The sequence below is a fragment of the Anolis sagrei genome, chromosome 11 (genome assembly GCF_037176765.1).
Source record: "Anolis sagrei isolate rAnoSag1 chromosome 11, rAnoSag1.mat, whole genome shotgun sequence".
Classification (NCBI taxonomy): Eukaryota; Metazoa; Chordata; class Lepidosauria; order Squamata; family Dactyloidae; genus Anolis; species Anolis sagrei.
The window spans coordinates 2,407,443-2,536,974 of record NC_090031.1 but is presented as its reverse complement, the minus strand read 5'-3'; the positions used below and the strand labels follow the sequence as shown (position 1 = coordinate 2,536,974).

The window sequence follows — 129,532 nt, the reverse complement described above, 5'->3', positions numbered from 1 at the left end:
ACAGCAACCCAGTGATTCCAGCCATGAAAGCCTTCAACAATGCACTAAGCAACTGTTCAAAAAGCTGATCTGCATGTTCTCCCACAGCGAGGACATTGTTTTCCAGGTGGAAGGCAGTCCCAACAAGGGTTGGCTTGCTGCACCTCCTTCCTCTTGGCAAGTTTCTCCTTTTGCCCTCCATTTGTGCCTCTTAGAATTCCGCAGCACTGCTGGTCACAGCTGACCTCCAGTTAGAACACTTTAGGGCTTTCCAGTTCTCTCTCAGTGTCTCTGCCACAATTTTTAAGGTTGGCTTTAAGCCCATCTTTAAATCACAACATTCCGTTTCTTGTTCTTGCGCTGGAAGTGGAGTCACTACTTTGGGAGGCGGTGCTCTTTGGGAATTCGGCCAGCGTGGCTTTCGGTCCAGCGAAGTTGATGGCGGAGGAGCATCTGCTGTGGTGGCTCTTCCAAAGTAGGATCAATACAAAGGGCCTTGACTACATCCAAACTACTTATTCAACGGCTAGCAGATAAAATACATGTTCTGCCAAATGGAGAAACCTCTGGCTGCAATGCCAGTGCCCACCAATGTTCAGCGGTGCCTGTAACTAGTGTTTGTGCTGCTAGCTCAGGCATGGCAAACTTGGGCCTTCCCTCCAGGTGTTTTGGACTTCAACTCTCAGAATTCCTAACATCCTTAGGCCCTTTCCTTTTTCTAATTATTATTTTGGTTTCCTTTCCATTAATTTTTGCATTCTTTTGGAGAATATTTATTGTTTTGATTTTTTACATTATTTTTGCCATTATTTAGGATAATATTTTTATTATTATTTTGATTTTTTTACAATTTTTCCCAAGCCGGAGCTGACATAGGGAGCTCATCCCGCTCTCACTGGACTCAATCCTGTGACCTGTCAGTCTTTAGTTCTACCGGCACAGGGACTTAACCCATTGTGCCACAGGGGACTCCTATTTTTCCCATTATTTTGGTGATTAGTTTGTGAAATCTAGTATCGAGGTGCAGTTTCTACTCTGGGTTGTTGTAGGTATTTTCGGGCTATATGGCCATGGTCTAGAGGCATTCTCTCCTGACGTTTCGCCTGCATCTATGGCAAGTATTCTCAGAGACATTAAGGCTGTTGGAACTAGGAAAAAGGGTTTATATATCTGTGGAAGGACAAGGGCGGGACAAAGGACTCTTGTCTGCTGGAGCTAGGTGGGAATGTTTCAACTGACTACCTAGATTAGCATATAATGGCTTGACAGTGCCTAGAGCAAACTTTTGTTGAGAGGTGATTAGATGTCCTTGTTTGTTTCCTCTCTGTTGTTGTGCTGTTCTAATTTTTGAGTTTTTTAATACTGGTAGCCAGATTTCCAACACACCTCACAACCTCTGGACAGTTTCCACTCTGTCCACTGGATGGCAGCACATCACAGAGGTGCTGTATAACCTACCCTGTCATTCAGCCATGGCGATTAATCATAATAATACTAATAATAATATCCAGGGAGCTGAAGTTTTGCCTTTGGCCTCCTCTGACATTGGGGTCATTATGCCTTATAATGACCACAAAAATATTCACTATTTTTAATTATTATTTTGATTTCCCCCCCATTATTTTTGTGATTATTTCAGAGAATACTTATTATTATTTTGATTTTGTACATTATTTTTGTCGATTATTTCGGGGAATATTTTTATTATTATTTTGATTTTTTCCATTATTTTGGGAAATATTATTATTATTATTTTGACTTTTCTCCATTATTTCTGTTATTATTTTGGAGAATATATTTTATTATTTTGATTTCTTTCTATTATTTTTCCATTGTTTTTTGATTAGTTTGAGAAATAGAATATCGAGGTGCGGTTTGCAGTCTGTCCACTGGATGGCAGCAAAGAGGCGCCTCCGCGGCTCAAGGGCGCGTTTCCCTGTCTGGCCACTGGATGGCAGCAAAGGATTGCAAAGCAGCCTCCCCAGGCAAGTGCAAATATCCCTGTGTCCGCAAGAGGGCGGCAAAGGACGGCTATTACAATATATAACCTACCCTGTCATTCCTCAATCATTCAGCCATGGCGATCAATAATACTAATAATTATTATTATATTCTGGGAGCTGAAGTTTTGCCTTTGGCCTCCTCTGACATTGGGACCATTATGGTTTATAATGACCACAAAAATATTCACTATTTTTGAAATATTTTGATTTTTTCCATTATTTTTGTTTTTATTTCAGATAATATTTATATTATTATTTTGACTTTTTCCATTATTTTTGGATTGTTTCAAAGAATATTTTATTATTGTTATGATTATTTTAATTATTTTGGGGTTGTTTCAGAGATATTTTATTATTATTTTGATTTTTCCCCATTATTATTGCCATTATTACGGAGCAATTCCCCCCCCCCCCCCCATTATTTTTGCCATTATTCTCGGTAATATTTATATTATTATTTTGACTTTTTCCATTATTTTTAGATTGTTTCAAATAATATTTTATTATTATTTTGATTTTTTCCATTATTATTGCCATTATTACAGAGCATTCCCCCCCCCATTATTTTTGCCATTATTCTCAGAAATCTTTATATTATTATTTTGACTTTTTCCATTATTTTTGTGATTATTACAGAGAATATTATTATTATTATTTCCCATTATTAGTGCCATTATTACAGAGCAATTCCCCCCCCCCCATTATTTTTGCCATTATTCTCGGTAATATTTTTATTATTATTTTGATTTTTTCCATTATTTTTATTATTTTGGATAATATTTTTTATTATTATTTTGATTTTTTATTACTTTTGTGATTATTTCAGATATTTTTATTATTATTTTGATTTTTTATTACTTTTGTGATTATTTCAGAAAATATTTTTATTATTATTTTGATTTTTTCCATTATTTTTGTGATTATTTCAGATAATATTTTTATTATTATTTTGATTTTTTCCATTATTTTTATTATTTTGGATAATATTTTTTATTATTATTTTGATTTTTATTACTTTTGTGATTATTTCAGATATTTTTATTATTATTTTGATTTTTTATTACTTTTGTGATTATTTCAGAAAATATTTTTATTATTATTTTGATTTTTTATTACTTTTGTGATTATTTCAGATAATATTTTTATTATTATCTTGATTTTTTATTACTTTTGTGATTATTTCAGATAATATTTATATTATTATTTTGACTTTTTCCATTATTTTTGTTATTATTTTGGATAATTTTTATTATTTTGACTTTTTTCGATTATTTTTGTGATTATTTCAGAGAACATCTTTTATTATTCTTTTGAGTTTTTACATTATTTTTGGGAAGGGTCTGAGGCTGTTAGGAATTCTGGGAGTTGAAGTCCAAACACCTGTTTAGTGTGGAGAGATGTCAGTCGCCTTGCGTCCCCATGGGGAGAGTGATGGGATATAATGCCTGGTTGGCAGGGCTTGAAATCCAACACCGACAGAAGGTTGTGGAAAGCTACTAAAACTAAAGCTACCGCTCTGGATCTCTAACCAAAACTTGTTAAACCAGTGCAAACGGACCTAAACCAGTTTGAGATGCCACTCTGTTATGGGAAACTTTGGTGTTTTACCCACCATGACAAAAAAAGGAAGTTCTTCATGTTCCAGGTAGAAAACCTGGTTTTTCTACATTCCTGGAGAGAGAAGTTTGCCACCGCAGCCGCCACCGCCTCCCTTTATACACAACAGGCCGAGACCCAAGAAGAGGCGCAGCAAACGAGTGTGTTATATAATCTACTACAGCTTCATAGTAAACTATACACATATTCACACAAAAGGTCTCGCCAAGGCACACCTAATTTTCTCAGGAGTTTGGAACCCAGGGATACAAAGCATGCAAAGCTGTTGTAGGTACTGGGATTTATAGTTCACCTGCAATCAAAAACCCTACCGAGGATGGCCCTGACATGAATCAATCAGGGCCAGCAAACACCTCCAAACAAAGGAGTCCCCCAGGCAGCAATCAGCCAGGCAATGGCTGTTCATTTGTGTAGATGTTGAACATGGATGGGGCAAGCACGCTCCCCTGAGGCAGGCCATTCTTCTGTTTCCGCCCTCTGCTTCTCTGGCCCTGGAACTCAACAAAAAAGCTCCTGTTTTGTAGCAGGTTTCCTATGAGGTGGGTGAGGTGGTCGTCCTTTGTGATATTAGACATTTTTCTCAGGAGGAGGCAGCGGTGGTTCACAGTCTCATAGGCTGCTGACAGGTCTATGAAGACAGCTCCTGTGATCTGCTGCCTTTCAAAGCCATCTTCTATGTGCTGAGTCAGGTTCAGCACTTGCGATGTGCTGCTTTTGCCTTTCCTGAAGCCAGCTTGCTGTGGAATCAGACAGGGGTCTATTTTTTTCCCGTAATTCTATGCAAAATAAGTCTCTCCAGAACTTTGCAGAGGTGGCACAGCAGGGAGATTGGTCTGCAGCTTTTTGGGTCATGGCGGTCTTTGCCTGGCTTCAAGATGGCGATGACTCTTGCTTTTCTCCAGATTTTGGGGATCTGACAGGATGCAATGCAGTTGTTCATCAGCTCCAGCAGCCAGCGCCTTGCTTTTGGACCAAAGTTCTTGATTTGTTCCATGCGTAGATCATCCAGGCCAGCTGCTTTGCCATTTCATGTCAAGATGGCCCTGACATGAATCAATCAGAGCCAGCAAACACCTCCAAACAAAGGAGTCCCCCAGGCAGCAATCAGCCAGGCTTTGAAGCAGTAAGCCCATTCAATGCTAATCATTTGCAACATTCACACTGGCCTCAAGCAGTTGAGAGTTCTTTCTCCCACACTGGACATTATTTTGCAGATATATACAGCTTAAGCGGCTGAGGTGTTAGGAATTCTGGGAGTTGGAGTCCAAAAAAATGTCTTTTTGAATACTAATTCTGCACGATTGCAGATGCATGCAAAGCACGGGCATGAAGGGGTTTAGCGCTAATCCGTGCTTTCCCGGTGAGGCTATTTAATCCCTCTGTTCTATTTGCCTCCCTTTTAGTGAAGGAAAATGCCGATCCCTTGGAATTCCGCATTCTTCAATTACAGCCATTCTCCAGGCGTTTTTCCAAGGCTGTTTATTTATAACGTTCAGTCACGTTATCCAATTAATTACAAAGCAAACACTCAGGAGGAGGATGCTTGCGGCTCGACAATAAATATGCGTGATTTATCGTCGTAGCAAAGTTCATCATCTGCTGCCTGTTGCTATCAACACGTGGAACGTCCAAAGGGGAAGTTAAGGAGGAATTGTGAATCACGGGAGATAAATGCAACCCAAGTATCACATCCTACGTATTTAGGAAAACATGATTGTTTTTTTTCCAGGGAGGGAAGTGAGTTGAACCACGGGTCACTCTCAGCCTTTAGACCAGGGCCGGGCCGGTTGTGGTGACTAGGCCAAGGACAGAGAAGCTCTATGCCAACTGGCACTCCAATAAATTCTGGGCAAAGAGGGTTGCGTGCCAGTGTTACGAGGCTTACGGCTCCTCCACACAGTCACTTTCAAGGCAAGTCATCCACAATATCTGCTTTGAGCTCAATTATTTGAGTCCACACTGCCATAATAATAATAATAATAATAATAATAATAAGTATAAAAACTGATAAAATAGACGGAGCACACACGGCTAAATAATTTTTGACCAAAAACGGGAAATAGCGACAGCATAGTCTGTACCATTAAACAGTTCTTCCTCTGTGCATGAGGCAGGGCGTTGTGGACAAGCATACAGGTGCAGGAGTGGTGGTCCTCATGAAGCTTTCCCTTGATTTGAGTCTACTGGGAGGAGGCTGGTGGCCATACTTATTTAGGCGATCCCTCGTTGGCGTTGGCCGAGTAGGATAGTCTTCCAGGATCAGAATTCTTGTGAGTCTGTAGGTGGCTGTGGCTGTGATCCGCATCGTCTCCCGCAGTGAGGACATTGGTTTCCAGGTGGAAGGCGGTCTCGGGCGGGGTTGGCTTGATGCGCCTTCCTCCTGGCATGTTTCTCCCTTTTGTCATCCATTCATGCCTCTTCAAATTCTTCAGCACTGCTGGTCACAGCTGACCTCCAGCTGGAGCGCTCAAGGGCCAGGGCTTCCCAGTTCTCAGTGTCTATGCCAGAGTTTTTAAGGTTGGGTTTGCGCTCATCTTTCAATCTCTTTTCCTGTCCTCCAACATTCCGTTTTCCATTCTTGAGTTCGGAGTAGAGCAACTGCTTTGGGAGATGGTGGTCGAGCATCTGGACAACGTGGCCGGTCCAGCGGAGTTGATGGCGGAGGACCATCGCTTCAGTGCTGGTGGTCTTCGCTTCTTCCAGCATGCTGACGTTTGTCTGCCTGTCTTCCCAAGAGATTCGCAGGATTTTTCGGAGGCAACGCTGATGGAATTGTTCCAGGAGTTGCACGTGACGTCTGTAGACAGTCCACGTTTCGCAGGCGTATAGCAGGGTTGGGAGGGGAATAGCTTTATAGACAAGCCCCTTGATATTCCTACGGATGTCCCGGTCCTCAAACACTCTCTGCTTCATTCAGAAAAATGCTGCACTTGCAGAGCTCAGGCGGTGTTGTATTTCGGTGTGGATGTTGACTTTGGTGGAGAGGTGGCTGCCAAGGGAGCGGAAATGGTCCACATTTTCTAATGTGACACCATTAAGCTGTATCGCTGGCCTTGGAGAGGGATTGGCTGGTGACTGCTGGAACAGCACTTTGGTTTTCTCGATGTTCAGTTACAGGCCAAGCTTCGCGTATGCTTCTGCGAAGGTGTTTAGAGTGGCTTGTAGGTCTTCCTCTGAATGCGCACAGACGACATTGTCATCAGCATACCGGAGTTCTATAACAGATGGTGTTATGACCTTGGTTTGGGCTTTCAGTCTGCTGAGGTTAAACAGCTTGCCATCTGCCTGATAGATGATTTCCACTTCAGTATTATATATGACTACACTGTACTATGCCATTATTTTGTGATATTATTAGTAATATTACATGTAATAGAAATATATAATTATAATATCATATTAGCATAATTCTAGAATTCTCTCTCTCTATATATATATATCAGTATTATATATTACTATACTGTACTATGCCATTATTTTGTGATATTATTAGTAATATTACATGTAATAGAAATATATAATTATAATATCATATTAGCATAATTCTAGGAGTCTATATATATATATATATATATATCAGTATTATATATTACTATACTGTACTATGCCATTATTTTGTGATATTATTAGTAATATTACATGTAATAGAAATATATAATTATAATATCATATTAGCATAATTCTAGAATTCTCTCTCTATATATATATATCAGTATTATATATTACTATACTGTACTATGCCATTATATTGTCATATTATTAGTAATATTACATGCAATAGAAATATATAATTATAATATCATATTAGCATAATTCTAGGAGTATATATATATATATATATCAGTATTATATATGACTACACTGTACTATGCCATTATATTGTAATATTATTAGTAATATTACATGCAATAGAAATATATAATTATAATATATTAGCATAATTCTAGGATTCTATATATATATATATATATATATCAGTATTAGATATTACTATACTGTACTATGCCATTATAATGTCATATTATTAGTAATATTACATGCAATAGAAATATATAATTATAATATCATATTAGCATAATTCTAGGATTCTCTCCCTATATATATATATCAGTATTAGATATTACTATACTGTACTATGCCATTATATTGTCATATTATTAGTAATATTACAGGCAATAGAAATATATAATAATATATTAGCATTATTAGTAGTAGTTTATTATTATTATTAATATTATTAGCATTATTATTATTATTAATAGTATTATAATGCTATTCAAGACAGCAAATTGCAGCATCCACATTTGCTTTTTGCAGGCAAGTGTGCTTCCTCCCTCCCTCCCTCCCTAGGCATCATTCCACAGGTATATCTTACCTACATACCTGTCTCTACCTGCAGGCATACACAATCCTTTCCAAAACTCCTTTTCCAGGCGAAGGCGCTCTCCTCCAATCAGCGGCCGCCGCGACCCAAAGACGGCCAATAGGGTCGCGAAGCCTTGCCCCGCCCAGCCTTGCTGCCGTCCAATCGCGGGAGAGGAAGTTTCTCCACTCGCGCATGCGCAGACGCCGTCTTCGCCCCCTCGCTGTCTTTCGCTCTCTCTTACGCTGTTGGCGTAGCGGGCGCAGTTGGCGTAGCGAGGACGAAGGAGTCGGAGGTAAGAAGAGAGAGAGAGAGAGGGAATGTTTTGCGCGGGAAAAGGAAGGTGGGGGAGGGCGAGGAAGGGGAACCGGAAGTGTGGGGAGCGGGGAAGAGAGGGGGAGGGGGGAGCTCCTGTTTGGGGGAGGGAAGGAGGGAGGAGGGGGCTGGGATTGTTGTTGTTTGGGGAAAAGGAGAGGAGGGGCCTCTGGGGAGGAAGAGGAAGAAGGAAGGAAGAGGATGGGGACGAGGAGGAAGGAGGGGAAGGAGAGGAGGAAGCCCAACAGGAAGAAGGAAGGAAGAAAAGGGAAGCAGGAGAGGGAGACCGGAAGAAGAGCAGGAAGAGGAAGAAGGAAGCAAGGAGGAAGAAGAAGAGGAAGAAAGGGGTGATGAGGAGGAGGAAAAGCAAAGGAGGAGGAAGCAAAGAAAGATGGGAGAAAGGAAGAGGAGGAAGAGGAAGAAAAGACAGGAGAGGAGGAAGAGGATGGTGAAGAAGAGGAAGAAGTAAGCAAGGAGGAAGAAGAGGAGGAGGAAAGGGGTGATGATGAGGAGGAAAACAAAAGGAGGAAGAAGAAGCAAAGAAGGGAGAAGAAAGGAAGAAGGAGGAAGAGGAAGAAAATAAAGACAGGAGAGGAGGAAGAGAATGGTGAAGAAGAGGAAGAAGAAAAGGAAGAAGCATAAGAGGAAGACGAGGATGGTGATGAAGAGCAAGAAGGAAGCAAGAGGAGGAAAGGGGTGACGATGAAGAGGAAAGGGAAAGGAGGAGGAAGCAAAGAAAGGAAGAGGAGGAGGAAAAGAAAGGAGGAAGAAGGAGGAAGAAAATAAAGACAGCAGAGGAGGAAGAGGATAGTGACAAAGAGGAAGAAGAAAAGCATAAGAGGATGGTGATGAAGAGCAGGAAGGAAGGAAGAGGAGGAGGAAATGGGTGATGATGAAGAGGAAAAGGAAAGGAGGAAGAAGCAAAGAAAGAAGGGAGAAGAAAGGAAGAGGAGGAGGAAAAGAAAGGAGGAAGAAGGAGGAAGAGGAAGAAAATAAAGACAGGAGAGGAGGAAGAGGATGGTGAAGAAGAGGAAGAAGAAAAGGAAGAAGCATAAGAGGAAGAAGGATGGTGATGAAGAGCAAGAAGGAAGCAAGAGGAAGAAAAGGAGGAAAGGGGTGATGATGAAGAGGAAAAGGAAAGGAGGAAGCAAAGAAAGACGGGAGAAAGGAAGAGGAGGAGAAAAAGAAAGGAGGAAGAAGGAGGAAGAGGAAGAAAAGACAGGAGAGGAGGAAGAGGATGGTGAAGAAAAGGAAGAAGAAAAGGAAGAAGCATAAGAGGAAGAAGAGGATGGTCATGAAGAGCAAGAAGGAAGCAAGAGGAAGAAGAGGAGGAAAGGGGTGATGATGAAGAGGAAAAGCAGAGGAGGAAGCAAAGAAAGACGGGAGAAAGGAAGAGGAGGAGAAAAAGAAAGGAGGAAGAAGGAGGAAGAGGAAGAAAAGACAGGAGAGGAGGAAGAGGATGGTGAAGAAAAGGAAGAAGAAGAGGAAGAAGCATAAGAGGAAGAAGAGGATGGTCATGAAGAGCAAGAAGGAAGCAAGAGGAAGAAGAGGAGGAAAGGGTGATGATGAAGAGGAAAAGCAGAGGAGGAAGCAAAGAAAGACGGGAGAAAGGAAGAGGAGGAGAAAAAGGAAGGAGGAAGAGGAAGAAAAGACAGGAGAGGAGGAAGAGGATGGTGAAGAAAAGGAAGAAGCATAAGAGGAAGAAGAGGATGGTCATGAAGAGCAAGAAGGAAGCAAGAGGAAGAAGAGGAGGAAAGGGTGATGATGAAGAGGAAAAGCAGAGGAGGAAGCAAAGAAAGACGGGAGAAAGGAAGAGGAGGAGAAAAAGGAAGGAGGAAGAGGAAGAAAAGACAGGAGAGGAGGAAGAGGATGGTGAAGAAAAGGAAGAAGCATAAGAGGAAGAAGAGGATGGTCATGAAGAGCAAGAAGGAAGCAAGAGGAAGAAGAGGAGGAAAGGGTGATGATGAAGAGGAAAAGCAGAGGAGGAAGCAAAGAAAGACGGGAGAAAGAAAGAGGAGGAGAAAAAGAAAGGAGGAAGAAGGAGGAAGAGGAAGAAAAGACAGGAGAGGAGGAAGAGGATGGTGAAGAAAAGGAAGAAGCGTAAGAGGAAGAAGAGGATGGTCATGAAGAGCAAGAAGGAAGCAAGAGGAAGAAGAGGAGGAAAGGGTGATGATGAAGAGGGAAAGCAGAGGAGGAAGCAAAGAAAGATGGGAGAAAGGAAGAGGATGAGGAAAAGAACTATTATATTATTATTATTATTATTATTAAGCAGAGGCTGGATGGACATCTATCAGGGATGCTTTGATGGTGTTTTTCCTGCTTGGCAGAATAAAGGGGTTTGGACTGGATGGCCCTTGGGATGCTCCTATTGTTGTTGTTGTTGTTATTATTATTATTATTACAAAGGCTGGGTGACCATCTGTTGGGGGTGCTTGATAGTTCTTTTCCTGAATGAAGGCAGAAGGGGATTGGACTGGATTTATTGATTTCGTATCAAAAGCATTGCATAAATTAGTATAAAACTGATAAAAATAGAAGGAGAACAAGCCGCTAAATATCTTTTGACCAAACAATTGGTCACCTCCAACAATTCTTCCTCTATACATGATGCAGGGCGTAGTGGACAAGCACAGAGATGTGGAATTGTCTGTTCTGCTCCACAGTCACACAAGGTGGAGGATTCTTCCCTTGGGCTCAGTGAGATGCTTTGACTTTGGGTGCATCTACAGTGGGACACCGTTCCCGTCACTCTGTACATGAGGCAGGACATAGTGGACAAGCATAGAGATTCAAAGTATTCTGTTCTGCTCCACAGTCACACAAAGTTGAGGATTTGTGTCTTGGGCTCAGTGAGGTGCTTTGCCTTTGGGCACATCTACAGTGAGACACTGTTCCCGTCACTCTGTACATGAGGCAGGGCGTAGTGGACAAGCATACAGATGCGGAGATGTCTGTTCTGCTCCACAGTCACACAAGGTGGAGGATTCTTCCCTTGGGCACAGTGAGGTGCTTTGCCTTTGGGTGCATCTACAGTGGGACACCGTTCTCATCACTCTGTACATGAGGCAGGACATAGTGGACAAGCATAGAGATGCAAAGTATTCTGTTCAGCTCCACAGTCACACAAAGTTGAGGATTGTTCTCTTGGGCTCAATGAGGTGCTTTGCCTTTGGGCGCATCTACAGTGGGACACCGTTCCCGTCACTCTGTATATGAGGCAGGACATAGTGGACAAGCATACAGATGCGGTGTTGTCTGTTCTGCTCCACAGTCACACAAGGTGGAGGATTCTTCTCTTCAGCTGAATGAGGTGCTTTGCCTTTTGGTCACATCTACAGTGGGACACCGTTCTCGTCACTCTGTACATGAGGCAGGACATAGTGGACAAGCAAAGAGATGCAAAGTTGTCTGTTCTGCTCCACAGTTAAACAAGGTGGAGGATTCTTCCCTTGGGCTCAGTGAGGTGCTTTGCCTTTGGGTGAATCTACAGTGGGACACCATTCTCATCGCTCTGCACATGAGGCAGGGCGTAATGGACAAGCATACAGATGCGGAGATGTCTGATCTGGTCCACAGTCACACAAGGTGGAGGATTCTTCTCTTGGGCTGAATGAGGTGTTTTGCATTTGGGCACATCTACAGTGGGACACTGTTCTCGTCGCTCTGTACATGAGGCAGGACATAGTGGACAAGCATAGAGATGCGGTGTTGTCTATTCTGCTCCATAGTCACACAAGGTGGAGGATTCTTCTCTTGGGCTGAATGAGGTGTTTTGCATTTGGGCACATCTATAGTGGGACACTGTTCTCATCAGTCTGTACATGAGGCAGGACATAGTGGACAAGCATAGAGATGCAAAGGGTCTGTTCTGCTCCACAGTTGCACCATTTATTTATTTATCGTGTCAACAGCAACCAGAACATTGTATTACATTTCTAACAGAACAAAACAAACAAACAGATTTTTTCAAAAATACAATTTTTGCAAACTTGGTAGTTGATTAAGTGTCCTTGGACCATCGCTGGCCCCTTGGAGTGCCTCTGGTGTTGCTGCAAGAAGGTCCTCCCTTGTGCATGTGGCAGGGCTCAGGGTGCATTGCAGCAGGGGGTCAGTGGTTTGCTCTTCTCCACACTCGCATGTTGTGGATTCCACTTTGTGGCCCCATTTCTTGAGGTTGGCTCTGCATCTCGTGGTGCCAGAGCGCAGTCTGTTCAGCGCCTTCCAAGTCTTCTGTGTGCCCAGGGGGGAGTCTCTCATCTGGTATCACCCACGGATTGAGGTGCTGGGTTTGAGCCTGCCACTTTTGGACTCTCGCTTGCTGAGGTGTTCCAGCTAGTGTCTCTGTAGATCTAAGAAAACTATTCCTTGATTTCAGTCATTGACGTGCTGGCTGATACCTAAAAAGCAGATGAGCTGGAGATGTCTCTGCCTTGGTCCTTTCACTATTGGCTGCTACTTCCTGGCGGATGTCAGGTGGTGCAATACCGGCTAGGCAGTGTAATTTCTCCAGTGGTTGTGCTGACTGGCACAACCTGGGGATCACAACCAGACAAAGTTGCACCATGTGGAGGATTCTTCTACGCTGTGCCATTTTGCCTGGTTGCCTCTTGATCCGCCCTGTCCACTTCTGAGTCTTTTCAGGGGCTTCCAAGCTGTCCGTTCTCAATTTGTCCCAGGAGGAAGACCCTCCAGGACTGGGTGACCCAAATTGGGTCTCTTCCAATTCTGTGATAGACCCTGTGAGATGTGGGAAAGGATGGCATTGTGGGGGGGTTGTGGCCAACAGCCTGAGTTTCCATTTGCCTGGGATGTTCACCCGCCTCTAATTGGGCTGTAATGCAAGGGAGGAGCCGGCAACAGGCGTGGACTCACCAACCGCTCTTCTCTGCTTTTCCTAGGCTGGAGAGAGACCTGTGGGAGCCTCCTCGCACGCACACACACACACACACGCAGCAGCCCCCTTCGTTTACACAATCGCAGCGACGACGATGCCCTTGTGAAGCTGTGCCAGGGGCTCCTGCTGGCCCGGAGCTGGGCTTCGGCCATTCCTTCCCTCCCTCCCTCCTTCGGAGATGACCCAGAGGCCCGTCCTGCCCGCCTCCTTACCCGGAACCCTGGCCAGCCATGCCACGCTAGCCAGATCCGACCACCAAAGAGGCAGGAGGGCTTTCCCATGTGAGGCCAAGCGCCCGCTCCGCCCGGACTCCGTTTTGTTTTTTTATTGATATTTCCAAGTTGTTTGGATTCTTCTCGGCGTGCCTCGATTGTTGTCGTTTTGTTTTGCTCCCCCCCTTTCCTTTTTTTTGAGTTTTGCCCATGGCTTTTTTGATGAAGAAGAAGAAGTTCAAGTTCCAGACCAGCTTCACTTTGGAGGAACTGACGGCCGTGCCTTTCGTCAACGGGGTCCTCTTCTGCAAAGTCCGGCTGCTGGATGGAGGGGATTTCGCCACCTTGTCCTCCAGGTAAGAAGCTGACCGCTCGTGCCGTCCGGCGCCCAGAAGTCCTGCAAAGAATTCACGAACCAAGCCATCAAGACCCCCATTTCTTGACCTCCCCTGGCCCCAGGGGCCAGGGGAGGTCAAGAAATGGGGGTCTTGATGGCTTGGTTCGTGGAGGCTGAAACATCCGAAATGACATACAAGGGTGTGGTTGTGTCTTGTTGTTGTTGTTTTTCTCTGAAAGTTGACTCTGCAATCTCGTTTTCTCCTCTTGAGAAAGAGGGCCGCTCCATTTCGCGGTAACTGCTAATCAAACATAGCTTTTGTTGTCAGCATTGATTATTGCTTAGCACCCGGCCAACACAAATTCCAAAACAATCCTGGCCTTGCTCGCGAAGGAGCCTGATACCCGCTCTTGACAGGTGTCTGTCATGCGCACGGAAGATTCCTAGGTCTGGGTGTTGCGGACTTTTCAGGCGATGTTGTTTCCTAGTAAAGCAGCAACAAGTCCGGCTTCGGTCCGTTTATTATGTCAACACACAAGGAATAAAGGCAAACAGAACTGCAAGGATGTTTCCTTTTGTATGTATGTATACTAGCTTGGATGCCCAGCGATGCCCAAGTTATATGAAAAGGGCATTGTTTGGTTTTGGGTGCCATGAATGGACCCATTGGAAATTGGTGCAGATCTGTGGTTGATGCAGTTCACAGTAGTCTCTGGATGTGGGTGAAGGGACTGCAGATCCCATTGTCCGTGGTCCATCCTCCCCCAAACCTCACCAGGCTGTAAAGTGGGTCATGGGGAGGGGATGTCCCAAGTTTGGTCCATATCCATGGCCAGTAGGATTTGCAGTAGTCTCTGTATATGGGTGAAGGGACTCCAAATCCCATCATCTACTGTCCATCCCCCCAAAAAACATCACTGGGTTGGAAAGTGGGTCATGCGGGGGTCTGCGTCCCACGTTTGACCATATCCATGGTTGATGGGGTTTGTGGTAGTCTCTGGATGTTGGTGAAGAGACAGCAAATCCCATCATCCATGGTCCATTCTCTCCCAAACTTCACCAGAATGTAAAGTGAGTCCTGCAGGGGTCTGTGTGGCAAGTTTGGTCCCTATCCATAGTCATTAGGGTTTGCAGTAGTCTCTGGATGTGGGTGAAGGGACTGCAGATCCCATCATCCATGATCCAGATCCATGGTTGATGGGGTTTGCAGTAGTCTCTGGGTGTTGGTGAAGATACTGCAAATCCCATCATCCATGGTCCATTCTCTCCCAAACTTCACCAGAATGTAAAGTGAGTCCTGCAGGGGTCTGTGTGGCAAGTTTGGTCCCTATCCATAGTCATTAGGGTTTGCAGTAGTCTCTGGATGTGGGTGGGGGCACTTCAGATCCCATCATCTGTGGTCCATCCTCCCCCAAATCTCACCAGGATATAAAGTGGTTCATTCAGGGGTTTGTGTCCCAAGTTTGGTCCATATTCATGGCCAGTAGGATTTGCAGTAGTCTCTGGATGTGGGTGAAGTGACTGCAAATCCCATCATCCATGGCCCATCCTCCCCCAATCCTCACCAAGATGTAAGATGGGTCATGCAGGGGTCTGTGTGGCAAGTTTGGTCCATATCCATGGCCAGTAAGATTTGCAGTAGTCTCTGGGTGTGGGTGAAGGGACTGCAGATCCCATCATCCATGGTGCATCCTCCCCCAAACTTCACCAGGACATAAACTGCATAATGTGGGTGTCTATGTCCCAAGTTTGGTCGAGGTCCATCATTCGTGGGGGTCGCAGTGGTCTGTGGAAGTGGGAGAAAAATATATTGCGGCCCACATACAAACATAGACTTTTATTACATATGTACATATGTGTGTGTGTTTTCTCTAGCGACTCCTTAATTTTGAAGATTAGGCCTGACCAGTCCTTAATTTCCGAGGGTTTCTTATTTCCTTTTGCTTTGAGTTAAAGCCGCTTATCTCAGGAATTGCTGAAGAGGAAGGGATTACCTAGGCAGGCTGTGTGTTTGCTTGCAAAGCTGTGCTTCGTTGTCGTTGTCGTTCTCCTCCCGGCTGAGCTTGTGTGCTTTCCCTCGCCGATGCCGCCGGCTTCTCCTTTCCCTCTTGGCTGGCTGGCACTCAGCCGCGGGCTCTGCATGTGACGCCTGCACATCGCAGGCGTGTTCCAGCAGAGAAGCTGCCTCTCATGTCAGCCAAACGCATGCATTTTTTCCTCTCTCTCCACGGTTACTCATAAGCCAACAAAATGGGAAACTGTCAGGCCTGGGCCAACTTGGGCCCTCCCTCTGGGTGTTTTGGACTCCAACTCCCACCATTCCTGGCTTGAGTGTCAGGGCAACACTATATATCAGGCATGGCCCAACTTGGGCCCTCCCTCTGGGTGTTTTGGACTCCAACTCCCACCATTCCTGGCCTGAGTGTCAGGGCAACACTATATATCAGGCATGGGCCAACTTGGGCCTTCCCTCCGGGTGTTTTGGACTCCAACTCCCACCATTCCTGGCTTGAGTGTCAGGGCAACACTATATATCAGGCATGGACCAACTTGGGCCTTCCCTCTGGGTGTTTTGGACTCCAACTCCCACCATTCCTGGCCTGAGTGTCAGGGCAACACTATATATCAGGCATGGGCCAACTTGGGCCTTCCCTCCGGGTGTTTTAGACTCCAACTCCCACCATTCCTGGCCTGAGTGTCAAGGCAACACTATATGTCAGGCATGGCCCAACTTGGGCCTTCCCTCTGGGTGTTTTGGACTCCAACTCCCACCATTCCTGGCTTGAGTGTCAGGGCAACACTATATATCAGGCATGGCCCAACTTGGGCCCTCCCTCTGGGTGTTTTGGACTCCAACTCCCACCATTCCTGGCTTAGTGTCAAGGCAACACTATATGTCAGGCATGGGCCAACTTGGGCCCTCCCTCCAGGTGTTTTGGACTCCAACTCCCACCATTCCTGGCCTGAGTGTCAGGGCAACACTATATATCAGGCATCGGCCAACTTGGGCCTTCCCTCCGGGTGTTTTGGACTCCAACTCCCACCATTCCTGGCCTGAGTGTCAGGGCAACACTATATATCAGGCATGGCCCAACTTGGGCCCTCCCTCTGGGTGTTTTGGACTCCAACTCCCACCATTCCTGGCCTGAGTGTCAAGGCAACACTATATGTCAGGCATGGCCCAACTTGGGCCTTCCCTCTGGGTGTTTTGGACTCCAACTCCCACCATTCCTGGCTTGAGTGTCAGGGCAACACTATATATCAGGCATGGCCCAACTTGGGCCCTCCCTCTGGGTGTTTTGGACTCCAACTCCCACCATTCCTGGCTTAGTGTCAAGGCAACACTATATGTCAGGCATGGGCCAACTTGGGCCCTCCCTCCAGGTGTTTTGGACTCCAACTCCCACCATTCCTGGCCTGAGTGTCAGGGCAACACTATATATCAGGCATCGGCCAACTTGGGCCTTCCCTCTGGGTGTTTTGGACTCCAACTCCCACCATTCCTGGCTTAGTGTCAAGGCAACACTATATGTCAGGCATGGGCCAACTTGGGCCTTCCCTCCGGGTGTTTTGGACTCCAACTCCCACCATTCCTGGCCTGAGTGTCAGGGCAACACTATATATCAGGCATGGGCCAACTTGGGCCCTCCCTCTGGGTGTTTTGGACTCCAACTCCCACCATTCCTGGCCTGAGTGTCAAGGCAACACTATATATCAGGCATGGCCCAACTTGGGCCCTCCCTCTGGGTGTTTTGGACTCCAACTCCCACCATTCCTGGCCTGAGTGTCAAGGCAACACTATATGTCAGGCATGGCCCAACTTGGGCCTTCCCTCTGGGTGTTTTGGACTCCAACTCCCACCATTCCTGGCTTGAGTGTCAGGGCAACACTATATATCAGGCATGGCCCAACTTGGGCCCTCCCTCTGGGTGTTTTGGACTCCAACTCCCACCATTCCTGGCTTAGTGTCAACGCAACACTATATGTCAGGCATGGGCCAACTTGGGCCCTCCCTACAGGTGTTTTGGACTCCAACTCCCACCATTCCTGGCCTGAGTGTCAGGGCAACACTATATATCAGGCATCGGCCAACTTGGGCCTTCCCTCTGGGTGTTTTGGACTCCAACTCCCACCATTCCTGGCTTAGTGTCAAGGCAACACTATATGTCAGGCATGGGCCAACTTGGGCCCTCCCTCTGGGTGTTTTGGACTCCAACTCCCACCATTCCTGGCCTGAGTGTCAGGGCAACACTATATATCAGGCATGGCCCAACTTGGGCCTTCCCTCCGGGTGTTTTGGACTCCAACTCCCACCATTCCTGGCCTGAGTGTCAGGGCAACACTATATATCAGGCATGGCCCAACTTGGGCCCTCCCTCCGGGTGTTTTGGACTCCAACTCCCACCATTCCTGGCCTGAGTGTCAAGGCAACACTATATATCTACGAGCCCATGAGGACCTTGAGATCGTCTGGGGAGGCCCTTCTCTCGATCCCGCCTGCGTCACAGGCACGGCTGGCGGGGACGAGGGAGAGGGCCTTCTCGGTGGTGGCCCCCCGGCTGTGGAACACTCTCCCGGCACACACCAGACAGGCGCCCTCCCTCATGTCCTTTCGAAAAAGCCTTAAGACCTGGCTGTTCGAGAGGGCATTTAATTAAGTGCTAAGCAACAACATTACGGTAATGAGAACTGGAATGGTACAAGGAAGATGAGACAGGCTATGATTCTACTAAGAGACGAAGCGGATTTTTATGTAGTTTGTATTTGTTGTATAGTCATATGTTGTTGATACTGGCCTTTGTAACTGTCTTTTTATGTGTACTGTACACCGCCATGAGTAGCCCGTAAGGGCTGAGAATGGCGGTTAATAAGTGCATCAAATAATAATAATAATAATAATATATCAGGCATGGCCCAACTTGGGCCTTCCCTCCGGGTGTTTTGGACTCCGACTCCCACCTCAGGCCAGGAATGGTGGGAGTTAGAGTCCAAAACACCCGGAGGGAGGGCCCAAGTTGGCCCACGCCTGATATATAGTGTGGCCATGACACTTTCATAAATTTACATGACATTTAAATACATAAAAATCTGTTTATGTCATAACTTGTTTTTATTTATTTTCTTTGTTTTAATTATGTCGTAACTTGCTTTAAATCTAACGACATAGAGAAGAAGGATGAGAATGATCTGTATTTTTGAGAGCAAGCTTTCATTCCTCTCTCTGCTTTTCACTGGGCGGAACTGGTCACCTTTCCCCCTGTTTAATGGCCGGCGTGTGTGACACAGACCTTGGCCGCAATCCTGGTTTGAAACTGGGTTCAGGTTCAACCTGTTGTCAGCAGAGGCGGCCTGAATACTTTCCATTTTGTGGCCTTAATCAGCAGCCGTCGCTCCTCCCTTTTCCCAACCGTGTATTATCCTTGTACAGTTTCCTGAGCCAACTCACACCTCCTTGGCCCTCTCAGTAAGCTTACCTGGTTTCGGAGGCAGTGTATGGCATGCCTGGAAGCTTATCGAAGGCGATTGGCATTGAATGTTTGCCATATATTTTGGAAACCACCCTGAGTCCTTTCAAGGAGAAAGGACGGCCTACAAATAGAGTTTGATTAGAATTTATTTTGTTTCGTATCAAAAGCGTTGCATAAATTAGTATAAAACCAATAAAAATAGAAGGCGTGCAGGCAGCTAAATATCTTTTCACCAAAAATGGGCAACAGCAGTGGCATTGTTTGTAGCCTCCAACAATTTCTCCTCTGTACATGAGGCAGGACACAGTGGACAAGCATACAGATGCGGAGTTTTCTGTTCTGCTCCACAGTCACACAAAGTGGAGGATTCTTCCCTTGGGCTCAGTGAGGTGCTTTGCCTTTGGGCACATCTACAGTGGGACACTGTTCTCGTCACTCTGTACATGAGGCAGGACACAGTGGACAAGCATAGAGATGCAGAGTTGTCTGTTCTGCTCCACAGTCACACAAAGTGGAGGATTCGTCTCTTGGGCTCAGTGAGGTGCTTTGCCTTTGGGCACATCTACAGTGGGAGACCGTTCTCGTCACTCTGTACATGAGGCAAGACATAGTGGACAAGCATACAGATGCAGAGTTCTCTGTTCTGCTCCACAGTCACACAAAGTGGAGGATTCTTCCCTTAAGCTCAGTGAGGTGCTTTGCCTTTGGGTGCATCCACAGCGAGACACCGTTCTCGTCACTCTGTACATGAGGCAGGGCGTAGTGGACAAGCATACAGATGCGGAGTTGTCTGTCCTGCTCCATAGTCACACAAAGTGGAGCATTCTTCCCTTGGGCTCAGTGAGATGCTTTGCCTTTGGTCGCATCTACAGTGGGACATGGTTCTCATCACTCTGTACATGAGGCAGGGCGTAGTGGACAAGCATAGAGATGCAAAGTTGTCTGTTCTGCTCCACAGTCACACCAGGTGGAGGATTCTTCTAGGTCATGCCATTTTGCCCGTTTGCCTGCGTTGCCTGTAGCCTCCAACAATTCCTCCTCTGTACATGAGGCAGGGTGAAGTGGACAAGCATATAGATGCGGAGTTGTCCGTTCTGCTCCACAGTTACACAAGGTGGAAGATTCTTCCCTTGGGCTCAATGAGGTGCTTTGTCTTGGGCGCATCTACATTGGGACACCGTTCTCGTCACTCTGTACATGAGGCAGGGCATAGAGGACAAGCATAGAGATGCAGAGTTGTCTGTTCTGCTCCACAGTGGTACCAGGTAGAGGATTCTTCTAGGTCATGCCTTTTGCCCGGTTGCCTGCATTGTCTCTTACAATTCCGCCTCTGTACATGAGGCAGGGCACAGTGGACAGGCATACAGATACGGAGTTGTCTGTTCTGCTCCACAGTCACACAAGGTTTTAATAGAATCATAGAATTCTAGAGTTGGAAGAGACCTCATGGGCCATCCAGTCCAACCCCATTCTGCTAAGAAGCAGGACAATCACGTTCAAAGCACCCCCGACAGATGGCCATCCAGCTTTTGCTTCAAAGCCTGCAAAGAAAGAGCCTCCTCCACACTCCAGGGCAGAGAGTTCCACTGCTGAACAGCTCTCAGAGTCAGGAAGTTCTTCCTCATGTTCAGGTGGAATTTCCTTTCCTGTAGTTTGAATCCGTTGTTCCATTGTGACCTAGTCTCCAGGGCAGAAGAAAACAAACTTGCTTGCTCCCTCCTCCCTATGAGTTCCCCTCACATATTTATCCATGGCCGTCCTCATATCTCCTCTCAGCCTTCTCTTCTTCAGGCTAAACATGCCCATGGGGCTTGTTCTCCAGATCTTGGATCATTTTAGTCACCATCCTCTGGAGACATCCCAGCTTAGAATCAACATCTCCCTTCAATTGTGGTGCCCAGAATTGGCCACAGTATTCCAGATGTGGTCTGACTTTGGCTGAATAGAGAGAGCATGGGGAGCATGACTTCCCTGGATCGAGGGACTAGACTCCTATTTATTATTATTTTCTGATTGCTCTTCCTTTAGTTACGATACGCAAGGTAGCCTTCGGGTAGCCTGAAGGACATGCCTCCTTTCTCCTTTAGAGCAGGTGTCCTTCTCTATCTATCCCTTTTTCAAGGCCCACTGTTTGGGTTGCTCCTCTGGCTCCATCTGCCCAAAACGTGGTCATGAACTTCTGGGGCTTAGGGTTCTTCTCATTTTGGGGGGCGCTGCTTCTTAAACCGGGGCTCCCAACCTCACACAGGGTCCCCTGAGCTCAGTGTCTGGTCCCGAACAATTTGGCAAGAGTGAAACCAACAATCCAGCATCCCAACAAAACCAACAATTTCCGAATGCCACTTAGTGGCTGTTGCAGATGTTTACACATCTGTTGTGCAGCATTGACACCTGTGGAAGAGGCTTCACCTGGACTCCGCAAGAGGAAAATCGTCCTGTTGAGCAAGCCTTGCAAATGCTGATTTGTTGTCCATCAATGTTTGTTTTTATACCTATTTTATTAGTCCATATGGCATAGGGAAGGGCAAACAGATGCGATTGGCGGGAACGAAAGACAGGACCTTCTTAGCGTTGGCCCCTCGGTTATAGAACACCCTCCCTAGGGATATTGGATTGGCACCCTCCCTCCTAACGTGTCGAAAAAGAGCTAATACCTTTGAGCAAGCATTTGCAAATGCAGTGTAACAGATTAATCTAGATCTACGGAACAATTGACGATGCAACAGGAAAATGATTGTAGTCATGAGACGCTGACAACTTGTGTTTTATGTTTGTTTCTACTGCTTTTATATATTCTATATTATATGTTAATGTCTTTAACTATATTTTATATTGTTGGTGGCATTGATTGCCAATTGTAAACTGCCTCAAGTCACCTTCGGGCTGAGAGAGGCGGTATATAAATATGGTAAATAAATCAATAAACACCGCCATGGGGTTTCCTTTGCTTGCCCGTTCCCCCGTTCAGAAGATTTCACCTCGCTTTCTGTCCCTGTAAGAGTTGGATTTTGAATAATTTGATTTTCTTTCCTTCCGAGGGGCAGATTCCTCTCACTTCCAGTGTCTCAGCCCCATTGTTCTTAACTAGGAGTCATTTGTAAGTCATATGTTTGTAACTCTGGGACAGCCTGTATAGCCAGCCATCACCAACCAATTAAAAGGTGGGTTTAGAAATGTTTACCTTGGTATCCAAAACGGAATCCTGTTTGCAAGTCTCGGATTGCCTTATATTGCACATCCTGGTAGCATTGCTGGAAGCGCTGAGCTGCTGAACTTGATAACCGATAGGTCGCAGGTTCAAATCTGGGGAGTGGGGTGAGCTCCCGCTGTTAGCCCCAGCTTCTGCCAACCTAGCAGTTCAGAAACATGCAAATGTTTTGAGTAAATGGCTCCTGTGGCCTTTCTGAAATATGGACCCACTCCAAAGTGGTCCAATACTTTAATCAAGGAGTCCCATTGCACGTTGTCAAATGCTTTCTCCGCGTCTAAGAATAATAATGCAATTTCTCTGCTTGGGTCATGTTCAGCATACTCTAATATATCTCTCACCGTTCTCACATTTTCACTTGGATGTCTGCCTGGAAGAAAGCCTGCTTGATCCCCATGTATTATTTTAACTAGAATTTGTTTCAACCTGTTTGCTAAGATTTCCGCAAATAATTTATAATTGTTGTTAACCAATGAAATTGGTGTATAGTTCTTTATTTGCTCCAAGTCTCTGCCCTGTTTAGGTAAGATAACTATTGTAGCTTCCTCCTGGAGGCGTCTACGGACAACGCCGGCTCTTTGGCTTAGAAATGGAGATGAGCACCAAAGTCCCAGAGTCGGACACGACTGGACTTCATGTCAGGGGAACACCTTGCCCTTGACCTTTAGTAGCGTTGCTACTAAAGTGTTTTTTCCCCCAGTGCATGCGCCTCACTGGAGCACGACCTATAGCTCCCTGCTCCTCCATCTCCTTTTGAGCATATGGTTCCCATAACCCAGGCAGAGACTTGGAGCGCATCTTGGACAAAGTCACGAAGATGTAACAGAATCGGGAATTTGGGAAAGGCTCCCGGTCACGTGGGGCTTCCTTCCGGGCTGTTTAAGAAATCTGGATTCTCAGAAATGTGCCCTTTTGCACACTCCCCGGAGCCGAGACGTGTCTTTTTGGTATTGGAATGGGAAAGTCAGCCCAACGTTGAGCCCTTTCCTCTTCTACATGCAAATGCAAAGTACAGAGAGCTGAGGCTTGCGATAAGTTTATCAGAACAGCTTCCCTGTTCCAAGTCCTGCTTGTTATTATTACGCTGCTGCTTCTGTTGTCGTTGTTTTGGAGGACGTTGTGTTCAGTAGAGCAGATCCATGGCCAGTTTCTCACATGCAGCTTTGATTAGTTTGAGAACCTAGACCCGTGGTTCTTTGCACTCTTTCCCCAAGATCTGCAAGGCCTCTGTTTGCCAAGTATTCCCTTTGCATGGCAACGCTGCTCTGATAAAGCCTATCACTGGCGTCATTCTCATAGATCAATGCTCATTATTGAGCTGGACACAGGACTGACTTTAAAATAGTGAGAAGGCAGCCCTTCTGTTAAAATAGGCACAGCCAAGGGGAAGAAGGTGCAGGGGTTGCATGGGCCAATTTGGGCCTTCCCTCCAGGTGTTTTGGACTTCAACTCCCACAATTCCTGGCTTCAGGCTCTTTCCTTTTCCCTCTCTGGCTGTTTTGGACTGCAACTCCCACAGTTCCTAAGAACCTCAGTCCCTTTCCTTTCCGCCCTCGGCAGCCTCAGTCCCTTTCCTTTCCCCCCTCAGCTGCTTAAGCAAGGCAAGATGGATGGATGGCATCCTTGAAGTGATTGGTTTGACTCTGAAGGAGCTGGGAGAGGTGACAGCCGACAGGGAGCTCTGGCGTGGGCTGGTCCATGAGGTCACAAAGAGTCAGAAACGACTGAATGAATGAACAACAACAACAACAACTAATAATAATAATAATAATAATAATGTAATACAATATACTAATAATGATAATGTAATACAATATAATTCTCCCCTATGAACCATCAAGATTATTAAGATTGTCTGGAGAGGCCCTGCTCTCGGTCCCACCAGCCTCGCAAGCGCGTCTGGTGGGGACAAGGGACAGGGCCTTCTCGGTGGTGGCCCTTCGACTCTGGAACTCTCTCCCACTGGAGATCAGAAGCGCCCCGTCTATCCTGACATTTAGGAAACAGGTGAAGACGTGGTTATGGAGACAGACATTCGACGAGTGAGCCAACACCCTGAGATATGGATGGAGGAGGATGAGCAACGATTTTAGTGTGACGACTGACCATTATAGTTATTGATTGTAATTGCTGTTTCAATGTTTTACTGTAACATGTATTATGATGTTTTATTGATTGTATGTGATATTATGGTTGGAGGGAGCAAGCTTGTTTTCTGCTTCCCTGGAAACTAGGATGCAATGGAACAATGGCTTCACACTACAAGAGAGGAAATTCCACCTGAACATGAGGATGAACTTCCTGACTGTGAGAGCCGTTCAGCAGTGGAACTCTCTGCCCCAGAGGGAGTGTGGTGGAGGCTCCTTCTTTGGAGGCTTTTAAACAGAGGCTGGATGGCCATCTGTCAGGGGTGATTTGAATGCAATTTTCCTGCTTCTTGGCAGAATGGGGTTGGACTGGATGATGGCCCAGGAGGTCTCTTCCAACTCTAGGATTCTAGGATTCTATGAGTAACAGAACAGCCTGTGTAAGGGTGATCCCAGGTGTATAACCTGGGACGTTTTTAATGATCGTTTTGTGATATTATTGTTGGAAACCGGCCCGAGTCCCCCGATGGAGGGGAGAAGACTGGTATATAAAATTGCTAAATAAATAAATAAATAACTATGACTCCATTCCCAGATATGGCATTGCCACGCTTGAACCGTGGCCACGGATTCATCAGGCTTTGCATCTCATCAGGGTTGTGGTTTGCAAACGGATAGCAGCACCAACTGCTGCTGGCTTGAGTTTTCTGCGCAGTTGCAGGCTGCCATCGGAAGAGATGCGGTTCCTTTTGCGAAAGAGGTGATAGGAGCTTCCGCCCCGCAAGAGGTCTGCATCCTGTTATGTCAGGATGTCGCCCCTTTTTCCTGCTTGGCTTGCGAACGTGGACAAAGGTGGTGAGGGGGCCGTTCACAGCCATACGGATAAACAGAATGGAATAGGATAGGATAGCTTGATTGTCATGGTGCTATTGCACAATGAAATAAAATACCTTCCCCAGCACAAAAACAACACACCCATCCTTCCACATTCTAATCACTGATGCACATCAATGCGAAGCCATGGAGTACCAATATAGTTGCAGTCTCTCTGTTTGTCTTTGCCTTTGGCTTCTCCCTTTCCCTCTTGTGCAAACCTGTTCTTTGCCATAGTGTGTATAGTGCGTATATATCCCTGGCTGGTCAACTTTGGGCCACTCGCTTGCTCGCCCGCTCTCGATGTGGCACTATTGAGCATGACCCTGAATCACACGCAAGGCCCGGGTTGTGAGAAGTTGTTTCCACCGGCTAGAAACAGTTGTGTTTATGTTCGCCCCATGAATGGCCTCCGTGTGCCTGTGGAGGAGTCACAGGGGACAAGGTTGTTCCTCGGGTGGCTATTTCTCTTTCCATTGACCGCGCATGGGCCCTGCTGCCTCGTGCGCCAGATCAGCCAGGCCGTGGCTAAGAAGAAATGGGATGAACACTCCCATTTCCAGAGGGTTACTCCAGTTCATGACACTCTTGGGAGAGGAGAATTGCAGGGCGCTCCCAGGAACGAAGCCAGGCAGAGGCACCGATTGCGCTGAGTAGGGAGCAACACCCCTCCGCTTCTTGTGTTTTTCTGGATTTAACTTATTTATCATGTCAGAAGCAAATCAAGGGTACAGTTGTAATGTATTTTACATGAGAAAGCCGGTATACAAGTATAGTAAGTAAATTTATATAAATAAAAATGTCATGTTCGTTTGTGGGATTGACAGAACTCAAAAACCACTGGACGAATGGACACCAGATTTGGACACAAGACACCTGTCAGGCCAACGAGTGACCATCACTCATCAAAACACTGAAAAACAGAGAGGAAGGAACTTAAAAAGCCAAAAAAATAATAAATACATTATGGGCGCAAAACCACATATATATACACAAACACATATATACACATATACACAAATATATACACACATATACGCATATATACACACAAAACACATATACACAGAATAGACACAAACACACATATATACACGTTACGCAAATATATATACACACAAAACATGTACACAGAATATACACTAACACACATATATTCTCTATACACAAATATATGCACACATATACACATATATACACACACAATACACATATACACAGAAAGGGAGAAGGAAGGAGAGAAGGAGTGAGAAAAAGAAGGAGGGAAGGAGAGAAGGAAAGAAAGGTAGAGAAGGAAGGAGAGAAGGAAATAAAAAAAAGTGAAATAAGGAAGGAATGAGAGAGGGAAGGATGGAACCAAAGAGCAAAGGAAGAGAGGAAAGACACAGGTAGAGAAGGAAGAAAGAAAAAAGAAAAGAAAAAGAGGGAGGGAAGATTGGCCACAGCAACACATGGCAGGTACAGCTAGTAAATAAATAAAAACACAAAGTTTAAAAACTACATTTCCTTTGACCAGAAGCTGGCCAGTTGGAGTGCCTCTGGTGTTGCTCTGAGAAGGTCCTCCATTGTGCATGTGGCAGGGCTCAGGCTGCATTGTAAAAGGCGGGCCGTGGTTTGCTCTTCTCCACACTCGTCCTTTGTGGCCCCATTTCTGAAGGTTGCCTCTGCACCTCGTGGTGTCAGAGCGCAGCCTGTCCAGCACCTTCCAAGTTGTCCCTTCTTATGTGTGCCCAGGAGGGAGTCTCTCATCAGGTCTCAGCCAGTGATTGAGGTTCCAGGATTTAGCCTGCCACTTTTGGACTCTCGCTTGCTGGGTGTTCCTGCAATTATCTCTGTGGATCTTAGAACAGCTATTTCTTGATTTGAGACGTTGGCATGCTGGCCGATATCCGAACAGGGGATAGGCCAGAGATGTCACTGCCTTGGTCCTTTCATTACTGGCTACTATTTATTTATTTACTATTTATTTATTTATTTATTTATTTATTTATTTAAAACGTTTATATCCCATTCTTCTCTACCTCCGTAGAGGGACTCAGAACAGCTAACAGCAAAAATTCAGTGCTAACAATAAAACATTTTAAAACATACATAATACAATAGATTAAAATACATATGTTAAAATACATATAAAACCATTCGCCAAATTAAAAACATCGTCCAGCTCAATCCACACACTGTTGTCCAATAATTCTAGTCTTTACCGGTCTCAGTCGTCACTCTGCAAATACCTGATTCCACAGCTAGGATTTCAATTGCTTCCTCAAGGTCAGGAGGAAGGGGGCAGACCTAACCTCATTCGGAAGAAAGTTCCATAGCTGGAGGCGGGGGCCACCACAGAGAAGGCCCTGTCTCTCATTCCCACCAGATGCAACTGCGAAGCTGGTGGGACTGAGAGCAGGGCCTCTCCGGAAGATCTAAACACCCTTGATGGTTTATACTACTTCCTTCTGGATATCTGGCTTTGATGGCCTTGGTTCTATTGACTTGTTCTTGGGTTGCCAGAATCAGGCCCTCCTTTGTCTCCTTTTTTCCAAGTCCTATTTGTGAGCCACAGCCATGTTTTTTCCTTGTTCATTTTGGTCTCATTTTCCCCCAGGAACTTTCTATGGAGAGAGAGCCTTCTTTGGCCAGATTCCTCTTCTGCTCTCCATTGTATTTTTATACAATTCCCTCTTTGTCTTTTGCACTTTGAGCAGCTTTCTACCCTTGTTGGTTCTTGACTGCCTTTCCCATCATCTACCTACCAGTGTGTGTTCCTCTTCTTCTTCTACCAACGTTGGTTTCCCTTGCAGAAGCCCTGTCTCTCTTCCTCCTGCTTTTCTGGGCAGGTCAAGCTTCTCGACATCACTACATAGGTGTCAGAGGAGCGGGCTGTCACTCATTGTCTTGTTTTTGTGTCCACATCATCCAGCTTTGCTTGGGTCCAGTTCACAATTCCAGCAGAGCCCAGGGGTGGACACTCTTGATCGTATTTCCACCATTTAATTGGCTCTTCAGGATTTTCCTGTCCATTTGGACATATGCTTTGCTGGCCACATATTATTATTATTGTTATTATTATTATTATTATTAAACTTTATTTGTACTCCGCTAGCATCTCCCGCAGGACTCGATGCGGCATACAAAGGCCAAGGCCTCAACACAACAACAGCAAAACAATAACAGTACAATTTAAAGCAAATTAAAACATAAGCAATAAGAAAACAAACAATACATCAATTACGCAATAAAAACTAGGGCCGGGCCAGTGATGGGTACAGGTTAAAAAAGTGCTGGGTGTGGCAGGTGGTATTTTGGATTTCTGGGCAAGTGCAATGTGCAGAGTTTTAAATTCTAATAAAGTGCTTCTGGGACGTAGTGTTGGAGATTATCCTATTCCGGAAAGGCACATCAGAATAGCCAGGTCTTCAGGTTCTTCCTGAAGACTGCCAACATGGGTGCTAGTCTAATATCTTTGAGGAGGGTGTTCCAGAGTCGGGGGGCAACCACAGAGAAGGCCCTGTCCCTCGTCCCCACCAAACGTGCCTGTGACGTAGGTGGGATCGTAAGCAGGGCCTCTCCTGATGAACGAAGTGAGCGCGTGGGTTCGTAGATGGAGATGCGGTCATGCAGGTAGGGTGGTCCCAAACCGTTTAGGGCTTTGTAGGTAAGCACCTGCACCTTGAATTGGGCTCGGAATATAAACGGCAGCCAGTGGAGCTCCTTGAACAGGAGGGTTGACCTCTCTCTGTAAGGAGCCCCAGTTAACATCCTGGCTGCTGCCCGTTGAACCAGTTGGAATTTCTGAGCCATTTTCAAGGGCAGCCCCACGTAGAGCGCATTACAGTAACCCAATCTAGAGGTGACCAAGGCATGGACCACCCCGGCCAAATCAACCTTTGCGAGGTACGGTCGCAGCTGGCGCACGAGTCTTAGTTGTGCAAAAGCCTCCTGGACACTGCCGACGCCTGAGCCTCAAGCGTAAGCGTTGAATCCAGGAGAACTCCCAAACTGCGGACCTGTGACTTTAGTGGAAGTGTAACCCTGTCCAACACAGGTTGCCAACCTATACCCCGATCCGGTTTACGATTGACCAGGAGGACCTCTGTCTTGTTGGGATTGATCTTCAGCTTGTTCTTTCTCATCCAGATAGCCACAGTGGCCAGGCACTTGTCCAGCACTCGAGGGGCTTCCTTGGAGTTGGGTGAAAATGAGTAATAGAGTTGTGTGTCATCTGCGTAGAGATGGCACCCAACTCCAAAACTCCGGATGACCTCCCCCAGCGGTTTCATGTAGATGTTAAAGAGCATGGGAGACAGAATGGAGCCTTGCGGGACCCCACAGGTCAAAGGCCAGGGGTCCGAGCAGGCGTCTCCCAGCTTCACCATCTGGGTTCGTCCCTCCAGGAAGGACTGGAGCCACGACAGAACCGTGCCCCCGAGACCCATCCCAGAGAGACGACCCAGAAGGATACCATGATCGATGGTATCGAAAGCCGCTGAGATGTCCAGGAGAACCAGCAAGGTCACACTCCCCCTGTCCAGCTCTCTACAGAGGTCATCCGTAGACATTTTTCCCGTGCCCATGCTTGATATTGTCCAGCTGGTGATTGGAAAGAAGACATTCCCAGTTACAAAGATTGGGGTTGGTTTGTTTTTAACGACCTGGGCAAAGTGGTCATTGGGAGAATGTGGTTTCTTTCTAGGAGCATAATAATAATAATAATAATCCTTTATTTGTACCCCGCCACCATCTCCCGAAGGACTCGGTGCAGCTTACAAGAGGCCGAGCCCAAATACAACAGTAAAACAACAACAGCACAATAACACAAAAAGCAAAGCAATAGCAAAGAATAGCAATACATTAACAACATCCAGTGACGCAATTAAAATAATGGTCGGGCCAGATGTAATAATTAAAATTAAAAATGCTGGGCATGACAAGGTGGAGGTGTTTGGAGGGGGGTGGGCATGCAGATATCTTGAATCTCTAATAAAGTGCGTTGGGACATAATGCTAGGAGTTTCCTTATTCTGGAAAGGCACACTGGAACAACCACGTTTTCAAGCTCCTCCTAAAGATAGCTAGCGATGGGGCCTACCTGATGTCCTTAGGGGGAGAGTTCCAGAGACGAGGGGCCACCACTGAGAAGGCCCTATCCCTCATCCCCACCAGTCGCGCTTGCGATGCCGGTGGGATCGTCAGCAGGGCCACTCCAGATGAACAAAGAGATCATGTGGGTTCGTACACAGAGATGCGGTCACACAGGTAGGTGGGTCCCAAACCATTTAGGGCTTTGTAGGTAAGCACCTGCACCTTGAATTGGGACCGGAAAATGAAAGGCAGCCAGTAGAGCTCCTTAAACAAGAGGGTTGATCATCACTTCTTTGCGATTACAAGTTGAGAGCATGACCTTAAATTAAGCCCCATTTATCTCAGCAGGAGACTGAAATCCCCAGTTAATTCTTTCTCTTCAAAACTTCCTAAGTCCATTACACCTTGATCAGCTGGGCGACCAAATTCACTGTTTGGAACGGGTCGGAATTCCTCTTTGCGCTTCTGAAGGCTGCCGTGGAGAGTACCTTTATTTAAGTAGAGTTTATCAGAAAGATACATGTATGATCCGTAACTGGCTCCTAACAAGTCATGGCACATGTGTATAATTCCAATGGTTTGCATTCATAGTTGACAGTCATGTCCTCCCTTCTTAACAACAACAACAACAACAGCTTCTCAAGCAGGCGCCTCTGTCAGGAAATGTTCCTGGGATTGGAAGCACACACAGAACTTCAGACACACTTTCACCGACAAAATTGTATGCATCCTGCTATTTTCTGTATGTGAAGAATTCTGAGATTCTTCCAATCTCTTGCACTGCCTCCAATATGTACGGTAGCACTCGTTCTTGCATGTATCGGGACATCAGATTCAGAGTTCGGTGGCTGTTTAAGAAGGTTGGAGGTGTCCTCGTCTCGATGGCACTGTCCTCCTGACGTCTTTCTTTACAGCAGTGGTTCTTAACCTGTGGGCCACGAGGACAAAAATCTGGTCCACAAGCATTCTTCCTCTTTTGTTTTATTTTTTTTGTACCATCTTCCACTCCTTCCCTGTCGCTGACCAGCCCCGACCCCTTGGATAGACCACATCTCTTGGTAAATTGAGATCAATGACCCCCCTTATCACAATCTCCTTCGACCTTTCAAGCTTCTGTTAGTGCAATTTAAAGCCTGCTTCGTCCCTCGGATCCCCTGTCCAAATATATTACATTGCTCTCTCACCCAGTGTTTTTAAACTTGAAACTTTTAATTTCTGTAACCGGCCTTGCCCATTGTGACCTATTTTCCGCGATCAAATATTCTGATTTTATATTGTCTGGGATATATATATATATATATATATATATATATATATACACACATACACACACACACACACACACACACACACACATACATACATACATATACATACACACTTTTTTGTATTTTTATTTATTTTATTTCCTTATCCTGTGTTGTTGTATTCTTATGTGTATACTTGCATTGTTGTAATTGCTGGACTTGGCCTCATGTAACCCACCCTGAGTCCCCTTGGGGAGATAGTGGCGGGGGGTATAAAAAAAGATTATTATTAATAATAATTATTCTGCTTGAAGGCACAAAGTGGTAAAAATACCAGACTCCTTCAATTCAGCTCTCATCTGAAAGCGGCACTTATTCTGTGGGCGAGTAGATAGCAAATACTGAATAGCATAGGTTCTTTATCAGAAATGAGAGCTGATGTTATCTATCCAAGGCAGCTTTCTGAATCAGTACCCAAAATAACTAAACCCAATCTAAAGTTGACCAAAAACTGATTCGTAACCCTTTTGGTACTCATGTTGGAGAGTGGTCCCTGGTCAAGCAGTTCCTGGTCAAAGTAGTGCTTGGTCAAAGTGGACCCCTGGTCAAGTAGTTCCTGGTCAAAGTAGTTCCTGGTCAAAGTGGTCCCTGGTCAAAGTGGACTTGGTCAAGCAGTTCTTAGTCAAAGTAGTGCTTGGTCAAAGTGGACTCCTGGTCAAGTAGTTGCTGGTCAAAGTGGTCTCTAGTCAAGCAGTTCCTGGTAAAATTGGTCCCTGGTCAAGTTGTTCCTGGTCAAAGTGGACCCCTGGTCAAGCGGTTCCTGGTAAAATTGGTCCCTAGCCAAGCAGTTCCTGGTCAAAGTGGTCCATGGTCAAAGTGAACCCTGGTCAAGCAGTTCCTGGTCCAAGTAGTGCTTGGTCAAAGTGGTGCTTGGTCTGAGTGGACCCCTGGTCAAGCAGTTCCTGGTCAAAGTGGACCCTGGTCAAGCATTTCCTGGTCAAAGTGGTCCCTAGTCAAGCAGTTCCTGGTCAAAGTGGTCCATGGTCAAAGTGAACCCTGGTCAAGCAGTTCCTGGCCAAAGTGGACCCTGGTCAAGCATTTCCTGGTCAAAGTAGTCCCTGGTCAAGCAGTTCCTGGTCAAAGTGGTCCCTGGTGAAGCGGTTCCTGGTCAAAGTGGTCCCTGGTCAAGCAGTTCCTGGTCAAAGCGGACCCAAAGTGGACCCTGGTCAAGCAGTTCCTGGTCAAAGTGGTCCTTGGTCAAAGTGGTCCCTGGTTAAGCAGTTCCTGGTCAAAGTGGACCCTGGTCAAAGTGGTCCCTAGTCAAGTGGTCCCTGGTTAAAAAAGGTTGGAAGCCACTGCTTTAGAGGAAACATCAAAAAATGCCGCCCGTAGAACACAACTCAAGCCATGTCAGAAAGAGCAATTTGTGAAGCTGGAAAGAGGAGAATTTGGAGAAACGCCTTTTGTCTTTAGCTGGTGGATGCTTCCAGGACTTGTGTTGCCAAATAATTCTTGAATGTGAACCATGAAGAAGGGCAGGTGTTTTGTTCTCTTTCCTCACCATTGGCAATGTTTTGGAGATAGGTTGCATACTGGGAAGCACCTGGCCGTGACACAGGACAGGACTTGCCCGAACCTGTTGCGGGATGAACCTCTTGCTCAGTTAAGATCTTTTCATTTTCTTTTTTTAAAAATAAATAACTGTTCTTATGTAATAGGAGTTTTGTTTGCACTTCCTGCCTTAGGCTTTGTTTACAATGCTGCACCCTCAGAGATAAAAGCAAGGGGAAGGTTCACAGCAGGCATTCCTCTAGGGCAGGCATGGGCCAACTTCGGCCCTCCCTCATGTGTTTTGGACTTCAACTCCCATAATTCCTGGCCTCACGTCCCTTTTTATTTTATTTATTTACATCATTTTTACCCCGCTCCTCTCAGAGCGGCTCACAATGGCAACGATTCGATGCCGCAATATTTACAATGATAAAAGCAGAATAAAATCATGCCATACGACACATTAAAACAACCTTAATTATCAATCATAAAGGCATTTCCATTATAACAATTGTCGTCTGGTCTAATTCATTGTTCAGGTGTCACTATATCCATTAGCCAAAAGCCTGGTTCCACAACCATGTCTTCAGTTTTCTTCTGAAAGAAAGGAGGGAGGACGCCGATCTAATTTCGCTGTGGAGCGAATTCCACTGGTGGGGGGTCACCACCGAGAAGGCCCTGTCCCTCGTCCCCTTCCACGTTTGCGAAGTTGGTGGGACCAAGAGCAGGGCCTCCCCAGCAGATCTTAAACTACGAGGCGGAACGTAGAGGAAGATACGTTCAGACAAGTAAGCTGGGCCGGAGTCGTATAGGGCTTTATAGGCCAAGACCAGCACTTTGAATTGTGCTTGGAAATGGACTGGCAGTCAGTGGAGTTGACGTAACAGGGGGGTGGTATGGAGTTGATGTAACAGTGGAGTGATATGCTCCCCGTATGGCGCTCCGGTGAGTAATCTGGGTGCTGCCCGTTGGACTAGTTGCAGTTTGTGAACGGTCTTCAAGGGCAATCCCATGTAGAGTGCGTTGCAGTAATCTATTCGGGATGTAACCAGAGTGTGGACCACCGTGGACCTTCCTTTTCCTCCTCAGTCACTTAAGTGTAGGTGTAGAGGGGGCCATGACGCACCATTCACAAATAATTATTTGCAAGTGGATTGCAATGGGAGTGGTGTTCCACGCCTGACCCCAGCTCTCGCTAATCATCTCTAGATTGTGGCTTTCTGTGTTAAGCCCCCAACTGTCCCATTCACTTCCCTTCTCAGGGACACTGGCTTAAGGTGATGATAAGCCAAATCCCAGTGTTTAGAAAGGCCTCGTTGGGGAGGATGGGCTTCCCTGGCTTTCACCTAATCACCCTACAATGCCTTGGCTCTTTCCGATCCCTCTACTTTTCATCCCTTGATCCAGATTGACAAATGAATGAGGCCACGTGGTGTCGGTTTGTGTTTCCGTTCTAGTCCTGGTTCACCACTTCTCCCGTGTGCAAAGATGTTCCATTATAGAATCGTGCCCACTTTATCATTCATTTTTGCAGAGAGGTAGAGCTCGGAAAGGCTTCCTATTTCCATATTAGTTCTATAGGAGAGCATTTTATCTTGTGTTTATGACTATAACGGGTGAAAGCAGTTCCGCATCCAGAGTAACAGGAGGTGATCTTTTGTGCGTGTGTGTGTGTGTATCTTAATATATAAAAAGCTTCTGTGCGTCCTTAGTAGGCTAAAAACAAACAAACGATGGGGCCAGCTGACATCAAATTTGGCCTCCAAATGTCTCATATCCCAAGGTATGACCAACAATTAAAAAACAAACAAACCAAAACCGTGAAAAAATCTTTAAAATCCTTAAAAAATAAGAAATACCTTACAATGCATGTGCTGTTCTGGCTGTTAGGAATTGTGGGAACTGAAGTGCAAAATGTCTGGAGGGCCCAAGTAGGCCCAGGCCTGCACACATATACAAACAACACACACATGCTCATATATATATACACACACATATATACACTCATATATACATTACATACACATATATAAACACATAAATATATATATCACACATATACAAACAACACACACGCACATATATATACACACACATATATACACTCATATATACATACACATATAAACACATAAATATATATATACACACATACATATACATAACACACATATATACACATGCACACACATATACACATGCACACACATATACACATACACACACACAAACATGCATATACACATGCAAACAACACATATATACATATACACATAGATACATATACACAAGCACACACATATATACACTCATATATATACACATATATAAACACATAAATATATATATACACACATACATATACATAACACACATATATACACATGCACACACATGTACACATACACACACACAAACATATGCATATACACATGCAAACCACACATATATACATATACACATACACACATAGATACATATACACAAGCACACACATATATACACTCATATATACATACACATAGATAAACACATAAATATATATATACACACATACATATACGTAACACACATATATACACATGCACAAACATATACACATACACACACACAAACATATGCATATACACATGCAAACCACACATATATACATATACACATACACACATAGATACATATACACAAGCACACACATATATACACTCATATATACATACACATATATAAACACATAAATATATATATACACACATACATATACGTAACACATATATACACATGCACACACATATACACATACACACACAAACATATGCATATACAAATGCAAACCACACATATATACATATACACATACACACATAGATACATATACACAAGCACACACATATATACACTCATATATACATACACATAGATAAACACATAAATACATATATACACACATACATATCATAACACACATATATACACATGCACACACATATACACATACACACACAAACATGCATATACACATGCAAACCACACATATACATATACACATACACACATAGATACATATACACAAGCACACACAAATATACACAAAGACACACACACACACACACATATATATATATATATATATATACACATACACATGCATATACATATATACATACATTGCCCACCTTCATAACTTCTGAAAAGCCTTGCAGCTTAAAAGCCTGGCTTCTTCCTGCCTAAGGGAAACCTTTGTGGGGAGGTGTTCCCTAGCCCAGATTGTTTCATGTCTGGGATTCCTGTTTTCTGAGGCCGCAACAATGCATGGCCAGGGTACAGCTTATACCCTGTATGTATGTATATACTCATACATACATACACACACACACACACATTCATACACACATACATACACGTTTGTGTGTGTGTGTATACAGACACCCATTTTCCCCCTGCATTGTTCATAATGTGTCAGCACACCCTGCAAAGAATGGTACTTATTATCTGCTTTTCTGCCTAATTGTTTGCTTTCGTTTGTCACCTTTTAAGTATGTGCGGTCCCTGTTTCAGATGTTTTAAACCAAAAGGCAGGCCAGCAACTCACTCAAACCAAAGGAGATGCTGCACAAACGAGTAAAACACAACCCATCCCCTTTCCTGGCTTAACTAAGCCGGAATGATATCCCAAACAATAGGAGTCAACTCAACCTGGGCTCATTGGAAACACGTCTGTTGTGTGCCTTGCTAGTGTTTCCTTTTTATCTGTTTACGAGTTACTGATAAAAAAAGTATTATTATTATTATTATTATTATTATTATTATTATTGTCATGTCAGGAGCGACCTGAGAAACTGCAAGTCGCTTCTGGTGTGAGACAATTGGCCGTCTGCAAGGACGTTGCCCAGAGGACACCCAGATGTTTTGATGTTTTTATCATCCTTGTGGGAGGCTTCTCTCATGTCCCCACATGAGGAGCTGGAGCTGATAGAGGGAGCTCATCTGCCTCTCCCTGGATTCGAACCTGCGACCTCTCGACCTTCAGTCCCACTGTGCCACCAGGGGCTCCACACACAACACAACAAGATGTGTCCACAGCAGACACTCTGTTGGCTGTTGTACTTCGGACCCTTCCCAAGTGTCTAGGACTGTGTGATGTATCTGCGAATAATGTGTGTAGATCCCAGTAAGGTGACCTTCTGCAGCTGACAGGTGGTCATTTTGTCAGTGCCGGTTGTGCTTAAGTGCAGGCCAAGTTCTTGAGGCACTGCACTCAGTGTGCCCATCACTACTGGGACCACCTTGACTGACTTGTGGCAGAATCTTTGCAGCTCAATCTTTATTTTGCAGATGATAGGTGGTGATTTTGTCAGCACCGATTGTGCTTAAGTGCAGGCCAAGGTCTTGAGGCACTGCACCCGGTGTGGCCATCACCACTGGGACCACCTTAGTGCCAGAGTCTTTGCAGCTCAATCTTTATTTTGCAGATGATACGTGGTGATTTTGTCAGAGCCGATGGTGCTTAAGTGCAGACCAAGTTATTGAGGCACTGCACCCAGTGTGCCCATCACCACTGGGACCACCTTGACTGGCTTGTACCAGAGTCTTTGCAGCTCAGTCTTTAATTTATTTTGCAGCTGATAGGTGGTGATTTTGTCAGCGCCGATTGTGTTCAAGTGCAGGCCAAGGTCTTGAGGCACTGCACCCAGTGTGCCCATCACCACTGGGACCATCTTGACTGGCTTGTACCAGAGTCTTTGCAGCTCAGTCTTTAATTTATTTTGCAGCTGATAGGTGGTGATTTTGTCAGCGCCGATTGTGTTCAAGTGCAGGCCAAGGTCTTGAGGCACTGCACCCAGTGTGCCCATCACCACTGGGACCATCTTGACTGGCTTGTACCAGAGTCTTTGCAGCTCAGTCTTTAATTTATTTTGCAGCTGATAGGTGGTGATTTTGTCAGCGCCGATTGTGTTCAAGTGCAGGCCAAGGTCTTGAGGCACTGCACCCAGTGTGCCCATCACCACTGGGACCATCTTGACTGGCTTGTACCAGAGTCTTTGCAGCTCAGTCTTTAATTTATTTTGCAGCTGATAGGTGGTGATTTTGTCAGCGCCGATTGTGTTCAAGTGCAGGCCAAGGTCTTGAGGCACTGCACCCAGTGTGCCCATCACCACTGGGACCATCTTGACTGGCTTGTACCAGAGTCTTTGCAGCTCAGTCTTTAATTTATTTTGCAGCTGATAGGTGGTGATTTTGTCAGCGCCGATTGTGTTCAAGTGCAGGCCAAGGTCTTGAGGCACTGCACCCAGTGTGCCCATCACCACTGGGACCATCTTGACTGGCTTGTACCAGAGTCTTTGCAGCTCAGTCTTTAATTTATTTTGCAGCTGATAGGTGGTGATTTTGTCAGCGCCGATTGTGTTCAAGTGCAGGCCAAGGTCTTGAGGCACTGCACCCAGTGTGCCCATCACCACTGGGACCATCTTGACTGGCTTGTACCAGAGTCTTTGCAGCTCAGTCTTTAATTTATTTTGCAGCTGATAGGTGGTGATTTTGTCAGCGCCGATTGTGTTCAAGTGCAGGCCAAGGTCTTGAGGCACTGCACCCAGTGTGCCCATCACCACTGGGACCATCTTGACTGGCTTGTACCAGAGTCTTTGCAGCTCAGTCTTTAATTTATTTTGCAGCTGATAGGTGGTGATTTTGTCAGCGCCGATTGTGTTCAAGTGCAGGCCAAGGTCTTGAGGCACTGCACCCAGTGTGCCCATCACCACTGGGACACCTTGACTGGCTTGTGCCAGAGTCTTTGCAGCTCAATCTTTATTTTGCAGCTGTTAGATTGTGCTTAAGTGCAGGCCAAGGTCTTGAGGCACTGCACCTAGTGTGCCCATCACCACTGGGACCACCTTGACTGGCTTGTGCCAGAGTCTTTGCAGGTCAATCTTTATTTTGCAGCTGTTAGATTGTGCTTAAGTGCAGACCAAGGTCTTGAGGCACTGCACCCGGTGTGCCCATCACCACTGGGACCACCTTGACTGGCTTGTGCCAGAGTCTGTAGCTCCATCTTTAATTTATTTTGCAGCTGATAGGTGGTGATTTTATCAGCACAGATTGTGCTTAAGTGCAGGCCAAGGTCTTGAGGTGCTGCACCCAGTGTGCCCATCACCACTGGGACCACCTTGACTGGCTTGTACCAGAGTCTTTGCAGCTCAGTCTTTAATTTATTTTGCAGCTGATAGGTGGTGATTTTGTCAGCGCCGATTGTGTTTAAGTCCAGGCCAAGGTCTTGAGGCACTGCACCCAGTGTGCCCAGTCGGGCACACACTGACCTTCCCTCGCATAATGTGTTCCTGTACAGACATGCTTGGAAACATTCATTCCACATTTGGGATCCCACGTAGCCTTGTAGTTCTATCCCGGAGGCGTTTGGACCCTATTTAGCCCGGGATGGGATGCTTGGAAGCGTGGTGTGGAGGCGGCTCCGTGGCGGTGTGGGATGGGAAAGCATGAGTGCTTTGCCTGCTTCGTGGGCAGGAGGAGGCAGCAACGAAGTGACCTTCAGCAAATGCTCGCTGGAACATCTGAGCGTTGGCGCAGATCAACAATGTAATTCAAACCTGACTCGATAACGTTGCATCATCTGCGCCTGAGCCATCCTTCCCTTTTCATTAAAAGTGCCTGCCGTGTTCGGGGAAAGAGAACCAGGCAGCTGAATGTTCATCTGTTGAGTTGGGCCGTTTTGTCTCGAATGACGAGAGCACGTTTACGAAAGAGAGAGACTTTCTTTGGATGTCTTGTCTGTGTTGCAATCCAGAGCCTGTTGTGCCTTGGGCTTTTGTGGTTGTGTGGGTTTTAAGCTTCGGCGTCCCATGTTTATAGTATTTTGGGATCCTTCCACTGAAAGCTCCTATTTATTTATTTCTCGTGTCAGGGCAGCCAGTCAAATATATTACATTTCTAACAGAACAAAGCAAACAAACAGAGAAAATACAAAATGTGTGAGTTTGGTAGTTGATTAAATGTCCTTGGACCAGTATCTGTCCCCTTGGAGTGCTTCTGGTGTTGCTGCAAGGAAGTCCTCCCTTGTGCACCATGTGGCAGGGCTCAGGTTGCATTGCAGCAGGTGGTCAGTGCTTTGCTCCTCTCCGCACTCGCATGTCGAGGATTCCACTTTGTAGCCCCATTTCTGAAGGTTGGCTTTGCATCTTGTGGTGACAGAGCGCAGTCTGTTCAGCGCCTTCCAAGTCACCCCGTCTTCTGTGTGCCCAGGAGGAAGCCTCTCATTTGGTATCAGCCATTGGTTGAGGTTCTGCCACTTTTGGACTCTTGCTTGCTGAGTTGTTCCAGCGAGTGTCTCTGTAGATCTTAGAAAACTATGTCTGGATTTAAGTCATTGACGTGCTGGCTGATACCCAAACAGGGGATGAGCTGGAGATGTCTCTGCCTTGGTCCTTTCACTATTGGCTGCCACTTCCAGGTGGATGTCAGGTGGTGCAATACCGTCTAGACAGTGTAGTTTCTCCAGTGGTGTAGGGCGCAGACATCCCGTGATAATGCGGCATGTCTCATTAAGAGCCACATCCACTGTTTTAGTGTGGTGAGATGTGTTCCACACTGGGCATGCATACTCAGCAGCGGAGTAGCACAGAGCAAGGGCAGATGCCTTCACTGTATCTGGTTGTGATCCCCAGGTTGTGCCAGTCAGCTTTCGTATGATATTGTATGATATTGTATGATATTGGAGAGGTCCTGAATGTATCTTGCCTGGTGTGACGTGCCAGGGGTCTCCAAGTATGTGGGATTCAGCCTCGGAAATAAATAATAATAATAATAATAATAATAATAATAATAATAAACTTTATTTGTACCCCGCTACCACCTCCCCAAGGGACTCAGTGCGGCTTACATGAGGCCAAGCCCACAGCACATCAATATTTATTTTATTTATCGTGTCAGGGCAACCAGTCAGTTAACAAAAGCAATAACAGATAATCAATACAAAAAGTTAAAATAAAATAAATAAAACTCAAAAAGAAAAAATACACAATAAGCAAGAAACAAGAAACAATAATAACATAAAGCATTTAAAAACCTATGGCTGGGCCAAATGTAATAATTAAAATTTAATTAAAATGCTGGACATGAACAATGTAAGGTAAACTAGGATAGGGTTTTCAGAGAAAGATGAGGGCGCTCAGACAATCCTAAATCAATATTAAAGTGCATTTGAGGACATATTGCTAAGAGTTTTCCTTATTCTGGGAAGGTGCTCTGGAACAACCACATTTTCAGGCTCCTCCTAAAGACTGCCAGCGTTGGGGCATGCCTGATGTCCTTGGGGAGTGAATTCCAGAGTCAAGGGGCCACCACCGAGAAGGCCCTCTCCCTCATCCCTACCAATCGCGCCTGCTTTCTGTGTGTGGCATGCACACATTCAGCCAGACTTCTCTTCATCTGCTGCATCTCATAATACTTCATTTATATTACACTTTATCTCCTTGGAGGGACTCAGAGCGGATTACAGTATACACATGTGAGGCAAACACTCAGTGAACAACAACATACAATACACAGGCAAAGGTAAAGGCCTCCCCTTTCATCTCCAATGATGCTCAACTCCAGTCATGGGGAGATACTTGCGTTCCATTTTCCCATGCCGAGGAGCCTGTTGTCCATAGAGACCTCTGATCATGTTGCCGACATGTCTGCATGGGGTGCCCTTTTACCGTCCCCCTGAGGTACCTATTGATCTACTCATATTACAACCTTTTGAATTGCTAGGTAGGCAGAAGCTAGGGCTGACTGTCAGGAGTTCACCCCAACTCGCGGCTTTAAATTGACAACCCTCTGGTCAGCAGATTTCCTGCAGCTAGCGATTTAACCCGCTGCGCTACCACGGCGTCTTATCTACTTGCCGCTTATCTGTCTCTCTGCAGTTTCAGTAAAACACTCTCGAACTGTTTCTTCCGTCAAGCGACCTTGATCACAATATTTATTTCTTGTTCCATTTACTTAGTTCCTTAACTATTTATATTCAAGTACGCACAGCACAGACATGGGTCTTGCTTAAATAGCAAGACCCATTTCTGTATTTGCCCAGGAAATGACATCTAGGCTTGTCGCTGTGACGCAGCTGGACAGATCGCTCTTGGTCCACGCTCCATACAAGTGGCCATCCAGCCTCAACAACAACAACAACAACAACAGAGTTAGAAGAGACCACATGGGCCATCTAGCCCAGGCATGGGCCAATTTGGGCCCTCCCTTCAGGTGTTTTGGACCTCAACTCCCACCATTCCTAACAGCCTCAGGCCCCTACCTTTCCCCCCTCAGCCACTTAAGCTTAAGTTGGCTCATACCTTTGCTCTCTTGGAACTGGACACTTTGGTCAATCAGGGGGTCATCTGCATACCCACGTTATGGGAGTTCAAGTTCAAACTTGGAGGAAGTGGCAGAGTTTGTCCTCTTGAGACTGCACACTTCAGACAATGAGGGATCATCTGCATACTCACATTATGGGAGTTGAAATCTAAAACACCTGGAGGGAGGGCCCAAGTTGGCCCATGCCTTCGCAGTCTTGGAACTGGACACTTTGATAAATCAGGGGATCATCTGCATATCCAGGTCATGGGAGTTGAAGTTCAAAACACCTGCATACCCACGTCATGGGAGTTGAAGTCCAAAACACCTGGAGGGAGGGCCCAAGTTGGCCAATGCCTTGGTCCTCTTGGAACTGGACACTCCAGTCAATCAAAGGGTCATCTGCATACCCACGTTGTGGGAGTTGAAGTTCGAAACAACTGAATGGAGGGCCCAAGTTGGCCCATGCCTTTGTCCTCTTGGAACTGGACATTTCAGTCAGACAAGAGATCATCTGCATACCCACGTTGTGGGAGCTGGAGTCCAAAACACCTGGAGGGAGGGCTCAAGTTGGCCCATGTCCTCTTGGGACTGGACACCAGGCAATCAAGGGGTCATCTGCATACCCACATTGTGGGATTGGAAGTACTGGAGGGAGGACCCAAGTTGGCCCATGCCTTTGCTGTCTTGGAACTGGACACTTTGATCAATCAGGGGATCATCTGCATACCCAGGTTATGGGAGTTGAAGTCCAAAACACCAGGAGAATGGGTCCAAGCTGGCCCATGCCTTGGTCCTCTTGGAACTGGACACGTCAGTCTTTGCAGGGGTCATCTGCATACCCATGTTATGGGAGTTGGAGTCCAAAACACCAGGAGAGTGGGCCCAAGTTGGCCCATGACTTTGTCCTCTTGGTACTGGATACTTCAGTCAATCAAAGGATCATCTGCATACCCATGTTATGGGAGCTGGAGTCCAAAACACCTGGAGAGAGGGCCCAAGTTGGCCCATGCTTTTGCTGTCTTGGAACTGGGCACTACAGTCAATCAAGGGGTCATTTGCATACCCACGTTATGGGAGTTCAAGTCCCAGAATAGGAAACTCCGAGCACTGTGTCCCAATGCACTATACCAGAGATTTAAGATTGTCTTCATACCGCACCTATTGCCAAATGCTCCCATTTCACCTGTCCAGCAGTTTTTAAAATTTTTAATTATTACATTTGGCTTGGCCATAGTTTTTAATTGCGTCATGGTGTTATTGTTTAATGTCTATTGTTATCAGTTAATGTTTATTGCTTTGTTTTAGGAGTTTATTTATTGTTGTATTTGTTATGCTGTTGTTTTGCTGTTGTATTTGGCCTCGGCCTCTGTAAGCCACACCGAGTCCTTTGGGAGATGTTAGTGGGATATAAATACAGGTTAATAATAATAATAATAATAATAATAATAATAATAAACACCTGGAAGGAGGGCCCAAGTTGGCCCTCTTGGAAGTGGACACTTCAGTCAATCAAGGGGTCATCTGCATACCCACATTGTGGGAGTTCAAGTCCAAAACATCTGGAAGGAGGGCCCAAGTTGGCCCATTCCTTGGTCCTCTTGGAAGTGGACACTTCAGTCAATCAAGTGGTCATCTGCATATCCATGTTACGGGAGTTGGAGTCCAAAACACCTGGAGGGAGGGCCCAAGTTGGCCCATGCCTTGGTCCTCTTGGGACTGGATACTTCAGTCCATCAAGGGGTCATCTGCATACCCACGTTGTGGGAGTTCAAGTCCAAAACACCTGGAGGGAGGGCCCGAGTTGTAGCCCAACTCCCTTCTGCCATGCAGTTAACCCTTCAATGACTGTGCTAGCTGACACATGTCTGGAGGAATGATTTTTTTTCTTGCCTGTAGCGGTGGCGCAGTGGGTTAAAGCACTGAGCTGCTGAGCTTGTTGATCGAAAGGTCGCAGGTTCGATTCCGGGGAGCGGCGTGAGCTTCCGCTGTCAGCCCTAGCTTCTGCCAACCTAGCAGTTTGGAAACATGCAAATGTGAGTAGATCAATAGGTACCACTCCGGCGGGAAGGTAACAATGCTCCATGCAGTCATGCCGGCCACATGACCTTGGGGGTGACTACGGACAACGCTGGCTCTTCGGCTTAGAAATGGAGATGAGCACCACACCCCAGAGTCAGACATGACTGGACTTAATGTCAGGGGACTACCTTTTACTAGCTTAACTACCATATGTCAGCGTGATGGTCCAGCTGGAAACTGTGGTGCCTTCCAGCGCTGCTCTATCCTCCAGGATGATGGCGAAATTGAGTTTTGCCTTGGTTGTTAGTAAATGGAGTCATGGGTTGCCTTCTGCTTCCCATCCTTCCTTGCAACTGCTCCTGACCTTCCTTCCCTTTTGCAGGAAGAGGTGGAAAGACCTCTGTTGCAAAGCTGCAACAGATATGGAAGGCCTTCGAATCGCAGTGCGGAATTGCTCCAAATTCTAAACGGTCCGGCCTTCGGGCTTCCTAGCAACCGTTAAAAACAATATAAAAATACAGCATGTCAGAAAGCAGTCCAATTAACACCTACCCGCACAACACGTAAAAATAGAAGCCTCCAGCTGGAGATCGTAGCAGCAGAGATAAGAGCATAAACACATGGGATTTTATTATTCCAAGCCTTTGAGATAACTGTGTTTTGCTGTTTGCCGGAGGGCGAGATGCAACAGAACCAACTTTGGCCCTCCAGGTGTTTTGGACTCCAACTCCCACCATTCCTGACAGCCTCAGGCCTCTTCTTTTTCTCCCTCAGCCGCTTAAGCGGCTGAGGGAGAAAAAGAAGAGGCCTGAGGCTGTCAGGAATGGTGGGAGTTGGAGTCCAAAACACCTGGAGGGAAGGCCCATGTTGGCCCGTGCCTACATTAAAGTGTTGTCTGTGTAACAGAGCTAGGACGACAATGGCTTTATAAGCAAGCCTCACAGGTGGGTCGGGTGGCCCTGCCCTTATTGCGCATGGGTGTCCCCGCCAACCATCTGCCGCCAGCCGTCCCACAAGAGGATTAGTACTGCTTTCAGGGCTTGACCCAGATATATCTAAGTCGTAGTGAGAAGTGTGTGTTTTCATCAGGCGGATCTCACAGAAGCCCAGTGATCCCCCCCCACAAACCGGAAAATAAATAGTAAACAAAGCCATTAGGTGTTTGGAGTAATTGCCAGCATACACAGGGGAGGATGTGGCTAGTATTTTCCCCACCTAACGTTGCTTTTGCACCTAAAACTGGGGAAAGGAAGGGGCCTGAGACTGTTTGGAATGATGGGTGTTGGAGTCCAAAACACCTGGAGGGAGGGTCCAAGCTGGCCCAGCCCTTGGTCCTCTTGGAACTAGACACGTCAGTCAATCAAGGGGTCATCTGCATACCCATATTATGGGAGTTGGAGTCCAAAACACCTGGAGGGAGAGCCCAAGCTGTCCCATGCCTTGGTCCTCTTGGAACTGGACTCGTCAGTCCATCAAGAGATCGTCTGCATACCCACATTTCGGGAGTTGGAATCCAAAACACCTGGAGGGGGGCCCAGGTTGGCCCATGCGTTTGTCCTCTTGGAACTGGACACTTCAGTCAATCAAGGGATCATCTGCATACCTACGTTATGGGAGTTGGAGTCCAAAACACCTGGAGGGAGGGTCCAAGTTGTCCCAGGCCTTGGTCCTCTTGGAACTGGACATGTCAGTCCATCAAGAGATCATCTGCATACCCATGTTATGGGAGTTGGAGTCCAAAAACACCTAGAGGGAGGATCCAAGCTGGCCCAGGTCTTGGTCCTCTTGGAACTGGACACTTCAGTCAATCAAGGGGTCATCTGCATACCCATGTTGCGAGAGTTGGAGTCCAAAACCCCTGGAGGGAGGGCCCAAGTTGGCCCAGGCCTTTGTCCTCTTGGAACTGGAGACTTCAGTCAATCAAGGGGTCATCTCCATACCCACATTGTGGGAGATGGAGTCCAAAACACATGGAGAGAGGGCCCAATTTGGCTCATGCCTTGGTCCTCTTGGAACTGGACACTTGAGTCCATCAAGGGATCATCTGCATACCCACATTGTGGGAGTTGGAGTCCAAAACACCTGGAAGGAAGGACCAAGTTGGCCCATGCCTTTGTCCTCTTGGAAATGGACTCATCAGTCCATCAAGGGATCATCTGCATACCCATGTTGTGGGAGTTGAAATCCAAAACACCTGGAAGGAGGGCCCAAGTTGGCCCATGCCTTTGTCCTCTTGGAACTGGACTCGTTAGTCCATCAAGAGATCGTCTGCATACCCACATTGTGGGAGTTGGAATCCAAAACACCTGGAAGGAGGGCCCAAGTTGGCCCATGCCTTTGTCCTCTTGGAAATGGACACTTTGGTCAAACAAGGGATCATCTGCATACCCACATTGTGGGAGTTGGAGTCCAAAACACCTGGAGGGAGGGCCCAAGTTGGCCCAGTCCTGCACTAACCTGACCAAAATATCAGCCTGTTGTGGAATGGTTTTGTTTTCTTTTTGCAAGGCCAGTGATGAGCTGGCATTTCAGACCAGACCTTGGTTTCTCTGATTTGCATTTCCTTCCGTCGCAGGATAACATTTTGGAAGAGAACACATCTATTTCAAGCTTCTTGCTTGGTGGGCGATCTCGGTTGCGGAATGTGAGTCTCTTCCGCGTCTTCCGCTTCTGTGCCTCGTCAGACACACCCGCCGCACCTTGTCTTCTCCTTTGCTCTGCGTTTCCCTTTAATTGTCTATGTGGCGGATACCCTCCATTTTTGAACCTGACTCAGGCCAGCTTTTGAATGCACTTCCCCTGTAATTTTCTTTCTTTCTCTAAAGGCAGGAGTTGGGCAGGAAAAAAGAAATACCACACGCAGGCACAACCTCAAATTTACGGTCCCATCAGGAGCTCATTCCTAGGCTTCTGCTTCAAAAGAGTGGCATGACTCCACTTGCTCACCAGCAAAAACAGCAGCAAAGTCCTCCTGGGAAAGCTTGCCGCTTTGGAGTAAGTCGGTCATGTAAGTTAGACTCCAGATCCTAGATCTGGACGAGACCTCCAAAGGCCACCCAGTCTGGCCTCCTTGTGCCAGGCAGGAAAAGGACAATCCAAGCACTCCTGGCAGAGGGCCAGCCCTAATAATGATGATGATGATGATGATGATGATGATGATGATGATGATGATGATGGAAGAGATCTCCAAGGGCCACCCAGTCCAGCCTCCTTGTGCCAGGCAGGAAAAGCACAATCCAAGTACTCCCGGCAGAGGGCCAGCCCTAATAATAACAATAATAATAATAATGCTGGAAGAGACCTCCAAAGGCCACCCAGTCCAGTCTCCTTGTGCCAGGCAGGGAAAGCACAATCGAAGCACTCCCGGCAGAGGGCCAGCCCTAATAATAATAATAATAATAATAATAATAATAATAATAATAATGATGGAAGAGACCTCCAAGGGCCACCCAGTCCAGCCTCCTTGTGCCAGGCAGGAAAAGCACAATCGAAGCACTCCCGGCAGAGGGCCAGCCCTAATAATAATAATAATAATAATAATAATAATAATAATAATGCTGGAAGAGACCTCCAAAGGCCACCCAGTCCAGTCTCCTTGTGCCAGGCAGGGAAAGCACAATCGAAGCACTCCCGGCAGAGGGCCAGCCCTAATAATAATAATAATAATAATAATAATAATAATAATGATGGAAGAGACCTCCAAGGGCCACCCAGTCCAGCCTCCTTGTGCCAGGCAGGAAAAGCACAATCCAAGCACTCCCAGCAGAGGGCCAGCCCTAATAATAACAATAGTAATAATAATGCTGGAAGAGACCTCCAAAGGCCACCCAGTCGAGCCTCCTTGTGCCACGCAGGAAAAGCACAATCTAAGCACTCCCAACAGAGGGCCAGCCCTAATAATAATAATAATAATAATAATGCTGAAAGAGACCTCCAAAGGCCACCCAGTCCAGCCTCCTTGTGCCAGGCAGGAAAAGCACAATCCAAGCACTCCCGGCAGAGGGCCAGCCCTAATAATAATAATAATAATAATAATAAAGCTGGAAGAGACCTCCAAGGGCCACCCAGTCCAGCCTCCTCGTGCCAGGCAGGAAAAGCACAATCAAAGCACTCCTGGCAAAGGGCCAGCCCTAATAATAATAATAATAATAATAATAATAATAATATTGCTGGAAGAGACCACCCAGTCCAGCCTCCTTGTGCCAGGCAGGAAAAGCACAATCGAAACACTCCCGGCAAAGAGCAGCCCTAATAATAATAATAATAATAATAATAATAATAATAATAATAATAATATTGCTGGAAGAGACCTCCAAAGACCACCCAGTCCAGCCTCCTTGTGCCAGGCAGGAAAAACACAATCGAAGCACTCCCAACAGAGGGCCAGCCCTAATAATAATAATAAAGATGGAAGAGACCTCCAAGGGCCACCCAGTCCAGCCTCCTTGTGCCAGGCAAGAAAAGCACAATCGAAGCACTCCCAGCAGAGGGCCAGCCCTAATAATAATAATAATAATAATAATAATAATAATAATAATGCTGGAGGAGACCTCCGAAGGCCACCCAGTCCAGCCTCCTTGTGCCAGGCAGGAAAAGCACAATCCAAGCACTCCCGGCAGAGGGCCACCCAGAGAAAGAGGCTCCACTTTACTCCTAGGCAGTACATGCCACTCCTGAACAGCCCTGCCATCTGGAAGTTCTTCCTCATTCTTTTTCCCGGCAATTCGAACCCATGGCTCCGCTGTGTCCCGTCCTCCAGGGCAGCAGAAGACATGCCTTCACCTGTTGGCTCATATTCAGCATGTGGCCTCCCAAGGCTCCCCATTCCCTGTCACTTGGGCTGTTTTCAAGCCAGGCGTCACACGTCCTATACCTGTGCATTTCACTTCCAAGGCCTAAGTGTCGTGCCATAAATTCCTTTACCTCTGTTGACGAACCCAGAGGGTGCTCACCAAATGCTTCCTCTTCATCCTGGAAAGAAGTGACAAGTGGAGTGCCACAAGCAGGGTTCCCCCCTGGGCCCGGTCCTGTTCAACATCTTTATTAATGACTTAGATGAAGGGCTAGAAGGCAGGATCATCAAGTTTGCAGGCGACACCAAATTGGGAGGGAGAGCCAATAGTCCAGAGGACAGGAGCAGAATTCAAAGGGATCTTGACAGATTAGAGAGAGGATGCGCCAAAACTAACAAAATGAAGTTCAACAGTGACAAATGCAAGAGACTCCACTTTGGCAGGAAAAACGAAATGCAAAGATACAGAATGGGGAACAATGCCTGGCTCGAGAGCAGTACGTGTGAAAAAGATCTTGGAGTCCTCGTGGACAAGAAGTTAAACATGAGCCAGGAATGTGATGTGGCGGCAAAAAAAGCCAATGAGATTTTGTCCTGCATCAATAGGAGTCTAGTGTCTAGATCTAGGGAAGTCATGCTCTCCATGCTCTATTCTGTCTTGGTTAGACCACACCTGGAATATTGTGTCCAATTCTGGGCCCCACAATTCAAGAGAGATATTGACTCTAAGCTGGAATGTGTCCAGAGGAGGACGACTAAAATGATCAAGGGTCTGGAGAATAAGCCCTATGAGGAGCGGCTTAAGGAGCTGGGCATGTTTAGCCTGAAGAAGAGAAGGCTGAGAGAGACATGATAGCCATGTATAAATATGTGAGAGGAAGCCACAGGGAGGAGGAGGGAGCAATCTTCCTTTCTGCTTCCCTGGAGACTAGGACGCAATGGAACAATGGCTTCAAACTACAAGAGAGGAGATTCCATCTGAACATGAGGAAGAACTTCCTGACTGTGAGAGCCGTTCAGCAGTGGAACTCTCTGCCCCGGAGTGTGGTGGAGGCTCCTTCTTTGGAAGCTTTGAAGCAGAGGCTGGATGGCCATCTGTCAGGGGTGCTTTGAATGCAATATTCCTGCTTCTTGGCAGAATGGGGTTGGACTGGATGATGGCCCAACTCTTCCAACTCTTTGATTCTAGGATTCTTTTGTTAGCTTTGGCCCATCAGCTCTTATCTGCAAAGATCCTGACGTTTGCCTGGAGTGTGAGCAATCCCAATTTGGTCCCACTTGCGGAGTTGGTTGGCATGCCTTCTGTTCCGTCACATGAGCAATTGATCAAGATGCCGGCCCATCAGAAATTAAACCTTGAAGTCTGTTGGCGGTTAATGCACTTTGTAAAAGTCTCAGACTGAGCAGTGAAAGCTTGCCTCACGTCCCAGTGGTGTGCAGTGCAGAACGGGGTGAGCATGAAAGCCAGGCATGAGCAAACTTTGGCCCTCTGTTTTATGTGGGTACAAGGAAGCGTGCCCAGAACCCCGGTGGGTCTGTATTCCTCTCCTCCTGCCTGCAAACATGTGCCTGCTCTTTCCCTCCTGCCTCCGTGCTTGCTTAGAATGAAAAGCACGCTTGACCACTGCCTTTCTGCTCAGATAAGCACATAGCTTAGCAGCTCACTGTTTATTATAGTTACAATTTACAACTACTTAGGGTTAGTAAGGTAAAGGTGTTCCCCTGACATGAAGTCCAGTCGTGTCCGACTCTGGGACTTTGGTGCTCATGTCTATTTCTAAGCCAAAGAGCTGGCGTTGTCCACAGACACCTCCAAGGTCATGTGGCCATAGGCATAACTGGAGCACCATTACCTTCCCACTGGAGCAGTATCTATTGATCTGTATTTGCATGTATTCGAAATGCTAGGTTGGTAGAAGCTGGGGCTAACAGTGGGAGCTCACCCCGCTCCCAGGATTTGAACCTGCGACCTTTTGGTTAACAAGGTCAGCAGCTCAGTGGTTTAACCCACTGCACCACCGGGGGCTCCTTACAACTACTTGCAAGCTCACAAAATGACCGTCATCATGGCAGGGGGTCAGTGGTCAAAGAGAAAAAACACCTTGTAGTATGCTGGTTGGAGCACCCGGTAGCGCAGTGGGTTAAACCCCTGAAGACCAACAGGTCGCAGGTTCGAATCCGGGGAGAGGTGGATGAGCTCCCTCTATCAGCTCCAGCTCCTCATGCGAGGACATGAGAGAAGCCTCCCACAAGGATGATAAAAAAAAATCAAATCATTCAGGTGTCCCCTGAGCAATGTCCTTGCAGACGGCCAGTTCTCTCACACCAGAAGCAACTTACAGTTTCTCAAGTCGCTCCTGACATGACAGAAAAAAAGTATGCTGGTTTATAGCCCAACGCTTATCAGTGGTCGACACCTCAGGTATTACTGCTAGCCTGCAGCGGTTTGACTCTGCCTTCTGGACCAGGCATGGGCAAAGTGAATAGGCAAGGGCTGGAAGCAAAGGGCATTCAGGCTTGCCATAACAAAGCCCTTTTTCTTCCTCGCGACACTGGTTCTGTGCGCTTGCATAATGCCAGCGGGGAGAGAGAGAGAGAGAGTCAGAGAGAGAGCGGCTTTGAATTATTGAAGCCCTGCCTTATCTCGTGCCTTCCCTTCTTGCGCTCTTCCCTCCTGCGAGGCTTTTAAGGAACCCTCGCTCGCGGCGGCAGAACTCTGGATTCCAGGTCACCCCAACCCCGTCTGCGTCCCATCCTCTCCAAATCATGCGCTGGGCTTAACTGTCTGAAGGACAGCCTGTCAGATAGTGGCCGCCCAGGCGGTGTGGTTTGCCATAGCCTTGTCTTGCTCTCATCCCATTGCCCTCCTCTGCCCTCGACCCATTTGGTTAGACGTCCTGCGACCGGCCGGAGCCACTCATCCCATTGTCTCTCCCCTTCTGTTCCTTTCCACCCAACTTATTAAAACATTATTATTATTATTATTATTATTATTATTATTATTATTATTTGCAGTATTCATATTCCACCCTTCTCACCCCGCAGGGGACTCAGGACGGATCACAATGCACATATACATGGCAAACATTCAATGTCATAGACCGCATTGAGTGGTCATAGACCGTAAACCGCATTGAGTCGCCTGTTTGGGCTGAAAAATGCAGTATAGAAATAAAGCAAATAATAAATAAATAAATAAATAAATAAATAAATAGACACGCAACATATAGAGACAGATACACAGAGGCTACTTAACATTCCAGCTTTTTCACGAGGGTATTGTGGCCACCAGGGGAGCTGTCGCTTCGCCATCCATCTGTGGCACTGATGAAGTACTTCCTCATTCTTTGCATACTTGCTGGAGATTTTTATGGCGTCGTAAATTAGCAAGATGGGTGGATGGAATCCTTGAAGTGACTGGACTGACCTTGAAGGAGCTGGGGGTGGTGACGGCTGACAGGGAGCTCTGGCGTGGACTGGTCCATGAGGTCATGAAGAGTCGGAAACAACCGAACGAATGAACATACACAAATTAGCCTCCCGCATAGGTAGCTAGGTAGTCCTCTGACATTAAGTCCAGTCATGTCTGACTCTGGGGTGTGGTGCTCATCTCCATTTCTAAGCCAAAGAGCCAGCGTTGTCCGTAGACACCTCCAAGGTCATGTGGCATGGAGTGCCATTACCTTCCCGCCGGAGCGGTACCTATTGATCTGCTCACATTTGCATGTTTTCGAACTGCTAGGTTGGCAGAAGCTAGGGCTGACAGCGGAAGCTCACGCCGCTCTCCGGAATCGAACCTGTGACCTTTCGATCAACAAGCTCAGCAGCTCAGTGCTTTAACCCACTGCGCCACTGGGGGCTCCTCCTCCCCGCATAAGTGGTACCTAAATTTCCTACTTGACAGATGCAGCTGACTTTCCGGCTGCAAAGGTCGACAGCAAGCTACACAAATTGGTCGGAAGCTCACTCTGACCCAGGCTGGCTTCGAACTCATGACCTTTTGGTCAGTGGTGATCTTAATGCAGCTGACTCCCAGCCAGCTGCAGCACAGTCCCGTTGCGCCACGTTTATGGACGGCCACTCCACCTTCAGTCCTCCGTGTCTGCTTCCTCCTTTTGGCATATTTGAGCAACCTGCTATCAGGGCTTTCCACATTGCGATTCTTTATTCAGAAGGATGTGCATCATTTAGTACCCTTTCATTAGAATTGGGATGTGTCGTCGAAGGCTTTCATGGCCAGAATCGCTAGGTTGCTGTGAGTTTTCAGGGTTGTGTGGCCATGTCCCAGCAGCATGCTCTCCTGATATTTCGCCTGCATTTCTGGCTAATAGCATCTTCAGGGATTCAGTGGAGTGTCCAGGGAGGGAAGAAGAACCTTTGTCTGTTTGAAGCAAATGTGAATGTTGCCATAAGCAAGCTTGAATAGTATTGAGTAGCCTTGCCGCAGCAAAGACAATCAGGGAGGGTCTCTGCATAGAGGTAGCCTGGCTGTTGTTGCCAGAGGGCGCCCCTAGTTTGGCTCTTGATTGTTTGCTGTCTAGAGTTGTCCTGTTTCTGAGTGGTGATCCTTATTTACTTTCTGGGTTCTGGTGTTTTTTTTTAATACTGGGAGCCAGATTGTGTTCATTTTCATAGTTTCTTCCTTTCTGTTGAAGTTGTCCACCTGCTTCTTGTGGATTTCCGTGGCTTTTCTGTGTCATCTGATATAATGGTTGTCCAATGTTCCAGTATTTCTATCTTCTCAAACAATAATATTCTATGTATTGTCGAAGGCTTTCATGGCTGGAATCACTGGGTTGTTGTAGGTTTTTTCAGCCTGTATGGCCATGTTCTAGAGGCATTCTCTCCTGACGTTTCGCCTGCATCTATGGCAAGCATCCTCAGACATAGTGAGGTCTGTTGGAACTAGGGAAAAGGGTTTATATATCTGTGGAATGACCAGGGTGGGAGAAAGAACTTTTGTCTGTTGGAGCTAGGTGTGAAAATGTTTCAACCGACCACCTTGATGAGCATTGGATGGCCTGGCAGTGCCTGGGGCAATCTTTTGTTGAGAGGTGATTAGATGTCCCAGATTGTTTCCTCTCTGCTGTTTTGTTGTAATTTTAGAGGTTTTTTTTAAAAAATACTGGTAGCCAGATTGTGTTCATTTTCATGGTTTCCTCCTTTCTGTTGAAATTGTCCACATGCTTGGTAGACTTTGCAGTTGCAAGGCTACTCAACGATAATCAAGCTGGCTAATTGCAACATTCACACTTGCTTTAACAGGCAAGGGTTCTTTCTCCCACCCATGCCTGATAGATAGATAGATAGATAGATAGATAGATAGATAGATAGATAGATGATAGAAGTATCAAGTATTTGTTGTGTTTGTTATAAAAAAGCAAAAAAGCAAAAAAGGTGCGCCAGCTGCGCCCATACCTTGGGAAGTCTGACTTGGCCACAGTAGTCCATGCTCTGGTTACATCCCATTTAGACTACTGCAACGCTCTCTACGTGGGGTTGCCATGATTCTAACAGGAGCGGATCGCAGGGAGCATACAACCCCCCTGTTGCGCCAACTCCACTGGCTACCGATCTGCTACCGGGCTGAATTCAAAGTGCTGGCGTTGGCCTTTAAAGCTCTAAACGGTTCCGGCCCAAGCTACCTATCTGACCGCATCTCTGCCTATGAACCCACCAGGAGTTTGAGATCTTCCGGGGAGACCCTGCTCTCGATCCCGCCTGCTTCTCAAGCTCGGCTGGCGGGGACGAGAGATAGGGCCTTCTCGGTGGTGGCTCCTCGGCTGTGGAACGCCCTTCCTACGGACATTAGACTAGCACCATCTCTAATGGTATTCCGCAAAAAGGTGAAGACCTGGATGTTTGTGCAGGCGTTTGAGTAATTTAGTGCAATCTGGTAATGGAACATAGGAATGGAACAATGGACGACGAACCTGGACTACGCTTGGATGATGAGAAGATTGGGTACGGTTGTTTTTGGTAATAATTGTGCATTGTAATGGCTTATTGGTAATTTATGGATAATGTGTTAAGTCAATTGTTCTATGTTGTATGGAACCACTGCTGTTTCTACTGTTTTTACTGTTTGTGAACCGCCGTGAGTCGCCTTCGGGCTTGAGATACAGCGGTATAGAAGCAAAGTAAATACATAAATAAATAAATAAAAGACAACAATGTAACCTAGTGAATTCTTATCTGGCAAATCCTGAATCCTGGTGAGATATGGCATCTCCCTCGGCTTCTCCCCTTTGCGTCAGTGGCGCCTGTAAACAAAGCAACACGGTTGTATTATTCCTTTATTATTGTTGTCATTATTAATATTGTTGTTGTTGTTATTTCCGCAGGGAAGAGGTCCAGGAGAACTGTGTTCGCTGGAAGAAGAAATTCACCTTTGTCTGCAAGATGAGTGCCAACCCGGCCACGGGCCTCCTGGACCCCTGCGTCTGCCGCGTCTCGGTCCGCAAGGTGAGCCAGCGCTCCTCTTGGCAGAAACCCACCCAGGAAAGGTTCTCTTCCTGGATCAAAGGTCTTAATTCTGCAGTCCTGACTTTGAAAATCGTTGCTCTGCTCCAGAAACTGCGTATTTGTAACACAAACTAGGTTGTATTGTTGAGACTCGGTGATGAGATAGTCGTTGAAAAGCTATAGCAAAATGTGCCATTGCAGGATGATGTCCCTCCTGCGAAAACAAAGTATTTGCAGTTTGATCAACTTTCCCCAAGTGTTTTTATAACAGAACCAATTAAGAAATACTGATACTGATTACCCAGGAACAAAAACCATAATGTGACATAGGTAAAGGTAAAGGTAGTCCCCTGACATTAAGTCCAGTCATAGAATCATAGAATCCTAGAGTTGGAAGAGACCTCCTGGGCCATCATCCAGTCCAACCCCATTCTGCCAAGAAGCAGGAATATTGCATTCAAATCACCCCTGACAGATGGCCATCCAGCCTCTGTTTCAAAGCTTCCAAAGAAGGAGCCTCCACCACACTCCAGGGCAGAGAGTTCCACTGCTGAACGGCTCTCACAGTCAGGAAGTTCTTCCTAATGTTCAGATGGAATCTCCTCTCTTGCAGTTTGAAGCCATTGTTCCATTGCGTCCTAGTCTCCAGGGAAGCAGAAAACAAGCTTGCTCCCTCCTCCTCCCTGTGGCTTCCTCTCACATATTTATACATGGCTCTCATCATCTCTCCTCTCAGCCTTCTCTTCTTCAGGCTAAACATGCCCAGTTCCCTAAGCCGCTCCTCATAGGGCTTGTTCTCCAGACCCTTGATCATTTTAGTCGCCCTCCTCTGGACACATTCCAGCTTGTCAAGATCTCCCTTCAATTGTGGTGCCCAGAATTGGACACAATATTCCAGATGTGGTCTAACGAAAGCAGAATAGAGGGGTAGCATGACTTCCCTAGATCTAGACACTAGGCTCCTCTTGATGCAGGCCAAAATCCCATTGGCTTTTTTTGCCGCCACATCACATTGTTGGCTCATGTTTAACTTGTTGTCCACGAGGACTCCAAGATCTTTTTCACACACTGTCTGGAGTCATGTCATGTCTGGAGTGTGGTGCTCATCTCCATTTCTAAGCCGAAGAGCCAGCGTTGTCCATAGACACCTCCAAGGTCATGTGGCCAGCATGACCGCATGGAGCGCCGTTACCTTCCCGCCGGAGCGGTACCTATTGATCTACTCACATTTGCATGTTTTCGAACTGCTAGGTTGGCAGAAGATAGAGCTGACAGCGGAAGCTCACGCCGCTCCCCAGAATCGAACCTGTGACCTTTCGATCAACAAGCTCAGCAGCTCAGTGCTTTAACCCACTGCGCCACCGCAGTAATATAATACAATACAATATAATATGCTTTAGCAGAATGTCCCTCCTGTGAAGACAAAGTATTTGCAGTTTGATCAACTCTCCCCATGTTTTTATAACAGAACCAATTAAGAAATACTGATACTGATTACCCAGGAACAAAAACCATAATGTGATATAATTTTATGTATTATAATTATATAATAATACTGTGTAATATAATTAAAATAATACAAATAATATAATATAATACAATATAATATGCTTTAGCAGATTGTCCCTCCTGTGAAGACAAAGTGTTTGCAGTTTGATCAACTCTCCCCAAGGGTTTTTATAATAGAACCAGTTAGGAAATATTGACATTGATCACCCAGGAACAAAAAGCATAATGTGACATAATGTAATGCATTATAATTAAATATTAATACTGTGTAACGTAATTTAAATAATGTAAATAATACTAATATAATATAATATGCTATCGCAGGATGTCCCTCCTGTGAAGACAACGTGTTTGCAGTTTAATCAACTCTCCCCATGTTTTTATAACAGAACCAATTAAGAAATACTGATACTGATTACCCAGGAACAAAAACCATAATGTGACATAATGTTATGTATTATAGTTATATAATAACACTGTGTAATATAATTCAAATAATATAATTAATATAATATAATATAATATGCTATAGCTGAAATATAATAATAATAATAATAATAATAATAATAATATGCTATAGCAGAAGGGACATCCTGCTATAGCATATTATAATTGTACTATTTTAATTATATTATACAGTATTATTATATAACTATAATACATTACATCATGTCACATTATGATTTTTGTTCCTGGGTGATCAATATTCGTTCTATTATAAAAACAAGGAAATACTTTGTCTTCCCTCCTGCGAAGACAAAGTATTTGCAGTTTGATCAACTTTCCCCAAGTGTTTTTATAATAGAACCAGTTAGGAAATATTGATATTGATTACCCAGGAACAAAAACCATAATGTGACATAATGTTATGTATTATAATTAAATATTAATACTGTGTAACATAATTTAAATAATGTAAATAATACTAATATAATATAATATAATATGCTATAGCAGGATGTCCCTTCTGTAAAGACAAAGCATTTGCAGTTTGATCAACTCTCCCCATGTTTTTATAACAGAACCAATTAAGAAATAATGATATTGATCACCCAGGAACAAAAATCATAATGTGATGTAATGTATTTTGATTATATAATAATATTGTGTAATATAATTCAAATAATACATATAATATAATATAATATAATATGCTATAGCTGAAATATAATAATAATAATAATAATAATAATAATAATAATAATAATATGCTATAGCAGGATGTCCCTCCTGTGAAGACAACGTGTTTGCAGTTTAATCAACTTTCCCCTTGTTTTTATAATAGAACAAATTAGGAAATACTGATATTGATCACCCAGGAACAAAAACCATAATGTGACATAATGTAATATATTGTGATTATTTAATAATACTGTGTAAAATATTTAAAATAATACAAATAATATAGGTTCTTGTGGGTTTTTTCGGGCTACAGAGCCATGTTCTAGAGGCATTTCTCCTGAAGTTTCGCCTGCATCTATGGCAAGCATCCTCAGAGGTAGGGAGGATGCTTGCCATAGATGCAGGCGAAACGTCAGGAGAAATGCCTCTAGAACATGGCTCTGTAGCCTGAAAAAACCCACAAGAACCTAGTGATTCCAGCCATGAAAGCCTTCGACAATACAAATAATATAATATAATACAGCAGGATGTCCCTCCTGTAAAGACAACGTGTTTGCAGTTTGATCAACTTTCCCCATGTTTTTATAATAGAACCAATATTGATCACCCATGAACAAAAATCATAATGTGACCTGATGTAATGTATTATAGTTATATAATAATACTATATAATATAATTAAAATAGTACAATTATAATAATGTGACATGATGTAATGTATTATAGTTATATAATAATAGTGTATAATGTAATTAAAATATACAATTATAATACTGTAATATGCTATAGCAGGATGTCCCTGCTGTAAATTATAATATTATAATATGCTATAGCAGGATGTCCCTCCTGTGAAGACAAAGCGTTTGCAGTTTGATCAACTTTCCCTATGTTTTTATAATAGAACCAATTTATTTATTTATCGTGTCATCAGCAACCATTGTATTACAATTCTATCAGAGCAAAAACAAACACAGAGATTAGAAAGAAAAAGAAAAAAAGGAAAAAAAAAACCACACAGATTTTGCAAATTTGGTATTTGGTTAAATGTCCTTTGACCAGTATCTGGCCACTTGGGGTGTCTCTGGTGTGCCTGTGAGAAGGTCCTCCATCGTGCATGTGGCAGGGCTCAGGGTGCATCGCAGCAGGTGGTCAGTGGTTTGCTCTTCTCCGCACTCGCATGCCGAGGATTCCACCCTGTAGCCCCATTTCTTGAGGTTGGCTCTGCATCTTGTGGTGCCCGAGCGCAGTCTGTTCAGCGCCTTCCAAGTTGCCCAATCTTCTGAGTGCCCAGGGGGGAGTCTCTTATCTGGTATCACCCATGAATTGAGGTGCTGGGTTTGGGCCTGCCACTTTTGGACTCTCGCTTGCTGGGGTGTTCCAGCGAGTGTCTCTGTAGATCTAAGAAAACTATGTCTGGATTTAAGTCGACGTGCTGGCTGATACCCAAACAGGGGATGAGCTGGAGATGTCTCTGCCTTGGTCCTTTCACTATTGGCTGCTACTTCCCGGCGGATGTCAGGTGGTGCAATACCGGCTAAGCAGTGTAATTTCTCCAGTGGTGTGGGGCGCAGGCACCCTGTGATAATGCGGCAATAGAACCAATTAGAAAACACAGATATGGACAAACCATAGTGTGCCAGAGTGTAATAGGGATTCAGACCTAGCAAATGCAAATACAACAGATGTGTGTAATGTGCTTGAAAACACCTAATCGACACCGGAGCTCAGTGGACATGGTCTTGCCTCGCCCTGGGCAAAGTCTCTTTTCCAGAGATGCTAAGCAAGCCTATCTTGGAAACAATGAGCCGATGCCCAGCCTTGCCCATTCCTGGACTGAATAGGCCAGTGTGTCCACGGAGCCCTCCTTGAACGCCCACCATTGTTTTCTGAGCAGAGCGGCCTTTCTCTGAACTGACGCCTTCTTTCTCTTCTTCTTGTGGCAGGAACTGAAAGGAGGGAAAACCTATTCCAAGGTAAGGAACACGAAAAGCCAGGCCTGTCCTTTGCGCCCATTGCCATAACGTCACATTAAGCTTGGCATATGTTCTCGGCAGTGCATTCTGGGGGCGGCGCAGTACAAAGCGGGCCTTAAGATGTTTGTGTGGCATGCATCGGAGTGTGTTTTTCCACACGGTTGACCGAGTGTTTTCTGTGACCTTGGTTATGCAATGACTCCGGGAGGGTTAACCCTCTCCTTGCCAGGAAGACAGTCCTTGTTTCCTTCCCTGCGAGGAGTGGGCGTCTCCCTTCCTGAAGTTTAGCCGCTGCCAATTTCGACCGCCCGGTGCACTTATTAATTAATTATTTATTTACAGCTTTTCTATTCCGCCCTTCTCCTCACCCCACAGGGGACTCAGGGCGGATTACAGTGTACACATATATGGCAAACATTCAAGGCCAATTTTGGACATACAAACATATACAGACATAGACAGAGGCTATTTAACTTGGGAGCTGTCGCTTTCATCGTCCATCTGCGATGCTGATGAAGCACTTCCGCATTCCCCGCATGCTTCCCCGCTGGAATGCTTTGCTGGTCTTCTTTATAGGCTCATAAGTCAGTTAATTTAGCCTCCCCACACTTTAAGGTGGGACCTAATTTTCCTACTTGACAGATGCAACTGTCTTTCGGGCTGCAAAGGTCGACAACAGGCTACACAATTGGTTGAAAACCCACTCCAACCCGGGCTGGCTTCGAACTCATGACCTTTTGGTCAGAGTGATCTTAATGCAGCTGACACTCAGCCAGATGCGCCACAATCCCAGTGTCTCTCCTTTGTCATGTCTTGCTACGAGACACTGAGCTTTCTTCCCAAATGTCTTGGCTTCACAGCTGGGTTTTGCGGATCTGAATCTGGCAGAGTTTGCCGGCTCCGGTTTCACCGTCCGATGCTGCTTGCTGGAGGGCTACGACACCAAGAACACGCGGCAGGACAACTCCATCCTGAAGGTAATGGCGCAAGGCTATTATTATTATTATTATTATTATTATTATTATTATTATTATTAAATCACTCTTCTGGTTGTTGTTGTATTATTATTATTATTATTATTATTATTATTATTATTATTATTATTTGGAACACAACAAGATGAGTCCACAGCACACAAGATCATTCTTCTGGTTGTATTATTATTATTATTATTATTATTATTATTATTATTATTAATTTTACTGACATAAAAACACATTATGTCAGAGCAAAAGAGATATATATGCTGGATTTTGTATGGATTTCATAATAATAATAATAATAATTATTATTATTATTATTATTATTGTCATGTCAGGAGCGACCTGAGAAACTGCAAGTCGCTTCTGGTGTGAGAGAATTGGCCATCTACAAGGACATTGCCGAGGGGACACCCGGATGATTTGATGTTTTTATCATCCTTGTGGGAGGCTTCGTGTCCCTGCATGAGGAGCTGGAGCTGATAGAGGGAACTCATCCGCCTCTCCCCAGATTCGAACTTGTGACCTGTCGGGATATCAGCAATATTTTTCTATATTATTATTATTATTATTATTATTACTATTACTATACCTTATTATATATTATTATAGGAGACCCTGGTGGCGCAATGGGTTAAATCCTTGTGCTGTAAGGACTGAAGACCGACAGGTCGAAGGTTCAAATCCGGGTAGAGTGCAGATGAGCTCCCTCTGTCAGCTCCAGCTCCCCATGCAGGGACATGAGAGAAGCCTCCCTCCCACAAGAATGGTCAAACATCAAAACATCCAGGCAACATCCCTAGGGCAACGTCCTTGCAGGTGGCCAATTCTCTCACACTAGAAGTAACTTGTAGTTTCTCAAGTCCCTCCTGACATGAATATGAATATCTATCTATTTATCTGTAATGTTTGTTTCTAGGATTAACATAACTCAAAAACCACTGGGCGAATTGACACGAAATTTGGACACAAGACACTTATCAGGCAGCAAGTGACTTTCACTCATAAAAATACTGAAAAACACAGCAGAAGAGACTTAAAAAGCCAAAAAAAAAATTAAAACTACATTACATCACATGTGCAAAACCACATAAATGCACATATACACAAATACATACACACATATTTATTTATTTATTTATTTATTTATATACGGCATTTATATGCCACCCTTCTCACCCTGAAGGGGACTCAGAGCAGCTTACAATTTATATTTTCATACAATTATTATATTATTAGCATTTATTTATTTATTATTTTGTTTATTTAGAAGTTTTATATACCGGTCTTCTCACCTCGAACGAGGGACTCAGGCCAAGTTCACAACATGTGTTCAAATACAATAATATAAAAAAAACAACACAGTGCATCATCATTACAGGTTAAAATCTAAGTACAGTAAAAATATCATAGCATAGTACAATATCAGTATTATATATTACTATATTGCACTATACTATTATATTGTAATATTATTAGCAATATTACATGTAATGCAAATTTATAATTATAATATTGTACTATTATATTGTATTACATTATAATATTATAAATATTGTATGTATATACAATATACTATATTATATTATATTATTAGCAAAGACAAGATGGAAATGTCTTCTGCTTATTTATTTATCGTGTCATCAGCAACCATTGTATTACAATTCTAACAGAGCAAAACAAACACAGAGATTAAAAAGAAAAAAAGAAAAGAAAGAAAGAAAGAAAAAAAACCACACAGATTTTGCAAATTTGGTATTTGGTTAAATGTCCTTTGAGCAGTATCTGGCCCCTTGGAGTGCTTCTGGTGTTGCCGCAAGAAGGTCCTCCCTTGTGCATGTGGCAGGGCTCAGATTGCATTGCAGCAGGTGGTCAGTGGTTTGTTCTTCTCCGCACTCGCATGCTGAGGATTCCACCCTGTAGCCCCATTTCTTAAGATTGGCTCTGCATCTCATGGTGCCCGAGCGCAGTCTGTTCAGCGCCTTCCAAGTCGCCCAGTCTTCTGTGTGCCCAGGGGGGAGTCTCTCATCTGGTATCACCCATGAATTGAGGTGCTCGGTTTGGGCCTGCCACTTTTGGACTCTCGCTTGCTGGGGTGTTCCAGCGAGTGTCTCTGTAGATCTAAGAAAACTATGTCTTGATTTAAGTCGTTGACGTGCTGGCTGATACCCAAACAGGGGATGAGCTGGAGATGTCTCTGCCTTGGTCCTTTCACTATTGGCTGCTACTTCCCGGCGGATGTCAGGTGGTGCAATATTGGCTAAGCAGTGTAATTTCTCCAGCAGTGTAATTTCTCGCCACAGAAGCGACCAGCATGTCTTCTCTCATACACATATATACACCCACAAAACACATATACACAGACTGGGCCACAGCACCACGTGGCAGGGGACGGCTAATATATATATATATATAGAAATGTAATGTTTGTGGGATTCACATAACTCAAAAACCACTGGATGAATTGACACCAAATTTGGATGCAAGACACCTCTCAGGCCAACGAGTGACCATCACTCAGAAAAACACTGAAAAACACAGTGGAAGGGACTTTAAAAGCCAAAAAAGAAAAAAATACATTACAATGCATACACAAAACCACACACCCACACACACACACACACACACACATATATATATATATGCATGCAAACACACATATATACACCCACAAAACACATATACACAGACTGGGCCACAGCAATGCGTGGCAGTGGACGGCTAGTATATATATAACTATATTATATGTATTTTCAAAAAGTCCAAAAAAAGCGAGCCATTTTCTATCCTGGAATAGGAAATCCATGCGCAACCTAGAGCCAGACCCCAAGCAAATGCTGCACATGGTTATTTGAAACTATGGTCATGAAGTTCAATCTATATTTATATATTTAAAGTGTCAATATAATATGTCTCTGCCTTGACTAGGTGTATTAGATTGGTTTTCTTGTGTTCTCTCCTGACCTGTATTCTATATTTCGACACCTAAAGCTGCCTTTCCGCCTTCCCCAGGTGACCATCGGCATGTCCCTGCTGTCGGGAGACCCTTGCTTCAAAACGTGAGTTGGTCACTTGGAAATAAAGGCGCGGAATCAAGGAAGGGGGATGTTGTGACGGCATTGTAGAGAGAGAGGTTGCAATCCTGTAAGAACAATAGTGAGGGGACCTGCAGTTTGATCATATCTGAATTGGTTTAAGTCACGAATGGGCCAACTTGAGCTTTCCCTCCAGGTGTTTTGGACTCCAACTCCCACAATTCCTGGTCTCAGGCCCTTTCCTTTTCCCCCTCAGCCGCTTAAGCGGCTGAGGGGGAAAAGGAAGGGGCCTGAGACCAGGAATTGTGGGAGTTGGAGTCCAAAACACCTGGAGGGAAAGCTCAAGTTGGCCCAGGGCTGGTTTAATGTTGGACTGGGCCGAGAGAGTGTGATGAGAAGGCAAGTGGAAATGTTCAGTTCGTGTCTTAACGCACCTGTTTGACAAACAAAAGCAACGGGGTGTGTGTGTTCCTTCTCAGGCCTCCATCCACGGCTAAGTCCATCGCCGTCCCTGGGCAGGACTCCACGCTCCAGCTGACCTGCAAAGGCGAAGGGACCTCTACCAGCGGCACCCCTATCCCTGCCAGCGTCCCATCCGCCATGGGCTCCGTGCGCCAGAGCAAGGCCCGGCCCTCCATCCTCAGCTCAGGTACGGAGAGTGGGTGGGGGTCCTTGCCGTTTGACGTTGCAGGACTTTTCCTACTTCTGCTTCTCTGCCCAGGCCCGGTCCAACTTCGGCCCTCCCTCCAGGTGTTTTGGACTCTAGGATCACATCACTACTGTCTTAACCCTTTTCAGTAGACTGCGCTGTGAACACATATCCATTAGAAGTGTATTTTCTACACTGGAGGTACATGGAATGCATTCCTATCTAATACAGCGTTTTGCTAGTTGACAATTCGGCCCTCCTTCCAGGTGTTTTGGTCTCCAGGATCACAGATCTACTCCCTTAACCCTTTTCAATAGACTGTGCTGTGAACACATGTCTATTAGAAGTGTATTTTTCTACACTGGAGGTACATGGAATGCTTTCCTATCTAATGTTGCGTTTTTCTAGTTGACACTTTGGCCCTCCCGCCTGGTGTTTTGGACTCTAGGATCACAGATCTACTCCCTTAACCCTTTTCAGTAGACTGTGCTGTGAACACATATCCATTAGAAGTGTATTTTCTACACTGGAGGTACATGGAATGCTTTCCTATCTAATGTTGCGTTTTTCTAGTTGACACTTTGGCCCTCCCGCCTGGTGTTTTGGACTCTAGGATCACAGATCTACTCCCTTAACCCTTTTCAGTAGACTGTGCTGTGAACACATATCCATTAGAAGTGTATTTTCTACACTGGAGGTACATGGAATGCATTCCTATCTAATACAGCGTTTTGCTAGTTGACAATTCGGCCCTCCTTCCAGGTGTTTTGGTCTCCAGGATCACATCTCTATTCTCTTAACCCTTTTCAATAGACTGCGCTATTTTTCTACACTGGAGGTACATGGAATGCTTTCCTATCTAATGTCGCAACGGGAATCTCAATCCCAGTCAAAGCTGGACATTGCTGGCTGCTTCTGCTGGGATAAAGATCAACATGTGGCGATGCAGCTTCCTCGCTTTGAGCCTGTTGAAGCCGATCTTCTGCAGAGCTTCCTGATGGGCAAAAGCAACCACTGCCTGCCTTGGGCTCTCTCTCTGTCTGTCTGTCTGTCTCTGTCTCTCTTACGGGACCTCCCTTCTCTCCGCAGGGCTGCCAGAGGAGCCAGACCAGAACCTGTCCAGTCCGGAGGAAGTCTTCCACTCGGGACACTCGCGGAACTCCAGCTACGCCAGCCAGCAGTCCAAGATCTCTGGTAACGGCTCGTCGCATGCGCTTGCCAAAAGAACCCAAAGTACGCCATGCGTTTGCGCCTCTGGGGGCTTCTCTCTGGGCCGTCCCGTTCCCTTTCTGTCATGCGCTCTCTGGAACCAGAATGGAAGAACCCAAGCTTTGTGTTTCTCATCCTTAGCATAGCAGTGTGGCCCTCGAAATGACTACAAGCAGAGGCTGGATGGCCATCGGTCAGGAGGGCTTGGATTGTGCCTTGCTGCCTGGCGGAAAGAAGGCCTTTAGAGGTCTCTTCCGACTCTAGACTACTACTATTATTATTATTATTATTATTATTAAGCAGAGGCTTGGATGAGACCATGAAGGACAGTTGTTATGCTATCAGAACATACTTTTCTTAGAGGGGGAAAGCACTGACATTAGCAACTTGCACAAAGCTTTGGTCGCAGAAGTAGGGTTATGGGCCCAGCGCATCTTTCAGTGGGTCTGCCTTGTCGCTCTCCGCCCAGAGAGATGGGCCAAAGTTGGCCCGTGCCTGATACGGAGGGCTGTATGTGGTCTGTGGGCTTGAGCTTGACCCATGTGCAGGGGGAAGGGGGGGCACCCTCCTGTGGGTCGAAGGGGACCGCCGGTCCCACTTGCTGCGCTGCTCCTCTTCCCGCAGGCTACAGCACCGAGCACTCGCGCTCCTCCAGCACCTCGGACCTGACGCACCGGCGCAACACGTCGACCAGCAGCAGCGCGTCGGGCGGCCTCAGCACAGCGGTGGAGGGTCCCGAGGGCGAGCGTGAGCCCCGGCCTGAGAAGCCCCCACGCCCACCCCGGCCTACCCTCCTCACAGAGAGGCCCTCCAGGTCGGCAAAATAATTCATTCTCTTCTTTTGTGGGTGGTGGGGGGATCTGTTGCAAATGAGTTTTTATTTGAGGAAAAATCCACGTATTATTATTATTGTTGTTGTTGTATTGTTGAAGACTTTCATGGCCGGAATCACTGAGTTGTTGTGTGTTTTCTGGGCTGTCTGGCCATGTTCCAGAAGCATTCCCTCCTGACATTTCACCCACATCTATGGCAGACACCCTCAGAGGTTGTGAGGTCTGTTGGAAACTAGCCAAGTGAGGTTTATATTTCTGTGGAATGATTTCCAGGGTGGGAGAAAGAACTCTTGTCTGTTGGAGGCAAGTGGGAATGTAGCAGTTGGCCACCTTGATTAGGATTTAATGGCCTAGCAGTTTTCAATTTTGGCTTCTTACTGCCTGGGGGAATCCTTTGTTGGTAGGTGATTAGCTGTCCCTGATTGTTTATTGTCTAGAGTTCCTTATGTTTGAGTGTTGTTCTTTATTTATTTTATAATTTTAGAGTTTTTTAATACTGGTAGCCAGATTTTGTTCCTTTTCATGGTTTCCTCCTTTCTGTTCAAATTGTCCACATGCTTCTTGTGGATTTCAGTGGCTTCTCTGTGTCGTCTGACATGGTGGATGTCAGAGTGGTCCAGCATTTCTGTGTTATTAAAAATATGCTGTATCCAGTATCTTAAAAATCTATAAAATTGTAACAGTAAATAAAGAACAACACCCCAAAACAGGGGAATTCCAGACAAACAATCCAGGCCAGCTAATCACCTCTCAACAAAGGATTTGCCCAGGCAGCAACCAGCCAGGCCTTGAAACTGCAAGCCACCAAATGCTAATCAAGATGGCCAATGGCAACATTCACACTTATGTCAAACAGACAAGAGTTCTTTCTTTCTCCCACCCTGGACATTATTCCACAGATATATAAACCCCATTTTCCTAGTTTCCAACAGACCTCACAACCTCTGAGAATGCCTGCCATAGACAGACGCAGGCAAAACGTCAGGAGAGAATGCTTCTGGAACATGGCCAGACAGCCCAGAAAACTCACAACACCCAGTGATTCCGTCCATGAAAGCCTTCAACAATGCAATAATAACTTTATTTGTAACCCGGCCTATCTCCTCGAGGGGACTCAGGGCGGTTTCCAACGAAGGTGGCAAACATTCAATGCCAGAAACGGACAGACAACAAACCCAATCCAAAAACAATAATATAGCATCAGATTGCTTTCCCTGCAAAGGGGAGAGAAATCTCCTGAGCAGAAGTCCAGGCAGCCCTCTCTCTCCCTTTTCCCTGTATCCAGCCCTGGTTTGGACCGAGCGTGCATTAATTTTTCAGAGCAACATCATGCGCCGCCCTCCCTCGGGCAAGGCCTGAATAAGTGAGGAACCAGAACAGAAGATGCGAGCAGCACAGAATAAAATAGACAAGCAAGTGGGCATTGTCTCTCCTGAGTGGGACACGAGGCTTTCCAGGCTCAATACAAGGCTTCCTGTTAAAAATGAATAAGGGGAAAAGGAAAAGCCGGGCCCGGAAATGGCCGAGGACTAATTCGTGTTGTCATTTGCTTCTGGGAGCAGTGACTTGAGAAGCGCAGAAAGCAGAGACGGAGGGGAACACGGGCCTCGAGCACAGCCCTCCCGCAGGTTGTGCAAGCCGTCTTTTCATGTTAGCAGCTGTGCTCGAAAGAGTGTCCTCACCTCCTGCCTCTGCGCATGGTTTGGTAACTGTATAGTCACTGCAGGTAGGAAGGGGCTCCAAAGAGTCACCACTTTGGCACAGAGAAGCATCGCTTGCCTCCTTTCTCCCCTTTTTGGAAGGACTTTGTCATTCCCGTTGCCTTAAGAAAGCTCAGAGCATTCCGGCAGGCGGCACAGGGTGACAAAGGCAAGGACGGACAGACCGAGAGACCGCTTTTATCCTAGAGCTGTGCCAATAATAATAATAATAATAATAATAATAATAATAATAATCCTTTATTTATACCCTGCTACCATCTCCCGCAGGACTAGGTGCGGGTTACAAGAGGCAGAGCCCAAATACATCAATAAAACACAACAACAACAATACAGCAATAAATAACTATGTTGAACTCCATGGCTTTGCATTGATGTGGCATTGGTGGGAGTGTGGAGGGATGGTTGTGTTGTTTTGTGGTGTGTGCTGGGGAAAGCATTTAATTTTGAAGTGCAATAGCACAATGACAATAAAACTATCCTATCCTATCCTATTCTATGTATTCGTATACCCAGTGTTGCCCGAGTGTCATTGTGACCACTGCCTGCTTACTTTCTTCCTTCTCCAGCTCTGAGAAGAAAGTCCTTCCTTACAGTGTCTTATTATGGCCATCTGGCAGGCGGTACAGGGTGACAAAGACAAGGACAGACAGACTGAGAGATGGTTTTAATCTAGAACTGTGGCTATCTTGAACTCCAAGGCTTCACATTGATGTGGCACTGGGAGCTGTGCAGTAGTGGTTGAGGTGTGGAGGAATGGTTGTGTTGTTTTGTGGTTTGTGCTGAGGAAAGCATTTAATTTCAAAGTGCAATAGCACGACAATAAAGCTATCCTATCCTATCCTATTCTATGTATTCGCATACCCAGTGTTGCCCGAGTGTCATTGGGGCCACTGCCTGCCTACTTTCCCCTTCTCCAGCTCTGAGAAGAAAGTCCTTCCTTACAGTGTCTTATTATTACCACCTGGCAGGCGGTACAGGGTGACAAAGACAAGGACAGACAGACTGAGAGATGGTTTTAATCTAGAACTGTGGCTATCTTGAATTCCATGGATTTGCATTGAAGTAGCATGGGGGGCTGTGCGGTGGTGGCTGAGGTGTGAAGGAATGGTTGTGTTGTTTTGTAGTGTGTGCTAGGGAAGGCATTTAATTTCGAAGTGCAATAGCACCATGACAATAGTATTCCATTCTGTTCTATTCTCTGTTATAAAGTCTTATTATTACCATCGGGCAGGCGGTACAGGGTGACAAAAACAAGGACGGACAGAGTGAGAGATAGTTTTATCCTAGAGCTGTGCCTATGTTGAACTCCATGGCTTTGCACTGATGTGGCATGGGGCACTGTGTGGTAGTGGTGGGAGTGCGGAAGGATGGTTGTGTTGTTTTGTGGTGTGTGCTGGGGGAAGTGCAATAGCACTTAATTTCGAAGTGTAATAGCACAATGACAATCATATTCTATTCTGTTCTATTCTATGTATTGGTGTGCATACCCAGTGTTGCTTGAGTGTCATTGGAACAGCTGCCTGCCTACTTTCTCCCTTCTCCAGCTCTGAGAAGAAAGGCCTTCCTTACAGTGTCTTATTATTACCATCTGGCAGGCGGTACAGGGTGACAAAGACAAGGACAGACAGACTGAGAGATGGTTTTAATCTAGAACTGTGGCTATCTTGAACTCCATGGCTTATTTATTGTTTATTTATTTACTTCACTTGTATACCGCTCTTCTCAGCCAACGGCAACTCAGAGCGGTTAACAACCAGTATCAACAATACAGTACAAAATCATTAGTCATTTAAAACCGTAATATCAATTAATTAACATCAGGACATCAATACAACAATACAGGAAAACAACAATCCATCACGTCTCATCAATAGAATCAGCATCCGATCTCATTGTCCATTAATCCATATTCCAGTAATCAATCAGTTGTACTGCTTAGTACTGTTTTGTGGTGTGTGCTGGGGAAAGCATTTAATTTCAAAGTGCAATAGCACAATAACAATAAAGCTATTCTATCCTATTCTATCCTATTTTATGTATTCAGTATTGTTTGAGTGTCATTGGGACCACTGCCTGCTTACTTTCTCCCTTCTCCGGCTCTGAGAAGGAAGGCCTTCTTTACAATGGCTTATTATTACCATCTGGCAGGCGGTACAGGGTGACAAAGACAAGGACAAACAGACCAAGAGGCAGCTTTTATTCTAGAGTTGTGCCGATGTTGAACTCCATGGTTTTGCATTGATGTGGCATTGGTGGGAGTGTGGTGAGATGGTTGTGTTGTTTTGTGGTGTGTGCTGGGGAAAGCATTTAATTTTGAAGTGCAATAGCACAGTGACAAATAAAGCTATTCTATTCTTAAGTCTCCTGATGGAGAGAAAAAGCAGGATATAAATAAACGTCATAATGATAATCTTCCCGCTTGTGAGCGGAAACGAGGCCTGTGTTTTGCCGGGATGTGCCTTCACTCTCGCGCCCTCCTCCTCTCTTTCCCAATCAGGCGGAAGAAGGACTCGGTGGAGAGCCACCCCACCTGGGTGGATGATACCCGGATCGACGCAGACGACATCGTGGAGAAAATCATGCAGAGCCAGGACTTCACGGACGTCAGCAACACCGAAGGTCAGGCCGCTCGCACTCCCACAGCAAGGCTTAGCTCTGCCTCAGTTTCCTTAACGTAGGTCCCCGCCTGAGCTCTGACTCCTTGGCCTTCTCACTACAAAGCCTGCTTTGTGCTGTTTGGCTTCTACTTTTGGGCCAAAGCTCTCGCATAAAATACCCGCAGGCGGGCGATTTACAGTGCGCTATTGTTATTTACTTATTTATTTACTTTACTTTACTTCTATACCGCTGTTCTCAGCCCGGAGGCGACTCAAGGCGGTTCACAGGACACAGGACATAGCAAAATTCAACATCAATATAAAGCAGTTAATAACCTAATCTAATACACAATTAATACACAATGACTATACTAACCATTCACTAAGGTCTCATCACTAAAAACATGATCCAGATTCGTCATCCATTGTTCCATTCCTATGTCATTACCAGTCATTGCACAATTATTCGAACGCCTGCTGAAATAACCAGGTCTTTACTTTCTTGCGGAATGCCATTAAAGATGGTGCTAACCTAATATCTGTGGGAAGGGCGTTCCACAGCCGGGGAGCCACCACCGAGAAGGCCCTGTCTCTCGTCCCCGCCAGCCGAGCTTGAGAAGCAGGTGGGATCGAGAGCAGGGTCTCCCCGGAAGATCTCAAAGTCCTGGTGGGTTCATAGGCCGAGATGCGGTCGGATAGGGAGCTTGGGCCGGAACCGTTTAGGGCTTTAAAGGTCAACACCAGCACTTTAAATTGAGCCCGATAGCAAGTCGGTAGCCAATGAAGTTGGCACAACAGGAGGGTTGTATGCTCCCTGCGACCCGCTCCTGTTAGAATTATGGCTGCTGGACGCTGGACTAGTTGAAGCTTCCGAGCTGTCTTCAAAGGCAACCCCACGTAGAGAGCGTTGCAGTAATCTAGGCGGGATGTAACCAGAGCGTGGACTACCGTGGCCAAGTCAGACTTCCCAAGGTACGGGCGCAGCTGGCGCACGAGTTTTAACTGTGCAAATGCTCTCCTGGTCACCGCCGAAACCTGGGGTTGTTGTGTGCCCTGTTTTGCTCACCCTTCCCCTTGCTTTTGTTTTCCGCCACAGATAGTAACCTGAGGCTGTTTGTGAGCAGAGACGGCCGGACGACCCTCAGCGGGATTCAGCTTGCAAACAGGTACGGTCCCCAAGCACAGGCCTCGTTGGGTTTGCATGGAAATATTGCGCTGGGCTTCGGAAGTGCTGGAGAAACACACACTTGTGGGATCAAGGCCTGGGGTTGTGTTCGGGACATCACATGTGTGAACTGGAGGGTATCTCTATGCTCAACGTCTTCATTAATGGCATGGTTGAAGATTTGGAGCTATATTAAAGCACTGTCTTATCTGTCTCTCATCTCTCCATCCCACCCAAAAAAGCTTTCTGACATTTGAAGTCTAATGGCTTCTGTCTTTCTAAAATGGAGTCTGAGTCCTGAACAGTCCCAGATCAGGTCACATGATCTGCAGCTCCTCTCACAACATAGAGTTAAGGAAAACTACAATACACACAGATACAATACAGTAAGCAATCCGAATGATATATATAACAAATAACTAGTGTAGGAGGCTTGTAGAAGGTTTCTAATTCCAACATAAGTTACAGACTGCGTAGCCATTGGCCAGGAATGGTGGAGGTTGTAGCTCAGAGTAGCTGGAGGACCCCAGTTCAGCCAGTTGTGCCTTTTGGGTGTATCCCAGGCTGCCAGGCCACTCTCCCCAGTGAGTTTGAGGCTTGCCCGGGTGGAACCCTTGACTCCTCTCTCTCCAAAAGCCCTGCGAATCCCACCGTGAGGTTTTCTGTATTAAAGCACTGTCTTATCTGTCTCTCTTCTCTCCATCCCACCCAAAACAGCTTTCTGACATTTGAAGTCTAATGGCTTTTGCCTTTAAAAATGGAGTCTGAGTCCTGAACAGTCCCAGATCAGGTCACATGATCTGCAGCTCCTCTCACAACATAGAGTTAAGGAAAACTGCAATGCACACAGATACAATACAGTAAGCAATCCGAATTATATACATAACAAATAACTAGTGTAGGAGGCTTGTAGAAGGTTTCTAATCCCAACATAAGCTACAGACTGCGTAGCTGTTGGTCAGGAATGGTCAGGAATGGTGGACGTTGGACCCCAGTTCAGCCAGTTGTGCCTTTCAGGTGTATCCCAGGCTGCCAGGCCACTCTTCCCAGTGAGTTTGAGGCTTGCCCGGGTGGGACTCTTGACTCCTCTCTCGCCGAAAGCCCTGCGAATCCCACCATGAGGATTTCTGTATTATAGCACTGTCTTATCTGTCTCTCTTCTCTCCATCCCACCCAAAAAAGCTTTCTGACGTTTGATTTCAGGCCAGGTCAGTCCTCTTCGTTCTCTTCTTTCAATTTCTTGGCTTCGTTTCGGTCTCCGTCGCATGCAACCCGGCCTAGGCCGTCCCTGCGCAGGCACAGTCACATTTTCTCCTCTTCTCTCTCCTTTCTTCGCACAGAGTCTCATCTGGAGTTTACGAGCCAGTGGTCATCGAAACCCACTAAAATGTGAACGCGGCGACGGGTGGACACAGAGGCGACGGATGGATGCCGTTCGTTCCGTGGGCTTTTCCTGTCCTCACTTCTTTATTCCTTCCTTCCTCCCTTCGTCTTGATCCACGTGCCCTTTGAGCCCTTTCTTCACACAACATTCCAGGCAGGACTTCCTTCCTTCTCTCACTCCGACGCTGCCGGGAGCGACACTCCGGGACTTTGGCACTTTCGGAGAGGCTTGGAGGCAGTGCTGAGACCGGGGCGGGCGCCTTCTCGTCGAAACAGAAAACGTGGGCGGACTGTCGTCAGTGGGATTCCCCACGCCCACCCACCCACCCCGGTCCTGTCTCGCCCTCTCTTTGCTGTTGGGTTAAACCACTGTGAACACTCCCCTTCCTCCACTACGTTGAAGAACTGCTGCCGACTGCGGGCAAACAGAGCCGTCAGGTGTGATGGTAACACACCTGGCTCTGGGCTGTCACCTATTTGGGTTGCAAAAGAACCACACTTTGGATCGCACTTGCAGGCAAAACACCCTGTCACCCAGACAGGGAGAAACTTTGGCCCTCCAGGTGTTTTGGACTCCAACTCCCACCATTCCTAACAACCTCAGGTCCCTTCCTTTTCCCCCTCAGCCGCTTAAGCGGCTGAGGGGGAAAAGGAAAGGACCTGAGGCTGTTAGGAATGGTGGGAGTTGGAGTCCAAAACACCCGGAAGGAAGGCCAAAGTTGGCCCAGACCTGATCTAGAGAGACTTGTTCCCTACTAAAGAATCCGCTGGCTCCCCTTTTGCTGATTTTGTGCAACGAGCAGCCTCTAAATTGGCTTGAAGCCAGTGTAGAGAGAGAGAGGGGGGTGTTTAAATGTTTCCAGTTGTGGTTTTCAAAGTCAAGGGAATAGAAAACGCTTATCTTTGGGGGTAGTATCGTGTTGGCTCTGGGTCCAGCTGAACTGTTCTTTGGGAACAGGCTGCTTTGTTGCCTTCGCTCCTTCTGCCGTCTCTGTCATGTGAAGCGTTACCCGAAACAGGAGTCTCCAGGTGTTCTTAGCCCACAAAATATAGTCTGGAAACACCGGGTTGCAACATGGTCCCCACTCCAGTCTGCCCAATATGGTCCGGAAACACCCGGGTCACCACATGGTCGCCACCCCAGTCTGCCCAATATAGTCCGGAAACACCCGGGTTGCTACATAGTCTCCACCCCAGTCTACCCAATATGGTCCGGAAACACCCAGGTCGCCACACGGTCCCCACTCCAGTCTGCCCAATATAGTCCGGAAAAACCCGGGTCGCCACACGGTCCCCACCCCAGTCTGCCCAATATAGTCCAGAAACACCCGGGTCGCTACCTGGTCTCCACCCCAGTCTACCCAATACAGTCCGGAAACACCCGGGTTGCTACATAGTCTCCACCCCAATCTACCCAATATGGTCCGGAAACACCCGGGTGCCACCCCAGTCTGCCCAATATAGTCCAGAAACACCCGGGTCGCCACATGGTCTCCACCCCAGTCTGCCCAATATGGTCCAGAAACACCCGGGTCGCCACATGGTCCCCACCCCAGTCTGCCCAATATAATCCAGAAACACCCGGGTCGCCACATAGCCTCTACCCCAGTCTGCCCAATATAGTCCGGAAATACCTGGGTCGCCACACGGTCCCCACCCCAGTCTGCCCAGTATAGTCTGGAAACACCCGGGTCACCACATGGTCCCCACCCCAGTCTGCCCAATATAGTCCGGAAACACCCGGGTTGCCACACGGTCTCCACTCCAGTGCTTGAACCTGTCCGCATTCTGGCCTCTGGTCAGTTTGGATTTCGGTCCTCCCATCTCTTCCAGCTAGCAGGCTGACTGGCAGGTGATGGGAACTATAGACTGAAATCACTCGGCAGGTCAGAGTTTGGGGAAGGTGGGGTTCTCATCCCTTCATACATCCCATAAACAGAGTGAGGTGATGTACTCCTATTCTTGGTAGATAGAGGGAACTTAGTTGGGACAATAGGGCAGAGGTGCACAACCTCCAGTTGTTTTGTACTTCAAGTCCTAGGATTCCTGGCCATTGGACAAGCTGGCAATCAATAGGGATGTCTGGGAGTTGGAGCCCCAAATGTCGTGAGGGCCCCAGGTTGGGCGCCACTGCAGTAGAGGCAAATGGTACCGTGTGATGCTTCCCTCATACAGCAGGAGAGATTGTCCGGCCCAGATTTCTCCATGCGCTGTTGGCTGTCTCTGCGGGGAGGGTATCTTTACAGAGAGTGGGTAGCATTACCTACCATTTCTGGGCTCGGCTACCTCTCCCTCCTGCCTCCACGACGTGCCATTTCTTAGTTGTGCTGGGGCTTCCTATAAAGAACGGAAAGGCTTAGCGGTCACATCTTCTTAGTTTTGCCCGCCTTGTGAAGGGATGCGCTCCAGACGGTGCGCGATCCCCTTTGTAGTGTCTCCATCGTCCCCTTCACTTTTGCAGTTTTGTGGATCGCACACATAGCCGTTTAAACTCACCCTGGCTGCAGTCACGAGCTTGTTGTGTTGCACTCCTCCTTGTACACATGAAGGCGCTTAGCTTTTCGCGCACAGCAAGGTCGCAAAGGCGTCCTTCCTCATCCCTTTGCGTTCCCCTTTTCAGGCCAGGGTTGTGCTGGGCATTAGGCACTCAAGGGGACGACTAGGAGGGGAAAGCCCCAAGTGTTGCTGCCTCCTGGAACTCTATTCCACTGAACGAAGAGATGTTGAGGACCAAGGCAGCCTTGCTGTGACTCCTGGAGGCAGGTTGTTCTTTGGGGAAAGGAGGAAAGAGCGCCAGGGACGTGCCTTTCTGCTGGTGGGATACCCCCAAAGTGCATTCCCAAAGGGTCAATGGACTCGCAGGGACGAGCATAGAGCATCCCCGTGGTTGTGCTCAGGCCGATCTCCCATCCCTTGGCTGTCTTGGTAGATTGAACTGCGTCAGGGAAATAGGGTGGAGGTGCACGACCTGCAGCCCTTCAAGTGTTTAGGATTTCAAGTCCCAGGATTCCTGGCCATTGGACAAGCTGGGAGTTGGAGTCCCAAACGCCGGGAGGGCCACAAGTTGGGCGCCACTGCGATAGAGACGAAAGGTGGTGTGTGATGCTTCCCTCGTACAGCAGGACAGATTTCTCCATGCGCTGTTGGATGCCTCTGCATGAAAGGTATCTTCACAGCAGGACAGGTTTCTCCATGCGCTGTTGAATGGTATCTTCACAGAGGGACTTTCCATGGGAAGCCGAGATGCAACACAGGCCTCTATCTAGTATTCTTCAGCCGGACAAAAGGCTGATGCTCTCCATTGCGCATCCAGACCAAACGAAAGGGGAGAAGTCAATTTGGAGATCCTGTGTAGGGAACGCTCTTTTTTTCCCTCTCAACCACTGTGTTTCCACTTGGAGACTTTCGCTTTTGTGCTTGAAATGTCTTGAATTCTGTTTCACGACCCAGCAGGCTGGGCTTTTGTGTTGTTTTTAACGTCCTTGTTCCACTTTTATCTTGGTTTGTTTGGGTGGGGATTCATCCCTCCCGGCGTCGGCCCGAAGAGGCCTCTCTTATTTCTCAATAGCCTTGTGAGCCTGGTCGCGTTCCAGGATTTATTTTGTCGGAAACGCGTTGTTCTTGGTCACGGACAAAGCTTTTGCCGGGGCAAAAAGCTTGAGCCTGAGTCGAGAGGAAAAGGGCAGAGCTGGACTCTCCCTCACTCTCCATCCCGTGCCAAATGAGAGCCTGGGAACGGATCACGTTCAACCAAATTGTTGTTGTTGATTTCTCAAAAGGTTTGGGGATGTATCGCAAACCTTCTCTGGAGCGTTTCAGTTTGGAATTGGTGGCGTTGAAACTCCCGCCACACAGGCGAAAAAGTTCCTGACTGGCGAGAAGCAATTCCTTTCCCACGTCACCATAATAGTGCTACGATTCCACGTTTAAGCGCTATCGGTGACATCCCGCGGTTTGGTCATTTGATGCCCAAAAATTCGAAATACTCCTCGATTCCAAATGTCGATATTCCGTAGGATGTTGCCGTGAAACCCATAGCCCTACGTGCAAAGTTTGCCCAAGCTGCTGCTTCGGAGAATATATATATATGTTTCCTTTCTGGGTTATTTGCATTGTTTTGCGGACGGTTAAGGCTCCCAAATTATTTGAGTTACGTGTTGTCGAAGGCCTTCTTTCACGGCCGTAATCAATGGGTTGCTGTGAGTTTTCCGGGCTGTGTGGCCAATGTGTTCTAGCAGGGAATGGGCAAACTTTGGCACTCTCTCTAGTTGTTTTGGACTCCAACTCCCACCATTCCTGGCCTCGGACCCTTTCCTTTTCCCCCTCAGCCGCTTAAGCGGCTGAGGGGGAAAAGGAAAGGGTCCGAGGCCAGGAATGGTGGGAGTTGGAGTCCAAAACAACCAGAGGGAGGGCCCAATTTAGCCCATACTTGATATATAGGGTTGCCCTGACACTCTTGCATAAATTTAAATAAATTTACATGCCATTTAAATACAGGCATGAGTGCCAGCCGGTCTGTGCACAAGCGTCGAGCCGCTGGGAGGTTTTGCGCTGCTCACCTATCCCGCAGCCTGTTTCCCATGCCAGGCGCACTGCAGCGCTTGAGCATCTCTCCATCCATCCGCCCGCATTGTATGTGCCTCCCTTCCAGGCGAAGGGAGGCCGAGGGAGAGCGGATCTCTCCCTCGCTTGATCTCAGGAGCTGCGGAAGGACGAGCGTCCTCAACGCTGAGCCCGGTTGCAAGCGTTGGTGAGCCGGTCGGTGCCCTCTCCTTCCAAAGGGACTTCTTCTCGCAGGCAGCCGTAACAGGGTTATTGCAAAAGAAGGCTCCCGTTGCAAAAATTCACAGGAAATGTTTTGGTGAATGCACACATATGAAACCTACATCCATGTGAAAGAGAAGGAGCCCCCCCCCCCCCCCGGGTCAATAGCACGAGACATATATAAAAGGTAGTGTGTTCGGGGAGCCAGATGACCGTCTTCTTGCACGAATGGCCTGTTTTCGGCTAAACCAGGCATGGGCAAATTTCAGCCCTCCAGGTGTGTTGGACTTCAACTCGGAAGTTTGCCCATGCCTGGGCTAAACTGTGTGGACCGGCACTTAATCGCCTTTCCACCTGCCAACATGTTCTGGTACAGTAATTGTGTACTTTGAAACTTCTTCTTCATCTTCTCCTTCTCCCTCCTCTTTTTCCTCTCCCTCTTCTTTGTCTTCCCCTTCTCCTCCTCCCTCTTCTTCCTCTTCCCTTTCTCCTTCTCCCTTTTCTTTTTCCTCTCTCTCTCTTCCCCTTCTCCCTCTTCTTTTTCTTCTTCCTCTTCCCCTTCTCCTCTTTCCCCCCTTTTTCTTCTCCTTCTTCTATTTCGTCTTCTCTTTTTTCTTCCCCTTCTCCTCCTCCTCCTTCTTCCCCTTTCTTGTTCTTTTTCTTCTTCTTCTTCCCCTTCTTCCTTTTCTTCTCCCTCTTCCCCTTCTCCTTCTTCCTCTTCTCCCTCTTCTTTTCCTCTCCCTCTTCTTTGTCTTCCCCTTCTCCTCCTCCCTCTTCCCTTTCTCCTTCTCCCTTTTCTTTTTCCTCTCTCTTCCCCTTCTCCTCCCTCTTCTTTTTCCCCTTCCCCTTCTCCTCTTTCCCCTCTTCTTCTCCTTCTTCTATTTCGTCTCCTCTTCTTTTTCTTCCCCTTCTCCTCCTCCCTCTTCTTCTTCCCCTTCTCTTCTGCTTTCTTGTTCTTTTTCTTCTTCCTCCTCTTCTCTTTCTTCCCCTTCTTCCTCTTCCCCTTCTCCCTCTTCTTTTTCCTCTCCCTCTTCTTCCTCTTCACCTTCTCCTCCCTCTTCCCCTTCCCCTTCTATTTCCTCTCCTTTTTCTTCCCCTTCTCCTCCTCCCTCTTCTTCCTCTTCCCATTCTTCTTTCCCTTCTCCCCTTACCCTCCTTCTCCCTCTTCTTCTTCTTCCCATTCTTTTCCCTTTTCTTTTTCCTCTCCCTCATCATCCCCTTCTTCCCCTTCTCATCCTCCTTCTCCCTCTTCCACCTCTTCCCTTTCTTTTTCTTCTCCTCCTTCCCCTTCCTCTTCTTCCTCTTCCCCTTCCCCATTCTGTAGGACGCAGAGCGCCTTCTGCTGAGTTGCACCCTGCGCAATTGCGCTCTCCGGGCGGCACATCAGTGTGTGGAAACCAACTTGGAAGACTTCCCCTTCACATTGATGTCGTTTTTCGTATGTGCGCATTGACCAAACCGCTGACCGCGAAGCAGGCCATTCTTTGGCCGTCACGCCACATTTCCCTTTGTGAGCCTTGCTTCTTCCAGATATTTCTCATCCCGATGATGACGGGGCGAGAAGTCTCCGCACCCGAACCCTGACCGACCCTTCGAGGAGCTGATGACCAGTCTCTTCATATTATTCTTTTACCGTCGCTTCGATAAATGACGTTTGCTTAGTGTTTTGCTCTTGAAACCCATATTTTTGACCGGGTTGGAGAAAGAAAGAAAGAAAAAAAATAAGGAAAGAAAGAAAGAGATCACGTTTATTTTCTTGGAGGGGAAAAAAAATTTAAAAAGTGATCAAGGTTCAGGTTTTTATTATATTCAGATACTTCTATAAGCGAGAGATTCGAGCGCGGAGGTGATGACGATTATTTTTGGAAAAGGGAGAAATAAATAAATACGGGACTATGCAAACAAGAGATAGTTTTAACACTTTCTAATATTTTTGGGGGAGGGGAGGGGCCTTGATAAAAAAGCAGATTAATTACAAATCTTTACAAAATGAATAAAAATAAAAAGCCCTTTGCGGTTAAAAGGAAGTCTAGAGGTCGCATTTAGTTCGGCTGCTCAGTTTTTGATTATTGTTATTTTTCCTTCGAATGGTTTGTGAGGTTCCTCTGGTGTTTCTGTTTTTCTAATGCAGACGCGGGCCAATTCTGGCCCTCCCGGTGTTTGGGACTACAACTCCCATAATTCCTAGCAGCCGGTTACAGCCTCAGGCCTCTTCTTTTTCCCCCTCAGCCGCTTAAGCGGCTGAGGGGGAAAAAGAAGAGGCCTGAGGCTGTGACCGGCTGCTGGGAATTATGGGAGTTGTAGTCCAAAACACCAGGAGGCCGGAATAGGCCCGTTCCTGTTTTAACGGAATGCTGTGCCGTCTTTGACTCGACCGATGATCCGTGTTTGTACTCTGTTCTCCGGTTCCTTCCTTATTGTAGAGAAGCCACACATATAAAGAGGAAATTCACTATATAATGTCAAATGTCATTACCGTTTTTTGCGGGGGAGAAAAACAAATAAAGGTGGTTTTTCTTTTTCTTTTTGGTACATCACACCTGGCCTGGTTTGTTTCCTTACCGTTTCGTTTCATGTGTACGCAATGGGACCAATGCCTGCCTATTTTCTCCCTTTTCCATCTCTCTTACTTTCCTTCTTCCCTCTGTTTCTCTCTTTGTCTTCCTTTCCTTCCTTCCTTCCTTCCTTTCTTCCTTCCTTCTCTTGCTTTCCCTCATGCACCTTTCCTCCTTTTCTTTCCTTCATTTTCTTTCCTCCCCCTCTTTTTTTAGCCCTTCTTTCCTTCCATCCCCATATGCTTTCCTTTCGTTCTTTTTTCTTCCTCGCTTTTTCCTTTTTCTATCTTTCTTTTTCCTTCTTTCCCCATTTCACTCTTTTTTCTTCCTCCTCATGTTTTCCTTTTTCCACCTTTCTTTCCTTCCTTCATTTCACACTTCCTTTTTTTTCTTTCTTCCTTCCTCTCTTTCTTTCCTTGCCTTTCATTCCTTCATTACTTTCCCTCCCTCCCATCCTTACTCCGTTTCTCCCTTTGTCTTCCTTTCCTTCCTTCCTTCCTTCCCTTGCTTTCCCTCATGCACCTTTCCTCCTATTCTTCCCTTCTTTTTCTTTCCTCCCTCTCTTTTTTTAGCCCTTCTTTCCTTCCGTCTTCATATGCTTTCCTTTCCTTCTTTTTTCTTCCTCCTCACTTTTTCCTTTTTCCATCTTTCTCTCTCCTTCTTTACCCCATTTCACTCTTTCTTTTTCTTTCTTCCTCCCTCTCCTCCTTTCCTTGCCTTCCCTCCCTTTCTTCTTTCCTTTCCCTCCCTTCTTTCCTTCCTTCCGCCTCTTGCTTCCGTCATGCACCTTTCCTTCTTTTCTTTCCTTGTTCTTTCTCTCCTCCCTCTCTTCCTTTATCCCTTCTTTCCTCTCTTTTTCTTTCTTTCCATCTTCATATGCTTTCCTTTCCTTCTTTTTTCTTCCTCCTCACTTTTTCCATTTTTCTCTTTCCTTCTTTCCTCCATTTCACTCTTTCTTTTTTTCTTTCTTCCTCCCTCTCTTGCTTTTCTTGCCTTCCCTTCCTTCCTTCTTTCCTTTCCCTCCCTAACATCTGCAATTCAGAGAGGACACATACAAAGTAGAAGAATAAGACATTTCACGCTTCCTTCAGGCCACTTCACCCAGTGACAGCCAACCCAGCAATATCGCAGAGGGCCACCTCACATGTGACAGCCAACCCACAAACATCACTGAGGGCAACCTCACCCAGCATCGCTACTGAGGGCCAGTTCACCCAGCGACAGCTAACTAGCTGTCGTCATGGGAGGCCACTTCATCCAGCGACAGCCAATCCAGTGACACTGTGGAGGGCCACCCAACCCAGTGACATCGTGAAGGGCCACTTCACCCAGTGACAGCCAACCCAGTAACGTCATGGGGGACCACTTCATCCAGTGACAGCCAATCCAGTGACACGGTGGAGGGCCACTTCACCCAGTGACACTGTGGAGGGCCACCCAACCCAGTGACATCGTGAAGGGCCACTTCACCCAGTGACAGCTGTTGTGGAACAGACAGAGAAACTCTTGGACTTTACTAGGGAAAGTTAGGGATGAAAAACAAGGTTAAAATAAAATAAATAAACAAGATGGGAAGTTCTCTAGGAATTGCAAACGAGGAGTTGTTAACGGGCCTGCCATCAAATAACCTTCTGCCTTTTTTTTCTTGCATTTTCTGGGTGCTAAATGCAAAAGGAAAAAAGAACCATGTGCTCCCAAGTTATTTCACCCATGACATTTCAATTCAATTCAAGAGAGATATTGACAAGCTGGAATGTGTCCAGAGGAGGGCGACTCAAATGATCAAGGGTCTGGAGAACAAGCCCTATGAGGAGCAGCTTAAGGAGCTGGGCATGTTTAGCCTGAAGAAGAGAAGGCTGAGAGGAGATATGATGAAGGCCATGTATAAATAGGTGAGAGGAAGCCACAGGGAGGAGGGAGCAAATCAAGGGTCTGGAGAACAAGTCCTATGAGGAGCGGCTTAAGGAGCTGGGCATGTTTAGCCTGAAGAAGAGAAGGCTGAGGGGATATGATGAGGGCCATGTATAAATAGGTGAGAGGAAGCCACAGGGAGGAGGGAGCAAATCAAGGGTCTGGAGAACAAGCCCTATGAGGAGCGGCTTAAGGAGCTGGGCATGTTTAGCCTGAAGAAGAGAAGGCTGAGAGGAGATATGATGAGGGCCATGTATAAATAGGTGAGAGGAAGCCACAGGGAGGAGGGAGCAAATCAAGGGTCTGGAGAACAAGTCCTATGAGGAGCGGCTTAAGGAGCTGGGCATGTTTAGCCTGAAGAAGAGAAGGCTGAGGGGATATGATGAGGGCCATGTATAAATAGGTGAGAGGAAGCCACAGGGAGGAGGGAGCAAATCAAGGGTCTGGAGAACAAGCCCTATGAGGAGCGGCTTAAGGAGCTGGGCATGTTTAGCCTGAAGAAGAGAAGGATGAGAGGAGATATGATGAGGGCCATGTATAAATAGGTGAGAGGAAGCCACAGGGAGGAGGGAGCAAATCAAGGGTCTGGAGAACAAGCCCTATGAGGAGCGGCTTAAGGAGCTGGGCATGTTTAGCCTGAAGAAGAGAAGGATGAGAGGAGATATGATGAGGGCCATGTATAAATAGGTGAGAGGAAGCCACAGGGAGGAGGGAGCAAATCAAGGGTCTGGAGAACAAGCCCTATGAGGAGCGGCTTAAGGAGCTGGGCATGTTTAGCCTGAAGAAGAGAAGGATGAGAGGAGATATGATGAGGGCCATGTATAAATAGGTGAGAGGAAGCCACAGGGAGGAGGGAGCAAATCAAGGGTCTGGAGAACAAGCCCTATGAGGAGCGGCTTAAGGAGCTGGGCATGTTTAGCCTGAAGAAGAGAAGGATGAGAGGAGATATGATGAGGGCCATGTATAATAAATATGTGAGAGGAAGCCACAGGGAGGAGGAGGGAGCAAGCTTCCTTTCTGCTTCCTTGGAGACTAGGACGCAATGGAACAATGGCTTCAAACTACAAGAGAGGAGATTCCATCTGAACATGAGGAAGAACTTCCTGACTGTGAGAGCCGTTCAGCAGTGGAACTCTCTGCCCCGGAGGGAGTGTGGTGGAGGCTCCTTCTTTGGAAGCTTTGAAACAGAGGCTGGATGGCCATCTGTCAGGGGTGATTTGAATGCAATTCCTGCTTCTTGGCAGAATGGGGTTGGACTGGAGGATGGCCCAGGAGGTCTCTTCCAACTCAAGGATTCGATGAGGCTGGATGGCCATCTGTCAGGGGTGCTTTGAATGCGATATTCCTGCTTCTTGGCAGAATGGGGGTGGACTGGATGATTGCCCAGGAGGGCTCTTCCAACTCTAGGATTCTATGACATGAGTCAGTCCAACCTTGCATGGCTTCCAGCCACAGTCTGCAACATGAAAGGTACATAATGGAGCAAACCGAGTCTCCTTCCAGGATTTGGAAGGACAGTTCCCTCTCAAGCCCATCCATACACGGTTTCCAAATGAGCCTCAGCTTTGCAGGCCTGCGAATGACTCTTCTCTTTCATGAGTCTAGGGTCACAAGGCGCGCATCTCCTCTTTTAAGGAGTCTATGACCCGAGCCTGGACTCTGTGCGCGTGCGCGGAAGCCTCCGAAGGAGACGGAAGTCTGCTGTGCGCATGCGCGGGAGGCCTGCCACGGAGAGGCTAGAAACCCATTCTTAGCCGCTGCTGTGCGCATGCGCGGCGGTTAAAGCACCCACCTCTATGGCTCTGCGACCGCTCTTTCTCCTTCCGCCTCTATGGCACCGGAAGGAAGTCTTCCCAAGCAGGAAATAGAACTTCACAATGGTGAGTCTGGGAATAAAAGCCAATGGGAGAGGTTGCTTTGGTTAGGATTATACATTTAGATTTCCAAAAGATAACCAATATGTATATATTATTATATGTGTGTATAGAATAAAATAATATATATATATGCATATAATTTTAGTGCATATATAATCTATATTCTTTAAATACGTATATATTATTTTATATAATATATATATATGTACATAATTTTAGTCTATACATATTATTGATATATATGTCTGTATAGAATAAAAGATATACATATAAGGGATATCTATATATAGATAGATAGATAGATATACATTACAATTATATGCATATATATTATTATATGTGTGTATAGAATAAAATATATATGCATATAATTTTAGTGTATATATAATCTAAATTCTTTATATACGTATATATTATTTTATTCTACAGACATATATCAATGATATATATATGTATATAATTTTAGTCTGTATATATTATTGATATATATATATATGTATGTATGGAATAAAATATATATGTATATAAAGAATATATATATACATTAAAATTATACACATATATATTATATGTGTATAGAATAAAATAATATATATATGCATGTCATTTTAGGGTATATATAATCTATATTCTTTATATACGTATATGTTATTTTATTCTACAGACACATATATCAATAATATATATATATATATATGTATGTATATAATTTTAGTCTATATATATTATTGATATATATGTATGTATAGAATAAAATATATACGTAGATATAGATATAGATATACATTAAATGATATGCATATATATTATATGTGTGTATAGAATAAAATAATATATATGCATGTAATGTCAGGGTATATATAATCTATATTCTTTATATACATATATGTTATTTTATTCTACAGACACATATATCAATAATATATATATATGTATATAATTTTAGTCGAGATATATTATTGATATATATATATGTATGTATAGAATAATATATATATAAAGAATATAGATTATATATACACTAAAATGATATGCATATATATTATATATGTGTTTGTAGAATATAATGTATATGTATGTATAGAATATAGATTATATAGATATAGACTAAAATGATATGCATATATATTATGATGTATGTATGTGTGTAGAATAAAGTAATAAATATGTATATATAGAATTTTGATTATATATAGAGAGACTAATATTAAATACATAAATGTTATGATATATATGTGTTCATAGAATAAAATAATAGATTATATATAGAGACTAAAATTATACACACACACAATAACATGTTTCAAAACATTAATTCAAAAATATCTTTTTTTTAATTACATTCCCTGTGATTCAAAATGAAGAAATACAGGCACTAAAATAAAATTGAAACAGAAATAGGATGTTTTGGAAGAGAGAACATATTCCATGCATATTAAGAGGCTTCCCCATTCGCTGCCATTTTATATATATATATATATATATATATATATATATATAAGTATGTGTGTAATAAAGACAGTCACTTTATTTCTGTACCCAGCCTCCATCTCCCCGAAGGGACTTGGGGCGTCTTTCATATGATGCAAAGTGCCTAAAACCACGCATAAAATAGACACAGAGGACAAGACACGAGAGCAAAACTATAGCATATATAAAACAACATTTTAAAACTCAGAACACAACGCCCGATGATCTGTGGTGACAACTGCTGTAAGACATGGCCACACTAAACAAGATGATTTGTATTGACAGCTTGACTAAAATGAGCACATTATAAAATGTATTTATTTACTTAAAACATTGATATTCCACCCTTCTCACCCCGAAGCGGACTTAGGGTGGAGCACAACATATACACGGCAAACACAGATTCACATACAAAACATAAATATAAAAAAAAAATGATCAAAATATTAAAATACACCATTTAAAACTGTCCTAGTCATCAGCGTCAAATCTAATTGGCCCGGTCATCTTTCCTATTGCCACTTTATTGCCCTGTCCCGAAAGCTTGGTCCCACAGCCAAGTTTTGACCATCCTTCTAAAGGACAGGAGGGAGGGGGCTGACCTGGTCTCACCAGGAAGGGAGTTCCATAGCCGGGGAGCCATCACCAAGAAGGCCTTGTCTCTCGTCCCCACCAATCGCGCCTGTGACAATGGCGGGATGGAAAGCAGGGCCTCCCCGGAGGATCTTAATCTCCGCAATGGTTCACAGGGCTCCTTCCTTCCTTCTCATCTCCTTTCTTTCCCTTCATTCTTCCCTTCATATACATGTCTCCTTGTAGCAGGCAGGACACTTCACCTAGCAACAGCCGGTCCTTCACTGAGGCACAGCAAATCCGCTTTGGCCCTTTTCTTCCTTTATAGCTGGACCATGAAGGGACAAAGTGCCAAAATTGGTCCAAATCCACCAAACCACGGAGAAGCCTTGGTGGTAGAAACCGGCATACATACATACATTGTATACACACACATGGATAGATAGATATACAGATAGACAGACAGATAGATAGATAGATAGATAGATAGATAGACACACATGGATGGATGGATGGATAGATAGATAGATAGATAGATAGACAGATAGACAGATAGACAGACAGATAGACAAGGGGTCAGCATTGATTCTCCTTTTTCCCTTTCAGGCCACTGCAACTGACCAGTTGGTTGGCTATGGCTTGGTTGCCTTCAGCCTTCTCCTCTTCGCTTATTATACCGTCTGGATCATCGTACTGGTATGGACTGGCTTGCTTTTTTTATTTTGATCCCATATTAAAGGAATAAATAAAGGCAGAATACATTGATCCCTCCCATGTGAATATTCAGAACCCCTCCAATTCTCATAATAATAATAATAATAATAATAATAATAGTAATATTAATATTAATATAATATATAATTATATATATTAATATATTTTATATATATTATGTCATATATATTCAGGACGTCTTCAATTCTCATATTATATATAGGAGCCCCCGGTGGCACAGTGGGTTAAACCCCTGTGCCGGCAGGACTGAAGATCGACAGGTCACAGGTTCAAATCCGGGGAGAGGCAGATGAGCTCCCTCTATCAGCTCCAGCTCCTTATGCGGGGACATGAGAGAAGCCTCCCACAAGGATGATAAAACATCAAATCATCCAGGTGTCCCCTGGGCAACGTCCTTGCAGACGGCCAATTCTCTCACACCAGAAGCAACTTGCAGTTTCTCAGGTCGCACCTGACACGACCAATATATATATATATATATATATATATATATATATATATAGTCATGGTTGGTCCTGAAAAGGGCCGTTGGTTGTTTTGCTTTTTTGTTTGCATGCTGCAAGTCGTCTCTGGTTGCTTCTGGATCGAGAGAATCGGCCGTCTACGAAGACGTGGCCCAGGGGACGCCCGGATGTCTTGCAATCCTGCAAGGAGGCTTCTCTCATGTCATGTTTTTCTTTCTTTTTCTTTTTAATCTGTGTGTTTGTTTTGTTCTGTAAGAATTGTAACACTATGGTATGGTTGCTGATGACACGATAAATAAATATATATATATATACACACACATACACACATGTATGTATATGGAACCTCCGGTGGCACAATGGGTTAAACTGCTGAGCTGCTGAACTTGTTGACCAGAAGGTCAACGGTTCAAATCCACGGGACAGGGAGAGTTCCCGCTGTTAGGCCCAGCTTCTGCCATCCTGGCAGTTTGAAAACATGCAAATGTGAGTAGATCAATAGGCACAGCTTCTGCGGGAAGGTAACGGTCCTCCATGCAGTCATGCCTATGGCCACATGACCTTGGAGGTGTCTATGGACAATGCCGGCTCTTTGACTTAGAAATGGAGATGAGCACCAGAGTCGGATATGGCTGGACTTCATGCCAGGGGGAAACCATATATATATATATATATATATATATATATATATATATATTTAAGGTAAAGGTAAAGGTAGTCCCCTGACATTAAGTCCAGTCATGTCTGACTCTGGGGTGTGGTGCTCATCTCCATTTCTAAGCCGAAGAGCCAGCGTTGTCCGTAGACACCTCCAAGGTCATGTGGCCAGCATGACTGCATGGAGCGCCGTTACTTTCCCGCCGGAGCGGTACCTATTGATCTACTCACATTTGCATGTTTTCGAACTGCTAGGTTGGCAGAAGCTAGGGCTGACAGCGGAAGCTCACGCCGCTCCCCGGAATCGAACCTGCGACCTTTCGATCAACAAGCTCAGCAACTCAGTAGCTTTAACCCACTGCGCCACCGGGGGCTCTCTCTCTCTATATATATATATATACACACACACACATATACATATACATACACACACACACACCGGACTGCTTTTGGGGCTTCCTTGCAATACCTGGAAACCCAGGTAGAGTGCTTTCCTTTTGTGAGCCATCTTCCCCTGTCTGTCTCTTCAGCCCTTCATTGAGAGCGACCACCTGATCCAGGCGTACTTCCTGCCGAGAGAGTATTCTGTCCTCATCCCCGTTGCTGCAGGGCTGCTCTTGCTCCTCTTCGTCGGTGAGTCAACGCCGAGCATTTTCCGCCTTGAGTAGTCTCTCCTGTGGGAGTATCTCTCTAGACCAGCCATGATCCTTCCCTGTTTTCCATCCCCTTTGTATTCTCACAGAGTCACAGCTTAATGGTGTCTCTTTTCTACAGGGACTTTTATTGCCGTCATCACGTGGAAGAGCAGGAAGGCGGCAAAGAAATCGGCGTGAAGGAAGGCAGGCGGCCAGGAAGAGCACAGGCAGGGACTCCGTCCTGTTTGTGTTTTGCTGGTTACGGACCAAAGGGAACAGAGCTCACTCTGCATTCTCCCATTCCTTGTGTGTGTGTGTGAATCCACACTGGGTTATCACTTGATCCTCGCCCCTCCTGGCCTTTTAAAAACGATTCCTTTGCAATGTTGGAAGTCTCCAAGCTTATTCCAAAAGTGTTTTGACTGCAAGAGAAGCTGTAGGAATTGGATTCTGCCGCGTTTCTGGAGCAAGGCGCTGCAGAGATTTCCTTTCCCCTTTTCCCCAATGGTCGCCGGGCCCCCTATGTGCATCCAGCATGGTTTTTCCCTTGTATAAATCAAGATTTACACTGAGCAGAATGGATTCTAATTGACATCTTTCCTTGCGACATCTGGCTGGCCTGAAGTTTTCCAAAAGGGCTCTCAAAGCAACCACTGAGCACCCTCCATGCTGAGTATTGCCGCGGTTTGTGACAACCAGGACTTGAACTGGAGCAGGCCTGGGCCAACTTCGGCCTTCCCGACAGGTGTTTTGGACTTCGACTTCCACAGTTCCTAACAGCCTCAGGCCCCTCTCCCCCCAGCCACGTAAGCGAAACTTCTTGCATTCACAATAAATATATATATTTTTAGGTTTCTTCTTTCTCCGGTTTCTGTTTTGTCGAGATTCCACATTCTGACCCTCAGTCTTTCACCATCTTGGAATTCCTAGTCATAAGACATGCATCACATTCTCCATTGATAGATAAGGACAACAAGTTAAACATGAGCCAACAATGTGATGTGGTGGCAAAAAAAGCCAATGGGATTTTGGCCTGCATCAAGAGGAGCCTAGTGTCTAGATCTAAGGAAGTAATGCTACCCCTCTATTCTGCTTTGGTAGACCACATCTGGAATATTGTGTCCAATTCTGGGCACCACAACTCAAGAGAGATATTGACTCTAAGCTGGAATGTGTCCAGAGGAGGGTGACTAAAATGGTCAACGGTCTGGAGAACAAGCCCTATGAGGAGCGGCTTAAGGAGCTGGGCATGTTTAGCCTGAAGAAGAGAAGGCTGAGAGGAGATATGATAGCCATGTATAAATATGTGAGAGGAAGCCACAGGGAGGAGGAGGGAGCAAGCTTCCTTTCTGCTTCCCTGGAGACTAGGACGCAAGGGAACAATGGCTTCAAACTACAAGAGAGGAGATTCCATCTGAACATGAGGAAGAACTTCCTGACTGAGAGCCGTTCAGCAGTGGAACTCTCTGCCCTGGAGTGTGGTAGAGGCTCCTTCCTTGGAAGCTTTTAAGCAGAGGCTGGATGGCCATTTGTCAGGGGTGATTTGAATGCAATATTCCTGCTTCTTGGCAGAATGGGGTTGGACTGGATGGCCCACCAGGTCTCTTCCAACTCTAGGATTCTAGGATTCTAAGGTTTTATCGGACTTCAGTGTTCTCGTTGCTGTGGTCGCCACGGAGGACAGAGCCCAATAACAAATACAATTGTTATTATTACTATTATTGTTTAATTTGGATTATAGCCCAATAAGATTAATAATAATAATAATGTAATTGGGGTCATAGCCCAATAACAAAGATAATAATAATTATTACTATTATTATTTAATTGGGGTCATCGCCAAATCTATATAAATAAAAATGTAATGTTTGTTTGTGGGATTTATAGAACTCAAAAACCACTGGACGAATTGACACCAAATTTGGACACAGTAACACCTCTCAGACCAACGAGTGACCGTCACTCATAAAAACACTGAAAAACACAGCAGAAGAGATTGTGGCGCAGCTGGCTAAGCTGCATTAAGATCACTCTGACCAAAAGGTCATGAGTTCGAAGCCAGGGTTGGAGTGGGTTTCCAACCAATTGTGTAGCCTGTTGTCGACCTTTGCAACCCGAAAGACAGTTGCATCTGTCAAGTAGGAAAATTAGGTACCACCTTAAAGTGTGGGGAGGCTCAATTAACTAATTGATGAGGCCATAAAAAGACTCCAGCATGCGGGGAATGCGGAAGTGCTTTATCAGTGTTGCAGATGGACGATGAAAGCGACAGCTCCCCTGGCGGCCAGAAAAAGTGAAATAGCCTCTGTGTATGTCTGTATACGTTGTATGTCAAAAATTGGCATTGAATGTTTGCCATATATGTGTACACTGTAATCCACCCTGAGTCCCCTGCGGGGTGAGGAGAAGGGCGGAATATAAATACTGCAAATAAAATAATAATAATAATAATAATAATAATAAATTTAAAATGCCAAAAAAATACATTACAATGCATGTGCAAAACCACATATATATGCAAACACACATATATACACAAATATATACATCTGTATACACACACAAAAACACTGGGCCGCAGCAACGCATGGCAGGGAACAGCTAATAATAAATAAAATTATTATTATTCAATTGAGGTCATAGCCCAATAATAAATATATTAATATTTAGGGCCATAGCCCAAAAACAAATATGTTGTTGTTGTTTAATTAATAACAAATGTAACTATCCCATCACCAGTGTTGACACCACGCTAGGCCACTTCTCCAACAGGCTTCATCTTATGGCAATTCCATTAGATTAATAACAATAATGATAATACTGTATGCTCAACATTAATCCATGGGGATTGGTAGGTGCCAGATAAATATAATTCCTGGTTGGTCGAGAATGACTATTGGAAATAGGCTGTGCAAATGCTGCATCCCATACAATACCATGCCACACACACTGTCTTCACTTGGCATTAATATTGGAATACAGTATCCTCCAATGGGCTTTTGCTTAGGGCCACCCCGTTGTGCCACTTCTCCGATGGGTTATGACTTATGACCACCTTGCTGATCCTCTTCTCTGATGGGCTTTGGATTATGGCCACCCCGTTGTGCCACTTCTCCGATGGGTTATGACTTATGACCACCTTGCTGATCCGCTTCTCCAATGGGCTTTGGATTATGGCCACCCTTGTGCCACTTCTCCGATGGGTTATGACTTATGACCACCTTGCTGATCCTCTTCTCCAGTGATCTTTGGATTATGGCCACCCCGTTGTGCCACTTCTCCGATGGGTTATGACTTATGACCACCTTGCTGATCCTCGTCTCCAATGGGCTTTGGATTATGGCCACCCCGTTGTGCCACTTCTCCGATGGGTTATGACTTAGGGCCACCTTGCTGATCCTCTTCTCCAATGAGCTTTAGATTAGGGCCACCCCGTTGTGCCACTTCTCCGATGGGTTATGACTTAGGGCCACCTTGCTGATCCTCTTCTCCAATGGGCTTTGACTTATGGCCATCCCGTTGTGCCACTTCTCCGATGGGTTATGAGTTAGGGTCACCTTGCTGATCCTCTTCTCCAATGGGCTTTGGCTTATGGCCACCCCGTTGTGCCACTTCTCCGATGGGTTATGACTTAGGGCCACCTTGCTGATCCTCTTCTCCAATGGGCTTTGACTTATGGCCATCCCGTTGTGCCACTTCTCCGATGGGTTATGACTTATGACCACCTTGCTGATCCTCTTCTCCAATGGGCTTTGGCTTATGGCCACCCCGTTGTGCCACTTCTCCGATGGGTTATGACTTATGACCACCTTGCTGATCCTCTTCTCCAATGGGCTTTGGCTTATGGCCACCCCGTTGTGCCACTTCTCCGATGGGTTATGACTTATGACCACCTTGCTGATCCTCTTCTCCAATGGGCTTTGGCTTATGGCCACCCCGTTGTGCCACTTCTCCGATGGGTTATGACTTATGACCACCTTGCTGATCCTCTTCTCTGATGGGCTTTGGATTATGGCCGCTCCGCTGATGCTCTTCTCCGATGGGCTATGACTTAGGGCCAGCTTGCTGATGCTCCCATGCGAGGGATCTCTGAGAGCATTCCATGGTTTCCTGGGAGACTGTCAAAGGTTCCGTTGGCCATCTTCTTGCTTCTCCGAGAGCGGTGGTGGGCAGGCCCAGCCATGTCTACTCCACAGGTAGGTCCCCAAAACGGCATGGTGCCTCCTGCTTCTGTAAGAAGGTCCGCCATCTTGGGTTTGAACACCTTTAGTTTGCTTAAAGTAGGGCTTCTGAAACCTTTTCAGCCAAGGAGCCCCTTTTTGGAGCAAAAGCTTCTCATGGAGCCCCAAGATATGTGTGTATGTGTATGTGTATATATACATACATATACGTACACACACACACACACACACACACACACACACACACACATATATATATATATATATATATATATATATATATATGAATGAATGACATAGGCAAACTTTTTGAAAGTTGACAGGCAGGCCAGGCCAGTGGCAGGTGGATGGAGAGTGTTTGTGCAAATGAATTGGGAAGGGGAACATGGACAAATATGAGGGTTGAATGAAAAGTAATGCCTCCCCTTTCATAGCTCCTCAACAAATGGCAGGTACTGGCTTGTTCAGTAGACTCTCCTCTACAGTTCCATTTTGGCGGGAGGCCTTGGCATTGAACTCTTGTGTTGTTAAAGTGCGAAGTATGGAACCCTTCACAGACTGTCAGTCAATGCGAAATAAGCAATGGGCAGTCACTGAATTCTTGACAGCAAAAAGTGTCAACTCAACATCTTTAAACTTACTCGCCCAACGATACACAGTACTCACATCAACACAATCACCATAAACAGCTTGCATTCTCTGATGAATCTCCTTTGGGGTGACACCTTCTGCTGTCAAGAGTTCCATACTTCACACTTTAACAACACAACCGTTCAACGGTAAGGCTTCCCGCCAAAATGGAACTGTAGAGGAGAGTCTACTGAACAAGCCAGTACTTGTCGTATACCAGTACTGCCATCTGTTGAGGAGTTACGAAGGTGGAGGCATTACTTTTCATTCAACCCTCACAATAGCAAAAACCCCAGAGGCCATCCAGTCCAACCCTCTTTATTCTTCCATACAGGAAAAGCACAGTCAAAGCACCTCCAATAGACGGTCATCCAGCCTTTGCAATAATAATAGTTTGGCGATCCCTTGTAGCCTGAGGATGATGGCCTTCCAAGTGCAATGTCTTGGCAGTGGATCTGTAGGTGGCTGTGGAGCCCTATTCTTGACCCACATGTTCTTCCGCAGTGAGGACATCGGTTTCCAGACGGAAGGCGGAAGGCGGTCCCGGTCAGGACTGGCTTGACATGTCTTCTTCCTCTTGGCATATTTTTTTTCCCCTTGCGCCCTCTAGTCATGCCTCTTTGAATTCTGCAGCACTGCTGGTCACAGCTGACCTCCAGTTGGAGTACCCAAGGGTCAGGGCTTCCCAGTTCTCTCTCAGTGTCTATGCCACTGTTTTTAAGGTTGGCTTTAAGCCCATCTTTCAATCTCTTTTGCTGTCCATCGACATTATGCTTCCTGTACTTGAGTTGGGAGTATAGTAACTGCTTTGGGAGATGGTGATCTTTGGGCCTTCAGTCCAGTGGAGTTGATGGCAGAGGAACATGGCTTCAATGCTGGTGGTCTTTGCTTCTTCTTCCAGCACGCTGACCTTTGTCCGCCTGTCTTCTTCCCAAGAGATTTGCAGGATTTTTTGGAGGCAACACTGATGGAATCGTTCCAGGAGTTGAGTGTGACATCTATAGACAGTCCACGTTTTGCAGGCATATAGCAGGATTGGGAGGACAATAGCAACAGAAACTCCAACAAAGACTCCCCCCGTGGCTCGGTGGATCAGGGCCCAACGTGGCACACAGACCTGTCACTCTCCAACCTTGGTTCTCTGCTTGTTTTCCTCTTTCAGAGCGAGAGCCGAGAGCCCCTGCGACGGAGCCACCGGAGGATCCCGCTCATGCACCGGATCCTTTGGCGCATCCACGAGCAATGGCAACTCCTGGGCTTCTTTGAGATCAACCGGGACCACGAGTTCTACCCGCTGACCTGCCAGCTGAAGCAAGGGCTCAAGGCATCGATCCAGCACGCGATGGATAACTGGTCATGCTTGGTGAGGGTTGTACTTGGCGGGGTTGGTGGTCCACATGGACCCCTATGGCAATGTCCAGCCTGGAAGCGTAATGGCTTTTTTAGCTGCCGTGTCACACATGTTCAGAAAGGATTAGTTACTGGTATGTATGTATGTATGTATGTATACTCAGATGCAACCACAAGGAAGATAGAGAGATAGAAAGGATCGGCTTCTGACCTCAAGGTATGTTTGTGTGCCGCGCTCAGATGCCACCACAGGCAGGCAGCATAGAGATAGAAAGGATTAGTTCTTGGCCTCTAGGAAGGAAGGTAGGTATGTAGGTGTGTATGCAGGGCTCAGATGCCACCACAAGAGGGCAGCATACAGATAGAAAGGATTAGCTTTTGGCCTCTAGAAAGGTAAGTATGTATGTATGTATGTGTGTGTGTTTGTATGAAGGGCTCAGATGCCACCACAAGAGGGCAGCATGCAGATAGAAAGGATTAGCTTTTGGCCTCTAGGAAGGTAAGTATGTATGTAATGTGTGTGTGTTTGTATGAAGGGCTCAGATGCCACCACAAGAGGGCAGCATGCAGATAGAAAGGATTCGCTTTCGACCTCTAGGAAGGTTAGTATGTATATGTGTGTGTGATCCTCCGGTGACTCCTTCGCAGGGGCTCTCGGCTCTCGCTCTGAAAGGATTAGTTTTGGGCCTCTAGGAAGGTAGGTAGGTATGTATGTGTGTATGTATGCAGGGCTCAGATGCCATCACAAGAGGGCAGCATACAGATAGAAAGGATTAGTTTTTGGCCTCTAGGAAGGAAGGTATGTATGTATGTGTGTGTGTTTGTATGAAGGGCTCAGATGCCACCACAAGATGGCAGCATACAGATAGAAAGGATTAGCTTTTGGACTCTAGGAAGCTTAGTATGTATGTGTGTGTGTGTGTGTGTGCAGAGCACAGATGCCACCACAAGCAGGCAGCATAGAGATAGAAAGGATTAGCTTTTGGCCTCTAGGTAGGTGTGTATGTATGTGTGTGTGTATGTATGCAGGGCACAGATGCCACCACAGGCAGGCAACATAGAGATAGAAAGGATTAGTTTTTGGCCTCTAGGAAGGTAGGTAGGTATGTATGTGTGTATGCAGAGCTCAGATGCCACCACAAGATGGCAGCATAGAGATAGAAAGGATTAGCATTTGACCTCTAGGTAGGTGTGTATGTATGTGTGTGTGTATGTATGCGGGGCACAGATGCCACCACAGGCAGGCAACATAGAGATAGAAAGGATTAGTTTTTGGCCTCTAGGAAGGTAGGTAGGTATGTATGTGTGTATGCAGGGCTCAGATGCCACCACAAGATGGCAGCATAGAGATAGAAAGGATTAGTTTTTGGCCTCTAGGAAGTTAAGTATGTATGTATGTGTGTGTGTGTGTATGCAGAGCACAGATGCCACCACAGGCAGGCAGCATAGAGACAGAAAGGATTAGTTTTTGGCCTCTAGGAAGGTATGTTTGTATGTGTGTATGCAGAGCTCAGATGCCACCACAAGAGGGCAGCATAGAGATAGAAAGGATTAGCTTTTGGCCTCTAGGAAGGTAAGTATGTGTGTATGTGTGTATGTTTGTATGAAGGTAGGTATGTATGTGTGTATGCAGAGCTCAGATGCCACCACAAGAGGGCAGTGTATAGCTAGAAAGGATTAGCTGCAGGCCTTTACGTATCTATGTCTGCAACACTCAAATACAACCACAAGATGGCAGCACACAGAAAGGAATAGCTTATAGCAGTGGTTCTCAACCTGGGGTCCCCAGATATTTTTGGCCTGCAACTCCCAGAAATCCCAGCCAGTTTACCAGCTGTTAGGATTTCTTGGAGTTGAAGGCTGGGGACCCCAGGTTGAGAACCACTGGCTCATAGGTACACAGCCACACGGATCCAGTGCTTGTGGTCTACTAAGACTTCCAATCCCTTTCCTATGGACTGTTTTCAAGCCAGGCGATGCTTTTGCCCTTTTTAGGAAGGAACTCTAAGTCGTGTTTTTAGCCCTCTCTGTGATGTTTTGTGCTCAGAAGGAACCTAGAAGAGTGCGGATTTCCCCCAAAGTCCCAACCATGTGGCCCTTAGCTGGTACTCTTGCCACGCATGTCCCATTCACAAGTGTCCTCCTAAGCTTTCTTTCTCTTTCTCTTTCTCTTTCCCAGGAAGTCCATAAGACGTCAGATTTTAGGAAAGTGCTGAAGCAGCCCCACGAGGTAGGAGCCAGTCATAATGGGCCAGGCAAAAACTGGGAACATGGGGCACACCTTGATGGATTAATTGCAAAAGTGGGGTGAAACCCGGGGAGTGTGTGACATCTTCAGGATGCAGATCATGAATTGTTGGATTGGGTCACTTTTTCCTTCTGCTCCTAATTCCCTGGCCTCTGAGCAGAAGTGATTCAACCCCAAGTTGCTCTTCCCTCACAGGGCTATGAGATGCGGACGTACGCCGGGCCCGTTTTCGCCTATTTCCGGCATTTCCTTGGCATGATGGATCTGGATTACCAAACATCCTTGTGTTGCGAGAACTCCTACCTACAGTTTATCAGCAACTCCAAGAGCTCTGCTAATTTCTTCCTCAGGTAAGAGATGTTCTGACAGTAAAAGGGGGAAGTGTGTAGATAGAAAGGATTAGCCACTGGCCTTTAGGTATGCATGTGTGCAGAGCTTGGATGGAACCACAAGGGGGCAGCATATAACTAGAAAGGACTAACTTCTGGGCTTTACATATCCAAGTCTGCAGGACTCAGATGCCACCACAAGGGAGCAGCATATAGATAGAAAGGATTAGCTACTGGATATGAATGTGTATAGGGCTCAGATGCAACCACAAAAGGGCAGCATATAGATAGAAAAGATTAGCTACATAAATATATATGTATGTATGTATGCACAGCTCGGATGCAACCGCAAGAGAGCAGTATATTGATAGAAAGGATTAGCTACTGATCTTTAGGTATGTATGTCTGCAGGGCTCAGGTGCAACCACAAAAGGGCAGCATATAGATAGAAAGGATTAGCTACTGGCCTCTAGATATGTATGTATATATGCACAGCTCAGATGCAACCACAAGAGGGCAGCATATAGATAGAAAGGATTAGCTACTGGCCTCTAGATATGTATGTATATTTGCACAGCTCAGATGCAACCACAAGAGGGCAGCATATAGATAGAAAGGATTAGCTACGAGCCTCTAGATATGTATGTATGAATGTATGTATGTATGTATGTACGCACCCACAAGAAAGCACAAGAAAGCAGCATATAGATAGAAAGGATTAGCTACTGGCCTCTAGGTATGTATGTATGTATGTATGCACAGCTCGGATGCTACCACAAGAAAGCAGCATATAGATAGAAAGGATTAGCTACTGGCCTCTAGATATGTATGTATGTATGTACGAACCCACAAGAAAGCAGCATATAGATAGAAAGGATTAGCTACTGGCCTCTAGATATGTATGTATGTATGTATGTACGCACCCACAAGAAAGCAGCATATAGATAGAAAGGATTAGCTACTGGCCTCTATCTATCTATCTATCTATCTATCTATCTATCTAGCTGCAGGACTCAGATACAACCACAAAAGGGCAGCATATAGATAGAAAGGATTAGCTACTGGCCTCTAAGTATGTACTATTTATGTATGTATACAGGGCTAGGATGCAACCACAAGAGGGCAGCACATAAATAGAAAGGCTTAGCTCCTGGATGATAGGTACATATGTGTACAAGCTTAGATGCAACCCCAACTTTCCTGGGGCCACAATCTCCTTCTCCTGTTGTTCCCGTCAGCCACGACAAGCACTTCTTCCTGAAGACCCAGAAGCGGCGAGAGATCCGTTTCATCCTGACCAACCTGCCCAAATACATTGAGCACATGGAGAGCTACCCGCACTCCCTCCTGGTCAAATTCTTGGGTAAGAGTTGCATGAATGGGATCCAAGTCTCTTGGCAGCACCCTCTCCGCTCTCGCCCACGTTCTCTTCTCTTCCTCCTAATAGGGATCCACAGTATAGTCATCCCTCGTCAGAAGAAGGTGAGTCCCCGCAAGTGTTGCAGCCGCCAGTGAGTATCAGCAGAGCCTCCCAAAGCCCATGCTTTGGCCACAACGTCCACAATCCTCCATCATGTATGACTTATGGGTGGTGGCCATAGTGCCATTTCATGGCAACAACCCATGGGTACCCATGGGATAAATGACATTTCTGGTTGCTCGAGAGTTACTACAGGCCCGACTAATACCACACCCCATATTCCAGATATGGGCAATGGGGTCTTTAAAACGGTTCCTATCTACCTACCTATACATACAGTATGCATGTTGTTTTCCTCTCCAGAAGTACTTCATCATCATGCAAAGCATCTTCTACCCCCACGAGAGGATCTTGGAGAGGTGAGTCCCGTGCACAGCGTCCTTTTTGGAGCCAATAGCACAGTTTTTCTCAACCTTCCTAATGCTGTGACCCCTTAATGCAGTTCCTCATGTTGTGTTGACCCCAAACCACAACATTATTTTGTTGCAGCTTCATAACTGTAATTTTGCTAATATTATGAATTATAATGTAAATATCTGATATGTAGGATGTATTCACTGGATCAAATTTGGCACAAATACCCCATATGCCTAAATTTGAATACTGGTGGGGTTGGGGTGTGTGTGTGTGTGGTTTTTGTCATTTGGGAGTTGTAGTTGCTGTAGTTTGTCATTTGGGAGCTGTATGGTTCATTTAAATTAAAAGAGCATTCTGAACTCCACCAAAGATGCAATTGAACCAGATTTGGCACACATAACTCTCATGACCGACAGAAAATACTGGAAGGGTTTGGTGGGCATTGACCTTGAGTTTGGGAGCTGTAGTTCACCTACATCCAGAGAGCACTGTGGACTCAAACAATGATGGATCTGGACCAAACTTGGCATGAATACTCCATATTCCCAAATACTGGTGGAGTTTGGGGAAAATAGACCTTGACATTTGGAAGTTGTAGTTGCTGGGATGTATAGTTCACCTACAAATAAAACGCTTTCTGAACCCCACCAATGATAGAATTGGGCCAAACTTCCCACATTGAACCTCCATAACTAACAGAAAATACTGTGTTTTCTGGTGGTCTTTGGTGACCCCTCTGACACCCCTTCACGACCCTTCCAGGGGTCCCAACCCCCAGGTTGAGAAACACTGGTCTAGCCATTCCATGTTCATCAGTTCATAGTTCCATGTTATCTATTCCGCTGCATTCTCAAAAGCTTGCTCAAAGAGCCACGTTTTTACCTTTTTTTTGGAAAGTCAGGAGGGAAAGGGGCGATCTAATATCTCTGGGGAGGAAATACTGAGAAGAAACTACTGTGTAACCACTAAGCTTTGTGTGCCTGAGAATCCTTAAATAAATATTTCTTTGTTCAATTTCTTATAACAAAGTCTTGCGTCAAGTTGCCAGATCACAGATAGCACTATCCAGACTCCCAGAATCCCCCAACCAACACACACCAGTATGTCCCGGGAATCACAATCGGCATTTATTTATTTAAAGTATTAATATTCCGCCCTTCTCACCCCGCAGGGGACTCAGGGAAGATTACAATGTACACACACATGGCAAACATTCAATGCCATAGGCACACAACATATAGACACTCAAAGGCTATTTAACATTCCAGCTTTTAATGAAGGTATTCTGGCCACCGGGGGAGCTGTTGCTTCACCGTCCGTTTGTGACACAGATGAAGTACTTCCTCATTCTTTGCAGGCTTGCTGGAGATTTTTCATGGCCTCGTAAATCAGTTAAATTAGCCTCCCCACATAAGTGGTACCTAAATTTCCTACTTGACAGATGCAACTGTCTTTCAGGCTGCAAAGGTCGACAACAATTTTGGTCGGAAGCTCACTCCGACCTGGGCTGGCATCGAACTCATGACCTTTTGGTCAGTAGTGATCTTAACGCAGCTGACTCCCAGCTAGCTGTGCCACAGTCCCGGCATCACCACACTAACACGGGATCATATAATCATAGAGTTGGAAGAGACCTTGTGGGCCATCCAGTCCAAATCCCTGCCAAGAAGCAGGAAAATCACATTCAAAGCTCGCCCGACAGATGACCATGCAGCCTCTGGTTCACAGCCTCCAAAGAAGGAGCCTCCACCACAGGAGCCATCAATGGCAATCTGAGATAGTCACTTTCCCATGCATTGCTTCTATCCTTCTGGGCCTGGATGGACTGGGATCTGGACAATTCGGTTGTGCAGGTCACAGTTTGGGATTCCAGATGTGCCATCAAAACATTGCTGAGAACCAATGCTGCCTAAAGCAAGTAACAATAACACGCCTGCTTTATTAACAACATACCCCGAAGAGGCGCTCCTGGCAACATGCCTGTCCTTGCCTCCCTCCCAGGTACGACATCAAAGGCTGCGAGGTCAACCGCTGGACGGAGGCGGCCCCTGAAGGCAGCGAGGTCATCATGGTCTTCAAGGACCTCAACTTCGGAGACAATACCATCTGCCTTGGTAAGGCTGCATTTCCCTGCATGCAGAAAGCTAGCCGCTTTGGTCCAGCTTGACTAAATGCAGCATGCAGGGATGGCATGTGTTTGGAAAGGAGGAGTGGGTGCCTTGAAGGCACATGGATGCTCAGCCTCGCAGGGCGAAAGAAAGGAGCACTCAGCGGCTTCCCTCTTCTCCTCCATTGCAGACGAGCAGCGGTCCTGGTTTGTGCGCCAGGTGGAGCTGGACACCCAGTTCCTGAAGCACCTGCACGTGATCGACTACAGTCTCCTGGTGGGCATCCAGCCGCTCCGCGAGGACGAGCGCATCCTGAATAAGGCGCTGGTCAACATCATCGCCAGGACAACGATGTGAGTGCTGCGGAAAACACTGGAGCCCGGAGTTGTGAATGTGTCCAGGTGGACAGGGTCCGCTTCTAGCAGATGGGTGAAGATGCTAGAAGCCACACATGGGCCAACTTGGGCCCTTCCTCCAGGTGTTTTGGGCTTCTCCCTCAGCCATTTACATGGAAAAGGAAAGGGAAAAGGAAAAGGAAGGAGCCTGAGGCTGTTAGGAATGGTGGAACATGAAGTCCAAAACACCTGCAGGGAGGGCCCATGCCTGCCCCAGACCTTTGATCACCTTGGTGGCCTTCTCTGAATACCTTCCAACACCTTTTTGCATGGCTTTGCCCATAATGGGACACCTTATTCCAAAGCTGATTATCATCCAGCCTTTGAAATAATAATAATAATAATATAATTAAAAATACTTAAAAATAATTTTTAAAAGCTGACACGATATGAGGATTTAAAAATCGAACCGCAAATGCGACACCTTATTCCAAAGCAGATTATCATCCAGCCTTTGACATAATAATAATAATAATAATAATAATAATAATACTTTAAAATAATTTTAAAAAGCTGACACGATATGAGGATTTAAAAATCGAACCACAAAGACTCTGGCACAAACCAATCAAGGTGGTCCCAGTGGTGATCGGCACACTGGGTGCAGTGCCTAAGACCTTGGCCTGCACTTAAACACAATCGGTGCTGACAAAATTACCATCTCCCAGCTGCAGAAGGCCACTTTACTGGGATCTGCATGAATTATTCGCCGATACATCACACAGTCCTAGACACTTGGGAAGTGTCCGACGTGCGATCCAATTCAACAGCCAACAGAGTGTCGGCTGTGGCCTCATCATGTTGTGTTTCTACTACTACTACTACTACTAATAATAATAATAATAATAATAATGATACATCACACAGTCTTGTGAAGTGTTCGACTTGTGATTTTGTGATACAAAATCCAGCATATAGATCTCGTTTGGTGTGACATACTGTGCTTTTGTGTCAGTAAAATAATAATAATATAATAATAATAATAATAATAATAATAATAAGAAACCTACTCAGTAAACTTTGGAGTTACTGCCTCTCACAGGCTTGATTCAACTCCCAGCAATCCCCTTCTGTTGTCTCAAAATCGCTTTAGATTTCAGGGAGGAGGAGGAGGTAGCACAAGGCAGAAAGCAGAATGCTGGGAACTGTAGTTTGGGAAAGCGAGGAGCCCTATGGCACAGAATTCAAAGGACCCTGCCCTAAACTCTTTTTCCCAGAATTTTGCTCGCTTCCCGTGTTAAAGCCTCAATGTTAAACACAGCCCTTTTGGGGGAGACGGAGACTTGGCACCACCCATCTGAAAAGTCATAGGTCACTTTGGAATCTTACATGTTTTACCCACTGTATGTAGGAATCTGACGTAGGAATCTCTGGAATGTGTCCAGAGGAGGGTGACTAAAATGATCAAGGGTCTGGAGAACAAGCCCTATGAGGAGCGGCTTAGGGAACTGGGCATGTTTAGCCTGAAGAAGAGAAGGCTGAGAGGAGACATGATAGCCATGTATAAATATGTGAGAGGAAGCCACAGGGAGGAGGGAGCAAACTTGTTTTCTGCTTCCTTGGGGACTAGGACGCAATGGAACAATGGCTTCAAACTACAAGAGAGGAGATTCCATCTGAACATTAGGAAGAACTTCCTGACTGTGAGAGCCGTTCAGCAGTGGAACTCTCTGCCCCGGAGTGTGGTGGAGGCTCCTTCTTTGGAGGCTTTTAAGCAGAGGCTGGATGGCCATCTGTCAGGGGTGATTTGAATGCAATATTCCTGCTTCTTGGCAGAATGGGGTTGGACTGGATGGCCCATGAGGTCTCTTCCAACTCTTTGAATCTATGATTCTATGAAACAGATCCGACGTACGAGGTGCAAACCAAGCTTTGCACAGCCTTATCCTCTACGCTCTTCCCACAGGTCGGTCAACCAGAGCCTGCGCAACCCCTCTGTGGTGACGCTGGATGGCGATGAGGAGGGCTCCCTGTCGTCCTTCATCCACCAGACCGTGTCCAGCCTCGACCAGTTCTACAAGCTGTCCCCGGAGAGCAAGACCACCCTGCACACCTTGCTGGGGCTGTACCTGAAGCACCGGCCCAGCGTGGAGGTCGACCTGGAGCCATCGCTGAAGAGCGAGACGCTGACGCGCGACATCCTGGCACCCTACGTCCTGCACGGCAGTGGCAGCTCCGAGGGGGAGGCTGGGGGCTCCTCCCAACCCATGGGCATCGGAGCGCCCAGCCGCATCACCTGGGGCGCCACCAGCCTCACCGACGACTCGATCCACATGGACCAGAACCTGCGCATGCTGCCCAACTCCCGCAACCCGCTCCACGTGGTCGACGGGCCTGAGTACCGCTACTTCCTGGGCATCATCGACTTCTTCACGGAGTACGGCTGCCGCAAGAAGCTGGAGACCCTCTGGAAGAAGATCCGCTACTGGAACCAAAGCTTCTCCACGGTGCCGCCACGTACCTATGCCCGGAGGCTGCGCAAGTGGGTGGAAGAGCACACCGAGTGAAGGCTGGCCAGCCGGAGGGGAAGAGGCTCTGGGCGAGCAGGCGAGCGGTGGAGGGAGCCAGCCTCCATTGACACTGCCCCGTGCAACTTAATGGCCGGTGATGCCAACAACAAACGGAAAGACGGAACGAGGGGTGGACAGTTACAGTGTCGGTCACATGTCCAGCCTCTCAATGAAAGTCCGCACTCGTCCCCGACTCCGGCAGAAGGTGGTAGACCATAGGGCCATCTATGGGGCACAGGCCCGGCACAGAGGCGGCGAATGAACAGCAACAGCTCGACACGAACAATGAATCCTGGGTTTTGGACCCGGCGGCACTGTATTTGGAAACTCGCAAATTGTGGCTTTTGATCGTAAATACAAAAATGTTGGGTGGAGTTAAAGCTCATGAATCAGGGAACACCCAAGAGTCCTCAAGCCACGCAGTTCCAATGCACGGGGTATTGGGGGTAGGGGAGGGATGCCTGTCCTTAACTGAAGGAATTAAAATGGTTTGCTATTCATTTTTAAAAAATATATGCAGTTTGAATACTCTATTTCTTTGATTCAAAGACACCATCCATTCTAAGATGCACACTATTTTCAGTACAGGAAAAAGGCTTTATTTCTCTCTATAGGAACAAGAACTCTCCATTCTAAGATGCACCCCATGTTTAGAAATGTTCATATGGGGGGAAAGTGCACCTTAGCATTAAAGAAATGAATATATCTCCTTATAGAAAGCATAGGGAATTATTTACCAAGGACATCACTTTCCCCAAAGCAAGACTGTGGATTTCCCTTCTAAGCCCATGATTCTATTTATTTATTTTTCACTAGCTGTGCCCTGCCTTGTATTGCTGTGGCCCAGTCTGTGTATATGTGTTTTGTGTGTGTATATGTGTATATATGTGGTTTTGCACATATGTTGTAATGTATTTTTTGGTTTTTTGGCTTTTTAAGTCTCTTCTGTCGTGTTTTTCAGTGTTTTTATGAGTGATGGTTACTCGTTGGCCTGAGAGGTGTATTGGGACCAAATTTGGTGTCAATTCATCCAGTGGTTTTTGAGTTGTGTTAATCCCACAAACAAATATTACATTTTAATGTATAGACTAGCTGTACCCGCCACGTGTTGCTGTGGCCAGCCTTCCCTCCCTCTTTCTCTCCTTCTTTCCCTCCTTCTTTCCTTTTCTTCTTTAATTCTCTCCTTCCTTCCTTCTCTACCTCTTTCCTTCCTTCCTCCCTTTTTCTTTTCCTTACCTTTCTCTCCTTTCTTCCTTCTCAGCCTCTTTCCTTCCTTCCTTCCTTCACTTTTTGCTTCCACTCTTCCTTCTGTCTTTCCTTCCCTCCCTCTTTCCCTCCTTTCTTCCTTCAGTCCCTCTTTCCTTCCTTACTTGTTTCTTTCCTTCTCTCCTTCCTTCCTTCTCTATCTCTTTCCTTCCCTTTTTCTTTTCCTCCTCTTTCTTCCTTCTCTGCCTCTTTCCTTCCTTCCTTCACTTTTTGCTTCCACCCTTCCTTCTGTCTGTTCTTCCCTCCCTCTTTCCCTCCTTTCTTCCTTCGTTCTATCTTTCCTTTCAAACTTTTTTATTTCCTTCTCTCCTCCCTTCCTTCTCTATCTCTTTCCTTTCCCCTTTTCCTTTTCCTTCCCTTTCTCTCCTTCCTTCCTTCATTTTTTGCTTCCGCCCTTCCTTCTGTCTGTCCTTCCCTCCCTCTTTCTCTACTTTCTTCCTTTGTTCCCTCTTTCCTTCCTTACTTTTTTCTTTCCTTCTCTATCTCTTTTTCTTTTCCTCTTTCTCTTTCCTTTTCTACCTTTCCTTCCTTCTTTGCTTTTTTGCTTCTACCCTTCCTTCTGTCTTTCCTTCCCTCCCTTTTTCTCTCTTTCTTTCTCTTCTTCCTTCGCTCCCTCTTTCCTTCCTTACTTTTTTCTTTACTTCTCTCCTTCCTTCTTTCTCTACCCCTTTCTTTCCATCCCCCCTTTCTTTTCCTCTTTCTCCTTCCTTCCTTCCTTTTATCCTTCCTTCTCTCTTTCCTTCCTTCTTTCTTTCTCCCCTTCCTTCCTTCCTTCCTTCCTTCCTTCCTTCTTTCCTTCCCTCCTCCTTCTCTTTTTTATGTATTGTCATTTAGCTTTTGGGGGTTTTAAGTCTTTTCCACTGTTTTTTTTTGGAGGGGGGGGGGGTTATGAGTGACGGTCACTCATTAGTCTGTTTGGGGTGTAGTGTCCAAATTTCGTGTCATTTTGCCCAGTGGTTTTTTAGTTATGTTAATCCCACAAATGAACATTACATTTTTATTTCTATAGACTAGCCATCCCCTGCCATGGCCCAGTCTGTGTATATGTATTTTGTGTGTGTATATATATGTGTATATATGTTTGTGTGTGTGTATTTGTGCATATGTGTATATATGTGTGGTTTTGCGCATGCGGTGTAATGCATTCTATGTTTTTTGGCTTTTTTCGTCCCTTCTGTTGTGTTTTTCAGTGTTTTTGTGAGTGATGGTCACTTGTTGGCCTGAGAGGTGTATTGGGACCAAATTTGGTCTCGATTCATCCAGTGGTTTTTGAGTTATGTTAATCTCACAAACGAACATTACATTGTTATTTATATAGAAGATAGATAGATGAGGAACTGCAAGTTGCTTCTGGTGTGAAAGAATTGGCCGTCTACAAGGACATTGGCCAGGGACACCCAGATATTTTGATGTTTTAACCATCCTTGTGGGAGGCTTCTCTCATGTCCCTGCATGGGGAACTGGAGCTGACAGAGGGAGCTCATCCGCACTCTCCTGGATTCAAACCTGCAACCTGCAATCCCTTCTCACTCCGATTCTAGGATTTCATGATGTGCAAATTTCATGATGCGATTTCATGATATTGTAAAGCAAATCCGGGACCGTCTGGATTGGGCCTATTAATACAATTGAATTGGGAAGAGGACCCCTCTAAAGGTAATCTAGACAGATCCCCATTTTATATATTGGAACACACACAGAGAGAAATGGATATCTAGCCTGAATTGAAGACTCTCCAAAGGAGGAGAGCCCATCACTTTCAGTGGAATCCCCGTATTATAATAAAGGGTACCCCAAAGGTCATCTAGACAGGCTTTGTTCTTCTAGAAAGGAATAAAATAAAGAAGGGGTGGGCCATTACTTTTTTGGGGAGTCTGGTAACAAGAGCAATGGATTGCATTATAATAAAGGGGGCCCCAGAGGTCATCTAGACCTGTCCTGGACCAACTTGAGCTCTCCCTCCAAGTGTTTTGGACTGCAATTCCCACAATTCCTAAACAGTATCCTTTGTTTGGGAGGTATTAACTGGCACTGGATGGATGGCAGTCTGGAATAGCAAAGCAGCTGGCCTGGATGATCTACGGACAGAACAAATGGAACAAATCAAGAACTTTGGTCCAAAAGCAAGGCGCTGGCTGCTGGAGCTGATGAACAACTGCACTGCATCCTGTCAGATCCCCAAAATCTGGAGGAAAGCAAGAGTCATCGCCATCTTGAAGCCAGGCAAAGACCGCAGTGACCCAAAAAGCTCCAGACCAATCTCCCTGTTGTTGTGCCACCTCTACAAAGTTCTGGAGAGACTTATTTTGCATAGAATTACAGAAAAAATAGACCCATGTCTGATCCCACAGCAAGCTGGCTTCAGGAAAGGCAAAAGCTGCACATCGCAAGTGCTGAACCTGACTCAGCACATAGAAGATGGCTTTGAAAGGCAGCAGATCACAGGAACAGTCTTCATAGACCTGTCAGCAGCCTATGAGACTGTGAACCACCACTGCCTCCTCCTGAGAAAAATGTATAATATCACACAGGACGACCACCTCACCCGCCTCATAGGGAACCTGCTACCAAACAGGAGCTTTTTTGTTGAGTTCCAGGGCCAGAGAAGCAGATGGCGGAAACAGAAGAACGGCCTGCCTCAGGGGAGCGTGCTTGCTCCATCCATGTTCAACATCTACACAAATGACCAGCCACTGCCAGAAAGGACAGAGAGCTTCATCTATGCTGATGATCGTGCCATCACCGCTCAAGCAGGGAGCTTTGAGATGGTAGAACAGAAGCTCTCTGAAGCTCTAGGTGCTCTTACTGCCTATTACAGGGAAAACCAGCTGATCCCTAATCCATCTAAAACACAGACATGTGCCTTTCACCTCAAGAACAGACAAGCATCCCGAGTTCTGAGGATTATTACCTGGAAAGGAATCCCACTGGAGCATTGCAGCGCACCCAAATACCCAGGAGTCACTCTGGACCGTGCTCTTACCTACAAGAAGCACTGCGTGAACATCAAGCAAAAAGTGGGTGCTAGAAACAATATCATATGAAAGCTGACTGGCACAACCTGGGGATCACAACCAGACACAGTGAAGACATCTGCCCTTGCGCTATGCTATTCTGCTGCTGAGTACGCATGCCCAGTGTGGAACACATCTCACCACGCTAAAACAGTGGATGTGGCTCTTAATGAGACATGCCGCATTATCGCGGGGTGCCTGCGCCCTCCACCACTGGAGAAATTACACTGCTTAGCTGGTCTTGCACCACCTGACATTCACCGGGAAGTAGCAGCCAATAGTGAAAGGACCAAGCCAGAGACATCTCCAGCTCATCCCTTGTTTGGGTATCAGCCAGCACGTCCACAACTTAAATCTAGAAATAAGATCTACAGAGATACTCACTGGAACACCTCAGCAAGCGAGAGTCCAAAAGTGGCAGGCTCAAACCCAGAACCTCAACCAGTGGCTGATACCAAATGAGAGACTCCTCCCTGGGCACACAGAGGACTGGGCGACTTGGAAGGCGCTGAACAGACTGCGCTCTGGCACCACGAGATGCAGAGCCAACCTTCGGAAATGGGGCTGCAAAGTGGAATCTTCGGCATGAGAGTGGGGAGAAGAGCAAACCACTGACCACCTGCTGCAATGCACCCTGAGCCCTGCCACATGATGCACAAGGGAGGACCTTCCTGTGGCAACCCCAGAGGCACTCCAAGTGGCCAGAGACTGGTCAAAGGACATTTAACCAGCTACCAAACTCACAAGTTGTGTATCTTTCTGTTTGTTTGCTCTGTTCTGTTAGAAATGTAATATAATCGACTGGTTGCCCTGACACGACAAAGAAATAGTCTGGAATTCTCCTGTTTTGGAGTGGAGGTCTTTATTTGCTGCCTTGGTTCTCGTGTTGTTCTCGTTTTTAAATGCTTGTCACCAGATTCTGTTCCTTTTCCTGGTTTCCTCCATGACTTCCCTCCCTCCCAAGGCCAAAAGAAAGGGGCTGGGCTTGGCTACTGGCTTTTGGGCGGGTTTGGGGCCCACTCCGCCCCCTTGCCCGCCCTGCCTGCCTTCCTTCCCACGTAGGCTGGGAAGAGGAAGGAGGAGAAGGAGGAGCCCCGGCCGGAACAGAGGAGCGCCCTGGAGAGACAAGAGCAGGAGGAGGAGGAGGAGCAGGCCGGCAGGTAGGTAGGTGAGCAGGGATGGAAGGGAAGCAGGCAAGCAAGCAGGAGAGAGAGGAAGGAAAGCAAGCCAGACAGACAGACAGAAAGCAGGCAAGCAAGCAGGAGAAAGAGGAAGGGAAGGAGGGAAAGGCAAGCAAGACAGAAAGCAGGCAAGCAGGAGAAAGAGGAAGGGAAGGAAGGAAAGCAAACAAGGAAGATAGGCAGGCAAGCAGGAGAGAGAGGAAGGAAGGAAGGAAGCAAGGCAAGCAAGGAAGATAAAAAGCAGGTAAGCAAGCAGGAGAGAGGAAGGAAGATAGAAAGGAAGCAAGCAAGCAAGCAGGAGAGAGAGGAAGGAAGGAAGCAAGGCAAGCAAGGAAGATAGAAAGCAAGCAGGAGAGGAAGCAAGCAAGCAAGCCAGGGAGAGAAGGAAGGAAGGGAAGGGAAGGAAAAGAAAGGGAGAAGGAAGCATGTAGGCAGGAAAGCAAGCAAGTCAGGAAGCAGGCAAGGAAGCCAAAGAGAGAGGAAGGGAGAGAAGAAAGGAAGGAAAGGAAAGGAAAGGGAGAAGGAAGCAGGAAAGTCAGAAAGCAGGCAAGCAAACAGGAGAGAGGAAGGGAGAGAAGGAAGGAAGGAAGGAAAGGAAAGGGAGAAGGAAGCAGGTAGGCAGGAAAGCAAGCAAGTCAGAAAGCAGGCAAGGAAGCCAAAGAGAGAGGAAGGGAGAGAAGGAAGGAAAGGAAAGGGAGAAGGAAGCAGGTAGGCAGGAAAGTCGGAAAGCAGGCAAGCAAACAGGAGAGAGGAAGGGAGAGAAGGAAGGAAAGGAAAGGGAGAAGGAAGCGGGTAGGCAGGAAAGCAGGCAAGGAAGCAAGAGAGAAAGGAAGGAAGACAAGACAAAAAGCAGGCAAGCAAACAAGAGAGAGCAGGAGGAGCAGGCCGGCAGGTAGATAGGAAGGAGAGCAAGGAGGGAAGGAAGGAAGGGAGGGAAGCAGGCAGGCATGCAAGCAGGCAAGTAGGAGAGAGGAAGGAAGGTAGAAAGGAAGCAGGCAAGCAAGACAGCAGGCAAGCAAGTAGGAGAGAGAGGAAGGAAGGTAGGAAGGAAGCAGGCAAGCAAGCAGGAGAGAGGAAGGGAGGAAGGAGGAAAGGAAGGAAAGAAAGAAAGGGAAAGGGAAGCAGATAGGCAGGAAAGCAAACAAGGTAGAAAGAAAGCAAGCAAGCAGGAGAGAGGAAGGAAGGAACAGAAATTGGGAGGGAGAGCCAAGACTCCAGAGGACAGGAGCAGGATTCAAAACCATCTTGACCGATTAGAGAGATGATGGGACAAAACTCACAAAATGAAGTTCAGCGGGGACAAATGCAAGAGACTCCACTTAGGCAGGAAAAACGAAATGCAGATACAGAATGGGGGACGATGAGGCCTGGCTCGAGAGCAGGATGTGGGAAAGAGATCTTGGAGTCCTCGTGGCAACAGGTTAAACATGAGCCAGGAATGTGATGCGGCGGCAAAAAAAGCCAATGGGATTTTGACCTGCATCAAGAGGAGCCTAGTGTCTAGATCAGGGGTCCCGGGGGCCAGATACGGCCCTCCAAGCTCATTTACCCGGCCCTCGCTCAGGGTCAACCTAAGTCTGAAACGACTTGAAAGCACACAACAACAGCAATCCTATCTCATCAGCCAAAAGCAGGCCCACACTTCCCATTGAAATACTAATAAGTTTATATTTGTTAATATTGTTCTTAATTTTAATTATTGTATTGTTTTAAAGTGTTGTTTTTTTGCACTAAAAATAAGATATGCGCATTGTGAATAGGAATTAATTCCTATTCACAATGCGCATATCTTATTTTTAGTGCAAAAAAACAACACTTTAAAACAACACTTTAAAACTAGTCCCTCAAACTGTTGGAGGGCCGGATTATAATTTGAAAATATATATGAATTAATTCATATATATTTTCAAATTATAATCCGGCCCTCCAACAGTTTGAGGGACTATGACCTAGCCCTCTGTTTAAAAGGTTTGTGGACCCCTGGTCTAGATCTAGGGAAATCATGGGCACCACAATTCAAGAGAGATGTTGACAAGCTGGAATGTGTCCAGAGGAGGGCAACTAAAATGATCAAGGGTCTGGAGAACAAGCCCTATGAGGAGCGGCTTAAGGAGCCGGGCATGTTCAGCCTGAAGAAGAGAAGGCTGAGAGGAGATATTATAGCCATGTATAATAAATATGTGAGAGGAAGTCATAGGGAGGAGGACGGAGCAAGCTTGTTTTCTGCTTCCCTGGAAACTAGGATGCAATGGACCAATGGCTTCAAACTGCAAGAAAGGAGATTCCACCTGAACATGAGGAAGAACTTCCTGACTGTGAGAGCCGTTCAACAGTGGAACTCTCTGCCCCGGAGGGAGTGTGGTGGAGGCTCCTTCTTTGGAAGCTTTGAAACAGAGGCTGGATGGCCATCTGTCAGGGGTGATTTGAATGCAATATTCCTGCATCTGGCAGTGGGTTGGACTGGATGGCCCATGAGGTCTCTTCCAACTCTTTGATTCTATGAAAGGGAGAAGGAAGCAGGTAGACAGGAAAGCAAGCAAGACAGAAAGCAGGCAAGCAGGCAAACAAGGAAGGAAGGCAGGCCAACAAATAATAATAACATTATTATTATTATTATTATTATTATTATTATTATTATTATTACAACAAACCAGTCAAGGTGGTCCCAGTGGGGATCCACACACTAGGTGCAGTACCTAAAGACCTTGACCTGCACTAAAAAACAATCAGCACTGACCAAATCACCACCTCTCAGCTGCAAAAGTCCACCCTATTCAGATCTGCCAATACATCACACAGTCCTAGACACTTGGGAAACATCTGGCATGTGATCCAATACCACAGCCCGCAGAGAGATCTTGTTTGTTGTGATCTTGTTGTGTATCTAATAATAATATTTATTTATTTATTTATTTAAAACATTTATATTCCGCCCTTCTCACCCCAACTTAGGGCGGAGCACAACATACAAACAGCAAATATTCAGTACCGAAACATACTAGACTATACACATACAAAACATGAAACTTGCTTATGGTGGGTTTTGAAGGATATTGAGTCCTCAGTGTTTTGTGGGAATGTTTTGGGGTCATTGAGTCATTTATATCTCCTTTTAAGGTGGGTCTTGGGGGGCATTGAGCCCTCAGGTCATTTGTGGGTATGTTTGATGTCCTTTAGTCATTTCTCTTTTCAAGGTGGGTTTGGGGTGGCATCGAGTCCTCGGGTCATTTGTGGGTGAATTTTGGTGGTCATTGAGCCATTTGTATCTCTCTTCAAGGTGGGTTTTGGGGGGCATCAGGTCCTCAAGTCATTTGTAGAATATGTTGATGACCTTGAGTCATTTATATCTCCTTTCAAGGTTAAAATCCTCTGTTTAAAACTGTCTTAAACAACCGTATCGAATCTGGTGGGCATACTAAGTTCCTAATTTGTTTAGCACAGCACGGCTGTTAGGAATTGTGGGAGTTGCAATCCGAAACGCCTGCAGGAAGGGCCCAAACTTTGCCCAGGCCTGATCTACACTGTAGAATTAATGCAGCTTGGCATCACTATGCTAGAAGTTGAGCAACGAGATAGAGCTCCCAACGTTTGTCCATTCAGGGCCGTGCAGCAAAAGGCAACCAAATACCTTATTAGGTACCCCAAACATAAAATGCACCATTATGCAAGTTTACGAAGCATCACCGACTTCTTCGTGAGGCAAAGATAGTACAAGAGGGAAGATGGCGAGCCTGTGTTTTGCATTCTGACAACACAGTTTGCATGGGGAGCGAGGGCAAAGGGCAGGCTGCAAAGCTCACTGGGTGCAAAGGGCATTGCCAGCTCTCACTGCTTCTGGATTTTAGACTCCATGCATCCGATGCAAGTGCTGGAGCCGCCTTGCTTCTCTCCGGTTTCTGGGATGTCGCTGAGGACTAGCTGCTTGAATCTGCCTCCCCTTTGCCTCTTGCTCTTCTCCTTTGCAGGGCGTTGCTCTCCAAGGCAGATACATGGCTGAGAAGACCCTAAAAGGATGCAGGTGCTTGTAAGTATGCCAGACCTCAGCCAGCTTTGTTTTGAGCCCATGGGTTTCCTTTTCTTCAAAGATCATTCGGGGTTGCTGTGAGAAGATCATGCCTTCCAAGAGAATTTCCTGCTGGGGACAATGTGGTTTGGTGCTGTTCCATAGGATAATGTTGGAAGAGACCCCCAAGGGCCACCCAGTCCAACCTCGTTCTGCCGTGCAGGAGGACACCTTCCAAGTCCTCCTGACTTAATATCCGAAGAAGGCAACTCCACCAAGGAAGCCTATTCCCATATTGAACATCTCTGACCATCCGGAGGTTCTTCCTAATGTTTAGGTGGAATATCATTTCTTCCAACTTGATTCCATGGCTCTGTTGTGTCCTGGTCTTCAGAGCAGAAGGAAACAAGCTCGGGCTTGCTTAGCCCAAGGAGTCAAATTCCACCTGGGAAAGGTTCTTGAGAACCTGGGCCACTGGTGGGTCAGATTTTACCAAGCATTGGGTGGTTGGGTTGCTGTGAGTTTTCCAGGCTGCATAGCCTTGTTCTATGTTATTTCTCTCCTGACGTTTTGCCTGCATCTGTGGCTAATGGCATCTTCAGAAGTCTGTTGGAAATGAGGCAAGTGGGGTGTCTATATATCTGAAATGTCCAAGATGGGAGACAGAACCCTTGCCTGTTTGAGGCAAGCGTGAATGTTGCAATTAGCCAGCTTGATTAACATTGAATAGACTTGCAGCTTCAAAGTCAATCAGTGAGCGTCCCTTCATAGAGGTAGCCTGGCTGTTGTTGCCTGGAGGCACCCTCTGTTTGAGAGTTGTTCTCTCGCACCCTTGATTGTTTCCTGTCTGGAATTCCCATCTCGGAGTGGTGTTCCTGTTTGCACGGTCAGCCAAGGCTTTGATTGAGCTTTTTTGACCAGGGTAATACTTGGGGAGGCTCCGGTGGCACAGTGGGTTAAGTCACTGATCTGCTGAGCTTGTTAACTGAAAGGTCACAGATTTGAATCCGGGGAGCAGCATGAGCTTCCTCTGTCAGCTCCAGCCAACCTAGCAGTTCAAAACATGCAAACGTGAATAGATCAATAGGTACCGCTCCATTGGGAAGGCAATGGCGCTCCATGCCAGCACTCCGAGATAGAAGAATATGAAATACATAAATAAATAAATACATGCAGTCATGCTGGCCACATGACCTTGGAGGTGTCTATGGACAACGCCGGCTCTTCGGCTTAGAAATGGAGATGAGCACTAGAGTCTCAGAGTCGGACACGCCTGAACTTTATGTCAGGGGAAAAATTTTACCTTTTAATAGTTGAGGTTTTTATGTCGGTATCTATCCATGTGTGTAGGCTTTCTGTAAACTGTGTGACCTAATTGTTGGTTGGCTTTGCAAATGACTAGAACACCTAGAAAGGGCAGTTTTCCTTCATTTTCTTTTTCCATGGTAAACTGGACATTTGGGCGGATGTTGTTGATGTGGTCCAGGAACTTGATGAGTTCTTCTTCTCCATGGTTCAGATATCCACATATCTGAACCATGGGATGGGCTTTCTGGTGTGGTTTCCAAGGCTTTTTTCTCAAAGTGTTCCATGTAGGAATTTGCTAGGACCAAAAAGCTCACAGCAACCCAGCGAATCCGGCCATGAAAGCCTTCGACAACGCATTGGGGGGTTATTTCAACCTTTCAAAATAGTGGGGCAAACCTGTTATAATGGGTCGAAAGGGCCCTGGTTCTCCGCGGAACCGCCATGAGCCGGATTGGGGCTGTACGAGGGCTGGTTTCACCCCTTGAGGACTGATCTTTTCCACCTCTGCTTTAGGCCTTGCATGACATCAAGGGCAAAGAGAGACACTCGTGAAGTCCATTTGTAATCCTTTCATGAAGTTTGTGAAGTCCATTTGTAATCCTTCCGTGACTGGGATGCCGCCTTCCTCACCTGAAGGCCAGTTCCAGCTACATTCTCGCAGGGCTGTTGTTGCAACCTGTAAACATTCCCTCTCTCTCTCTCTCCCTGTGATTCTTGAAATCTTCTTTTCTCGCTTTGAGTGGCGGCAGGACCTAAACCAATTACGCTGCCTGTGGGAAGCCTCTTAAAAGCACACCGCCACTAACTCCATATCCACTTAGGCTGCGCAGCGGTGTTTTGCAAACAATCGGGCAGGAAAAGGATGGGTGTTGGCTACTGGTGGGTCTGCCAAGCATTGTTTTGGGAGAGAGATGGATCTTCAGCACTTGGGAAGTGGATAGAGGGTTATCTGCAGGGATCTGGGGTGGCTTCGGGGGCCAAATGCAGGCCTCCGACCCACTTTTGCCCAGTCCTGGTTCCCTTTAGGTGTTTTGGATCATAAGTACCACCTGGGACTAAGGGGAAGCGACGATTAATAATAATAATAATAATAATAATAATAATAATAATACTATTTATACCCCACTACCATCTCCCCAAAGGACTCGGTGTGGCTTACATGAGGCCAAGCCCACAATTATTTATTTATTTATTTATTTACTTTGCTTTGCTTTGCTTTGCTTGTATACCGCAATTTCTCAGCCCATAGGCAACTCAACGCGGTTCACAACAAGAGCAAAAGTCAATCATAACAACATACAATTTAAAACCATTAAGAGCATAGTATACAAAGTAATGGCACATCAATAACAACACATTAACGTCTCATAACTAGAGTCGTGATCCAATTCGTCATCCATAATTCCGTTCCTATATTCATCGTATTCATTGCACTGCTTATCCGAATGCCTGTTCAAACAGCCAGGTTTTTAGTTTTCTTCGAAACACCATTAGCGAAGGAGCTGATCTAATGTCCCTGGGAAGGGCGTTCCACAGCCAAGGGGCCACCACAGAGAAGGCCCTGTCCCTCGTCCCCGCCAGACGTGCCTGTGATGCAGGCGGGATCGAGAGCAGGGCCTCCCCAGAAGATCTTAGAGTCCTGGTGGGTTCATAGGCAGAGATACGTTTGGATAGGTAGCTTGGGCCAGAACCGTTTAGGGCTTTATAGGCCAACGCCAGCACTTTGAATTGAGCCCGGTAGCAGATCGGCAACCAGTGGAGCTGGTGCAGCAAGGGAGTTGTATGCTCCCTGCGCTCCGCTCCTGTTAGTATCATGGCTGCCGAGCGTTGGACTAGTTGGAGCTTCCGAGCCGTCTTCAAAGGCAACCCCATGTAGAGAGCGTTGCAGTCGTCTAAACGGGATGTAACCAGAGCGTGGACTACCGTGGCCAAGTCAGACTTCCCAAGGTACGGTCGCAGTTGGCGCACAAGCTTTAACTGTGTGAAAGCTCCCCTGGTCACCGCCGAAACCTGGGTTTCCAGGCTCAGCGATGAGTCCAGGATCACACCCAAGCTGCGAACCTGCGTCTTCAGGGGGAGTGCAACCCCGTCCAACACAGGCTGTCACCCTATACCCTGTTCGTATACATCAATAATAAAAGCAATAAATGATGGGAGCTGTGCTCCGCACAAAGGAGACATTCAGTTCGAAAGCATTGAGCATTTCTTTCTCCTGGGACTTGGGTTGCACCGCTCTTGACCATCAAGGCCATCCTTCCAAATGCCCAGTTGAAGTTTCCGTTCCTGTCATTCAGGTTTGCACATATACCCCAGAACCCATCAGCAGCCATACACGTTCCTCCCTTATTATGCACAGAAACAAACTTAGGTCTGGTTAAACAAGGTGGGCACAGAGCATAAGCCTTGTTTTGAAGGGAAACACACCCTGCCGCTAACACATTTCTTTAGCTGGGATGAGAGAATAGGCTGCAAGAAGTCCCATCTTGTCTTCCTGGCTTGGGCAAGCTGAAGATCAATCCCGACAAGACAGAGGTCCTTCTGGTCGATCGCAAACCTGACCGGGGTATAGGGTGGCAACCTGTGTTGGACGGGGTTACATTCCCCCTGAAGCCACAGGTCCGCAGTATGGGAGTCCTCTTGGATTCAACGCTTATGCTTGAGGCTCAGGCGTCGGCGGTGTCCGGGAGGGCTTTCGCACAATTGAGACTCGTGCGCCAACTGCGACCATACCTCGCGAAGGCGGATCTGGCCAGAGTGGTCCATGCCTTGGTCACCTCCAGATTAGACTACTGCAATGCGCTCTACATGGGGCTGCCCTTGAAGACGGCTCGGAAGCTCCAACTGGTTCAACAATCAGCAGCCAGGATGCTAACTGGGGCTCCTTACAGAGAGAGGTCAACCCTCCTGTTCAAGGAGCTCCACTGGCTGCTGTTCATTTTCCGGTCCCAATTCAAGGTGCAGGTGCTTACCTACAAAGCCCTGAATGGTTTGGGACCAGCCTACCTGCGTGACCGCATTTCCATCTACGAACCCACACGTTCACTTCGGTCATCTGGAGAGGCCCTGCTCGTGATCCCACCGGCGTTGCAAGTGCGCTTGGTGGGGACGCGGGACAGGGCCTTTTCCGTGGTGGCCCCCAGACTCTGGAACACCCTCCCCAAAGACCTTAGACAGGCCCCTACATTGGCTGTCTTCAGAAAGAACTTGAAGACCTGGCTTTTCTGATGTGCCTTCCCAGGTTAGGAAATCTCCACTACCAAGTCCCATAAGCACTTGTATCAGACCCAATTATTGCTGCACATCACACATCGCACTTGCCCTGGAAGCCCTATATACACCTCTTGTCTCATCAGCACTTTTAATCTTGTACCCATTACTCTGGCCCGGCCCAGTTTTATTGTGTTTAGTGTATTGTGCCTGTTGTTTATTTTGCTTTATTCTGTTTTAATTGTTTGATTTGCTTAGATTGTATTGTTGTGTTGTGTGTTGAGGCCTCGGCCTGTGTAAGCCGCATCGAATCCTTTGGGAGATGCTAGCGGGGCACAAATAAAGTTTAATAATAATAATAATAATAATAATAATCTCCCTTCCTTCTCTCTTTCCCAGCCTCGCGTCTTCTTCACCCTGGTTGTGTTGTCGGCCGGCTCCCTCCTGTACATCCTGCTCTGCCCGCGCTTCTGTGTGCCGTTGTGTTGGCTCAGCTGCCGGCACCTGGAAGAAGAGCAGGAGAGCCGCTTGCTGCCAGAACCGCTTGCGGACGCCCAGTTCAAAGGTTACATCAGCGTTCCGGAGGGGAAGGTGAGTCACCTGCAGTGGCAGGAATGTCGGCCGGCCACCTGAGAAGGTCTTAGGCAGGTCCACGGGCACGGCAGCACAATGGGGCCCAATCCTGGGGTGGTCTTCATGGCTTAGTTGACCTAGCAACACTGCAGTGTGTCCATGGAGACCTTGTGAGGGAGGCCCACTCAGAGCTGGATAATAATAATAATAATAATAATAATAATAATAATAATCTTTATTTATACCCTGCCTCCATCTCCCCGATGGGGACTCAGGGTGGCTTACACAAGGCTAGGCCCAAAAACATATACATAAAGAAAAATAAAACTAAAACACCAACAACAACACAGTAAAATACATACCAAAAAAACCCCAATATAAAATCATTTATTTATTTATTTATTTACAGTATTTTTATACCGCTTTTCTCACCCCTGGGGGGACTCAAAGCAGTTTACACATAACTGACAAAACTTCAATGCCATACATTGGACACTGATGTGATGCCAAACCATAACAACTACAATAATAAAACCACAATTAAACATAAATCACAATTAGACAGTACATAAGCAATCATTAAAACAGTAAATAATAAAAACAGTCTCGCCAGTCGTATTGTCATTCAAGTCCATGTCCTTTAAATTCTAGAAACGTCTACTGTCCGAAGGCCTGATCCCAAAGCCATGATTTTAATTTCTTTCTAAAAGCCAGGAGGGAGGGAGCAGATTTTACCTCATTTGGGAGTGTGTTCCATAGGCGAGGGGCCACCGCCGAGAAGGCCCTGTCTCTTGTCCCCGCTAGATGCATTTGTGCAGTTGACGGGAGCGAGAGCAGGGCTTCCCCGGATGATCTTGTCCGAACACATCCACCCCTCTGTCCCATCTCGTAATCTGAGATGGGACAGAGGGGTGGATGTGTTCGGACAAGTAGGCTGGGCCAGAACCGTATAGAGCCGTATTTTCAACCACAATAACACTGAGCGGGCCGCATGAATAACACTGAGCGGAACCGTATTTACAACCACAATAACACTGAGCGGGCCGCATGAACAAGATAAAACATTAAACCTCAGGGTGAGATAGAAGTGGAGTGGAGCAAAAATTGTTTGTGAGGGAGAAGTTCATACGGAACCAGGGTCATCCAAAACAGGCGATCATACAGGAGCGGGGGGGGGGGGGAGTGTACTTTAGGGACAAAAACGTTGAGGGGAGCAATAATGTGCAGTTTTATGGCTATTCTCCAAAAGCACAATGGAAAAAACAGGTTTTGAGATCCTTTTTGAAGGTTTCTAAGGTGGGGGCATGCCTAATTTCACAAGGTAATGAGTTCCAGAGTTGGGGGGGGGGGGGGGGCACAGAAGAGAAGGCTCTCTCTCTTGTACCCACAAGACGGGGCTGTGATAATACCAGGGGCGAAAGAAGAGCTTTCCGCAAAGATTGAAAGGCTCAGGCTGGTTCATGGAGGGAGATACGGTCACAAAGGTAGGCAGGTCCCAAACCGTTTAGGGCTTTATAGGTGATAACCTGTACCTTGAATTGGGACCAGAAAATAAACAGCAGCCAGCGGAGCTCCTTAAACAGGGAAGTTGACCACTCCCTGTAATTCACCCCAGTTATTAACCTGGCTGCTGAGCGTCGGACGAGTTGTAATTTCCGGGCCGTCTTCAAGGATAGTCCCACGTAGAGTGCATTACAGTAGTCCAGTCTAGAGGTAACTAAGGCATGGACCACCATGGTCAAGTCAGTCTTCACAAGGTATGGTCGTGAAGGGGGGAAGTAGGCAGATAGCAGTTCCCAATGACACCCAGGCTCTGCCAGGTATATACACTGGAGAATGAATTGAAAACCAAAGCATAAAAATATTGAAATCTGAGGGTGGGTCAAATTTTTTTCCCTCCTGCGTCATAAAAACATTATGAATGAACCGATGAGAGCAGAAGTTGCTCCAGATCCAAGCCTGAACTGTCCTCTATGGAAAACCAGAGGACACTATGCAAAACATAGTCACCATCCATTTGGACACATCCGTGCCATCGTTTAACCCAGGCATCAAACCATTTTGGAAAAATTCAAAGTTTTGCTTCGTGACCCAGAATTTGAAAGCTGTCTGAATGTGGTTCAAGTCATTGCACCTTTGACCTGTTTGGACCTCTGAAAGACAACTGGCGTGGCTTCAGATTCAATGATTTGAATGATGTTCAAACAGCTTTACAGTCATGCGTCACGAAGCAAAAACCTGAGTTTTTCCAAAATGGTTTTGACGCCTGGTTTAAACGATGGCGCAAATGTGTACACATTGATGGCGATCATGTCGAATGGTAGTTTTGTGTCGAGGACCGTTCAGGCTAGGATCTGGAGTTCTAGGTTCCTTCATAACGTTTTTATGACACAGGAGGCAAAACGTTTTGACCCACTTTCGTAGAATTGAATTTATTTATTATTATTTTATTTGGTAGTTTTGTATCCCGGTCTTCTCACCTCCATTCGAGGGACTCGGGCCGGTTTCCAACATCAATATTACAGACCGTCATTAAAACACCATATTTCTAAATCACACTAAAACATTAAAACATTGAAACCATTAAAACGGCAAAAATACAATCATATGATTACAGTGGTTAGTCGTCATCAAAGTCATTATTCGTCAAAGTCATCCATCCATATAACAGGATCATGGCTCATTCGTTGAATGCCAATCCCCAAAGCCAAGTTTTCACCTATTTCCTGAACGTTAAAATAGAAGGGGCAGTTCTGATCTCCGGTGGAAGGGAGTTCCAGAGTCGAGGGGCCACCACCGAAAAGGCCCTGTCTCTCGTCCCCACCAGCTGTGCCTGTGAGGCCGGTGGGATCGAGAGCAGGGCCCCTCCAGATGATATAAGCAATCTTGATGGCTCATAGGGGAGGATACGTTCGGACAGGTAAACTGAGCCGGAGTCGTTTAGGGCTTTATAGGTTAAGACCAGCACTTACTCAAAATGAACACAGGACTTACTCAAAATGCAGAAATACAATTAGTAAAATCACTTAAGAGTTGCATAAAATGCAGCAATGTCTGTCTCGGTCTTTAAAACGGGCCTGCAAGTTGCTCCCATTTTTCGTTCTCTCCGTCCAGCCCTTGGCCCGAGCGCCATGCCGCCACTGCGCAGTGGTATCCAGTTCAGGGCAGATGCTGGGCTCCCGTTCGGGGAAGGAGATTGACGCAAAGGAGTGCGTCCTGCGCATGAACCAAGCCCCGACGCAGGGCTTCGAGGAGGACGTGGGTGGCCGCAGCACCGTCCGGGTGGTCTCCCACACCAGCATCCCCCTCCTCCTGAGGAACCAGTCCTACTTCTTCACGCGGTCGCGGGACACCCTCTACGTCGTCTGGGGGCCCCCCAGGCTGATGAGCCGGGAGAAGACCGGCCTGGTCTACAGGGCCCTCCTGAAGGTGAAGGAGATGTACCCCAGCCTCCGCCTCTACACGCTGACTGAGGAGATGATGGCGCACTGCGACGCACTCTTCCAGCTGGAAACGGGGAAGGACAGGTGAGGGAGTGGCTAGAGCGGGCATGGGCATGGACTTCAAGTCCCACCATTCCTGGCCTCAAGCCCTTTCCTTTTCCCACTCTTCTGCTTAAGCTGAAGTATTTGATCTGTTCAATTTTGTGGCCCCTGATCGGCCAAGACACGGCCTTCCACAGGGGATCATAGACTCCTAGAGTTGGAAGAAACCTGGTGGGTCATCCAGTCCAACCCCATTCTGCCAAAAAGCATGGAAATCGCATTCAAAGCATCCCCGACAGATGGTAATCCAGCCTCTGTTTCAAAGCTTCCAAAGAAGGAGCCTCCCCCACACACCGGGGCAGAGAGTTCCACTGCTGAATGGCTCTCACCGCCAGGAAGTTCTTCCTAATGTTCAGATGGAATCTCCTTTCTTTCCTGTCATTGCTCCATTGTGTCCTAATCTCGAGGGCAGCAGTAAACAAGCTTGCTCCCTCCTCCCTAGGACTTCCTCCCACATATTTATCCATGGCTATCATGTCTCCTCTCAGCTTTCTCTTCTTCAGGCTAAACAGCTCTTTAAGCCGCTCCTCATAGGGCTTGTTCTCCAGACTCTTTATCATTTTAATTCCCCCTTCTGGACACATTCCATCATCATCATCATTTATTATTATTATTATTATTATTATTATTATTATTAATGTCCAGTATGTCTCCAGGGCTGCAGAAAACAAGCTTGCTCCCTCCTCCCTATGACTTCCTCTCCTATATTTATCCATGGATATCATGTCTCCTCTCAGCCTTCTCTTCTTCATGCTAAACAACTCTTTAAGCCGCTCCTCATAGGGCTTGTTCTCCAGACCCTTGATCATTTTAATTACCCACTTCTGGACACATTCCATTATTATTATTATTATTATTATTATTATTAATGTCCAGTATGTCTCCAGGGCAGCAGTAAACACGCTTACTCCCTCCTCCCTATGACTTCCTCTCCTATATTTATCCGTGGCTATCATGTCTCCTCTCAGCCTTCTCTTCTTCATGCTAAACAGCTCTTTAAGCCCCTCCTCATTGGGCTTGTTCTCCAGACCCTTGATCATTTTAATTACCCACTTCTGGACACATTCCATTATTATTATTATTATTATTATTGTCCATTATTATTATTATTATTATTATTATTATTATTATTATTAGAGTGTCCAGTATGTCTCCAGGGCAGCAGAAAACACGCTTGCTCCCTCTTCCCAATGACTTCGTCTCCTATATTTAGACATGGCTATCATGTCTCCTCTCAGCCTTCTCTTCTTCATGCTAAACAGCTCTTTAAGCTGCTCCTCATAGGGCTTGTTCTCCAGACCCTTGATCATTTTAATTACCCACTTCTGGACACATTCCATTATTATTATTATTATTATTATTGTCCATTATTATTATTATTATTATTATTATTATTATTATTAGAGTGTCCAGTATGTCTCCAGGGCAGCAGAAAACACGCTTGCTCCCTCTTCCCAATGACTTCGTCTCCTATATTTAGACATGGCTATCATGTCTCCTCTCAGCCTTCTCTTCTTCATGCTAAACAGCTCTTTAAGCCGCTCCTCATAGGGCTTGTTCTCCAGACCCTTGATCATTTTAATTGGCCCCTTCTGGACACATTCCATTGTTGTTGTTGTTGTTGTTGTGTCCAGTATGTCTCCAGGACTGCAGAAAACACGCTTACTCCCTCCTCCCTCTAACTTCCTCTCCTTTATTTTTCCATGGCTATCATGTCTCCTCTCAGCCTTCTCTTCTTCATGCTAAACAGCTCTTTAAGCCGCTCCTCATAGGGCTTGTTCTCCAGACTCTTGATCATTTTAATTGCCCCCTTCCGGACACATTCCATCATCATCATTTTTTATTATTATTATTATTATTATTATTATTATTATGCCCAGTATGTCTCCAGGGCTGCAGAAAACAAGCTTGCTCCTTCCTCCCTGTGACTTCATCTATATTTGTCCATGGCGATCATGTCTCCTCTCAGCCTTCTCTTCTTCAGGCTAAACATGCCCAGTTCTTTAAGCCGCTCCTCATAGGGCTTGTTCTCCAGACCCTTGATCATTTTAATTGGCCCCTTCTGGACACATTCCATTGTTGTTGTTGTTGTTGTTGTTGTGTCCAGTATGTCTCCAGGACTGCAGAAAACACGCTTACTCCCTCCTCCCTCTAACTTCCTCTCCTTTATTTTTCCATGGCTGTCATGCCTCCTCTCAGCCTTCTCTTCTAAACATGCCCAGCTCTTTAAGCCGCTCCTCATAGGGCTTGTTCTCCAGACCCTTGATCCTTTGAGTCATCCTCCTCTGGACACATTCAATATCTCTCAGAGAGTTAAACACTGCATGGAACTGTGACAATGGTATAATGTAGATCCATTCATAGAAAGGAGAACAACTGAAGAGAGTAGGTGCCTCCCTCACCTTACTGCAATTTGAACCCACTCTACTCTGAATTGGACTTTGTGCTTTTATTTTCAACTTTTGTGCATAGCTGCATTTTAATTCAAGCTGCCTTAGTCCCTAGCCAAGAGAAAAGTGGGCATTAAGTAAATAGCATACATAAGAACATCAGGGCACTTTTTGGAATTCTTGGATTTGTAGTTTGATGCAGGGCTGAGGCTGTTCTGCCAGGGAAAATACCCTTATTATGGCATGCATGCATCTGCCAAAGATTGAACCCCATCCAGAGGCATGTGCTCCCACTGAGCTGCAGCCCTTCCCTTTTATGACCCACAAATATGTGGCCGAAGGAGGTTGAACCAAGTCCCATCACTGCAGTGAGAATGCGGCTTTCCTCCCGCACGTGCGGCTGACGTTTGTCTTGTCTCTCCAATTGGCAGGATGAAGTCTGGCTCGTTCCTCAGCACTGGCTGGTTCACCATGGTTTTGGCCATGGAGTTGTGCGAACAGATCTTCGTCTTCGGCATGGTCAGCGAGAGCTACTGCAGGTACAGCCGGGACAAGGAGGAACTGTGTTTGGCCTGCTCTAGGTGTTGCATTGATAAGTAGCACTTGCTGAAATGCACTCTTCCACATAGATAGAAGATCCCGGGTCGGAGTGAGCTTCCGACCAATTTGTGTAGCTTGTTGTCGACCTTTGCAACCCGAAAGACAGTTGCATCTGTCAAATAGGAAATTTAGGTACCACTTATGTGGGGAGGCTAACTTAATTTATTTTATTATTTATTTACGGTATTTATATGCCACCCTTCTCACCCCGAAGGGGACTCAGAGCGGCTTACAAGATATATATGACATACAATATACATATTATGAGCATAGTACAATATCAGCATTAAACATTGCTATATTGCACCATACCACTATATCGTAATATTATTAGTAATTTTACATGTAATATAAATATATAATTATAATATTTATTTACTTTATTTATATGCCACATTTCTCAGCCCTCAGGCGACTCAAAGCGGTGAACAACATCAATACAAAACACCACAAGACAAGTATAGGGCAATTAAAAACAATTTTAACATAAATCATTAAACATCCGTATAACAATCATGAGCGCCTCAACAGTAAAATCAGAATCCAGTCCCGTCATCCATTATTCCATATTCCTATGTTCAATTACACTGTTTAGTCAAATGCTTGTTCGAACAGCCAGGTCTTCACTTTCCTCCGAAACGCCAACAGGGAGGGGGCCGATCTGATATCTACAGGCAGGGCGTTCCACAGCCGAGGGGCCACCACTGAGAAAGCCCTGTCTCTCGTCCCCACCAAGTGTGCCTGTGATGCAGGCGGGACAGAGAGCACGGCCTCCCCAGATGATCTTAATGTCCTAGCCGGTTCATAGGAGGAGATGCGTTCGGAGAGGTAAGTAGAGCCAGAACCGTTTAGGGCTTTATAGGCTAACGCCAGCACTTTGAATTGTGCCCGGTAGCAAATTGGCAGCCAGTGGAGCTGGCGCAACAGAGGAGTAGTATGCTCCCTGAGTGCCACTCCTGTTAGCAACCTGGGTGCCGAACGCTGGACCATTTGAAGCTTCCAAGCAGTCTTCAAAGGCAACCCCACGTAGAGAGCGTTGCAGTAGTCTATACGGGATGTAACCAGAGCGTGGACTACCGTGGCCAAGTCAGTAATAATAATAATAATAATAATATCATATCATATTATTATTATTATATAGCATTACATTATAATATTATAAATATTAAATGTATATACGATATATTATATTATATTATTAGAATAGCACAGGAGACAAGGTAGAACTGTCCCCTGGCCCCTCTTTCTTCACTCTGGCCCAGAGCAATAGTTGGTGCTGGGAGAGGGGTCTCCAGCTGATGGCATATCCAGGAAACACATTGGAACTTAACTAATTTACAAGGCCATAAAAATCTCCAGCAAGTATGCAAAGAATGAGGAAGTACTTCATCAGTGTCACAAATGGACGGTGAAGTGATAGCTCCCCTAGTGGCCAGAATACCCTCATGAACATGTTAAATAGCCTCTGAGTGTCTGTCTATATATGTTGTGTGTCTATGGCATTGAATGTTTGCCATGTATATGTACATTGTAATCCGCCCTGAGTCCCCTGCGGGGTGAGAAGGGTGTAATAGAAATTATTATTATTATTATTATTATTTAAAAGTTTTCTATACCGATCTTCTCACCTCCAAGAAGGACTCAGATCCGGTTCACAACATGTGTTCTTATACAAAAATACAAACCACACAATGTAGTATCATTACACAATTAAAAACATATTACAATACAACATCGTCATCATCACAATTACGTAGCCAGGTCGTCAAAACATTCCTGGTCATAATTCACAGTTAATCATTCTCCTTCCATGTGGACCAAAGATTGACTCAGTTATCAAAGGCCACATTCCATAGCCAAGTCTTTGTTAGCTTCCTGAATGTCAGGAGGGAGGGGGCAGTTCTAATCTCCTGTGGGAGGGAGTTCCAAAGCCGGGGAGCCACCATCGAGAAGGCCCTGTCTCTCGTCCCCACCAACCACGATTGTGACAGTGGCGGGATCGAGAGCAGCCCCCCCCCCCCCCCCGGAAGATCTTAAAGACCTTGATGGTTCATAGGGGAGAATCCGTTCGGACAGGTAAACAGAAATACTGTCAATAAATAAATAAATCCCTCTCCGGTTTCAGGTGGGCGGCCCTTTGAAACGTGGGATAGAAATCAGTGAAATCATTATGAAGTGCAGCCCTTTAAAAAGGAAGTGTCTTCTTTGATTGGCAGGAACCAGAGCCAACCCCCCGTGCCTTACCACTATTTCGAGAAGGGCCGGCTGGACGAATGCAGGATGTACCTGGCGCATGAACGGGCCCCGCGAGGCGGGCACCGCTTCATCACGGAGAAGGCGGTCTTTTCCCGCTGGGCAAAGAAGAGGAACATTGTCTTCACGCATCCCTCGTGGCCAGAAGGATAGCGGGGTCCACCCCTGTGGAACATTCCGCCACTTGACGACTGCCTTGCTTGAAGACACCTCTGGCTGTGTCCCGGACCAAGAAGGTTTGGCGCAGGAATAATTCGAGGAGAGAACTCTTTGACGACTTCGCCTTGAGGAGGCAACTCTCTGAATGGCCCTTTCTTGGACTATGTGAGGTCTGTGCAGACCCCACAAATCAGGAACGTGGGGGGTTTATTTATTTCTTCCCAGGACGGGGGCTGATCTCATCAAGTCGGCTGATTCCTAAGGCCTGTGATTTTTCTCAAGTGGGCAAAGTATGATCTTCCCGAAAAAGGTTTCTGGTTCAAGGAGGCCAGTCTCCTCAACCCACTTTTGGCCTTGAATGACTTCAATGTTGTTAGAATACAAGCAATGTGCAGATGTTTGGTTGTCGAGCAAAAGAAATGCCTGACTCCTTTGTGGGAAAGTTTGGGAATTGCTGCAGTGCATTAATCCTGGGACAAAGTGGGTGAGCAGGACCTAGCTGTGAGGTTTTATACCAACATGGATGTCTTTGTTCTTCATATTGTCTTCTTTCTTTGGTCTCATAATTGACTTCCAAATATAGCTCTGTGTGTGTGTGTGTGTGTGGTTTCAAACAAATGTCCCACATTTGAGTATGAAGCGGCCTATTGACGTGCTGTGCAAAGAACACTTCCTGTCTCCTCTCCTTCCGGTGTGCTCAGTTGGTGCATATGAAGAACAGATGTAGAAGGCATCTTATTGAAAGGAGAGGTAAATGTCGTTTTAATTGTCTTAACTTT

The 129,532-nt window shown here is 46.1% G+C and overlaps 4 protein-coding genes across 9 annotated transcripts; all 4 read left to right on the top strand.

Moving 5' to 3' along the window:
• Nucleotides 1-8,171: 8,171 nt before the first annotated feature.
• Nucleotides 8,172-74,615, top strand: EEIG1 (estrogen-induced osteoclastogenesis regulator 1). Of its 2 annotated transcripts, XM_067471770.1 has the most exons (13): nt 8,172-8,257; nt 13,176-13,739; nt 55,730-55,850; nt 60,424-60,453; nt 61,314-61,430; nt 64,446-64,492; nt 64,948-65,117; nt 66,207-66,311; nt 66,951-67,140; nt 71,378-71,499; nt 72,574-72,643; nt 73,825-73,850; nt 73,983-74,615. In XM_067471770.1, exons 2-13 carry the CDS (start codon nt 13,594-13,596, stop codon nt 74,033-74,035), a joined length of 1,197 nt encoding a protein of 398 aa, XP_067327871.1. In that variant the 5' UTR covers nt 8,172-8,257; nt 13,176-13,593; the 3' UTR covers nt 74,036-74,615. The 2 variants fall into 2 exon arrangements, with proteins under 2 accessions (XP_067327871.1, XP_067327872.1); XM_067471771.1 differs by lacking the exon at nt 73,825-73,850.
• A 10,434-nt stretch (nt 74,616-85,049) lies between these two features.
• DPM2 (dolichyl-phosphate mannosyltransferase subunit 2, regulatory) lies at nt 85,050-90,521 on the top strand. Of its 2 annotated transcripts, none has more exons than XM_060757774.2 (4): nt 85,050-85,135; nt 87,782-87,871; nt 89,562-89,664; nt 89,806-90,521. In XM_060757774.2, the coding sequence occupies exons 1-4, from the start codon at nt 85,133-85,135 to the stop codon at nt 89,862-89,864; spliced, it is 255 nt and encodes an 84-aa protein (XP_060613757.1). In that variant the 5' UTR covers nt 85,050-85,132; the 3' UTR covers nt 89,865-90,521. The 2 variants fall into 2 exon arrangements, with proteins under 2 accessions (XP_060613757.1, XP_060613756.1); XM_060757773.2 differs by lacking the exon at nt 85,050-85,135 and adding an exon at nt 85,140-85,175.
• Nucleotides 90,408-105,767, top strand: PIP5KL1 (phosphatidylinositol-4-phosphate 5-kinase like 1). The gene is made up of 10 exons (XM_067471768.1): nt 90,408-90,472; nt 95,640-95,840; nt 98,007-98,057; nt 98,271-98,425; nt 99,643-99,767; nt 99,852-99,886; nt 100,188-100,243; nt 102,243-102,355; nt 102,540-102,702; nt 104,651-105,767. The coding sequence occupies exons 2-10, from the start codon at nt 95,688-95,690 to the stop codon at nt 105,249-105,251; spliced, it is 1,452 nt and encodes a 483-aa protein (XP_067327869.1). The 5' UTR covers nt 90,408-90,472; nt 95,640-95,687; the 3' UTR covers nt 105,252-105,767.
• Nucleotides 105,768-110,620: 4,853 nt separating this feature from the next.
• On the top strand, nt 110,621-129,292 carry ST6GALNAC4 (ST6 N-acetylgalactosaminide alpha-2,6-sialyltransferase 4). Of its 4 annotated transcripts, none has more exons than XM_060757573.2 (6): nt 110,621-110,694; nt 114,681-114,739; nt 119,633-119,824; nt 122,921-123,333; nt 126,173-126,280; nt 128,558-129,292. In XM_060757573.2, the coding sequence occupies exons 2-6, from the start codon at nt 114,728-114,730 to the stop codon at nt 128,745-128,747; spliced, it is 915 nt and encodes a 304-aa protein (XP_060613556.2). In that variant the 5' UTR covers nt 110,621-110,694; nt 114,681-114,727; the 3' UTR covers nt 128,748-129,292. The 4 variants fall into 4 exon arrangements, with proteins under 4 accessions (XP_060613556.2, XP_067327868.1, XP_067327867.1 ...); XM_067471767.1 differs by having other exon boundaries at nt 110,644-110,698; XM_067471766.1 differs by lacking the exon at nt 110,621-110,694 and adding an exon at nt 111,589-111,607.
• Nucleotides 129,293-129,532: the final 240 nt, after the last annotated feature.

Bases quoted from the DNA above. Each gene is read 5' to 3' on its own strand.
- EEIG1 (XM_067471770.1), top strand. From the start codon at position 13,594: ATGGCTTTTTTGATGAAGAAGAAGAAGTTCAAGTTCCAGACCAGCTTC. The intron at 13,740-55,729 runs GTAAGAAGCTGA...TTATTTCCGCAG, and splicing joins TTCGCCACCTTGTCCTCCAG to GGAAGAGGTCCAGGAGAACT. The intron at 66,312-66,950 runs GTAACGGCTCGT...CTCTTCCCGCAG, and splicing joins CCAGCAGTCCAAGATCTCTG to GCTACAGCACCGAGCACTCG.
- DPM2 (XM_060757773.2), top strand. The intron at 87,872-89,561 runs GTATGGACTGGC...CTGTCTCTTCAG, and splicing joins CCGTCTGGATCATCGTACTG to CCCTTCATTGAGAGCGACCA. The intron at 89,665-89,805 runs GTGAGTCAACGC...TCTTTTCTACAG, and splicing joins GCTCTTGCTCCTCTTCGTCG to GGACTTTTATTGCCGTCATC.
- PIP5KL1 (XM_067471768.1), top strand. From the start codon at position 95,688: ATGCACCGGATCCTTTGGCGCATCCACGAGCAATGGCAACTCCTGGGC. The intron at 98,058-98,270 runs GTAGGAGCCAGT...CTTCCCTCACAG, and splicing joins TGCTGAAGCAGCCCCACGAG to GGCTATGAGATGCGGACGTA. The intron at 102,703-104,650 runs GTGAGTGCTGCG...CTCTTCCCACAG, and splicing joins ATCATCGCCAGGACAACGAT to GTCGGTCAACCAGAGCCTGC.
- ST6GALNAC4 (XM_060757573.2), top strand. The intron at 123,334-126,172 runs GTGAGGGAGTGG...TCCAATTGGCAG, and splicing joins CTGGAAACGGGGAAGGACAG to GATGAAGTCTGGCTCGTTCC. The intron at 126,281-128,557 runs GTACAGCCGGGA...TTTGATTGGCAG, and splicing joins GTCAGCGAGAGCTACTGCAG to GAACCAGAGCCAACCCCCCG.